The sequence below is a fragment of the Heterodontus francisci genome, chromosome 9 (assembly GCF_036365525.1).
Source record: "Heterodontus francisci isolate sHetFra1 chromosome 9, sHetFra1.hap1, whole genome shotgun sequence".
NCBI lineage: Eukaryota > Metazoa > Chordata > Chondrichthyes > Heterodontiformes > Heterodontidae > Heterodontus > Heterodontus francisci.
Genome location: NC_090379.1, coordinates 100,945,702 through 101,089,880, shown reverse-complemented (window position 1 = coordinate 101,089,880; position 144,179 = coordinate 100,945,702). Strand labels below are relative to the sequence as shown.

The window sequence follows — 144,179 nt, the reverse complement described above, 5'->3', positions numbered from 1 at the left end:
GGCCCATCGGCAGGACCTTCACTGCCAGTACTAAATTCATCCCTGGATCTTGCCTCCTAGCCACCACTGTGGTGTGAGGAGGGAGCCCTTCTGCTGGGCGGCCTGTGGCTGCTCCTGCACCCAGGCTGACTGGGAGAGCCTCCAGGCCTGCCTGGAGCACTGCCACACCTACCCACCAGTCTGTAGCTGGGAGGCCACTTCGAGGCACTTAAACTGTCCCCAGCCACCTGCAACAAACTGGAACCTGATTGGGCTCCCCATTTGGCCTCCATTGAGGCTTTCAATATAATCTTAACAAGCTGGGTGCAGGCACGTAGCCCTGCAGCAACCCCACCATCCCACCTCCGCAAAGAAATGGCCAGGGGCCAGAATGGAGCCAGGGAACCGTGAGATAAATGACCAGATAATCAGTTTTGGTGGTGGCTTTCTCTGAAGGGTAAATGTTGGGCAGGACATCAGGAGAACTCCCCTGCAGTGCATCCTGTAGATGGTACACATTGCAGTCATGGTGTGCTGGTGGTGGAAGGATGGATATTTAAGCTGGTGGATGGTCTGCCGAGAAAATGGCTACTTTGTCCTGGATGGTGTCCAGCTTGAGTGTTGTTGCAGCTGTACTCAATGGTGCCATGTAGTTTAAGAGCCATTCCCTGACTCAATACCCAGCAGTCAATCTCTTCTGCTCTTCCTTCTACTGGAAGAAGGATCACACTGTTAGAAAGTATTACACAAGCACTGTGGTGTCCCAAAGGTGAAGAATGGGAACAGGTGGGGGTGGGTGGGGGTTCAAGTACTTTCAAAGTATGGATCTCATATATTTCTTTTTAGACCTTAATGAACCCAGCACATGCTTGGCCTGCTAGGCCCACATTGCCACAGATGTCTCCCCACCATGTATACAGCAGACCTAGGCACCCAACAGTATGTGTTAACCTACACCCAAAGCACTGATACCCATCAGACCCACCATTGTTAAATGGCACAGGAATGATCCTTTTAGTACTTCTCCCTGTCTGTAATGTTAGTATCAATCAAGTTGAGGGGCATCAAGATGCTGAATTGCACTTGACTCTTAATTGACAGAGCGAATTGCCAAGCAGGCGTGGAGATGAAAGATCACCGAGCCCCTCATTAGGTAGGTGTGACATTCATTACTGCAGCAGGTATTGGCTGGGCTGTGTGGGGGGAATGCTTATAAGGATGTAAATATTTGTAACTGGCTACCTTGTCTTCGAAAGGAAGCTGTATAATTTGATTCAAGCAATCGTAAGGTTGGCTGAGTTCACAAATGTTTCTTGTCAAGACAAATGTTACCAAGAGTTATTGATTGGAACAAAAATTGTCTTTGTTTTTTGCAAGGAACAGGGCAGAAAGGATGCCTGAAGATCTTCAGTGCCCTTGCTATCTGTGATAGTTTAGCCATTCCCAGTGATTACTCCTCATTCGTCGCTTACATGTATTTGCACAAACAGATGATTCCCCCTCAGGAAAAGTATTCCTAAAAACCCATTAGACCCAATGAGACAGATGGCTTAGCAATCAAACATGATTTATTGGACAGGAATGGGATGCTCTGCATTACTGCCGAATGCCGTCTTGTTTTGTAGACATACTTAATGAAACACTGATGAGTCCTTAGCATGCAGATTTAATCCAGGCATACTCACTCAAATGGAAGGAACTGATTGTTACAGTCTCTTTCAGACATGTTGTCCACAATGTTAAATCTCTTTGACTCAGGTGTCATTGATCTCAGAACAGAGAAGGTTAAGAGAAGATTTAATAGTGGTGTTGAAAATGATGAGGAGTTTGATAAACCACTAGTTAGGCCTCAGATGGAGTATTATGTTCAATTTCTGGGAATGACACTTCAGGAAGGATGCCAAAGCCTTGGAAAGGGTGCAAAGGAGATTTATCAGAATCATACAAAGGAAGAAGTGTTGTGGTATTGCTTTAAGTGCTAGTGTTGCTTTGAGGGGCTTACCCTAAACGGCAGTCCATCATTCAGGCAGGATATGATGTACAGACTCCTGTGACTTTTGAGTATTCACTGTAAGCAGCTATCAATGTAGCAACCAAGTCCAGGACATTCCCAGTATTGCTGTGGATATGAAATATCTTCAATCAAAGAACCTACCTTATAGATTCACTGATTGTGTCCATGTGAATCGCTTAATATGAGGGACTTCAGTTATGTGGAGAGACTTGGGCGGCACAGTGGCGCAGTGGTTAGCACCGCAGCCTCACAACTCCAGGGACCCGGGTTCGATTCTGGGTACTGCCTGTGCGGAGTTTGCAAGTTCTCCCTGTGACTGTGTGGGTTATCGCCGGGTGCTCTGGTTTCCTCCCATAGCCAAAGACTTGCAGTTGATAGGTAAGTTGGCCATTGTAAGTTGCCCCTAGTGTAGGTAGGTGGTAGGGAATATGGGATTACTGTAGGGTTAGTATAAATGGGTGGTTGTTGGTCGGCACAGACTCAGTGGGCCGAAGGGCCTGTTTCAGTGCTGTATCTCTAAATAAAATAAACTAGAGAATCTGGGATTGTTCTCCTTACAGCAAAGAAGATTAAGGAAAGATTTAATAGAATTCAAAATGCCTCAGGGTTTTAATCGAGTAGATAGTGAGAAACTGTTGCCACTGGCGGGAGGGTCAGTAACCAGAGGGCACAGATTTAAGATAATTGGCCAAAGAACTAGGGGAAAATGAGGAGAAGTTTATGCAGTGGATTGTTATGAGCTGAAATGCACTGCCTGAAGGGATGGTGAAAGTAAACTCAATAGTCACTTTCACAAGGGAATTGGGATAAATATTTGTAAAAGAAAAGAATTGTAGGGCTAAGGGGAAAGAGGTAAGGGACTAACTGGATAGTTCAGTCAAAGAGCCAGTACAGGCACGATGGATTGAATAACTACCTCTTGTGCTGCATGATTCTATAATCTGGTTCTGCACCAATTCATTTTTTTTACAAAATACAAGTTAAAGATGAATGCCCATTGAAAAATCTTGCAGTTTAAGAATTTGGCTTTGCTGCAAAAGTCCATTCTTATCCTACTCCAATATCAGTGCCCTCGGATCTGATCACCTGAGGTCCTTGAATCTACATTGGATTTGATATACCCAGTCCGCTGGGTCCAATGGTTTGTTTGCATTTTTATGCCCTTATTAAGCTACATTGCTACTTTGAATGATTTGTGAATCTGTACTGCTAGATCCCTTTGCACTTCTATCCCATTTCAAGATTTTCCAAGGAATATGTGGCCTCCTTATTGTTCCTCACACTTACCTATACTGATATGTGTTTACCAATTACACACCCAGTCTTCAAGTTCATTGATGTTGTCTTATATTTTGTTGCAGTTTTCCTCATTATTCACTCTCGCCCAGTCAAATTCTACCCGACTAGAAATAAAAATTGGGAAAGATGTAAAATGGACTGCTAAAGGAGGCTGATCGAGAATCCATTTGATTACACCCATTTTTAAATCATTAAGCAGAAAGTTAGACATTTTTACAGGCCTAAGGCAAGATTGACTGCAAGTTTTAAGATTGAGAAAGAAAATCTTCTGCTGTCAGCTGGCCACCATCTGCTGTAGTGGCTGTCTCGGTGATTGCTTTCACTTTTCAAGGCAGCCTTCTCGAATCAGGTGCCAGTTGCTTCAAACCCAACAAGAAGCCCAAATCTTGTGAAACTATTATCCAGTAACCAGTGGAACTTAAGTTCCATCTATGGACGAATAACTGTGGTCTCTCTATTACTCTGGTTCATATGGAACCACAGATTACAATAATGCATTTTAAATCCATTTAGTCAGAGAGTAGAGAACTGTTGAGTACACCCAGGCATGGGTATTGAAACTCAATTCTTACTGATACTAATCTTTCATGTATGTAATGAATGGTTGTTAGTGAAAAGATTAGATATTCACAACTATGGATCAAAGACAAGGTAAGCAATTATACTGAAACACTGTCAGTGTATCTCTGTGTAGAATACTCATCTGATGACTAGAACAATACATTGTACAGGTTCTGGTATCATTCTTTGAATGGCTAATGTAATTGCTCATGTGATACAGGCTTTCCTTCATGTTCTCTTGGAGGTGTACATGTTGATAGGCATTCTGGTCCTTAATGCCGTTTCTGACTGTTGCCTTCCTGTGCCATTCACTGGTTCAGTTGGTAACATTCTTGCCTCTCAGCCAGAAGGTCATGGGTTTAAGTCCTTTAGAAAGCTCTGGTTAGGCCCCAACTGGAATATTGCATTCAGTTCTGGTCACCACACTTCAGGAAGGATGTGAGTGTTCTTGAGAGGGTGCAGAGGAGATTTACCAGAATGGTTCCAGGGATGGAGGATTTTAGTTACAAGGTTAGGGTGGAATCACAGAATCACAGAATTGTTACAGTGCAGAAGGAGGCCATTCGGCCTATCGTGTCCGCACCGGCTCTCTGAAAGGGCAATTCCCTCAGTCCCATTCCCCTGCCTTCTCCCCATAACCCTGCACATTCTTCCTTTTCATATAACTGTCTAATTCCCTTTTGAATGCTTCAGTTGAACCTGCCTCCACCACTTCCTCAGGCAGCGCATTCCAGACCTTAACCACTCGCTGCGTGAAAACGTTTTTCCTCTGAAGCTGAGTTTGTTCTCCTTAGAGCAAAGGAGATTGAGGGGTGATTAATAGAGGTATACAAGATTATGACAGGCTTCAATGAGTTAGAGAAGGAAAAACTGTTCCCATTAACTAATGGTACAAGGACTAGGGGACACAGATTGAAAGTTTTGGGCAAGAGATGCAGGGGGAATATGAGGAAGCACGTTTTACGCAGTGGGTGGTAATGACCTGGAACTCACTGCCAACAAGGGTGGTCGAAGCGGAGACTATTGTCATGCACACAAGAAATGGTATGATACAACAATCATGAACAAAATCTGAAGAGGCTTAAAAACTGACTTTGTCTTTTAAAAAATGAAGCTTTCTTTTAAAAAGTGAACTATGGTCCAAAATGGCCACCAAAGAAAAGGTTTGGCCTTTGTGTATTCAAACAGTCTGACAAGGACAAAGGACAAATCTTCAAAGCTAAGAGGTGTCAACTGAACCCATCCTACACCCATCCTAAAACATTCCAGAATTGAATGTCTTCTTCAGAAACAAAGAAGGTGTGAAGTACCCATGTCCTGGGCCATTGTGCCATCACCATTGAGAATAGACCAGAGTGTCTCCGACCAGGAAGTGAGACGTAACGCAATTTTACCTTAAAAAAGACAGCCTAGACAGAGAGACGAGAAAGAGAGAGAGAAGACAAAGCAACATCCAGCAGCTTGTTTTCCAGGAAACCAGAAGGCACGTACCCTGCTGTAGAATCCTACATCTATATTAGACAGTGGTGAACGTGATCCACCGTCTTCAACTGAAATTTCAATCAAGAGAAAAATCTACAATCATCTCAGGCCTGCACTCAACGAGAACTCGATTTCCAAGAGAATTCAATAAGTTTGTCGTGACCTCCTCCCCCACTAAAAATCACTTACCCCTTTTCCCTCTCTCTCTGTCTCTTTGTGTGTGTGTGTGTGTGTGTGTGTGTGTGTGTGTGTGTGTGTGTGTGTGTGTGTGTGCGCGCGCGAGTGAATGCGTGAGTGGATGCAGTTGCGACAATTTCGGGATAAGGCATATTGATCAATAAACAACAGATTTTCTGTTTAAAACCTACAAGAAAACCTGTCGCTGTCTGTTTAGTCGAAAAATAAACATCAAGGAGTTATATCCTAATAACAAAAAACACTTGCTGCGGTCAGGTGGGGAGTTGAACAGTGGGAACCACCCACATCACCACGTGGTCATCACACAATCAATGACTTCAAGAGGAAGTTGGATGGCCGCTTGAGGGAAATAAATTTGCAGGGCTACGGGGATTGAGTGGGGGACTGGGATTGACTGAATAGCTCCATGGGGAGCCGGCATGGACTCGATCGGCTGAATGACCTCCTTCTGTGCCATAAGTGCCTCTATAACTCTATGGCAATCCAGAGACTTGAGCTGACACTCCCAGTACAGTGCTGACAGAGTGCTGCACTGTCAGAGGTGCTGTTTTTCAGATTAGACATTAAATCGAGGCCCCGTTTGGCCTCTCAGGTGGATTTAAAAGATCCCATGGCACTATTTGTATAAAAGGAGTGAAGTTATTCCTCAACCAACATCACTAAACAATGTAGATTGATCATTATAACACTGCTGTTTGTGGGATCTTGCTTTGCACAAATTGGCTGCTGCGTTTCCTACATTACACGTCAAAAAGTGCTTCATTGGTTGTGAAGCACACTGGGATGTTTTGAAGTCTTTCTTTTTTGAGCAAGTTTGCATGCTCTACACTTGCTGTCTCTTCCTCCCATAATGCCATTTTGCTTTGGGATTCTCACTCCCTCCCAATCAGGTTTCTCAGCAGCATGGCCCAGTTCTCTTCCTACACCTCCAAATGCCTACATCTCAGTTGATCCCCCTCCCCTGCCACTGCTCCCTGGCCTATGTCATAGGAACATAAGGCAAAGGAACATAGGAGCAGGAGTAGGCCATTCAGCCCTTCGAGCCTGCTCCGCCATTCTAGATCAGGGCTGATCATCTACTTGAATGTCATATTCCCACACTATCCCCATATCCCTTGATGTCATTAGCAACTGGAAATCTATCGATCTCTGTCTTGAACTTACTCAGTAACTGAGCTTCCACCACCCTCTGGGGTAGAAAATTCCAAAGATTCACCACCCTTTGAGTGAAGAATCTCCTCCTCATCTCAGTCCTAAATGGCTTTCCCTTTATTCTGAGATTGTGTCCCCTGGTTCTAGTCCCTGCAGCCAGAGGAAACATTCTTTCTGCATATATCCTGTCTTTCCCTTTAAGCATTTTGTAAGTTTCTATGAAATTGCCTCTCATTCTTCTAAACTCCAGAAAATACAGGCCCAGTCTCCTCAATCTCTCCTCATAGGACCATTCCAACATCCCAGGAATCAGTCTGGTGAACCTCTGCTGCACACCCTCTATGGCAAGTATATCCTTCCTCATGCAAGGGGACCAGACATGCACACAATATTCCAGGTGCGGCCTCACCAATGCTCTATACAATTGAAGCAAGACTTCTTTGTCCCTGTACTCAAATCCTCTTGCGATAAAGGCTAACATACCATTTGCCTTCTTAATTGCTTGCTGCACCTGCATGCAAGCTTTCAGTGACTTATGAAGAAGGACACCCGGGTCCCTTTGGACATCAACACTTTCCAATCTCTCGCCATTTAAGAACTACTCTGCACCTCTGTTCCCCCTACCAAAGTGGATAACTTCACATTTTTCCACATTATATTCCATCTGCCATGTTCTTGCCCACTCACTCAGCCTGCCCAAATCCCCTTGAAGCCTCTTTGCAGACTCATCACAACTCACATCTCACCAAGCTTTATGTCATCCACAAACATGGAGATATTACAATTGGTCTCCACATCCAAATTGTTGATCACACCTTCTTCTGCCCAGGCCCAAGGTCTTACCATCCTCTGCTCCATGCCCAGCAAGGGGCCTGCTGCTGGCTTTTCAAGTGCAGCAACCCCATTTGCCTCCAGAGACTTGAGGACAAAATCTAGACTGACACTCCAGAGCTACAGTACTGAGGGAGTGCTGCATTGTCGGAGGTGTTGTTTCTCAGACAAGAGGTTAAACCGAGGCCATAATCTGCTCTCTCAGTTGGACAAATTGTCAGATAATTTAGCTCATTGCTGTTTGTGGGATCTTCCTCTGTGCAAATTGTCTGCTGTGTTTCCTACATTACAACAGCGACTACCCATCGAAAGTGCTTCTTTGGCTGTATAGTGCTTTGAGAATCTGGCTGGGGTTGTCAAATGGTCTGTCTAAATGCAAATCTTTCAAACTTCCACAACATGGAAGTTACCATAGTGACAGGGAGGCACGGCAAACATATGTGGTGATCCATAACATTTGGAAAATGAGATGGCACTTGATTTATGGCCAGTTTCTGTCCTTGATTGGTGCAAGATCTCTAGCAGTCAGTGAGCATTAGTACTTTGTGCTTCTCCCAGTTTTGCTCTCACACAAAAGTGATGAAGGATGCACTGTCAAATTCAATGTACACATATCGAAGGTGAAGTCCTTTGGAAGGCCCAGTGTCTATGCCACATGGCTTGAGGTTGAATGAAATGTTGGCTCCCATAATGGTCTGTTCACTCCATCCAACTTCTGGAAACATGAAGAATTTTAGACACAGACCTTAACTCACCTACACTGCTGCTCACCCGATATTCACAGACTTCAGTGATTATCATCATGCTACTGTCAAGATTATTTCCCACTGAGGTGAGTTCCTCCAAGCTCAAGCTGCTTCTGCAGTTGAGTGTTGTGCCCATCAAAGTGAAAGACGATAGTGATCTGGGGATGGTATTTCCCATTAGTGGGATTGTTCCATCACCTACTTCACCTATCTCTCCTGTGCTCGCTGGTCCAGCAATGCCTCAATTTAAAAATTCTAATATTTTTGTTCAAATCCCTCTATGGCCTTGCTCCTTCCCTATCTCTTTAACATCCTTCAGCTTAATCCAAGATCTCTGCATTTCTCCAACTTTGACCTATTGTGAATCCCCACTTCCTTTGTCTCACCATTGGTGGCCGTGCCTTCAGCTGTCTAGGCCCAAGTTCTACAATTCACTCCGTAAACCTGTCTACTTCACCAACCTTCTGTCCTACTTTAAGATGTTCCTTAAAACCTACCTCTTTGAATAAGCTTTTCATCACCTGTCCTAATGTCTCCTTATGTGGCTCGTGTCAATTTCCATCTGAAAACGTTCCTGTGAAGCAACTTGGGGCATTTTACTACATTAAAGGTGCTATATAAATGCAAGTTGTTGTCATTGGATGTCCAATAATCTTGCCTGGTCCCTTCTTAAAACGTTCTTGGGTTTGGGCAGTTCTGATTTTTCCAGAATTGGAAATTGGGGCTTATAAAAGAAAATTTATGGTCAAACAAAATGATTTCCTTTTTACCTATGATTTCCAAACTTTAAGAAAGACCAAATATAGTTTGGGTCCAGATTTATGGAAGAATTGATACCTTACTGTACTACATTGGCAGTACAGATAGGCAGGAAGCAGCTCAATCTAAAGCATGACCCTGCAGGCTAAGTCCTTTAATCACTCTGCTACCCTCAGGTCCCCAGTGCAGAGTCAGTTATTACTATACCCTCGCTGTCTCCATACTTCGCTGAGCTGCAGTTTGGTTTTTCCAGCTTCCTTGTGGCTTTCAGAACTCTTCAGGCATCCTGAAAGAGACTTCATTTTCGATTTAACTCTGGTCGGTGTCTCTGAGGCCATGTGGGACCCTCCACTGCTGCTGGTGTAATGATGAATGATTGTATGACATTCCATTTTGTAAGCTGTCAGGGATTTAGTTCTTCCCGGTTGCCTTCTAATGCTTAAAATTTAACAAAAAATGTTATTCAATTTTACATGTCTCCCCATCCATGCTCCTTATCATACAGAAAGCGTGCAATGTTCTTCATATTAAACTGTCATGGCTACAGCACCGAACTTTCAAACACGAGTCTGTGTGGAATGTTAAAATCTCAAACCTGAACGCCACCCACCTCGAGCACACCAATTCTGGTTTAACAGAAGTATTGTGGCAGGGGTGGGGGAGCAACCAATCCACTCGCAGGAGATGGGACCCTTATTTGAATATGTTAATGAGGCAGTGTGCCTTAAATTTCTTTCTTCATTTTAGCTTTAACGCTGCCAGCTGGGACTCCTGGTTCTTGGGAAACCCAACAGAAAAGAGAGGTAAGGACTGCTGCAAGAAGGAGGTTAGTGCCTTTCCAGCACTGTTTGTGGGCCAGAAAGAGCAGGACTGCTTCTCCCCCTCCAAGATAATCCACTCCCCATCGCCCCAGCAATTGGACCCCCTGCGATCAGAAGCTTCCTTTCCCCTACAATCAGACTCCCGTTCTGTGAACTCTGATCTCCTCCCAGCTCCACCCACCACCCCCCATCAACCCAACCATGTTGGCCCCTAAGCTGGCCTTTCCAAACCTTCCCTCCCTCCTCTTTCCTCTCGTTTGCAGCCTCCAAACTAAACCTGACCCTTCCCATCCACCCCCCGCCACCCTTATTCTGACCTCTGAACTCCTCCTCCCCCTGACCCGACTGATCTCCTCCTGCTCCAGCTTCCAATCTCCCCCACCCCTCGACCCTTCTGATCTCTACCAACTCTTGCTCCCTACCACCCCCCTGCAACCCCACCCCCCCCATGAATACCATCTTCAACCAATACCTAAACAGATTATCTGGTCATTTATTTAATTGCTGTTTGTGGGAGCTTGCTGTCAGAAATTGGCTGCTGTATTTCCTACATTACAGCAGTGAGTACACTTCAACAGTGCTTCATTCGCTGTGAAGTACATCCTGAGGACCTGAAAGGTGCCATATAAATGCAAGTTGTTTTATTTTCTATTGGTGTGTCAATGCCCACCATTTTAGGGCCATGACCTCAATTCCTTCCACTGTCCAACTTATGACTTGGTGGAAGGATACTGAAAATCCAGCTCTCTATCTCTCCCACTTCATAAAATGGATTGAAGTTGTTTGGCAATTGGGCTGCAATTCCTATTATCTTGAACACAGCCTCCCAGGACATTGATTCCTTTCTACCTTCAGTACTTTAACATCAATTTGTTCCCTTTGAATAAACAAACAAGACAGTTGCCACTTCCTGTGAAGGGATGGACTGCCCTCCCTCAGCATTGTGGGTGATTGATAGTATGAATGTGCCCAGCAACTGTCACGAAACTAATCAAGACCGGCCATCTATCCTCAGGAGCTCCACTTGAGAAAAACCTTTGTAATATAATTATTGATCGAGGTTAATCTTGGTTGCCTTGAATTATTCTGGCTGTGTAGGCCATCCATCCTCATTATTAAGTGGATCAAGAACAGCAAATGGATTTCAAGGCCCATTGGGGCACGATTTTAATCGAGGTCGGACAGATGGGTGAGCAGTTAAAATCTCCCTGGTCGCTAGCCTCTCCTCCTCCACCTCGGAGCTAACCTGCAGGTGAAAGGACACCAGCCCCAAAACCAACATCATCGGGACCCAGCTGCTATTCTTTACCAGGTGGGCCTAAGCGGGAAGCAGTGCTAAGTTTCTCATCAGATCCAACCCAGCGAAGAACAGGACTGGGGCCTGAAGAGGCCTGAAGAAGTAAGCTTTAATTTTTCTTTTTTACTTGCCTTGTGGGGGCTATGAGGAGCAGGAGTTCTCCTCTGGTGTCCCATAAGAAAGAAATGACACACTTGCATTTCTGCAACTCCTTTGCAGCAAATTTGAAGAATTTACTTTTGAAGTCTAGTCACTCTAGTAGGAAACATGGCAGCCAGTTTGATAATGAGCAGATAATTTGTTTTTGTGATGAGCTATACAAATGTAAGTCTATCTTCCTTTTCTTTCTTCTGGGACAACAGAGGAGAACTCCTGCTCCTCTTGGAACCAAGAGAAAGGTTTTAGTGATGTTAGTTGAGGGATAAATATTGACCAGGTCACTGGGGAGAACTTTGCAGCTCTTCTTTGAAATAATGTTAAGGGAAAGCTGAGGCCTGTCCTTTGCTGTAAGGAAAGAGTTAATCAGACTGTCTTGAAATCTACTAATGTTATACTGCTATTGATTTCTGTAATAATATTCAGCTTTAGGCTTTGCCTATTAAGCAAGTGGAGTATAAGTCAATTTTAAAGCAGTGACCACTGAACTGTTGAACTAAGGCTGACCTTTTAGCAATAGTCAGTTTAGTTCCTTCCATAAACTTAATTAAAAGAAATATCTTTGCATACTGATTCATAAGTTTCAGAGAACTTTAATCATTTGACTACGAGTGTTAGTTCTGCAAATAAAACATCTGCACGTAATTGGTACCGATGACACAGAAAGAATACGGGCATCTAATTAAAGGTATCACTTGGTAGAATAGCAATGATAGTTAACAAGAACAAAACTTGATAAGATAACAAAGTAAGAGAGTTACACCAATCCTTTAGCCCAACGGAAACAGAGCTTGTTAAGTCAGGAAAAACAAAATTATTGATAAGGGATATGATCATTAAATTTTCTTCATATAAAGTTGTATTTTAACATTCATATAATGATGTAATACTGAAATGTGTAGATTGTCATGTAGAGGGAGTTTTTTAATATTAATTTGTGAGATGTGGGCATCTCTGGCTAGGCTAGCATTTATTGCCCATCCTAATTGCCCTTGAACTGAAAGCCTTGCTAGGCCATTTCAGAAGACATTTTAAGAGTCAACCACATTGCTGTGGGTCTAGAGTTACATGTAGGCCAGACCAGGTAAGGACGGCAGATTTCCTTCCCTAAAGGACATTAATGAACCAGATGGTTTTTTACAACAATCGATAATGGTTTCATAGTTATTATTAGACGAGCCATTTAATTCCAGATTTAAGACAGATATTTAAAAAGTGAAAGTCTGCAACAAATATTTGTATTGCATCAAGTCCCCAATCAAACTGTCCTCAGGTGCAGTTGTAAGCATGACGTTTTAAGTGATGTTTAACTACGATTGCATGTGCTGTACATTTATCTATAAATTTATTACACATGACCTCAATGTTTAAGAACATTCTTAACATCTTTGTAAACTTCTCCAGCTCGAGAACCCTTTGACAACTCTGCATTCCTCCAATTTTGGCCTCTGTTCTATCCGCTACTTCCTGCAGCTGTCTAGGCCCTGAGCTCTGAAGTTCCCTCCTTAAGACTCTCCACCTCACGTGCCTCCTTTAAGACGCTCTTTGAAACCTTCCTCTTTGACCAAGCTTTTGGTCATCTGTCCTAACATCTCGTCCTTTGGCTTGGTGTCAGATTTTATTTGCTGACGCTCCTGTGAAGCACCCATGGACATTTTGTGACTTCAAAGACACTGTATAAATGTGGCTGTTTTGGAACAGGGGTCAGGTGATGTACTTGCTGGCCTGAGTTTCAGGCCTGGGGTATTTCCTTCAAATGCCACCAGTCCATCTTGCCTGTTCTGGGCAACAAAAGGGGAGCAGAGGAGATAAGTGGTCTGGAGGGGGTTTTTGAAAGGGTCTCGCTGGAGGGATGAGGATGAGTTATGGAAAGGGGAGATTACATATTTCCTTGTGGGACCTGGGTGGAACACTCCTGTTCCTCCTATTCCTACAAGGACAAACACTGCACTTCCCCTGTGCGACCCTCTTCCGTCTACAGATCAGCTGCAAACATACTTGAACCTGGAAAGTAAGTCACGATGGTTTCTCCTTCTCAGACCCCATTTAAAATACCAATTGGGGTCCTGTTGACAGAATCGGACCCTCCATTTGCATGAATTCAGGAAGCTGCCACCTGCTTTAGGCTTATGGCTGTCAAATCTGATTAGACATAATTCTGGAGGATTCCTCACCTTGCCCACTACCCCACCACCCAGCGCCATCTCCTGCTATTGGTCACCCAGCATGTCCATCTTTGCAGTGGTCTGCCTTCCCATACCTTGTTAGCCAATTGGATAACTCTTGACTGTCCATCAAACAGTTTTTTTGTTACTTTTAATATTTTTATAACTAGTACATGAATGTATTCAAAGAAAATGAGAACCCCCCCCACCCCCCACAATTTTTTCATAGCCCTATGATTTATCTCCCTGGGTTGCTCACAGCAGCACCCTAGAGATTAATCTTTAATCCTGGGAGACTCCAGGACAATCCTGCGGGTAGGATTAAAACCGACCCTCTCTTGGTTTACTTGAGGAGCCGCTAGTTTGAAGCGGAGTTGGAGGTCGACCAGTTGGGTCAATGCACGGGGGTGTCTCAGACCGGAGTGAGGTTGGCCGTAAAGCTAAGGATGGTGGACATGAAGTTGCTGATGATGTTGATTCGTGAGCTGAAGCATGAAGATGAGGAGAATAAGAAGGATTCCACTGGACCATGAACTTGCTAAATGGGGCAAAGTTTACAGGCATCAATAAAAGCCTAGGTGGGTTTTTATGTCTCTCCCAATGATAACAAAGGATATGAAAAATCAGGAGAGACGGATAAAGTGTGGCTGCTCTGCTGGATTTACACTATTATCAAAAGTCAGAATGACCCCTATGCAGAATTAAAAAGATGCTGTTTTCTTTCATTTGCTCTTGGTATTTATACCAGGTTCTCGCTGCTCTCTGCTGCATTCCAAGTGAACTGTTCTGCAGAACAAAACTCCCTGCAGGAAAACGAAATAAGAAACTACTACAAATTCTTGCATCTGGTTGACTCTGGCCACCCAGTGCCTGGTAGCTGCTGCTTATTACAGTTTATTAAACAGAAACCCAAGAACAAGCCTACCTTTTCCCAGGAATATAGGAACAGGAGGCCACTTAGCCCTCAAGCTTGTTGACCACTGTTACCTCGCCCAAGTGGCCATTGCTTGGCGAAGTGGCCACTGGCAGGCCTTGGTCAGAAGACTATCCTGAGTCTCCTCAAATTGAGGACAGTGGCTGGTATTTTATCCAGGTAACGAGGGTCTCGACTTCTGGCAAAAGCGCTACTGAGAATGCTGCACTGCCCCTCTGCAGGAGGCCCACCCTATCAAGTACCAATTAGGCACTTAACTGAACAGCGGTGGGCCTTCCACGGATCAAGGACCCCGGCGATGGAAGTCCCACCCTCTGAGAGCTGCTGGCCAATCAGAAGCCGGCAACTCTTTAACCGAGCAGCACCACCAAGGAGGCAGTGGCTATTGCCAGTGGAGCACCCGCCTGAGGCCTAGGAGCAGCACTGGACCCAGGCCACAGGTAGGTCTGCATGGGAGAGGTCTCGCGGGGTGGGTGCCGGTGGGGAGGGGGGTGGTTGTAGGGGGTCAGCAGCAAAGGCAGGGGGGTGGCTCTCAGTGGGACCCCCCCTTCCCGGTGCCGGGTCCCTCGTTCAGGCCATAAGTGCCTTTTAACAAGGGCTCCACCCCCACCTCTGGAGCCTACAAGCAACCGCACAGTTTTCTTGCCGTGTTTCCCCTGCAGCGACAGGCTCGCCAGCCGCACGGCTAATTGCGGCGCTGGCGGGATGAGGCCCTTAATTGGGCATTAATTGTCCACTTAAGGGCTTCAATTGGTGACGGGTCAAGAAGACTGTTCACAGGCCTTCCCACCACGGATTTAATTTCGGCAGAGGTAGGAAGGTGGCAGGGTCCCCCTCCCCACCCCCCTGCCCACCATCCCAAACAATTATATGCTCTCTCCGCCTCCAAACCCGCCACAGCGGAGAACATAAAATTCTCCCTAATGTTTCAAAGTAATTTATCTTTCAGGTAATTGGCAAAAGAACCGGGGGAGATGAAAATAATTTTTTTTAGGTAATAAGTTGTTCTGATCTGGAATTCCTGAAAGGGTGGTGGAAGCAGATTCAATAATCGCTTTCAAAAAGGAATTGGATAAATACTTGAAAAGGGTAGATTTGAGGGCTGAAAGAGCAGCCGTTGATAATGAAATAAGGAGTATAGAATGAGGCAGGAGCTGCTCTTAGGTGGGACCAGACAACGAGTATTGGCAAACCATTTAATTATAATTGGTATTGCCATCAAATTTCCATCCACATAAATTCATCGACATCCAATAGCAGTCGCTGCATAGAAGGCAGGAATGAGAAACAAGGCTGATTTGTTCTCTCCTTTGCCAGGTGATACAATTCAGAAAAAAACTGAATTTCTCTCCTACCTTCAAAAGCAATCAGGGAAGTTCCAGTGGAGCTGATCACTAATTTCAGCCAACCCTTAGCTTGCTATCTACAACTAGAGACATCCCCTTGCTCAGAAACTTGTCCAGCATCATTTTATTGAAGGATTACAGGTTATGAAGAAACTCTAGGTTCACCGAATATGTCTGCTGGAGGTTAAATCAGAACGTGAGAGCAAACTGGAAATCAAGCTCATTGATAGCATGTTCCCAGATGCTGAAACCAAGCTACGAGTCACTTGACTGGTGGCAAGCAGAGGCGGAGAAGATACAGAGTTACGCAGACAGCGGTGACATGAGATCTTTTTGAGAATCCTTGAAGACTGTTTTAGGACCGTTCCACTTGATGCAGGTACCACTGCGATCTTCTGGCAGCACACTGACTGATCACTGACAAAGAGGCCATTATAATTTTATGGCCAAAGCACTTTGAAAGCCTCTTTGGGGATGAAAGAACAATGCAGGAAGCTTCGATAGTGAGGATACCACAAAGGGAAACAAAGTTCAAATTGGATGAAATCCTGACCCGCGAAGAGATTGCAAGTGGTTTAGCACTATTAAAATCCCACAAGGCCCCGGGAATTGATAGTATTCCAGCAGAGCTCTACAAGCAGTGAGATTGCACAATTTTCAACAAGTTTATCGAGCTGTTTATGGCTTGTTGGGAGAAAGAGATAGTGCCACAGGACCTTCGCAATACAAAAAAAAGGGAGAAAAGTTGGACTGTTCAAATTCCAGAGGGATTACCTTGCTTTCCAATGCAAGCAAAATCTTAGCAAGAGTACTTCCAAACGGACTTGTCTGAAGAATCGCCGAGGAAACTCTCCCTGAGAGTCAGTGTGTATTTAGGCCAAGCAGAGGAACCACAAATATGGTCTCTGTACTGAGACAGATCCAAGAAAAATGCAGGAAGCAGACATGGGCCTATATGTTTCCTTCACAGAACTCACAAAGGCCTTCTATACCATTAGCCGGGATGGGCTGTGGGAAATACTGTCTAGACTGGGTTGCCCACCTAAGTTGCTCTGACAGCTGCATGTTGGATAGGAAGGTTAGGTGAAACTGAATGGAGCACTCTCTGACAGCTTCCCTATCTCCAATGGTATAAAACAAAGGTGTGTTCTTGCATTGACCCTCTTTTCCGTCTTCTTCAGAATGATGCTTCAGGAGGGCGGCACAGTGGTGCAGTGGTTAGCACCGCAGCCTCACAGCTCCAGTGACCTGGGTTCAATTCTGGGCTCTGCCTGTGTGGAGTTTGCAAGTTCTCCGTGTCTGTGTGGGTTTTCGCCGGGTACTCTGTTTTCCTCCCACCACCAAAAGACTTGCAGGTTGATAGGTGAATTGGCCATTATAAATTGCCCCTAGTATAGGTAGGTGGTAGGGGAATATAGGGACAGGTGGGGATGTGGTAGGAATATAGGATGAGTATAAATGGGTGGTTGATGGTCGGCACAGACTCGGTGGGCCGAAGGGCCTGTTTCAGTGCTGTATCTCTAAATAAATAAAAGGAGACCAAGAGAGATTTTCTTCTGAACAGATGACAGTCTTTTCAATCAACGATGACTCTTGGCACTTACAAAGACCACAGACGTGCACATCTTGGAACTTATTTTTGCTGATGATTGTGCCCTTGTTTTTGTATGATTGCCTTTAACAGTGATGTCCCTTTAAATTCCTAGTATTCTAGTTAGCTCAGTATCAGGATGAATTAATGTGAATCAAAGTCAGAGGCACTCTACAACTGTCACATCTAGAGCAAGGTTCTGTAAATAGTTTGCTCTCAACTGTATATAATAGTCTCGCTGTAATAAACCTGTTTGAGATCTTCAGCAAACTGGAATCCACACATTTCATTTAAGTTGCATTAGACAACATAAAGAACTCATTACACTTGTGACGCACTGTCAGGCAAGCCCCCACCCGCCAAGAATGAGGAAAATTAATTTCTCCACATGAACATTAATTTTAAACTGCTGATGGTGAAGAAAGAACTTGCTTTAAAAAACAATTGGAGACTTTGGCTGGAGAGAGACATTAGCATATCAACAGACAAGTACTTCAGAGGACAAAGCAGCTATTCTCTGCTCCAATTTAATCCACAATGGAATTTTGATTACCAGACTTTGAAGCATTCCAGGTTAATTACTAAGATGGCCGAATACACAAACTGATGTGGTCGAGCCAGTTTGGTCACATGACTGACTGACTTGGAGTTTTTTTGAATTTGAACTTCCAACAGAGAATTTGAAGAGAAGGCTGTTTCTCCTGGACAGAGAAGACCTCTCTCTTTTCTGCTCTCTTGCCCTCACCAGCTTCAGAAACCATTGAAGACATATGAACCCCAAGAGAGAAAAGTCTCCTACAGTGAACAAGGTTTAAGAAGAATACTGGGCCCCAACGAAAAGTAAGAGCTGTCCACAATCAAGGACTTTACAGTGAGCTGGAAACACAGAAACAGTAACAAGAAACCCCCTTTTAGAGACTGCTTCAAACCTCTCCATTTTATTTTTCTTCTGCACTTTTCTGTCCCTATTTTTTTTTATTCATTCATGGGATGTGGGCGTCGCTGGCTATGCCAGCATTTATTGCCCATCCCTAATTGCCCTTGAGAAGGTGGTGGTGAGCTGCCTTCTTGAACCACTGCAGTCCATGTAAGGTAGGTATACCCATAGTGCTGTTAGGAAGGGAATTCCAGGATTTTGACCCAGTGTCAGTGAAGGAATGGCGATATAGTTCCAAGTCAGGATGGTGTGAGACTTGGACGGGAACTTGCAGGTGGTGATGTTCCCATGCATCTGCTGCTCTTGTCCTTCGAGGTGGTAGAAGTCGAGGGTTTGGAAGGTGTTGTCTAAGGAGCCTTGGTTCGTTGCTGCAGCGCATCTTGTAGATGGTACGCACTGCTGCCATTGTACGCTGGTGGTGGAGGGAGTGAATGTTTGTGGATGGCGTGCCAATCAAGTGGGCTGCTTTGTCCTGGATGGTGTCGAGCTTCTTGAGTGTTGTTGGAGCTGCACCCATCCAGGTAGGTGGAGAGCATTCCATCACACTCCTGACTTGTGCCTTGTAGATGGTGGACAGGCTTTGGGGAGTCAGGAGGTGAGTTACTCGCCGCAGGATTCCTAGCCTCTGACCTGCTCTTGTAGCCACGGTATTTATATGGCTACTCCAGTTTAGTTTCTGGTCAATGATGGGATTCAGCGATGGTAATGCCATTGAATGTCAAGGGGAGATGGTTAGATTCTCTCTTGTTGGATATGGTCATTGCCTGGCACTTGTGTGGCACAAATGTTACTTGCCACTTATCAGCCCAAGCCTGGATGTTGTCCAGGTCTTGCTGCATTTCTACACGTACTGCTTCAGTATTTGAGGAGTTGCAAATGGTGCTGAACATTGTGCAATCATCAGCGAACATCCCCACTTCTGACCTTATGATTGAAGGAAGGTCATTGATGAAGCAGCTGAAGATGGATGGGCCTAGGACACTACCCTGAGGAACTCCTGCAGTGATGTCCTGGAGCTCAGATGATTGACCTCCAACAAGCACAGCCATCTTCCTTTGTGCTCGGTATGACTCCAACCAGCAGAGAGTTTTCCCCCTGATTCCCATTGACCTCAGTTTTGCTAGGAGTCCTTGATGCCATACTTGGTCAAATGCTGCCTTGATGTCAAGGGCAATCACTCTCACCTCACCTCTTGAGTTCAGCTCTTATTCCATGTTTGAACCAAGGCTGTAATGAGGTCGGGAGCTGAGTGGACTTGTCGGAACCCAAACCGAGCATCACTGAGCAGGTTATTGCGAAGCAAGTGCCACTTGATGGCACTGTTGATGACACTTTCCATCACTTTTCTGATGATTGAGAATAGACTGATGGGGCGGTAATTGGCCGGGTTGGGCTTGTCCTGCTTTTTGTGTACAGGACATACCTGGGCAATTTTCCACATTGCAGGGTAGATGCCAGTGTTGTAGCTGTACTGGAACAGCTTGGCCAGGGGCGTGGCAAGTTCTGGAGCACAGGTCTTCAGTACTATTGCCGGAATATTGTCAGGACCCATCGCCTTTGCAGTATCCAGTGTCTTCAGTCGTTTTTTGATATCACGTGGAGTGAATTGAATTGGCTGAAGTCTGGCATCTGTGATGCTGGGGACTTCAGGAGGGGGCTGAGATGAATCATCAACTCGGCACTTCTGGCTGAAGATTGTAGCAAATGCTTCTGCCTTATCTTTCGCATTGATGTGCTGGGCTCCCTCAGCATTGAGGATGGGGATATTTGTGGAGTCACCTCCTCCAGTTAGTTATTTAATTGTCCACCACCATTCACAGCTGTAGTATGACTGCAGAGCTTAGATCTGATCCGTCAGTTATGGGTTCGCTTAGCTCTGTCTATTGCATTCTTCTTATGCAGTTTGGCACGCAAGTAGTCCTGTGTTGTACCTTCACCAGGTTGACACCTCATTTTGAGGTATGCCTTTTGCTGCTCCTGGCATGTCCTCCTGAACTCTTCATTGAACCAGGTTTGGTCACCTGGCTTGATGGTAATGGTAGAGTGGGGGATATGCCGGGCCATGAGGTTACAGATTGTCGGTGAGTACATTTCTGCTGCTGCTGATGGCCCACAGTGCCTCATGGATGCCCAGTTTTGCATTGCTAGATCTGTTCAAAATCTATTCCATTTAGCACGGTGATAGTGCCACACAACACGATGGACGGTATCCTCAATGTGAAGGCAGGACTTTGTCTCCACAAGGACTGTGCGGTGGTCACTCCTACCAATACAGTCATGGACAGAAGCATCTGCGGCAGGCAGATTGGTGAAGACAAGGTCAAGCATGTTTTTCCCTTGTGTTGGTTCCCCCATCACCTGCCGCAGACCCAGTCTAGCAGCTATGTCCTTTAGGACTCGGCCAGCTCGGTCAGTAGTGGTGCTACCGAGCCACTCTTGGTGATGGATATTGAAGTCCCCCACCCAGTCATACTCACGGAATCATACCTTACAGACAATGTCCCAGACACTGCAATCACTGTTGCTTGACTAGTCTGTGGGACAGCTCTCCCAACTTTGGCACAAGCCCCCAGATGTTAGTAAGGAGGACTTTGCAGGGTCAACAGGGCTGGGTTTGCTGTTGTTGTTTCCGGTGCCTATGTCTGGTTTCATTCCTTTTTACTGACTTTGTAGCGGTTAGGTACAACTGAATGGCTTGCTAGGCCATTTCAGAGGGCATGTAAGAGTTAACTACATTGCTGTGGGTCTGTAGTCACATGTAGGCCAGACCAGGTAAGGACAGCAGATTTCCTTCCCTAAAGAATATATGTGTATTGCGTGTGCATGCTAGTGTGGGTGCGTTGTATATCCGTAGGCATTAACTGTATTAGAGTTTAAGTTTAAGGTTTAATAAATTTCACTTTTCTTCTTAAACCTAAAGAAAACCTGTTGTGCTCATTTCTTTGCCTTATAATTGGAAAGCTGTGAACAAGGATTCACAAAGGGGGAGCTCAAAACACAGTGTCTTTAAAATTAAACACTGTTACGGTAAGACCAGGTGAAGATACTAAAAGACCCTTAGATACCTTTCTTGACTGGTCATAACACCCACACACAGGAAGCATTATAGTTCATTGTTAACTGCTTTTCAGAAGTAGTAAAGGCATGTGGCTTTACCATCAGCCTGAAGAAAACAGAAGTCCTGTTCCAACTCCACCCCATGAAAATTACAACCCACCACAGATCAATATCGATGATGAAAGTCTCAACACTGTTGATCAATTCACACATCTGGGCAGCATTATTTCAAATGACGTCTCCATCAGCAAAGGCATTGATAATTGCTCATCCAAAGCCAGGTGCTCTTTTGGTCGCCTCTCTAAACGAGTCTGAAAAAAATCACTCCTTGCGCATTTCCATGGTGTACAGAGCTGTTGATATCATTACCCTCTTGTATGGTTCAGGATCTTGTGTCCTGTATAGTAAACAAATTAAACTACTTAAACACTTCCATCAATGCTGCTTGTGCACCATCGTGAATTCAAATGCCAAGACTACATTACCAAAATTGAAGTCCTTAGAAGAGTAAATTTACCCAGCATTGAGAGGATTCTCCTATGACAGCTGCGCTGCACAGGGCATGTGTCACGCATGGAAGATACCAGAATGCCAAAAACAGTGCTGTATGGAGAATTGGGCCTCAGGAAGTGGAATCGAGGTGCTCCGTGAAAATGTTTCAAGGACTCTCTTTGGCTGACATCAAACAGCAGTCATGGGAGCAGGAAGCTGCTGACAGGAACAACTAGTGCTCAAAAATCAGGAGTGCTACTTGCAGGTTTGAATCCTTAAGATGCAAAGCTGTGGTCGAGAAGCATCAAAAACAGAAGGAAGCAGCTTCTGCCCGGGCTCCCCCAGGTTAAGAATTCCTGTGCCCCAAATGCTCAAGAGCCTGCAGATCTAGAATTGTACTGCTTAGCCACCAGAGCCGAATCTTCCCTTGATCTTCGTCTGTGAAGAACATCATCATCATCGCTGGGAACATTATCTGCCACTCATGTATGAATCAGTTTTGGCTTCGTGGTCGTACTTTCATCTCTGAGTCAGAAAATTGTGGGTTCAAGGCCCATTCCAGGGACTTGAGAGTACACAATCTAGGCTGACAATCCCAATGCAATACTGTGGAAGCGCTGGACTGTTGGAGATGCTGACTTTCAGATGTGACATTAAACCGAGACCTCATCTGTCCTTTTAAATGATGTAAAAGATCCCATGGCACTATTTGGAAGATCAGGAGAGATATCCCCAGTGTCCTGTCCAATATTTATTCCTCAAACAACATCACTAAAACAGATTATCTGGACAATACCCCATTGTTGTTTGCAGGACCTTGCTATGTGCAATTTGTCACATTTAATACAGAACAACAATGACAATACCTCAAAAGTACTTGAATAGCTGTAAAGCACTTTGGGACCTCCTGAGATCGTGAAGTGCACTATATAGATGCAAGGCTTTCTTTCTTTACTTGGCTGTGCTGAATGGGCTATGCCATGGGCTCCAATGGGTTAACATCGACAAGCTTTATCTGATTTCTACCTGGCATATTGCTTGGTAATCTCAGTGGTCCATCTGAAACCATACATGCACAACATTATTGAGTTACAAAGCCAGTATGTGTGTTGTAATGTAATTTCTCCAATGTGATGTAATCTGGCCTTTGCTGCCTTGTTGTGTGTTTGGGAGAAGGATGATGATATCATCTCCACATTGCTCATTAGCTCGAGCGATTCGTTGCTTTGAGATTTCATGGTGCCAATGACTCACTCTTGCTGACTGAGGATCAGTCTGCTTTATCACAGAGATCCAAGCTGGAACTGGACAAGTCATTGATTGTGGGGCAAGAGAATGTGGGGGATTGAGAGATCGTGGATTACAGGGAGAGATCATGGGGGTGTAGGTGGGAGAGATCATTGGGGGAGATATCATAGGCAGCGAGGGATCACAGGTAAGAGATTGGATCACAGCAGGGTGACAAATCACGAACACGGGCAGCGATCACGGGAGGAGAATGATCGCAAGGGCAGACAGATCATGGGGGCTTGAGAGCATGGGGGGATGAGATTGCAGGGCTAGTGTTTGAAGATTGTGGAGGCAGATTACAGCACGTTTCCTTGAGAGACTGGGGGTGGGGAAACATAATTAGCATACAGTCTCACCACCCCAACCTCCGGTTAAACCAGAAGAAGGCATGCTCATGAAGAGTTGGAGTCAGGTTTCCCATTTTTACCAATTTAACCTGGCCCTCTCCCATCCATCCTGGTAAGGTTGAAATTACCTCCAAAGAGTTTGTTACTGTCTGATTAGCATGGTAAGGCAAGTTGCACGAGGATGGCCATGTCGGGTGAGCCATGGCAGGAGTGTGGGGACAGTGCAGTTGGAAGCAAGGAGATCATGTGATCACACCTCCAGGAATATTTCCAACAAGCGTTAGCAATCCTAAACTGGAATCTAACCTATAACAAAGAAACATACACTCATCATTAATCAACCAGGTGTACCACTGAGCTTTGATGGTGGCTTGTCAAGGAATTGTGAGATTCCACATGTGATCTTCATTCATTGAGAGCAATTTGTGATTGACATCTGTGAACTACTTACAAATATGATTACAAAGCAACATTAGGCTGCAGACAAAAAACTTCATTTTCTGCCAAGGCTCTTCTGGTGGAGATGGGATGACGTGTTCTATCAAACCCAATTTATCAGACATGATTACGAGGTGAAATTGCCTTACTAAAAGCAAATGAAATTTTAGAAACAAGGCAATAAAATAGAATAAGGGAAGTAATTTTGAATTTTCAAAGAAAGAGGCAGAAGGACATGCAAGTGAGCAAGAGAGGTTTGTAGGAAAGGAAGAAAGCAAACAACAAATTGATCAGTAGCCAGGGAAGTTTTTGTGCTAATTTATTCACAGTGCAAGGCCACATGCATAACTATTGAGGGTTAATTGCAAATCAGTGTTGAAGTGTGTCTTGAATGTGTTTCCATTGTTAATATATTTTGAGGACTTGTCTGTAAAAGACTGTGGAGAATATTAGAGGAGATGCTGGACTTGTTTTGTTTTAAAGGGTCACTGGAAGGACACTTGGGACTTTGTTTAAAAACAAACACTTACTGGAAGTCACATGTCTTAAGCTCAGTAAATAGCAGGAGTCTTGCTGACTATTGGAGTTGTTTACAGAGAAGTTACATGTCTAGATCTATGGTGCTCAGGAGTTGATTTTGTTTTTGAACTGTTTGAATGGGCAGTTGGGGTCTAAGCCTGTTAAGAGAGAGAGGCTACCAGCTCATCCTGTTCCACCTGTTTGAGAATCCAGTGTAAGTACTGGAGAAACTGATGTAGCATTTCTCCTGCGAAGCTTCTACAAGACTTTGTCTCGACATCTCCTGGATGAACTGCTTCTGAAAAGATCTCAGTGACCACCACATGCGTCTTGCAACCCATCTATGTGCACCTGGATGCCAGACCAAAGAACCAGCTAGAAGATTTCATATATTATCCTTTTTATTCAAGAATTAACAAATATTTGGCCAAAGTATTTTTGTTTTTGTAAAGTAGATCTCTGCAGAGAAAGTTTATTTATTTTTTTCCTTTATGTGTGTGTGTGTGTGTGTGTGTTGGGTTATTTAGAAGGGAATATATTTATACTTTCATATTTCAACTTGTGTGTTAATAAACTTTGCATCTTTATTGAATGAGTTTTGTTTTACAATAAATTAATAATTTTGTTGTTTATTAAAGAAACCTGGTTGGAGGATTTTCATTCTGAAACTAAAATAAAGTATATAATTGACTGTATCGGTAACTGGGTAAAACATTTAAATATATGTTGTGACCCGTGGAGAAGTGGAAATAGTGAAAGACAGTGTACTCTTCCATCCTCAGTCATAACATGTGGTGAGAGGCCCCTTACTTAGGGAAAGGACTAAAAGTCAATTGCAATATGGCAGGTGGGACTGGTAAAAGTAAGTGTGAGGTAAAGACCTGCTACCCGACCCGAACCCGACGGGACCCAACGACATGTGTCAGGTTCGGCTCCAGCATTCAGACTCGGGTCAGGTCGGGCCGGATTGGACATGCTCTATCACCACCTCAGGTAAGTGACTCTAATGTTAATTTGTTTTTTGAACTTTAAAGGTGGTTTTGTTACAGTTATTTTAAGCTTTTGCAGGTAAAGAACAAAGTGAAAAATGGAAGGTAAGTTAACTGATAGTCGGGCTGGGTCGGGTCGGGTGTGGGAAAAAAATGGAAGGAATTGGGTCGGGTCGGGCTCGGAGTCAGATGGGGTTCTGTTGGGCTCAGGTCAGGTCTAATTTGCAGACCCGAGCAGGCCTTTAGTGTGATGATAGGATCAGGCTTGGATGTGTTCCAGGATTTTGACCCAACAACACTGAAGGAATGGTGATATATTTCCAAGTCAGGATGGTGTGGGGCCTGGAGGGGAACTTGCAGTTGATGGTGTTCCCATGTGTCTACCACCCTATCCTTCTAGGTAGTAGAGGTCGTGGATTTGGAAAGTACTCTTGAACAAGGCTTTGTGAGTTGCTGCACTGCATCTTGCATATGGTACACATTTTCTGGAGGGTGGAAGGAGAAGGCAACCCAGCCAAACAAAACAGGTCTGGCTGGAGGTGGCTGTAACTATCAGCAGCAGAAGTGTGGTCCAGAGGAACTGGGTCCAGTGCCAGAAAAGGTTCAATGTCCTTCCTCACACTGGCAAGTTGATTGAAAGGCGAGACCCTGATGACAGACCTCTAGGTATTCAGCCTCCACTAGACACACCAGCTGGGGAGCCTGAAGGCACATGTTGGGCTTGAGCATGGGAGAAATGTGTGCCATGTTCTTAGTAACCCCTCAGCAATGCTCAGAGCCCTAGTGCCTTTGAGGACCTGGCAGCACTGATACATGCAATTGCTTAAATGAGCTCCTGGCATTGGCCAGAGAGGCTAGCAGTGCTTCATCTCTCTCTCTCTCTCTCTTTTATCCTTGCCAGAGAAAAGCGCACATAATGCCAGAGAGAGGGATCGCACTGGAGAAAGATGCCCCATCTTGCCATCGTCACTGCCATGGAGGAGGCAGCAATGGCCCTGCAGGATCAAGTGGGGGATGGAGAGATGGACACACCTGGTGGAGAAGGTGAAAAGATATTGCTATCTGTAGATGCATTCCTTCCCATCCGACAGCCTGCTAAAGACTTGGCTGCATTGGGAAGCTTCTGCTATCAGATGCAAGTTCTCATGATCTTCATCTTGTGTCTTCCACAGGGTCAGTTGTGAAGGGTGAGCCCCTGAGTCCTGTCACATCACTGGGACCATCAGAAGAATCCGAACCAGCAGAACCAGCACCATCACATCATTTAGAACACCCCCCACCATCAAAGATACACTCACATCAATGGGTCCACGTGCACGCTTAGAAAGAGTGACACTGGGTGAAGAGCATGGCACGAGTGTGCAGGCAGAGGTGAGAGAGGGAGAGGCAGCTGTGGGCAGTCCCACTGGAAGGATGGAGGACAGACACAGCCCAGCTCAGCTGGGCTCAGATGCCGGGCCTCAGGAGTCACAAGAAAGGAGGCTCTACCTAGATTTGTGGTGATAGATGTATACCCATATGTCAGAGTTCCCTGAGGCAGTGCAGGCACATGGCTGAGAATGGAGGAGTCCATTCAGCTCATGTGGTTGACTCTGAGAGCGTGGTCAACCTCATGGAGAGCCGTATGTGGTGGCACGAAGACTGGTTGCAGGAGCAGCGCACTGACATGCACAGAGTGCATACAATGCTCTGTAACATTGACCGGACAGTGGTGCTGGTGGAGCAACGATGCATGGTGTGGATGCCAGCCCCAACTGTCGGTCCCCTCCAGACATCCAGAGCATCATCCAAGGGCTGAGGCAGACATCGATGAGCCTCCCCTCATGGAGTGCCATCAACATCATCGGTCTCCTTGGCCTTTGTGACTCAGGGACCATCTATACTGCAGAACGCTGTGACAGAGGTTGAACCTGCATGGATGCCAGTGTAGCAGCCTCTGGAGGTGCCCCCCCACTAGCATCTCCAACACAAGGACGATCGCTACATGCATCTCAACCGTAAGCAGACACAAGCGAGCAGGCTGCCTCCACCTCATCTGTAGCTGCAAGAGGAGCACTGTGTAAAAGTGGCTGGCAGCAGAGGCCACCGCATCGGTCAGAGCACCGAGTGGTTCATTGGGTCTTGTTTCACTTGTAACCTTTTGACCACACTGTAAATATTGACACATGACTCCGGAGCTATGAGCTTCCATTTTTTTAATGCCTAAACTCGAAAAGAGGGACAAGGTGAAGGAAAGCAATGGTATCCGAAGGAGGACAGTGAGACCACTGGACAGATGTGTACCATGCATTGGTGGTGTAGGGTATGGGGATAACATTTTGGCATGATAGAAGATTGGCTAACTAACAGGAAACAGAGAGTAGGCATAAATGGGTCATTTTCTGGTTGGCAAGATGTAATGCATGGTGTGCCACAGAGATCAGTGCTGGGACCTCAACTTTTCACAATTTATATAAACGACTTAGACGAAGGTAGGAAAGTAAGTTTTGTAAAGGACATAGGAGGCTACACATGGATATAGATAGGTTAAGTGAGTGGGCAAAGATCTGGCAAATGGAGTATAATGTGGGAAAATGTGAAATTGTCCATTTTGGTAGGAAGAATAAAAAAGAAGCATATTATCTAAATGGTGAGAGATTGCAGAGCTCGGAGATGCAGAGGGATCTGGGTGTCCTAGTGCATGAATCACAAAAGGTTAGTGTGCAGGTACTGCACGTAATTAGGGAAGCTAATAGAATGTTATCGTTTATCATGAGGGGAATTGAATACAAAAGTAGGGAGGTAATGTTTCAGGTATACAGGGCATTGGTGAGACCACATCTGGAGTACTGTGTACAGTTTTGGTCTCCTTATTTAAGGAAGGATGTAAATGTGTTGAAAGCAGTTCAGAGAAGGTTTACTAGACTAATACCTGGAATGGTTGTCTTATGAGGAAAGGTTGGACAGGCTAGGCTTGTACCTGCTGGAGTAAGAGGTGACTGGTTTGAAACATATAAGATCCTGAGGGGTCTTGACAGGGTGGATGTGGAAAGGATGTTTCCCCTTGTGGGAGAATCTAGAACTAGGGATCACTGTTTAAAAATAAGGAGTCACCCATTTAAAACAGAGATGAGGAGAAATTTTTTCTCTCAGAGGGTCGTGAGTCTTTGGAACTCTCTTCCTCGAAAGGTGGTGGAAGCAGAGTCTTTGAATATGTTTAAGGCAGAGGTAGATAGATTTTTGATAAGCAAGGGGGTGAAAGGTTATCGGGGATAGGCAGGAATGTGGAGTTGAGGTTATAATCAGATCAACCATGATCTTATTGCATGTTGGCGCAGGCTTGAGAGGCCGGGTGGCCTACTCCTCTTCCTAATTCGTATATTTGTATGATTCACGGAGCTTCAGAGTCATTCCTGCTTCAAGGAGGTGAGAAGGATGTGGGAGCTCATTGTTGGCTGCAAGGGGAGGCCATTGGGAGAGGCAGCATTCACTGCCAGGCAGGGTAGACGAGGGAGACATCGGGCATTATCTGATGAGTGGGGGCAAAGGTCCCAGTACTGCGGGGATGCCATTCCAAGTGGAGTTACAGGCAAGTACCACCTCGTCAGAGGTGATAAGTGGGGCGAGAGATAGGGGCCACTGGCAGTGAAGGCCTTGTATTTCGGGGGAGGCCACTTATCATGGGCCTCAAACATTCCAGGCTTCAGAGACCCCATTGAAGTGAAGGTGCAGGAGAGTAGGAGGGAGGAGGGCCAGGCACCAGCAGCAGCACCGCAATGATCTGTGAGCCCACAGGAGGGTCAGCAGTGGCCTCCAGATACTGGAGAAGGTGTAGCGGGTAAAGACAGGTGACTCCCCATGAAGAAGAAGCTACCCTCCAGAAAGGGCGTACTGGTTGAGTTTCAACTACCTACAGATGTCCAAGAGGCAGTGCCAACGAGACCGTCATTGACCTATGTGTTATGATGCAGGACGAGCTGTGCCCCGGGGACTTGGTGGAAATCCAATGCCAGTGGCACTGAAGGTCACAGTGACACTGAACTTCTACACCTTTGGATCATTCCAGGGATCCACTGGGGACATGTGTGGAATCTCACAGTCAGTGGCCCATCGGTGCATTAAGGAGGTCACAAATGCCCTTTTTAGGAGGGCCAGCGACTATGTGCGCTTCCACATGGATCCCAAGTCTCAGGCTGAGTGGTCCATTGGGTTCAGGGCCATCGCTGGATTCCCCCATGTACAGGGTGTCATCAACTGCATGCATGTGGCCATCAAGGCTCCTGAACACCAGCTAGCGGCCTCATCAATGGGAAAGACCTCCAAACCCTCAATGTAAACTGGTCTGTGACCACTGTAAGTGGGTCCTGCAGGTCTGTGCACATTACCCAGGAAGTTGTCATGATGCCTACAATTTGAGGCCGTCCCAGGTACCAGAACTTTTCCTGCCTCCCTCATGCCATCAGGGATGGCTCCTTGGAGACAAGGGCTACCCACTGAGGACATGACTACAGACACCTGTGAGGAACCCTCGCACAGATGCAAAGAAGAGGTACAACATTTGCCATGGGACAGTAAGAGCAACTGTAGAAAAGGCCATTGGTCTGCTGAAGATGAGATTCAGGTGCCCAGATCGGTCCAGTATGTCAGTATGTCTCTTCAGTATGTCCCGGTGAGGGTCTCATGTATCATGGTGGTCTGCTGTGCACTGCATAACCTGGCAGTACAGAGGGGGTAGGCATTGATCAATGAGGGATGTGAGGAGCACGACACCTTCTTGTCAATGAGGCTGCAGAGGAGGAGCAATGCCATGAGAAACGTGCTAATGATGCTCATGATGCCCTTCTTGATTCACGTTTCCTTTGCTCCTTACTGCCAGTTGTACTTTGACCAATAAAGACTTACCTTTATGCAGCCCTCTTGCCTCCTTTCTTCCTTCAGGGAACAATCGCTCATTGATCAGTTGCACAGCGCTGAGCTGGACAGGATCCAGTCTGGACCCCTCGCAGCATGATCCCTCCCCTCGAGCCCCTTCACAGAAGCTGGGCTGAAATGAAGCACCAAAGGCCTTAACAGAATAGGAAGGAGATCCTATTTGGTTGAAACAATACTTTACTGACCATGACAGCAAACACTACCCTTTCCATCTACAATACAGATTAACCCATGAAAACCTCGGGCTTCTAGGCGCTTTTTTCATTATTTTGCAAGCACTCCTATGAGGTGCTCCCCCTGCACTGTCAGCTGAAGTGGAGGCAGGCTGCTGACCTTGCTGCCCCTTGGCTATGGATGACCTTGGCTGTCATCCTCTGCTTGCCTGAGGCCTGGTGACCCCAGCATGTTGGGGACCTCCTGCACAGAAGCAGTAGCACCCTCTGGCATCGGGGATGATGGAAGCTCTGGCGCCCTGGCAGAGAGGCAGAGGAACTGCTGCCTGCATCATAAGCACCCGACAGGAGCCCCCAGCAGCAGCTCCTCCTCCATTGCAAGGCAGATTTGTGCTTCCTTGCTGACCTGAGAGGGTGGAGCACCTGGTGGTGACTCCAGGTCCCCTGTCCACCTCTCACCTTGCCACTGCTGCCTTGCAGGTGATGCTGGACCCGCTGAGGTTCGCTCCTCCCCTCAGAGATGGCAGGGTCTCGCACAGGGTCAGAGGCTATTCGAGACAAGGGTTTGTAGGTCAACACGAATATCCTGCAGACACTGAGTATTCTGCTGGATGTGGCTCCCCAGGAGAGCCACCAATATCTCAATGGAGGAGGCCACTCGTGCACCGGTCAGAGACAGTGTAGCACACAGGTCTAGATGGACTCCCATCATGTATGCTTGGCCACGTGTAGCCTCTGGCATCTCTACCAGATGTTGCCTTACCTCTTGCTGAAGTTGCAGCCTTTCCCATGATGCAGGTGATGCCAGAGGCATGTCATAAGCCTACGGCTCAGCATGGGCCTGGCTTCCGGCTGTCAGAAGCCTGGGCTGACACAGCCTCCGTCAGCTGTTTAGGCCTGCGTGTTCTGTGTCCACTAGGTCGTGTGCCCAAATCTAACCGACATGAGAGTATCCATGCTGGTAGAGGGTGCAGGTAATGCTGGAGCCTCTAAGGCTCACTTTTCCCCCTCAGAGATGGCAGGTTCTCCCACAGTCTCGGAGGCTCTTCCAGTACGCGCCGCGTGACCTGCATGAGAGAACAGAGGCATTGAAGGGTCAAGGGTCTCCACTCCTGACATATCACACACCCCTACGCTGGAGATTCCTGTAGGCGCCAGATGCCTGATTAGCAGCATGGCTCCATTGCTGGAGATGCTCCTTTGTGCCCCATGATGACCTTACTCACTGACTTGAGAAATTTCCCTCTCTTTGTCTGCAAAGCTCCATCCACCCTGCGGTCCAGCCAGCACCATGGCCTCCTCCTCTGCTGGGGTCAGGACATGGAGAATCGGCAGTCCACCCCAGGTCTTGGCCCACTCTCTGTGATTGTGAGCAATCTTCTCCTGCAGACAGAGGGATGGAAACTTTTGGTCCCCCAGCGAGAACAAGCCCATCTGGTGGTGGTCCAGCTGTTACTAATGGGGGGAGCACTGATATCTCCTGCATGTGGTCCCTTCCCAGGTACATTGTGAGGATCTCAAATGACAAACAGCCTCCTTTCAGGGCCATTTCGCTATGCCTCAGGCAGTTAGCATGCATCCCCTGACCCATTGCCCACATTTGGCTGGGCATTGCCTCTCCACCACACACTCTCCTTCTTTGGTCGATGCAAGACCCAAGAGGTGAAGTCATTAAGGGGTATTCACTTTCACTGTCCTGATGAGGTCATTGAGCCACTTGGGGCACTGTATCCATGCCCTTGAGGTGACCCCATGGCTGCCGACCTCCTCTGTAACTGCAGCAAGACCTGCTTGGTCAGGCTCCCAGCAATCCTCCTCCCATCCCAAGGGAATAGTACATCCTGCCTTTCCCTGGCAGCATGTAGGAGCACCTGGAAGGGAGGCATCACTGAAGGGTGGGGCCACCCGGGGTCTACTTTCTGCTGTCACTCTGCAGCCTCTCTGAACTCTGCCTCTCCTCTGCCTGCAGAGAGCAAGGTACAATGCAGGGCTGGCAGACTTTTAAAAAGGCCACCAGCACCTGCTGAGGGTTCAGCTGATGCCAGCGTCTCCACCTCCGCCCCCGTCACCGACCACATAAGTGGTTGCCCCTGCTGGATCACGTGCGGCCGGCCGCTCCTGGCCCTGACGTGACGTGCACCCGTGTCCGGTCCCAATGGCGGGACTGACATCTGCCAAACAAAATCCGGCCCCTGGATTCCCACTCTTGGTCGGTATCCAACGATCCCATTTGGAAAATATCTGTCTTTGGCTGTTGGACAAGGGTATGATTGGTCTCTGCTGTTGCGATGCCGCCTATGGTTGAACAGCTGGGCGATACTCCCTGCCCGGAAACACCCACACAGAATGGTCACCTTGGCAAGGCTCTGGGGGGCAGACGCTGACTGTAGAACAGTACCCAAGAGTCAGCACCTTCGGTGGTTCAACTCTATGTGTCAGAGAAGTAAACCCGAAACAACTTCAGCTAACGTTCCATTGGTTATTTGATTGAAACCAATGATAAATAAAGCAGCAATGAATCAAAAGATTGAGTGTGAGCAGTTTGGCAGTAAACATACACTGTTATTGCTATATCACTCTCCAAAGTTGTGAAGAGCTTTGATGAGTTTGTCGCATTCAGTAGAGGGGTGAGTTCGATGTGCCAAATGACTTCCCTAATTTGCATTTGAGTGAGGAGCAGATTGTCTGGAAGCATCAACCCAACTCAAATCCTGTAAATCCTTAATATACACTAGAGCACTGTGTCTTTCAACACCTTGGAGTCGATTTTGATGCTTGGTGTCCAATCACGGGTGCATACTGATCAACCATCTGGCCTGGTGATTAAGAAGCCCTGTGATTATAAGGTCCTAGTGTCACTTTCAGATAGCTGAGGTGCAGGGGGAACCAAACAGGCCATCCATTGGAGCTTGCTGGATTGAGGATTCAAGATAGGGTCGGGACAGCTGGCAGGAGTTACAGGAAGGAGGGTGGGAGAATTGCAAGTGCAGAGGGTGAGGATCATTTGTTATTATTTACTCCTGCTCCTTCAGGTCCCACAAAAATAATTCAGTGCTTCCTTTTAACAAGCTCGTGGAACTGGTCGGATTGAGCAGCCTCTGACCAGTCCTGACCTAAAATGACAACCGGGGTCCTAACTTTTTTAAAAATTCTTTCATGGAATGTGGGCATCGCTGGCCAGGCCAGCATTTATTGCCCATCCCTAATTGCCCTTGAGAAGGTGGTGGTGAGCTGCCTTCTTGAACCGCTGCAGTCCGTGTGGTATAGGTACACCCAAAGTGCTGTTAGGAAGGGAGTTCCAGGATTTTGACCCAGCGACAGTGAAGGAACGCCGATATAGTTCCAAGTCAGGATGGTGTGTGACTTGGAGGGGAATTTGCAGGTGGTGATGTTCCCATGCATTTGCTGCCCTTGTCCTTCTAGTTGGTAGAGGTCACGGGTTTGGAAGGTGCTGTCTAAGGAGCCTTGGTGCATTGCTGCAGTGCATCTTGTAGATGGTACACACTGCTGCCAATGTGCGTCGGTGGTGAAGGGAGTGAATGTTTGTAGATGGGGTGCCGATCAAGCGGGCTGCTTTGTCCTGGATGGTGTCGAGCTTCTTGAGTGTTGTTGGAGCTGAACCCATCCAGGCAAGTGGAGAGTATTCCATCACACTCCTGACCTGTGCCTTGTAGATGGTGGACGGGCTTTGGGGAGTCAGGAGGTGAGTTACTCGTTTCAGGATTCCTAGACTCTGACCTGCTCTTGTAGCCACGGTATTTATATGGCTACTCCAGTTCAGTTTCTGGTCAATGGTAGCCCCTAGGATGCTCTCTTGTTGGAGATGGTCATTGCCTGGCACTTGTGTGGCGCGAATGTTACTTGCTCCTTATCAGCCCAAGCCTGGATATTGTCTAGGTCTTGCTGCATTTCTACACGTACTTCTTCAGTATCTGAGGAGTCACGAATGGTGCTGGACATTGTGCAATCATCAGCGAACATCCCCACTTCTGACCTTATGATTGAAGGAAGGTCATTGATGAAGCAGCTGAAGATGGTTGGGCCTAGGACACTACCCTGAGGAACTCCTGCAGTGATGTCCTGGAGCTCAGATGATTGACCTCCAACAACCACAACCATCTTCCTTTGCGCTAGGTATGACTCCAGCCAGCGGAGGGTTTTCCCCGATTCCCATTGACCTCAGTTTTGTTAGGGCTCCTTGATGCCATACTCGGTCAAATGCTGCCTTGATGTCAAGCGCAGTCACTCTCACCTCACCGCTTGAGTTCAGCTCTTTTGTCCATGTTTGAACCAAGGCTGTAATGAGGTCAGGAGCTGAGTGGCCCTGGCGGAACCCAAACTGAGCGTCACTGAGCAGGTTGTTGCTAAGCAAGTGCGCTTGATGGCACTGTTGATGACACCTTCCATCACACTACTGATGATTGAGAATAGGCTAATGGGGCGGTAGTTGGCCGGGTTGGACTTGTCCTGCTTTTTGTGTACAGGACATACCTGGGCATTTTTCCACATTGTAGTGTAGATGCCAGTGTTGTAGCTGTACTGGAACAGCTTGGCTAGGGGCGCGGCAAGTTCTGGAGCACAGGTCTTCAGTACTATTACTGGAATATTGTCAGGGCCCATATCTTTTGCAGCATCCAGTGCCTTCAGTCGTTTCTTAATATCACGTGGAGTGAATCGAATTGGCTGAAGTCTGGCATCTGTGATGCTGGGGACTTCAGGAGGAGGCCGAGATGGATCATCAACTCGGCACTTCTGGCTGAAGATTGTCGCAAATGCTTCAGACTTATCTTTCGCACTGATGTGCTGGGCTCCCCCATCATTGAGGATGGGGATATTTGTGGAGCCACCTCCTCCTGTTAGTTGTTTAATTGTCCACCACCATTCTCAGCTGGATGTGGCAAGACTACCTCACCGAATCTGGATTCCTATTGAAAAGGGCCTATTGCCTGAACAGGGAGGTGCTTTGAGCACCCATTGGAAAGCCCCTTTTGAAATGGATCACAGCTGCATCTTTGGTTTAAATGAGGCAGGAAGGCCTTCGACCCCATTTTGAAGCCATTACAACCCTGTTAATGCCAGGTGAGGGGACAAAATCGATCCCTTTGAATTTCTGCTGAATTCAGTCTTGGAATTTGTCAGTAATGTGAGAGATTACTGTTCAGTCAGATTCTTTATCTAATCTCAATGTATTCATGTCCAGAAGTGTTATGCTGTATAAAGTTAAACTATGCAGTATTGTGTGTGTGTCTCGCTCAGACTCTTAGTAACCCATGTACCACATTACTGCTCCTCCTACGTGTCTCATTAACCACCAAATTACATATTAGAAATTAAAATATTTCAACATTGTACAGTGCAAACATTAAGGATTCATTTTTATTCTTGAGATCTGCAGTAATAGGTTGAATAATTTCTGCATTATTGCTGATGTTCAACATCTGTCTACAGGTGATAAGCCAGACTGATCACAAATAATGAGATTATGTGAAATATATTTTTTAAAGTTTGAGGGAAGGAAATGGTATACAAACAAATTTAAATTATCCCCTTATTGATTGGAAAATAATTAAATATTTACAACAAAAAAAATTGTCTAAAAATTGTCCTCCAGAGACCTGCCATTGTGGCTCCTGTTCCCTGTAGGTGGCTTTGCTGCCACTCATTGGCAGAACCCAACTGCAACCTATCTGAATGGAGGCTACAACTTCAGACCAGTCTGGGAGTAGTTGTGGAGTCATCTGACCCCAGAGGGTCAGAATATAAGAACAGGCTGCATCAAGTTGGTTTATAATCCCTGGGGTATAGAAGATTGAGGGGTGACCTAATCAAGGTGTTTAAAATGTTCAACCATTTCCTCTGTTGTGGTAATCAAGAACAAGGTGACATTATCTTAACATAAGAGCTACTCCACCCAGGAGCGAGATCAGGAAATACTTTTGCCGCACAAAGGATCATAGATATCTGGAATTGGCTTTACTTAAAGGCTGTGGATGCTAGGGGTCAATTGGAATTTTCAAGACTGAAATTTATGATTTTTTTGTTGGGTAAGAGGATCAAGGGATATGGAGCTAAGCAAGGTAAATGGAGGAGTGGTACAGACCATCTATGATCTAATTGAATAGCATAGCAGGTTCGAGGGGCTGAGTGGCCTATTCCTATTCCCAATGTTGCTCTGTGTCTATCACCATTTACCTATTCTGGGTACCCCAAAGTACTCAGGGTAGTCTGAATTAGTGATGGGATCTACTCACTGGCTGGCATGAGGTTGTGGCCTCTGTTAAGGTGAATTCCTAACATTTCCTGCCCATCATTTACAATACTGGCATCTGCTAGGGCGAGAAGCTCAAAGTTCTTTTGTAAGACAGTAATGAATGTCTTTTATAACCATAGAACTTTTGGTCAGCGTACCTTGAACAAAAAAATGCTGTCCTTAAAATGTTTTACCTCTTTAAATCTGCAATTTGTATTAGTAGAAGGAATGTGAGTTTATAAGTGCAAAATGAGATGATTTATACATCAATCTAATTATTGCCATTGGTTGGTGCAGAATAAAGGTTTTTAGCTAAATGGGTAGTCCATGTATTCAAATTAGTCTTGGAACCAAATATCTTCTATAAATAACTACTACCCTGTGCGTAACCGTGGCATTTGCCCTCGCTGGCAAAGCTAGATTGGCAGACTGGACATTACTGGAGAAAAGGCAGATGTAATGGGAAACAAAAACAGTAAACACTGGAAAATGCTCAGCAGGTCAGGCTATATCTATAGAGAGAAAAACAGAGCTAACGTTTCAGGTCTGTGACCTTTGGATGATATTTGTTCTTACTGTTGCATTTAGATAAGGCGAAGCTAGGTAAGTACATGAAGGAGAAAGGAATAGAAGGATGTGCTCATGGAGTTAGGAGGAGGATCATGTGGAGCATAAACATTGGCATGGAACTGCTGGGATGAAAGGCCCGTTTTTGTGTTGCAAATTCTGTGGTAATTCAAATGGAATGTCAGTTGTACGTTGGTCAGATTCCATATCCCTCAAATCAATGCCAACAAATCTACATCTCTATCTCGTGAGTCATTGAGGCTGTTATCATAAATAGATCTTAAAACTGGCAGATACCTTCATTAGTTACTAGCTGTTGGTGGTAAGGTTGAATGCTGGTACTGATAACTTTATATATTTTTATTAATATTCACAGTGACATAAATCCAGAAAAGGAGAAATTTAGACCTGTTCTGTGATGGAAATATATAATTGTCTTTGCTTTGCCTGCTTAGAATCTCCAACTTTCCTTCTGCCAATGGGGATTTTCAAGATGGCATATAAAATCTTCTGGAGCCAGCTGAAAACATCTCTTTGTAAAGATGCATAGGTACAAAATAAATATCTTGATATTTATGACAGACCAGACTAAAATATAATTAACAGTCAAAAAATGAAATACAATGAAATAAAAGCTTCAGTTTATAGCAGACTTATGTGATTGGATGATATGGTGAAGCGGCACTTATCAAGTCATTCTTTTCACTATTTTAACAAATAACTTTCATTTATATAGCATTTTATACGACCTCTGGATGTTCGAAAGTGCTTTACAGCCAATCAAGTACTTTTGTAGTCACCATGTAACATAGGAAACACAGCTTGCTGTGCACAACAGAATGCTGCCACAAACAGCAATGTGAAAATGTCCAGATAATTTGTTTTACTGACGTTCGTTGAGGGATAAGTATTAGCCTGGACACCAGGAAGGACTCCCCAGCTCTTCTTTAAAATAGTGCTATGGGATCTTTTATCTTCACCGAAGTAGTCAGTCGTGGCCTTGGTTTAACCTCTCATCCAAAAGATGGCACCGCCAACAGTTCAGCACCTCATCAGTACTGCACTGGACCAGCTTGGATCATGGGCTCGAGTCACTGGAGTGGGGCTTGATCCCACAACCTTCTCACCTAGAGGTAAGGGTACCCTCTGAGCCATGGTTATTTTAAACAAGTAAAATCATGACTGGGTTACCAAATTTTTATTTTTCTATTGCGAATCAATTAGGATATTTAATACAGAATCGATTAGGTTAACGAGCAAAATCCAAACCATACCACAAATGCATTCTTTAGCTCTGCTGTCTCACTTGATTTCTTATTCAACCCACGAGGACCCTCTTAGTATTTAAATATCAGGCCCACAGTGTTTGTCAGACAAGTATCTTTTATTTTGTTTTCAGCAAAAAAACTCATTTTCTACTTATCTCCACCCGAAGACAAATAATGGACAGCCAAAATAATTGAACTGAATCTTGCAGTTGAGTGCCTGATGGGGAATGTCTCCTCAGAGATTGACATGGGGGTACCTGTTTGCCTAGTAATGACAGGGACAGATTGAGAATGTAAAACAAACACAGCACAGAATCTCTGAAACATATACCTCCTGTGCTTAAGATTAAGTAAGTGCTTTGCTTTGTCATATTTTTCTTCCAAAACGAACCTTAGTCTGACAACATGCTTCATAAAATCTAACAACTAATGGCTGCTTATTAAAAGTGGTGGTCAATTCCTTTAGCAGCTTCACATCATTGCCCAATGATCTCTCCTCACCCCTATCAAATGGACAGTTCTGCTGAATGGTGTCATGGTTCAAACTCGTGATTGGTTGAGACTCAATTCAGTGCATCCTCAAGAGAACTGTCCATTGAAAGGAGGGGGTCATAACATATATTTGAGATAGAAATGAAAGATGTATGTGTTTAAACCTTAGCAATGTTGTCTTTTGCTTAAAAAAAGAGGCCTATTGCTTGCGAGAGTTACAAAACATTACTTGCTAGTGATTTAGGCTGGAGCCTAACTCCAATATCTTCTACATGATGCACAATAGCACAGGATGACAGCTTACAAGAGAATGATTCAAATCAAAGAACCAGAGAGGATTTCACAAGAATTGCAGAACTCCAGGTTTAAGTTACTGATCATGGAAATGCAAAGGAGGTAAAGGATACCACATGAAGCATAACTACCCAAACAGAAAAAGGCAATGATTCAGGGCAATCTGTCACATATCAAAACATATTTCATTACCTTCCTTTACCTCTCTAGTCTTCTTTTTGCTTTAAACTTTGACAGAAATGTAATTTATGAACTAATTTAAATACTCTGTTTTGAAAATACAGTTGGACCTCAAAATATGTTTGTAAAACAGTCAGCATTATAATAAACACATTAATTCATACATTAGAAATTTGGACTCAAACATCTTGTGTCTTGAGAATGGCATATCCAATGTACCATTGACTATGAAAAAACATTGTGTTGCAGCCTCTCTTGGTGGCTCCAAGATAGTGTTCCAGGCCAAATATTCATTATATGTTGAAGAGTTTCTGGGACCATCCTAAAGTTCCTTTCAAACTCTTGTTTCTACATTGTACCTGAGATGTAGCAAGAGCCTGGTGATAGGAGACCAATAGAAGGAGGGAAGCACAAGAGGAGGCGAATACAAATCATCGGCAGCCCATCCATGCAATCTTTTCGGGCAGGCAGCTGTCTGTGCTATCCGAAGTTTGGCATTGTCTCCTTCCAACTGGCTCTCCACCTCCACTCCCCAGGCCACCGTTGGAAACTACCTGCGACATCATTCACTGTTTGACCACACTGCTGTCATGTATCTACAATTTCCCTGGTTGGCGTTTGATCATGTGGGACAGCTTGCGTTTCGTGGATGGTCTGATTGTGTGGGATGGAGTTCTGCTGGAGTTCGAGAGCTATTGCGTTCTCTGGAAAATTCTTGACCTGCTTCTGATACTCTATGAAAGTGCAAGTCTTGGTGGCAATAGCAATGATGTTCTTACCAATAAATATAGTTGAAACCCGACTGTCTCGAAACAAGACCATGTTAATTGCCCGGATGAATATTGTGACTATGTTGATGGTTACCAGACTCAAAACAGGGTATAGCATCATCTTTTGAGGGGCTATGTGCTCACCTTGCATACTGATCTCGCTAAGAGAGACACATGGCAGAATAAGCAAGAGTATATAGCAATAGAAAAACATGAGGCCTTCTGCCCACATCGGAAGGCCAGACTTGTGTGGTTCCCATAGATTGGCTTGAATGTCCAAAATATCCAGCAAGTCCAAGGCTACCCAGAAGAGACGTCCTCGTAGGTCTTCTTTCTTCCTGAAAGTCCTGACATAGTCCATGCTGTCTAAGGCAATCAAGATGAGGTACAGTCCAGGCACACAGATGGAAAGTAGTAAGGTCAATGCCTTGCGTGCAACTGTGTCCGTGTTCTTTTTCTCAGCCTTATAGTTCTGAAAAATAAAGTAGAGCTTAATCTCTAGGACAAATATGTACAGGAACCAGAGGATCATGGCGTAGCCGCGCTTGGCGGTCTTTACCTCAGCTCCGACCCAGACTGCCACGTACCGCAGCACAATCAGGAAGCAGATGTCTCCAACCAGGACGATGATGCAGACCCCGATCTTCCTTGGCCCCTGGTTCTGCTCCACTAGGTAGGCATCCATGAAGGCCATGCTGCTCATGATGACAATGGTGGAGAGACACACGTGGCGCCTGTCGGGTGGTGGCAGCACCATGTTGGTCAGTCAAGAAGCCCCCAAGGGCAGTGCTCCAGGGTTGTCCTGTCGAACTAAAAAATTACACAACTTGGCCAAAGATTGCAAAGTGTCGCACCTCCTACATAGAGGGATAACTTGGCCAAACCCAATAGTTCCTAACGTTCTGATTCGCTGTTCCAAAAGGTAGAATAATATCCCCTTCAGATCATTTAAAGACTTAGTAGATCCCTACTAGCAACCTCCACCCATCCGCGTTCCTATTGAGGGGATGTAGGTTTCATGGCTAAATCGATGCATGAGATGTCTCACGCTTCATTAAAGGCAAAGATGTGCCCCGCGTCAAATGGAACAAGGCAAACATATCACTGGCGCTGATGAATTCTGGGAATGCATTACACATCTGACATGTAGACTCTTGAGTTAAGATTAATGTATTGGAAGGTTTAAGGAGATGATGTGCTCATTCAACACACTTTAAGTGCAGTCAGCCTGAAATGCATATGCATTATAGTTGATCAATCCCCAATCTGCCAATAGAGATACACAGAGTGCTGTAGCCCATTCATCAACTGGATTCCATGGTCTGGAGTTCGGATCTTCATCTCTGCCGCAAACCTTGTGCCATTGTGTCCATCACTGTATTCCTCCAGAACAAAGACCTTTTCTCTGGAATCCCACTTTTGGTTTTCTCTTCAAATCCATTTCTGCATTGATCAAACACAATCAAGGAGGCCTTAGAGAAATAGGGCTGTGGCGAGAGAGAAAGGAGACATGTTAGTGTTGAAAGATAATGACTGTATTGGCTTGTGCTGCTGACTAGAGGTTGATCTATTGCTAGTTCAGTACTGAACTGTGAATTTTGCAGAGTTTTGAAACAGCTAGATATATCTTTTAAAAATAAAATTCAAAAGTCTATGGTCTTTGAACAGTGAACTATTCTTCTGATATGCAGCCTGGAGGACCTAGGATCATTAATATTGCAAAGGATAGCCTGAAGCCTGCCCAAGGTAACTTGCACAGATGGCCAAGGCAGTTACAACTTTACATATTGCACTGAAGGGATCTACCAGTGGGAAACAGTGGGATAATGGAGCATAACACACAAATCAGAAGGGCAAGTGAATCATTCATTTCCCGAAGTAAAGATATTGCTTAAAGAGTGCAAATATGAGCAACCAGATTTACAATCAGAAAGAATGAGACTGATCACAAACTTGTGGAGTTGAACTGGAAGGGGAAAACAGATTGCATTACTAAACCAGAAATGAGCGAGTCTCACTGTAACTGAGTGGCCTACATAGACTAGAAAGGTGTCAGGTTTTGTGCTATATTGGCCTGGGCTGGAGATTGGGACAGTCGGGGAAACGCGGGCTGGGTATCAGTTCGGCTTCCTGTTCTTGATCACTGGACCATTGACCATTGTACGACTGAGATCTCAATAGTTTGGCCATGTAGTGTTAGGTAATATTCTGGACCATTTAGCACTTTACTCACTGGCATGGCATCTTTGTTTTACATACATAGGAATACACACATGGGATATACAGCACGGAAACTGGCTATTCAGCCCAACCAGCCCATGCAGGCATTTATGCTCCAATGAGCCTCCTCCCATCTTTCCTCATTTAAATCTATAATCATACCCCTTTATTCCCTTCTCCCTTATATGCTTATCTAGCCTCTCATTAAATGCATCTATACCTTTTGCTTCAAATACTACTCATCATAACGAGTTCCACATTCTCACCATTCTTTGGGTAAAGAAGTTTCTTCTGAATTCCCTATTGGATTTCTTGGTGAGTATCTTGTATTGAGGGCCTCTAGTTATGCTCTTCCCCACAAGTAGGAATATTCTCTCTGTATCCACTCTACCAAAACCTTTCATAATTCTAAAGACCTCTATTAGCTCAGCCCGAAGACTTTTTTCAAAAGAGACACAGCCTGCTCATGATTTCTGGTTATGTATACCCATGTATTTCTGATATCATCCTTGTAAATCTTCTCTGCACTCTCACCAGTGCCTCTATATCCTTTCTATAATATGGTGACTAAAACTGCACACAGTCATCTAAGTGTGGTCTAACCAAGGTTCGATACAGGTTTGGCATAACTTCCCTACTTTTCAATTCTCTCCCTCTGGAAATAAAGCCGAGCACTTTGTTTGCTTTTTTTATGGCCATGCTAACCTGTGTCACAACCTTTAATGATTTGTGCATTTGTATCGTGAGATCTGTTTGTTCCACTACTCCAGCTAGACTTGCACCTTCCAAGTAATAAGTGACCTCCCTATTTCTACCATGAGATGCAAGAGCATTCAGCTCACTAGGCTCACACCCTTCAACAAACTATATCCAATGTTTACTTTATCAGACTCTACATTGCCCTTCTCAAGGATGGGCAATGAATGCTGGCCTAGCCAGCGATGCCCACATCCCATGAAAGAATAAAAAAATCTCTATATAACATATTTAGTCTCTTAATGGAATATGACTTTCCTTATAAGTTAAAACCTCCAATGAGATGAAGCTATCAGATTGAACTACCGTTGACATTATCCTGCTCTCATTAGGAACCATACTGTTCCATGCAGTATTTTATCATCTTTGCTTGTAGCTTTTTAATTCTACAGCCATGCTTTGAGAGTGAACAAGTCCTTGTCGACAGACTGAGAGAGACACGGTGCAAAACAAATTTGAACAAGATAAACAACTCATCGGAAATGAAAGGCCAAGATGGCAGGATAGAAATGTTTGCATTTACTTCACAATGAACTATCTGAGGGTGAGGAAAAAATAGTTCAGTTAAATAAACATCCCATTAATGACCCCCCATTGAAAAGAGGTCACAAGATCATGATTATAGATGAGAAAGGCAAATTTGTTCATCTCACTTCATCTATCCCAGAAAACCTTATGCTTACCCTCATTGTTAAGACAGTTATCTCTACTACCCTATCTGGGAGCCCTTTTTGTGTGATGAAATTCCTGATATCAGTTTTAAGTTTTTTCTTTCAGGAATTGTTAGTTTGTTAACTCACCTATTGATTATATGTGTACTGTAGTGGTGCTGAGCCACGCACACCAGGGCCCATGCCTAACCTGTGCACAAGCAGCTAATCTTAGTGGTGGCAGCAATTGTTGGGGGTGGGTGGAGGTACAGGAGGAGATGGGGTGCAACATTTAGCCTCAGTACCCTTGGTGAAGAAGATACAAAAATGGCTGAGGGTTCCCAACCACTCTATTAGAGGTCAAGGATGAAGATGGAATTTTAACAATGTTGTGCTCATCAAGGTAAAGAGGGCTAGTGTTCAGGAGTGGAACACTTCCCATGTTAGGCATACATGGGTTGATTTTAACCTTTGCCTGGCAGCAGCGGTATATGAGGGATGGGTTAAAATTACAATGTACTGGCAAACCGGGCGGGATGAGGGACAGTAGCCAGAAGAGGCCAAGTTGAGTAACGTTTCCAGTTCTTTGGGAGGATCCCTTGAGGGAGCTGGGAGGAGCTCGAGTCGTTAGGTCTCGCATTCCCCTGACTGTAGTATAATGTGATGTAGGTTGTTGCTAGGTAGATATGTAAATAAACTGTAAGCATCATTACAGGATGTTCCGAAGAAGGGTCACTGACCCGAAACGTTAACTCTGCTTCTCTTTCCACAGATGCTGCCAGACCTGCTGAGTGATTCCAGCATTTCTTGTTTTTATTACAGGATGTGATGTCACCAATTGTACAGAGCCTCATGTGAGGAGTGTTGTTCTGGCAGCCATAGATGATAGATGTTTGTATATAAACTCCAATTACCTTAACCCACAGACAACTATCTTTATTCGGCACAAAGAGTATAGTAACCCAGATATTATATGATGGCGGAAAAGAGATTGTAGAAGAGAAGAAACAAGAACATCTAAAAAACATCAAAAAAACAGATGATGAAGAAAAATTCATTGCCTTTGCCAGAGGCCTTCGAGCGGGTAGTAGATCTGAACCAAGCTGAGGCGTTGCTGAAATAGCTCCAGAGGTTCGAGAGGTACCATTCTGTGACAGGTTTAGCTCAGAGACTAGACAAAGAACAGGTCAGTATTTTGTTATATACCATGGGGGAGTGTGCAGACGACATTCTCATAACCCAAGGAATCGATGAGAAGCAGGCTACTTAGGCTGAAGTCATGAAAGGATATTTCAAAATCAGAAAACTTTTTATCATTGAACAGGCAAAATTTAATAAGTGAACACAGAGAAAAGGGGAAGGTGTTGAATCATTTATTAACAACCTATACAAGAGCGTTGAAGATTGCGAGTATGGAAGCTTGCATGAGGAATTGATTTGAGAAAGGATGGTAGTTAGGGTTATTGACGATGCGCTGTCAGATCAGCTACAGTCGAAGACTTGAGTTTACAAAAAGCCATTCAGCTAAGCAGACAGTGGGAGGTTAAAAAATATAACCGACCCATGGTCCGAAGGGGTTGGGGAGATTCCGATCTTGAAGATATTAGACTCAGCGGAGTTTGTGAAAAAGGCGGAACAGACTGGCGCCAAAAAGCCCACAAGGCGGGAAAGGCATCCAGAGGCGGCAACACCGAATTGCATGTAGTATAGAGCCATAGAGTCATAGAGTTATTGAGCATAGAAACAGGCCCTTTGGCCCATCGTGTCCCTGCTGGCCATCAAGCTCCTAACTATTCTAATCCCATTTTCCAGCACTTGGCCCATAGCCTTGTATGCTATGGCGTTTCAAGTGCTCATCTAAATACTTCTTAAATGTTGTGAGGGTTCCTACCTCTACCACCTCTTCAGGCAGTGTATTCCAGATTCCAACCACCCTGTAGGTGAAAATTTTTTTCCTCAAATCCCCTCTAAACCTCTTGCCCCTTACCTTAAATTTATGCCCCTGGTAATTGACCCCTGCGCTAAGGGAAAAGGTTTCTTATCTAACCTATCAATGCCCCTCATAATTTTGTATATCTCAATCATATCTCCCCTCCTCAGCCTTCTCTGCTCTAAGGAAAACAACCCTAGCCTATCCAGTCTCTCTTCATAGCTGAAATGCTCCAGCCCAGGCAACATCCTGGTGAATCTTCTCTGCACCCTCTCCAGTGCAATCACATCCTTCCTATAGTGTGGTGCCCAGAACTGTACACAGTACTCCAGCTGTGGCCTAACTAGCATTTTATACAGCTCCATCATAACCTCCCTGTTCTTATATTCTATGCCTTGGCTAATAAAGGCAAGTATCCCATATACCTTCCGAACCACCTTATCTACCTGTGATCTATGGACAAGTACACCAATGTCCCTCTGACTCTCTGTACTTCCTAGCGTCCTACCATCCATTGTATATTCCCTTGCCTTGTTAGTCCTCCCAAAATGCATCACCTCACACTTCTCAGGATTAAATTCCATTTGCCACTGCTCTGCCCATCTTACCAGCCCATCAATATCATCGGTAATCTAAGGCTTTCCTCCTCACTTCTTACGACACCATCAATTTTCATGTCATCTGCGAACTTACTGATCATGCCTCCTATATTCACGTCTAAATCATTAATCCCCAAAGACACATTGTACAGCGAGCTCGCCACTGGTATCAGACCCATCGGCCGTCCATGTCTCCGCTTTAAAGACGTCTGCAAATGCGACATGAAATCCTGTGACATTGATCACAAGTCGTGGGAGTCAGTTGCCAGTGTTCGCCAGAGCTGGCAGACAGCCATAAAGGCGGGGCTAAAGGGTGGCGAGTCGAAGAGACTTAGTAGTTGGCAGGAAAAAAGACAGAGGCGCAAGGGAAGAGCCAACTGTGTAACAGCCCCGACAATCAAATTTTTCTGCAGCTCCTGTGGAAGAGACTGTCACTCTAGAATTGGCCTTTATAGCCACTCCAGGCGCTGCTCCACACACAACTGACCACCTCCAGGCGCTTACCCATTGTCTCTTGAGATAAGGAGGCCAAAGAAGAAGAAATCATTAATGTACACTACAAACAACAAGGCTTCCAGCACCAATCCCTGCGGTACACCACTGGTCACAGGCTTCCACTCGCAAAAACAACCCTCAACCATCACCCTCTGCCTCCTGCCACTAAGCCAATTTTGGATCCACTTTGCCAAATTGCCCTGGATCCCATGGGCTCTTACCTTCTTAACCAATCTCCCATGCAGGACCTTATCAAAAGCCTTACTGAAGTCCATGTAGACTACATCAACTGCTTTACCTTCATCTACACATCTAGTCACGGCCTCAAAAAATTCAATTAAGTTAGTTAGACAAAATCTCCCCCTGACAAAGCCATATTGACTATCCCTGATTAATCCCTGCCTCTCCAAGTGGAGATTAATGCTGTCCCTCAGAATTTTTTCCAATATTTTCCCAACCACTGATTTTAGACTCACTGGCCTGTAATTACCTGGTTTGTCCCTGTCACCCTTCTTGAACAATGTTACCACATTCGCAGTCCTCCAGTCCTCTGGTACCTCTCCTGTGGCCAGTGAGGATTTGAAAATTTGCGTCAGAGCCCCTGCTATCTCCTCCCATATTGCCTCACATAACAGCCTGGAATACATCTCATCTGGGCCTGGGGATTTATCCACTTTTAAGCCCACTAAATCAGCTAATACTTCCTCCCTTTCAATGCTAATATGTTCAAGTATATCACAACCCCCCTCCCTAATCTCTACACCTACATCGTCCTTCCCCATAGTGAACATAGATGCAAAGTAATCATTCCGGCTCCACACACAGATTGCCACTTTGGTCCCTAATGGGCCCTACTCTTTCCCGGGTTATCCTCTTGCCCTTAATATACTTATAAAACACCTTAGGATTTTCCTTTATCTTGCCCGCCAGTGTTTTTTCATGTCCCCTCTTCGCTCTCCTAATTACTTTTTTCAGTATCCCCCTACACTTTCTATACTCCTCCAGTGGCTCCGCTGTTCTCAGCACTCTGAATTGGCCGTAAGCCTCCTTTCTTTCCTGATCCAATCCTCTATATCCCTTGACGTCCAGGGTTCCCTGGTTCCTACCCTTCACCTTAACGGGTACATGTTGGCTCTGAACCCTCACTATTTCCTCTTTGAATGACTCCCACTGGTCTGATGTAGACTTTCCTACAAGTAGCTGCTCCCAGTCCACTTTGGCCAATTCCTGTTTTATCACTTTGAAATCGGCCTTCCCCCAATTCAGTACCTTGATTTCCGGCCCGTCTTTGTCCTTTTCCATAACTACCTTAAATCTTACAAAGTTATGGTCACTATCCCTGAAATGCCCCCCCCACCCCCCGACACTTCTACCACTTGCCCAGCTTCATTCCCTAGGATTAGGTCCAGTACTGCCCCTTCTCTTGTAGGACTTTCTACGTACTGCCTCAAAAAGCTCTCCTGTATGCATTTTAATAATTCTGCCCCCTTTAAACCTTTTACACTAAGACTATTCCAGTTGATATTAAGGAAGTTGAAATCCCCTCCTATTATTACCCTATTATTTTTACACCTCTCTGAGATTTGCCTACACATCTGCTCCTCTATCTTTCCCTGACTGTTTGGAGACCTAGAGTACATTCCCAGCCAAGTGATTGTCCCCTTTTTGTTTTGAAGTTCTACCCATATGGCCTCATTTGAAGAACCTTCTGAGATATCATCCCTCCTTACTGCAGTAATTGACTCCTTGATCAACAGTGCAATGCCACCTCCTCTTTTATCCCCTCCCCTGTCACGCCTGAAGATTCTATACCCTGGAGTACTGAGCTGACAGTCCTGCCCCTCCCTCAACCATGTCTCTGTGATAGCAACAATATCATAATCCCATGTGCTAATCAACACCCTCAATTCATCTGTCTTACTAGTAAGACTCCTTGCATTAAAATAGATGCAATCCAGCCTTGCACTTTTCAATTGTGCCTTCACAGCCTTAACAGGTCTGTATTTGCTCTGCCTGCCAGACTGACTCAGTTTCTCTTCTGAGCATCACCCCCTACTGTACCTCCACTCTGTATCCCATTCCCCTGCCAAATTAGTTTAAACCCCGCCAACAGCACCAGTAAACCTCCCAGCAAGGATGTTGGTCCAGTTCCGGTTCAGGTGCAACCCGTCCAACTTGTACAGGTTCCACCTTCGCCAGAAACAGACCCAGTGATCCAGGAAACTAAAGCACTCCCTCCTGCACCATCTCTTCAGCCATGTATTCATCTGCTCTATCCTCCTATTCCTATACTCACTAGCATGTGGCACCGTGAGTAATTCAGAGATTACAAACTTTGAGGTCCTGCTTTTTAATCCGCTACCCAGCTCCCTAAATTCTTGTTTCAGGACCTCAACCCTCTTTTTACCTATGTCATTGGTACCAATGTGTACCACGACCTCTGACTGTTCACCCTTCAGAATGTCCTGCAGCCGCTTCATGACATCCTTGACAGTAGCACCAGGGAGGCAACATACCATCCTGGAGTCACGTTTGTGGCCACAGAAACACCTATCTGTACCCCTTACGATAGAATCCCCTATCACTATAGTTCTTCCACTCCTTTTCCTCCCCTGCTGTGCAGCAGAGCCAATCGTGGTGCCACGGACTTGGCTGTTGCTGCTTTCCCCTGGGATGCCATCCCCCCAAACAGTATCCAAAGCGGTATATCTGTTTGAGAGGGGAATGGCCATAGGTGACTACTGCACTACCTGTCTGCAGCTACTACTCCATCCCTTTTCTGCCTTTGCAGCCATTACCTGCAGTGTGACCACTTTGCTAAACGTGCTATCCACGACATCCTCAGCATCGCGGATGCTCCACAGTGAATCCACCCGCAGCTCCAGCTCCGTAATGCGGGTAGTCAGTAGCTGCAGATGGATACACTTCCTGCACACATGGTCGTCAGGGACACTGGAAGCATCCCTGATTTCCCACATAGCGCAGGAGGAACATATCACTGGTGTGAGCTCTCCTGCCATGACTTACCTTTAGATTAATTAGTTACTCCCTTTAATAAATACTAATTACACTAGGGGCCTTGTTCTACTCCAAACACTACCCACTACAGTCTAAATTAAACGAATTTAAAAAAAACACTAGTAGTACTCACTTTATCACTTGAGGTCTTTTTTCAAACAAAATAAAACTTTCCCTTTTTTTTAAGCTACTTAAATTGACTAACAGCTGTTACTTACCCAACCAATCACCTTGCAGATTTCCCGTGATGTCATTGTAAGTCTTTTTTTCCTCTTTCGAGTCTTAGCGCGCGCTGAGAGACACAGGGAGCCTGCCGCCGCTCCGGATCAGCTTTCTTGCAGGTCCGCCAGTCGCCGCTCCGCTCCCAGGCAAGTAAAGGCCACGAGCCCCGCTCTTTATTTATAGCCGCCGCTCTGGATCAGCTTCCTCGCAGGTCAGCCAGTCGCTGCTCTGCTCCCAGGTAAGCATGTGTGGCTGAGAGAGACATTGGTAGGAAAACTGCCTAGCCAGGGAGGGGAATTTTCCTTTGTAGTAAAAAGGGACATTTCCAGTGGATGTGTTGCAGCAAGAAGCAAATGCTGCAGACCAGCAAAGGGACAAATCGTTTAAACAAGAGAACAAACAAGGTACAAGATGAGAAAACATTTGAAACTCTTTTAAGAGAAATACAAGGAGCAAATAAAAATTGCTGGACAGCAGATATCATGGTAGGAGAAAATAAAACTAGCTTTAAGTTAGACATGGGAGCAGCGGTTTCTGTTCTATCAGATGGGAACCATGGCTAAAGAAGGGAAGCTTTAGAACAAAAAACAAGAAGCTACTTGGGCCTGGAGGCATCGAGCTGAAAGTTATAGGGGAACTGATAATGACATTAAGATACAAGAATAAGAAATTCCCAAAATGCTGTGTATTATTAAGATCAAAGTTGTTCATTGTTCAGCAGGAAGGCAAGTGTTGACCTTCAACTGATATGCAAGGTAGAAGAAATTAAGGGACAAGAGAACCAACCAAGATATTTTAGGGCTGAATTCACAAAGCTATTTAAGAGGATTGGGAAAATGAAGACAGAATATCACATAAGTCTGAGAAAACAGGTGGAGTCTGTGTGTTTATTTACACTGAGAAAGGTCCTACACCCACTCCTGGAAAAGGTTAAAAAAAATAGAAGCAATGGAGAACCAAGGAGTGATATTAGCAGTAACTAAACCAACTAGATGGTGTTCTGGTTTGGTTCCAGTAAAAAAATCAAATGCATCCATTAGAATGTGTGTAGATTCCACTCAACTTAACAAAGCAGTAGAGAGAAAGAGAGAGAGATCCACCCAATGGCATCAGTGGATGAAAGCTTAGCAAAAATTATATGCAAATAGTGGATTTTGACAGTTATCGTTGGATGAAGAGTCTAACTTGGTGACAACATTTATCACACCATTTGGGAGATTCTGTTTCAACAGGTTATCATTTGGTACAACATCGGCACCGAACATCTTTCAGAGAATGATGTCAAGAATCCTGGAAGGATTAGAGGGAATAACTGTCACTTGGATGATGTCCTAATTCACGGAGCAAGTCAGAAGGAACACGACACAAGGGTAAGAGCTGTATACAATGACTAGAAGAGGCAGGTCTCACGTTAAATGAGAAGTGTGTATTTTCACAGACAACAGTGAAGTTCCTTGGTCACATAATTGATAGGCAGATCCACAGAAGACGAAGACAATAAAAGATTTCCCAGAACCAAAGAACATAACAGGACTACAAAGATTCAAGGGAATGGTGAATCAAGTCGGCAAATTCTTACCAAATTTAGCTACTATAAACGCACCCTTGCAACAACTGGTAAAGAGCAGTAATATGTGATACTGGGAGAAAGCCAGAAAAAATCCTTTGAGAAAATCAAAGAGATGTTCACATTGTCAGCGGTGTTAGTGCACTATGATCCAGAGCTAATGACCATAATTGTGGCAGATGCACCAGCAACAGGATTAGGTGCAGTCTTGTTTCAGGTCCAGAAGGATGGAAGACGCAGACCTGTGTATTGCACTTCTCGGCCGATAATTGAAACCGAACAGAGATATGCAGTCATTGAGAAAAGGAAGCTTTGGCAGCAACATGGGCATGTGAAAAATTTTCGGACTACATATTGGACCTTAAGTTTAAGATTGAAACCCACCACAAACCACTTGTGGCGTTGTTGAATTCGAAAGAGCAAAGTTACCACCAAGGGTACAAAGATTTTGACTAAGACTAAAGAGGTTCAATTCAACGACTGAATATGTTCCAGGTAAACAACAAGTAACAGGGGATGTGCTATCAAGAGCAATAATTGGAGAACCTGAAGCAAGAGATGTTTTACTTCTGGAGGAAGTAGAAGTCTTTGCTTTAACAATAACCGAGAATTTTCCAGCAACAGCTAAAAAACTGAGTAAAATCAGATACTTGCAGAATGAAGATGAGGTATGTGATAGAATAAGACAATATTGTTAAAATGGGTGGCCAGCATATATGACACATAACCCCGTTTTAAGGAAATATCATGATGAAAGAGGTCATCTGAGTATTGGGATGATTTGTCAGTCTACGGCAAAATATTGGTCATTCCAAGATCTTTAAGATTGGATGTCTTGGAGAAATTACACCAAGGTCATTTAGGGATCATTAAATGTAGAGCAAGAGCCAGAAACACAGTATGGTGGCCCAGGATATCAAAAGATATTGAAGAATGATAACCAAATGCACCACATGTGCTACTACCAGACAAGAGGTGAGAGCGAAGCTTATGTCATCTTCGTTTCCATCCAGACCATGGGAGCGTCTAGGAATGGACCACTTTGAGCATAAAGGGAAGATATTCCTTATTGTCACTGACTATTACTTGAGATGGGTTGAAGTTAAGCTACTACAGGGCCAAAGTTCAGAGGCTGTGATCAAATCTTTAAGAGAAATTTTTGCTACACATGGCATTCCAGATATTGTGATATCTGACAATGGGTCTCAATTTGTGAATGAAAGTTTCAAAGAGTTTACTGAAACATGCTGATTTATTCATGTCAACAGTTCACTGAGGTACCCGCAGACCAATGGAGAAGCTGAGAGAGGTCTACGAACTGTGAAGATGTTACTGAAGAAAAACAAAGATTTTCAACCTGGCACTATTAAGCTATCAATCTACCCCACTTCAGAATGGGTTAGCCCCGTGTGAATTATTAATGGGAAGATGATTGAAGACACAACTTCCTATACTCCCAAGTACATTAAAGCCACAAATTAGTGCAGAAGACTTGGAAAAAGTAAGGGAGAGAGAGGATAGAGAGTGGTCAATTCAAGCTGAGAATTATGATAGACGCTACAGAGTGAGAAATCTGACAGTCATCCGACCTGAAGAATCAGTTTGGGTTAATGACCAGAATAGATATGGAAAAGTGATAGAGAAATCACCATTTCCAAGATCATACATTGTCCAAATTGACCAGGGTATGATAAGAAGGAACAGAAGATCATTGTTACCAGTTCCACAGAAGAAACAAATGGAAAAAAATGCAAGAGAATCAGTCATCAGAGAGAGTTGATGAACCAGTCATGCGATAATCAGTAGACAACCCAGAGGACAATCGAGATGGAGAACTGGAGTCACTGAATAGTTCCACTCAAATACAAGAAAATGAAGAGGAAGAACGGAGAGACTCTGAACCCCAAACATCTTCAAGTGAAAGGAGAGCATGTTGTGGCAGAGTCGTGAAAAAGCCACAGTGTTACTTAACCTGATGAATGAAGTCAGAGATTTGGGGGGAGATGTAGGATAATGTTATGTAGGTTGTTGCTAGGTAGATATGCAAATAGACTGTAAGCATCATTGCAAGATGTGATGTCATCCATTGTACAGAGCCTCGTGTGAGGAGTATTGTAGTGGCAGCCATAGACAATAGACGTTTGTACATAACCTCCAGTTACCTTAACCCACAGACAACTATCTTTATTCTGTACAAAGAGTATAGTAACTCGGATATTACACTGACCTCCATTGGAATCGTTTTGGAGACCCCCCACCAGCACTGGAAGGCTTCTCTTTAACCCAAGCACTCTCCATGACAGCAATCTCCATGAGAGACTGCTGAAATGGCAGGCCCATACCCACAGATTATTGCCATCTTGCCATTTGCGCCATATAAAGGACAGGATGGCTGTAACTGTCAAGCAAGGGATCGATTTTAGGTTTTAAAAGCTACCAGAGATCACAAGATTTCAGACTTCGCTGGGTGCGCCAATGCCTTTCGCCCCTCCTGGCCCGCGAACCTCCCCCCCCCCCCTACCCCCAACCTCTCCCACCCCTGCCCCGGTACAAGTTCAAATTGGCCCACAGTGTCAGCATCATGCTTTGAGGTCAGGTACAGCACAGGGCAAAGCTTCCACTATTCAGGACCATTGGGAGAAGAGGAAGCCCATTAGGCCAGTTCTGGCACTCAATTCGATCATGGCTGTTCTGTACCTCAACTCGATTTGCCCACCTCAGCTCCATATTCCTTAATAACCTTATCCAAATCTATCTTCGGGTCACTGACCTGAAACGTTAACTCTGCTTCTCTTTCCACAGATGCTGCCAGACCTGCTGAGTGATTCCAGCATTTCCTGTTTTTGTTTCAGATTTCCAGCATCCGCAGTATTTTGCTTCTATCAATCTCAGGTTTGACTTTTTGAATTGACGTTTTCTTTCATCTGCCCTTGGTATTTATAACAGTTTCTCTCTGCTGCATTCCAAGTGAAATGTTATGCAGAACAAAACCCCCTGCAGGCAAATGAAATAAGAAACTACAATTATCCCTGTATCTGGTAGCTGCTGCATATTACAGCTAATTGAATAGGAACTCCAAGAGATTAAGCCTGCCCTTTCACAGTAACTGTGTACGGAATCTACTGGACTTGAAAATTTTCGGGTGTTGGGTCCTGATCCCGTTCACTACAGCAGGGGGACTTCAGGCACGATCTCACGGGAGCCGGCCAATTAGGGACGGCCGGCAGGCTGAGGAGGTGGGAGGGTCAATCAGCACCCGCAATGCGAGGGCGGCAAGCAACCTTCACTCTGGTGGCAGTGAGAGTGCTGCTGAAGACTTTGGGAAACAAGAGGGAGCAATGCAATGAATGGGAGATGAGGCTGATGGCACTGGAAGGCTTCACTTTAACCTGAGCGCTCTCCGTGACAGCGGTCTCCATGAGAGACTGCTGCAATGGCAAGCCTGTGCCCACAGATGATCGCTGGCTTGCCATTTTTGCCATGTATAGGCCAGATCGGCTGTAACTATCAAGCTGAACGGGCCTCCCACTGTGCACTCGCCTCCAATGAGCTGCCGAGTTATGGACACTGCGGAGGTCCCATTTACCTCTGAAAAATTTGAATGTCTGGTGAAGATGCCTGAAAATGGCCTCATTAGCAAGCTCAATTGCCTTCCCACCACTGCCGCCTAGTTTCCCGACATCGCACTAGCCTGCCCTTGGAAAAGCGGCCAGAGGTGGGAACATGTCGGAAAACTGGCCCAATGCATTTTTCCACATTTCCACCCCCCCCCCCCCACTATCTCGGGTCTGGGAAAGTTCTCCCCCTAGTAACAGAGTAACAGGAGGAGGCTACTCAGCTCTTGAGCCTGCTCCGCCATTCAGTTAGATCATGGTCAATCTCTATCTTAATACCATCTACCCACCTTGGTTCTATACCCCTTAATACCTTTACCTAACAAAAATTTGCCACTCAGTTTAAAACTTTTCAATTGACCCCCCAGCCTCACTAGTTTTTTTTTTAAAGAGTTTTTCAGATTTCCATGAACCTTTTTGTGAACATCAGCCCTGAACGGTTTAGCTCTATTTTTAAGATTCTGTCCCCTTGCTCTACAGTCTGTCACCAGAGGAAATAGTTTCTATCTATCCTACTAACTCCTTTAATCATCTTAAACACTGTAATTATATTACCCCTTAAGTCTCTACACTCAAGGGAATGCAAGCCTAGTCTATGCAACCTGTCCTCATAATTTAACCTTTTTAGCCCAGATATTATTCTGGTGAATCTGTGCTGAATTCCTTCCAAGGCCAATATATCCTTCCTACACTGTTCCAACAACATGTCTCAGTTTCAACCTCAGAAGCACATTCCCTACTGCACCAGTGCAAAATTGCTTCTCTCATTTCTCTCACCAGCTATCCTGTGCAACAGACTGATACCCACTCAGAACTAGGATGAGGCAGTCCAAACTCATTTCACGTAGGGACCTTACGGCCGGCAAATGTAGAAAACTTCCACCCAGTCAGTCTCAGGCACATCTGAACCCAGATGCTATACATGAAATGTCAGTGGCCAACCCACCGTGCCATTCAGCTCCCCCCAGATGGTAGCATATGATGCATCCTGTTGTCAAGTGGCCTGCTGATATTCACTGTTGAGGCTCACCCGTCAAGGTCCACCACTTGTATGACGGGTTGCGAACATCCTGGGGCCTATGACCCCAGAAAGAGTCAGGAGATGGGGAGAGAAAAGTAAAGTACAACACAAAAATGTCAGCCGTTACTGATTTTCAAGCGTTCTGTGATTGAGTTTTCATAACGGCAGATCACTCTGTCTCAAGGGGAAAGTTAATTATTAGGGGATGCTTGTTTGCTGGTTAAAAACGACATCAACTACACGATAGCACGAAAGCAGGGAGACAGTAAATGGGGATAAAACAAAAGCAGCTCACTTCCTACACAAAGAAACATAGCACCTCGGCCTAAGTTTCCCCTGGTCTTCTACAGCCAACTCGAATGTCTTTGTGTTAATCAGTTCTTTTGTCTTGAAGAACAATTCTGGTTCAATAGCTAAGTAAATTAAACTGTTGTCGGAAAAGGACCACTGGGATACAGGTTATTAGGCAGTTATTAATCATCAGTTAAAACAGTTTGTAACTTTTGCACAGGTAGCAGATCTACAAGATTCTGTTATTTATGAGGCCTATGTGAAGTGTGCCTCCATATCTGTACAGAGTCTGTCATTATAGGAAGACATTGGAGAAGCTGGCACTGTTCTCTTCAGAGTGTGAATGTTAAGGGGCGATTTAATATATGTTCAAAATTATGAGGGGTTTTGATAGAGTAGATAGGGAGAAACTGTTTCCACTGGCAGGAGAATAAATAACCAGAAGATACAGATATAAAATAATTAGCAAAAAGAAGAAGGGAGATGAGGAGTTTTTTTTTTAAACACAGCAAGTTGTTACGATCTGGAATGTACTGCCTGAAAGGTTGGTAAAAGCAGATTAAATAGTAACTTTCCAAAGCGAATTGGATAAATCCTTGAGAAAGAAAATTTTGCAAGGCTGTGGGGTAACAGCTGGGGTGTGGGACTCACTGGATATCTCTTTAAAAGAGATGGCACAGACAGAATGAGCAGAATGGCCCCCTTCTGTGCTGTAAGATTCTATGAAGGCGCTGACTCAGGCTTTGGCACAATGCAGTGGCTGTCATGTTGCCAAATGCTTTCCAGTATCTCCTCTGACAGACCATTCCCCATCTTTGATGGTTGGTGTGCTATTCACTCACGCAGGGCATTACAATCCAAGCAATCAGCCAATGTTCTCAGATGTGCGGATGTCACCAGATGGCAATCCAGGAAGAGGAAACTTGGCTAACTCTGCCCCTTCCTGAGTGAATAGTATTGCTTCAACTGCTCCTGATGCAGGAAGGCTAAGCTAGCCGTGGCTCAGTGGGTAGCATTCTCACTTCTGAGTCAGGTTGTGGGCCTCAAGTCCTACTCCAGAGACTTGATCACATAATCGAAGTGGACGATCCAGTGCAGTACTGAGGGAGTGCTTCAGAGGTGTTGCCTTTTGGATGATATGTTAAACGGAGGCCCCGATTGCCCTCCCAGGTAGATGTAAATGATCCCATGGCATAATTTTGAAGTTGGGTAGGGGAGCTCTCTCTGGCAACCTGGCCAATATTGATCCTTCAACCAATAACACTAAAAACATGATTTGGTTATTTCTGTCATAGCTGTTTAGGGAGGTTGCTGTGCACAAATTGGTTGCTCTGTTTCCTACATTACAGCATTTACTTGCACTTCAAAAGTACTTCATTGGCTGTAAAGCACTTAGAAATATCATGAAGTCGTAGAGTCATAGAGTTATACGGCAAAGAAATAGGCCCTTCGGCCCACCGTGTCCATGCTGACCATCAATCACCTACCTATTCTAATCCCATTTTCCAGCACTTGGCCCGTAGCCTTGTATGCTATGACGTTTCGAATGCTCATCTAGATACTTCTTAAATGTTGTGAAGGTTCCTGCCTCTACCACCCCTTCTGGCAGTGTGTTCCAATTTCCAACTACCCTCTGGGTGAAAAGATTTATCCTCAAATCCCCTCTGATCCTCCTGCCCCTTACCTTAAATCTATGCCCTCTGGTTCCTGACACCTCCACTAAGGAAAATCTTTCTTCCAATCGACCCTATCTATGCCCCTCATAATTTTGTATACCTCAGTCAGGTCTCCCCTCAGCCTTCTCTGCTCTAAGGAAAACAATCCCAGCCTATCCAGTCTCTCTTCATAGCTGAAATGCTCCAGCCCAGGCAACATCCTGGTGAATCTCCTCTGCACCCTCTCCAGTGCAATCACATCCTTCCTATAGTGTGGTGACCAGAACTGTACACAGTACTCCAGCTGTGGCCTAACTAGCATTTTATACAGCTCCATCATAACCTCCCTGCTCTTATATTCTATGCCTTGGCTGATAAAGGCAAGTATCCCGTATGCCTTCCGAACCTTAGCTACCTGTGCTGCTGCCTTCAGTGATCTATGGACAAGTACACCAAGGTACCTCTGACTCTCTGTACTTCCTAGCGTCCTAACATCCATAGTATATTCCCTTGCCTTGTTAGTCCTCCCAAAATGCATCACCTCACACTTCTCAGGATTAAATTCCATTTGCCACTGCTCTGCCCATCTTACCAGCCCATCAATATCATCCTGTAATCTAAGGCTTTCCTCCTCACTACTTACGACACCACCAATTTTTGTGTCATCTGCAAACTTACTGATCATACCTCCTATATTCATGTCTAACTCATTAATGTACACTACAAACAGCAAGGGTCCCAGCACTGATTCCTGCAGTACACCACTGGTCACAGGCTTCCAATCGCAAAAACAACCCTCGAACATCACCCTCTGCCTCCTGCCACTAAGCCAATTTTGGATCCAATTTGCCAAATTGCTCTGGATCCCATGGGCTCTTACCTTCTTAACCAATCTCCCATGCGGGACCTTATCAAAAGCCTTACTGAAGTCCATGTAGACTACATCAACTGCTTTACACTCATTGTGACATCTAGTCCTCGAGAAATTCAATCAAGTTTGTTAGGCACGATCTCCCCCTGACAAAGCCATGAAGTCATGAAAGGTGTTACATAAATGCTAATTCTTTCTTCTTTCTATACTGTCTGGACCATTTTGTCACAGGGAATTGGTTTGAAAGCTCATTTAGTTTCCTTAGTACACACAAGAGGTAGTAGAAATTTGAAACACTCTCCTGCAAAAGGTTGTGGATGCTGGGTCAATTGGAGATTTTGTTATTGAGATTGATAGAATGTGACTCTCCACCATGTTTACGAATATCAGTATGACTACTTTTTCTCAGGTTGCTGAGCTAAATGAATCTTCAGCTTTAGTCTTTGTAAAATGTCATAATTAATGGACTGAAAGTTTAATAATTTTCTATCAGTACTTGGTGAAGCTCTGCATTGTGGTGTGAGCACTGGCAGTCTCACAGAGGGAATTGTATGCAGTCAGCTGTGGCGGATTTGGTGGTGATTTCATTAGGCAGGAGGTGTTTTTTGGATTCCCGACGGCGGGATATTTTAGAGAAATTAAGTCGGCAGCAGGTTTGTGGCGTTCTGGGGTTCCCCCAGTGTGGTGGTAGATTGCAGCTTTACATTCACTTAAATAACATGAATTCTCATTACCCTACACATAGTTACAATTTAATCCTACCTGCCAGATTAAGTGAATGGCGAGCGATATTCCCATGCCACCCAGTTCACGAATGTTTCAACATGGCGTGCAGCAGTCTGATTTGTGTAGTTGAGTCTCGGGACTGTGCTCTTCTTTCTTTCTTTCACTCAGCCGCTAAACTAACACCAGCATTGGAATGGATGTTTGCCTCTATGCCAGCACTGGAATGGATGTTTGCTTCCAGGCTCGCCATCAGCAAGGGTGAATCATCTTTGTGGATGGCGGCGATGGCATGGACGGGAGCTACATGGAGGAGCAGGGCAGGGAAGTCGGACAGAGAAGGGTGGGATTGATGGAGTGCATGGAGGAGCAGGGGAGGGTCGTCGGGGAGGGAAGGGTGGAGTTGATTGGGTGCATGGAGGAGCAGGGGAGGGTCGTCGTGGAGGAAAGGGTGGAGTTGATTGGGTGCATGGAGGAGCAGGGGAGGGTGGAGTGGAACGTCTGGGTTGTTGAATGGTTGATATTGATGGTAAAGATGCATTTTGTCAGCTGTGGGGGTGGTGGCTGGTTTCGATCAGTACTGTGTGAAGATATTTGGCAAGGGCCTGGAGGGAGGGTTGAGTGCTGTCAACATGGGGGAGCTATGAGGCAATTTGAGGGCATTGGCTGACATCTGACTCACTTTTGCTGCAGGGAAAATAAATTATGTGAAGTTGGTGATGACTTTCACAAAATAAGGGAGGCAACAAAATTTTGATTTAAGTAAAAGCTTCAATTTAAGTTAGTCTGAAGATACTTACATGGAAGGAAGGCTGCTGCTCCTTCTGCAAACACAGAATGTTTTATATCTGTGGCGATAATGGTGCTTGGGGCAGTGAAGGCGGGTTCCACCAATGAAAGGTCGCCCCCTCCGTATGACCCCATGTGTTCCCCGTGCCCGTCGTTGCATGGCTGATTTAAATATAAAATCGTGCGGGAAATGGGATTTGCGGCAGGAGCGGAAATTACGACAACTTCATGTTCTGCCATCGGGAACGCTGAGATACTCATAAGATTCCACCCATAGTGACCATTCAGACCCGCTGTTTGTGACAAAATTTGACCTTGTCCGACAGATACAAGGTACTAGCTACCTGCATGGATCAGAAGAAAGACTGCAGGGAGGATGGGCAATTTGACCACGGATGGTACAGGAGGCCATTCTAGTGGGAGGAGTAAAAAGGAATGTAGTAGTGGTATTGTTAGGAAGATGCATACTGTCTTCGGCAGTTGCGACTGGGAGTCCTGAAAGCTGTGTTGCCATTTTGCTTTTCTGTCTGAGTGGTCTCCACTTAAACCAGGCTGGGACCAGTGTCCTGGCGAGTTGAATAACTAGGGCTGTAGACAGGGGAGGGTTCGACTGAAGAGAAATTTATAAATCTAAAGAGAAAAATTAAGGCCATGGAGCAGTGTAGCAATTTGGGTAAAAATAAGCAGAGTGTAACAGGAGGGGGCAGAGAATTTAACAGTGAAAGTGCAACAATGAATAAGGTTAAATCAGGCAAAATGGTAAAAAGTTAAAATGAAAGGGGCTTTATTTGAATGCATGAAGCATTCATAACAAGATAGATGAATTAATGGCACAAAGAAAGATAAATGGGTTTGATCTAATAGCCATTACAGAGACGTGGTGAGATGCTGGCCAAGGCTGGGAACTAAATATTCCAGGGATTGAACTAGACTTATTGAAAAGGCAGACAAAATGGAAAAGCGGAAGTGTGTAGCCCTGAAAGTAAAGGATGACATAAGGACATTAGTGAGAAAGGATCTTGGCTGTGAAGAACAGGAAGTAGAATCAGTATGGGTGAAAATAAGAGATAACAAGGGGCAGAAAACACTAGTGGGAGCGGTTTATAGGCCCCCTAACTAGCTATACTGGTGGACAGAGTATTAGTCAAGAAATAAGAGGAGCTTGTAACAAAGGCAATGCAATTATCGTTAGGACTTCAATCTTCATATAGACTGGACAAATCAAATTGGCAAAAGTAGATGGAGGATGAGTTCATGGAATTCATTCAAGACAGTTTCCTGCAACAATACGTCATGGAACTGACCAGGGAGCAGGCTATTTTAGATCTTGTTTTGTGAGATGAGACAGGGTTAATTAGTAATCTCATGGTAAGGGATTCTCTGGGGATAGAGTCATTATAATATGATAGAGTTTGGCATTGAGTTCGAGAGTGGCATACTGAAGCCCGAAACTAGAGTCTTAAACTTAAATAAAGCCAATTATGTAGATATGAGGGGCAAGTTGGCTAAGGTGGATTGGGAAATTAGTTTAAAAGGTGTGCTGGTAGATAAGCAATGGTGAACGTTTAAAGAAGTATTTTATAATTCTCAATGAATATACATTCCAGGAAAGGTGTTTCCACCCGTGGTTAATTAAGGCGTATTAAATTAAAAGAAGAGGCATATAGTATTGCCAAGAAGAGTAGTGAGCCCGAGGATTGGGACACTTTTAGATACCAGCAAAGAATTACCAAAAAATTGATGAAGAGGGAGAAAATAAAGTATGGAAGTAAACTAGCAAGAAATATAAAAGCAGATAAGAGCTTCTGCAAAACGGTGAAAAGGAAGAGAGTAGTGTGAAAGTAAATGTGGATTCCTTAGAGGGTGTGGCTGGAAAAATTAAAATAGGAAATAAGGAAATGGCAGTGATATTAAATACATACTTTGCATCTATCTTCATGGTAAAAGACACAAAATATACCATAAATAGTGGGGAGCCAAAGGTCTAGTGAGGGTAGGGAGCTTAAAGTAATTAATATTATTTTTTTTTAAAGTACTGGAGAAATTAATGGGACTAAAAGCTGACAAATCCCCTGAGGCTGATGGCCTAAAACCTAGAGATGTTTAGTTTAGAGATACAGCACTGAAACAGGCCCTACGGCCCACCGAGTCTGTGCCGACCATCAACCACCCATTTATACTAATCCTACACTAATCCCATATTCCTACCACATCCCCACCTATCCCTATATTTCCCTACCACCTACCTGTACTAGGGGCAATTTATAATGGCCAATTAACCTATCAACCTGCAAGTCTTTGGCATGTGGGAGGAAACCGGAGCACCCGGAGGAAACCCACGCAGACACAGGGAGAACTTGCAAACTCCACACAGGCAGTACCCAGAATTGAACCCGGGTCGCTGGAGCTGTGAGGCTGCGGTGCTAACCACTGCGCCACTGTGCCGCCCTGGCTGCAGAGATAATGGATGCATTGGTTATAATCTTCCAAACTTCGCTAGATTCTGGAACAGTCCCACTGGATTGGAAGGTAGCAAATATGACACTGCCATTGAAGAAAGGAGGGAAAGAGAAAGCTGGGAACGACAGGCTAATTAGCTTGACATCTGTCATTGGGAAAATGCTGGAATCCATGATGAAGTGCTAACAGGGCACTTAGAAAATCATAATATGATAAGGCAGAGTCAACATGGTTTTATGAAAGGGAAATCATGTTCAACAAATCCGTTATTGATTTTGAAGATGTAGCTAGCAGGGTAGATAAAAGGAAACCAGTGGATGTAGTATATTTGGATTTTCAAAAGGTATCTTATAAGATGCCACATGAAAGGTTGTTACACAAGATAAGGGGTTGTGGGGTTGCAGGTAATATATTAGCATGGATAAAGAATTGGTTAAATGACAGAAAACAGAGAGTAGGAATAAAGGGGTCACTTTCAAGTTGGGAAGCTGTATTTGGTGGGGCGCTGCAAGAATCAGTATGAAGGGCTCAGTTATTTGCAATCTATATTGATAGTTTAGATGAAGGGACCAAATATAATGTATCCAAGTTTGCTGAAAATACAAGGCTAGCTGGGAAAGTTACCTCTGAGTATAGTCTGCAAAAGGATAGAGATAGGTTAATTGAGTGGACGAGAAGGTGGCAGATGGAATATAATGTGGGGGAATGTGAGGTTATTCACTTTAGTAAGAAGAATAGACAAATAGGATGTTTTTTTAGTGATGAGAAACTATTAAACATCAGTGTTTAAAAGGATTTGGATATCCTTATACAAAAAACACAGAGAGTTAACATGCAGGCACAACAAGCAAGTAGGAAGGCAAATGGTATGTTGGCCTTTATTGCAAGGGAGTTGGAGTCTAAGAGTAAAGAAGTCTTGCTGCAATTATATAGGGCTTTGGTGAGACCACAACTGAAGTACTGCACAGTTTTCATCTCTGCACCCAAGGACGGATATGCCTATCTTAAAGAGAGTGCAATACAGGTTCACTATATTGATTCCAGGATGAGAGGTCTATTCTATAAGGGGAGCATGAGTAGAATGGGACGATATTCTCTGGAGATTTGAAAGAATGAAAGGTGATCTTATTGAAACATATATTCAAACAGGGCTTGATAGGATAGATGTTGAAGGGTTATTTCTCCTGGCTGGGAGTCTAGAACATGGGGGGACAGTCTGAGGATAAGGATTAGACATCTGGGACTGAGATAAAGAGAAATTTCTTCACTCAATTGGTTGTGAATCTTTGGAATTCTCTACCCAAGAAAGCTGTGGATGCTCAGTCATTTAGTATATTCAAGACTGAGCCTGATGGATTTTTGGACTCTAGGGGAATCAAGTGATATGGGGATTGGGCGGGTAAGTGGATTTGAGGTTGAAGATCAGCCATGATCTTATTGAATGACGGAGCAGGGTCAGGCAGCCTTTTGGCCTACTCCTGCTTCCATTCCTTATGTTCTTATGCATCTTCGTTGCTTCTTGTAAGCAGCGGACTATAGGCAGTTGAAACAAGAGTCTTACAATGACCTTTTCCTGTGCTGTGGTGTTATTTATAGCACTCATTAAAGGTGATAGCTGATTTTAATAAATGAATGGTTTTTCGAGTACATAGAGGATGTCGGGTTTAAGGAGCAGCGTGTATTCTGCTAAGTGGCTTGGCAAGGCTCTGACAATGAATCCAGTTGGATGCTAGAAACTCCCCTTTCTACTGTGGACTGATTCCACAGCAGGGAAGTGTTAACCTCCCTTCGAGAACTTCTGATGAATGTGCCACTGGAAATTCATTTCAGGTTGTCACCCAAGTGCAGTACTGAGGGAATGCTGCACTGTCGCCAGTGCCTTTCAGATGAGGCATTAAACCGAGTCTCTGCCTGCCTTTTCAGGTGGATATAAATGATCCCATAGCACTATTTTGACTAAGAGCTTGGGAGTTTTTCCTGATATCCTGGTCAATAATTATTCCCTCAACCTAAAACAGATGATCTGGTTGTTATCACATTGCTGTTTGTGGGATCCTTCTGTGTGCAAATCGGCTGCCTCATTTCCTACATTACAACAGTGATTACACTTCAAAGGTACTTCATTGACTGTAAAGCACTTTGGGACATCTTGAGGTCTTGAAAGGTGCTATATAAATGCAAAACAGGAAGAAAGGCTAAGAGGAAGCCAGCTTCTAGACAGGAAGTGAAAGTATCTCTCTCAAATAAAGCCATTAAATTGTTCCAAATTATGTTTTTCCTCTTCCTGTTGGGAGAATCCCAAGTATTCAAGTTGAAAATTGCCCCCTGCAAAACAACCAAAACCAGCAGCTCACTGTAGGGTAGGGCTGACCACTCTGTTTGGATGTATTCTTGGAGATTTCAACACATGGCCTCCTACCTCCAGCCACTCCGCCCCTGTGCTTCCACCATTGGTTGCCCATCCTTGGCAAGCCATGCCTTCCCTTGCCAATTAGAGAGTGCACAAACTTTTTGTTACCTGATTGGATGACTCTTGACTGGCATCCAAACACCCCATCTCCAATATTTTGAAGATTGAGGACATGCTTCTTTGCAGAACTGAGGTGTGAGAGACAAATGGCTGAAAACACAGGGATGGGAGTGGGGGTGTGATTTTCAACAGCAAGCCTAGGCACTAAAGAGCATCCATGGTGAGGTCTTGAGCTGAAACGCCGGTTTAATCTGCATTTAGCACAAGGCACCATCTTGGTAAAGACATTAAGGCCTGTGCTAGTAACAGCTGCCCAGAAGCCTGTTAGGGGGTGGCCTGCCACTTAATATACCTGCTTGTGGTCATTAAGGAGGCTGCAAGACATTGTGGTAGCTAGCACTTGTTTGGAAGTGAACAGGTTGTTACTGAGGATTTCTAGCACTACTTAAAGGGATACTCCCCATTTCATGTTAATTTGCTGCTGGAGCTGTGAAGAGGATCTCTGGAACAAATCGGGAGACTTTCTGGGACACTTTGTCAAGGCTTCACCAAAACATTTATTCCACAAACTCTCTTAGGACTTCATCTAAGGAGTGTAAGTGTTGTGCTACTCTACTTTGTAAGAGTCACCAGGAGAAAGGTAGTGGATGGTCATGAGTATTTTGCCAGGACCCCCTCTCCCTCCACTTGCTTTGGACAAGGAATAGGAGGAGGACATGAGACCAGGCAGAGAAGCACCAGTGCTGCAGAAGATACAGGCAGGAGGCCAAAGAGGGCGAGGTCCCATTCCTCCCCCCACTGCGGTACAGGATATTCATCCTCCTCTGGATCTCTTCCACCAGGACTTTCAGTGCTGTATCAGAGAACTTGTGCAGCCTCTTTCTAGTCCCTAAGCCACGCTGAACGTGCCACTGCATGCCAGTCAGCGCATGCCATACCTTCAGTTGCAGTGGGTCCGAGGAACCCACATGTACTACTCCACAAAAATTGGGTCTTTCGCAGGACTTGTCTGTTAGACAGTGCATTATTGACAACTTATTCCAGTTAAAATTGTAGAGCAACCACCTGTACTAAATGCAGGTGTTGGAGACTAACTGTGTGCTCCATATGATTAGCACTGTGCACGCTATGATGAGCAGGTTAAGGGTTGGCACACAGAGTGCAGATAACAATAAAAGCCAGTTTTCTAAGTACACAAAGGTGGTGGAGAATCTCTCCTGCCAACAACACCTTTCAATAATTTGCTCAGGCACGGCCTGTGGTTTTTGTCCTGAGCAGGGCTTCCCATTTCCCAATATGTCAGGAAATCTGCCCTGCATGGTCACCTCAAGTTGTAAGGAGACCTAACGGTGACCTTATTCTGTACATGCCATACTACATGAATATATGAAAATGTTGTGAGGAAACAGGAAGGTTGGGGGGTTTGTAGCTGAAAATGCTTCACAATAAATGGGCTCACACTGTCCAGTGGGAAGAGCTACAGCAACACATGAAAAGTTTGTACAATGGGAGCACCTGGCCTCATATCTAGGATTACATATTGCATCATGTGCTATATAAGGAAGATTGACTTGTATCTATGTAACACCTTTCATAGCCTCAGGATGTCCGAAAGTGCTTTATAGCCAATGAAGTACTTTTGACATGTAGTCACTGATGGAATGGCAGCCAATTTGTGCAGAGCAAGATCCCACAAACAAAAACTTGATAACGACCAGATCATTTTAATGATGCTGGCTGAATGATAAACATTGGCCAGGATACTGGGAAAACTTTCCTGCCCTTCCTCAAAATAGTATCATGGGATCTTTAATGTCCACCTGAGATGGCAGACAGGACCCCAGTTTAACATTTTATCTGAAAGACTGCTCCTCCAACTGTGCAGCAGTCCCTCAATACTATCATTGGGAGTGTCAACCTAGATTTTGTGCTCAAGTGTCTGGAATGGAACGTGAACTCACAACAATCAGTCTTAGAAGTGAGAGTGCTACCAATTGAGCCATGGCTGACAAATCTGAACTGGCATTCTAGTACATGAATTACAACCCAGCAAAATTTAAGGCAGAAGGAATTGGCATGAAACATGGAAGAGGTTTGCTCAAGGAATTTTCTGATTGCTCCTCGCCTGGTTTAGCTGATTGCAATCCCATTCTGCAAATGACTCTCCATTGGTCCTAGCAATACAAGGAACCACTATGGTCGGAATTTGTTGTCTGGCGAGCCCACCTCCGCTGGGCATGAGGGTCCAGACCGGATTTTACCTTCCCCAGGCCCTTAATCGATCTTGCGCAGGACTTCCACCTCCTTGAGGCAGGAAGTACCACCTAACGGAGCTGCCGCCCAATCAACGGGCTGGCATCTCTTAGTCCCAGAAGTGCCACTGGGAGCAGTGGCCTCTGCTGGGACTGCACCCACCCATTGGATCGAAGATGAATCACGGCCCCAGAACAAAGGTGGGTTTTTAGGGCCTCACCGGCGACAATCGGTTGGGCCCTGGCGAGACAATGGGGGCAGGGGGAGTGTTGTGCGTTGGGGGTAGTTGGGACTGCGGGGGCGGCCTTGCATGGGGCACAGGGTGCCCAACCATGAGGGTCCCCCCACCCCAGTCCGCAAGAAGGCCACCTGGTTTTACCAGGCGAGCTTTCTGAGACTTCAGCCGCCTGCCAGCCAAGCGTAAAGCACCCGTGGTGGCAGGAGGAGGCCCTTAAATGGCAGTTAATGGGCCACTTAAGGGCCTTAATTGGCATGGAGCGGGCAGGCCATTTCTCGCCGCTGCCCGGTATAAATTTGCAACGGGGGTGGGACGGGGTCAGGAAGGGCCTCCCCTCAGCCTCCCACACTATTTTACGCAGCCCCTGCCACCAGCCTGCTCATATGCGGGGCATAACATTCCGGTCCATGTCTTTGCTTGGTACCATTCTAGTAAAAGTTCTCTGCGCCCTGTCGAAGAACAGGGAATTCTCCTAGTACCTAAACCAATATTTATCACTCAGCTAAAACCTCCAAATACAGATTAAGTGCTCATTATCTCATCTGCTGACAGTGGGTTCTTGCAGTGAGGAAATTGTCAGCTCCGCCTGCCTGCAAAACAATGGCGATGGCATTTCAGTGGTAATTTATAGGATGTTCTGAGAATCTGACAGGTGCTGTATAGACTCGAGTTCATTCCTTTCACTACATCTTCATTACTTTCAACTCCGTCCTTGTGTATTTTTATTTATTCAGTTAATTTTTTAAGTAAATTTAATCAGAATAAAAAAAGGCAGCCCTGGTGAGTTAGGGGTGTGGATTTATAAACAGCAGTAAACACGTGATGCTTTCGCTGAACAGATTCATTGCTTGTCATGATTCAAATGGTGGTTTCAGCACAAGGTTCACACTCAGGGTGAAGCTTTTATGTTGCTTTTTAATTATGTTGCTTTCTCTCGCTGTGCTTTCTGCTACTTTGAGAATGAGCAAACGTGTTGTTAAAAGCCAGTCTCATTCATGTTTAACAATTAAAAAACAGCATGAAGTAAATGTAGTTCAGAGCAGAAAAAATTGGTGGCCATGCCTTCAGCCATCTAGGCCCCAAGCTCTGGTATTTCCTTCTTAAAACTCTGGGTCTCTCTCATACTTTAAGGCTCTCCGTAACATGGGACTTGTCTTAATATCTCCTTCTTTCATTCAGTGTCAGTTTTTATCTGATAATGTTCTAGTGAAACGCCTAAAGGTGCCTTACTTATGTTAAAGGCACGATATAAATGCATGTCGTGTGCTGTTGCATTGACTTCAAGTTGGATTCAGGTTTAGAGTTCGAGTCAGTCATAGGCTTAAGGGAAGCTTATTTCAAGTAAATGACTAACATATTTCAGGGACTTTTTGTATTACAGATGGGAAGACCGTAAAGCAGATTAATTTAAAAGTTAAAGATTTATGCATATCAGATTTTGGTGCTTCCACATAGTTCCCAGAAATTTCAATCAATAGCCCAGTCACTGATCATTAAAGGAATATAGAGGATACAGAATGTGGAATAGTTGCCTACCAAACTGGGAAAGTGGTGTATTCAACCAAGATGCATTAGGGAGCATTTGTGTATCCAATCAGGAAACACTGAGGAACGTTATGTTTAAATGATGAGTAACAGTGGGGTATATACTGAATTTGGCCAATGTAATGCCAGGAAACACTTTAGTTATATGGAAGATACACACTGGAAGATAGTGGATTATATGCACAATGTATATCAGGTTATACTGGGGTATATAGAGGATATAGGCAATGCATATCAGGAGAAAATGAGATATATAGAGGAGAATATACACTGGGAGATAATGGTATATATAGACAATGTATAGCAACAAACAGTGGGACATAAAAAGGATAAATGGGGGAAACAGCAAGTTATGTGGATATGGAGCAGTGGAGTATAGAAAAGATACATACCTGGGGAATGATGGGATATATAGAGGATATAGACTGGGAAACTGTGCGTTATGTCGAGGGGACAAACTGTGGAAGAATTCAGTATATAGAATATAATGCCTGGAGAATGGTGGGGTATATAAAAACAAAGAACAAAGAAAATTACAGCACAGGAACAGGCCCTTCGGCCCTCCAAGCCTACGCCGATCCAAATCCTCTATCTAAACCTGTCGCCTATTTTCTAAGGGTCTGTATCTCTTTACTTCCTGCCCATTCATGTATCTGTCTAGATACATCTTAAAAGACACTATCGTGCCCGCGTCTACCACCTCCGCTGGTAATGCGTTCCATGCACCCACCACCCTCTGCGTAAAGAACTTTCCACGCATATCCCCCCTAAACCTTTCCCCTTTCACTTTTAACTCGTGTCCCCTTGTAATTGAATCCCCCACTCTGGGAAAAAGCTTCTTGCTATCCACCCTGTCTATACCTCTCATGATTTTGTACACCTCAATCAGGTCCCCCCTCAACCTCCGTCTTTCTAATGAAAATAATCCTAATCTACTCAACCTCTCTTCATAGTTAGCGCCCTCCATACCAGGCAACATCCTGGTGAACCTCCTCTGCACCCTCTCCAAAGCATCCACATCCTTTTGGTAATGTGGCGACCAGAACTGCACGCAGTATTCCAAATGTGGCCGAACCAAAGTCCTATTCAATTGTAACATGACCTGCCAACTCTTGTACTCAATACCCCGTCCGATGAAGGAAAGCATGCCGTATGCCTTCTTGACCACTCTATTGACCTGCGTTGCTACCTTCAGGGAACAATGGACCTGAACACCCAAATCTCTCTGTACATCAATTTTCCCCAGGACTTTTCCATTTACTGTATAGTTCACTCTTGAATTAGATCTTCCAAAATGCATCACCTCGCATTTGCCCTGATTGAACTCCATCTGCCATTTCTCTGCCCAACTCTCCAGTCTATCTATATTCTGCTGTATTCTCTGACAGTCCCCTTCAGTATCTGCTACTCCACCAATCTTAGTGTCATCTGCAAACTTGCTAATCAGACCACCTATACTTTCCTCCAAATCATTTATGTATATCACAAACAACAGTGGTCCCAGCACGGATCCCTGTGGAACACCACTGGTCACACGTCTCCATTTTGAGAAACTCCCTTCCACTGCTACTCTCTGTCTCCTGTTGCCCAGCCAGTTCTTTATCCATCTAGCTAGTACACCTTGGACCCCATGCGCCTTCACTTTCTCCATCAGCCTACCATGGGGAACCTTATCAAACGCCTTACTGAAGTCCATGTATATGACATCTACAGCCCTTCCCTCATCAATCAACTTTGTCACTTCCTCAAAGAATTCTATTATATAGAGTATATACACTGAGTAACAGTATAGGGAACATAGGCCAGAAAAAACAGTTGGGTATATAGAAGATAGAAAGTTGGAAAGCAGTGAATTATAGTAGAGAGGAGACACTGGGGGAAAGTAAGGTATATAGAGGGGACATACTGTGGAACAGTTAGGGTATATTGGGGATATACACTGGATAGCAATGTGTTAAATATATGCCACAGAAGAGGATGTTGCATTGCATAAGCATACTGCAGGAATGAGAGTCAGTGCATAAACTGACATTCAGTAGCATTGCGTATGTATACACCCAATTTCAATCTACAGCTGTGACAAAGATGAAGCTGTGGTTTTGCTTTAACTTTGTAGAGATCCTTTAGTTCAATCATGAATCATAAGAAGTTTTTAAAAAGTTAAAAAGTTCGGAATGATGTCCCAAGCTTAACTCAGTACAAATTACTGAGTAAAAATGGTTATCTGCAAGGCTTGAGGGAGAAGCCCAGCTAATTTTGAACAAACAGAACCATTGAGAATTGTTCATAAAATCATAGAATCATACAACACAGAAGGAGGAATTTTGCCCATCGTGCCTGTGCCATCTCTTTTAAAGAGCTATCCAATTAGTCACACTCTCCCACTCTTTGCCCATTGCTGTGCAAATGTTTCCTTTTCAAGTATTTATCCAATTTCCTTTTGAAAGTTACTTTTGAATCTATTCTAAAGGATGTGATAAATGGACACTTGGATAATAATGATCTGATTGGGCATAGTCAACACGGATTTATGAATGGAAAATCATGTTTGATGAACCTGTTGGAGTTTTTGAGGATGTTACTAACAGAATTGATAAAGGGGAGTCAGTGGATGTGGTATACTTGGATTTTCAGAAGGCTTTTGATAAAGTCCCCCATAGGAGGTTGGTTAGCAAAATTAAAGCACATGGGACAGGAGGTAATATACTGGCATGGATTAAGGATTGGCTAACAGGCAGAAAGCATAGAGTAGGAATAAACGGGTCATTCTTGTGTTGGCAGGCTTGACTAGTGGGGTACCGCAAGGATCAGTACTTGGGCCCCAGCTGTTCACAATATATGTCAATGATTTGGATGTGGGGACCAAATGTAGTATTTCCAAGTTTGTGAATGATACAAAACTAGGTGGGAATGTGTGTTGTGCGGAAGATGCAAAGCAGCTTCAAGGGGATTTGGAAAGACTTAGTGAGTGGGCAAGAACGTGGCAGATAGAATATAATGTGGAAAAATGTGAGGTTATCCACTTTGGTAGGAGGAACAGATGTGCAGTGTATTTCTTGAATGGTAAGAGATTAGAAAGTGTAGATTTACAAAGGGACCTGAAAGCTAACATGCAGGTGCAGCAAGCAATTAAGAAGGCTAATGGTATGTTAGCCTTGTTCACAAGAGGATTTGAGTACAGGAGTAGTGAAATCTTGCATCAATTGTACAGACCCTTGGTTAGAACACACCTGAAATACTGTGTGCAGTTTTGGTTCCCCTACCTTAGGAAGGATATTGTTGCTATAGAGGGAGTGCAACTAAGGTTCACCAGACTTGTTCCCGGGATGTCGGGACAGTCCTATGAAGAGAGATTGGGGAAACTAGGCCTATACTCTCTGTAATTTCAAAGAATGAGAAGTGATCTCATTGAAACCTACAAAATACTTAAAGGGATAGACAGGGTAGATGCAGCTAAGATGTTTCCCCTGGTTGGGGAGTTTAAAACCAGGGGACACAATTTCAAAATAAGGGGGAAGCCACTTAGGACAGAGATGAGGAGAAATTTCTTTACTCAGAGGGTTGTGAATCTTTGGAATTCTCTACCCCAGAGGGCAGTGGAAGCTCAGTCATTGAGTATGTTTAAAGCAGAGATTGACAGATTTCTAAATACAAATGACACAAGGGGATATGGGGATAGTGTGGGAAAAAGGCATTGAAGTGGAAGATCAGCCATGATCGTATTGAATGGCGGAGCAGGCTCGATGGGCTGAATGGCCTACTACTGCTCCTATGTTCCTATGAATGTGCTTCCAACACCCTTTCAGGCAGTGTGTTCTAGATCGTAACAATTCACTGCTTTCCCCTCATCTCTCCTCTAATTCTTTTGACAATTATCTTAAATCAGTGTCCTCTGAGTACCAATCAACCTGCCAGTTTGTTTATGCATCAGCACTGTGGGTGTATCTACATCACAACAGTTCAAGAAGGAGCCTCACCACCACCTTCTCAAGGGCAATTAGGGATGGGCAATAAATGCTGGCTTAGCCAGCGACGCCCACATCCCATGATCGAATAAAGAAAACCCTCATAATTTTGAATTTTGAACACCTCTATTAAATCTGTTTCGAAATCACGATTGTTTATTTATATGTATGACAGGCACTTATTTTCATATGTAGTTATTCAAATGCAAATCAACAACAATAACTTGAAATAAAAACAAGAAATGCTGAAAATACTCAGCAGGTCTGGCTGCAGCAATGGAAAGAGAAGCAGAGTTAACGTTTCAGGTCAGTGACCCTTCATCAGAACAGCTTGAAGTTAGACAGCATCTTTAACATCCCAAGGCACTTCACAGGTGTCTAATCAGACAAATTTGACAGCAAGCCACGTGGGGAGATGTTAGGACAGGTGACCAAAAGCTGGGTGAAAGAGGTAAGTTTTACATAGCATCTTAAAGGAGGAAAGAGAGGTGGAGTGGTTTAAGGAGGGAATTCCAGAGATTAAAATTGCGGATGTGCGAGGAGTTAGAATTGGAGGAACACAGAGATCTTGAAGGGGTGCAAGGCTGGAGGAGGATGCAGAGATAGGGAAGGGCGAGGCCATGGTGGGATATGAAAACAAGGATGCAAATTTTAAAATCAAGGCATTGTCAGACTGGGAACTAATGTACATCAGAGAGCACAGAGTTCCTCAGATCAGGAATGGATTCCACAGAGAGAGTGCTGGTTTAGAAAATGGCAGGTCCACCAATTTTGATTTTTCCATCCATTTAAATTATTGGGTGAGAAATCAGAGGCTGAAAGTCAACATGGTCAACGGTCCCAGCAGACACCTTTCTAGGCCAGAGTGCTTAATTAAGGAACTAGCTGTATAGGCCAGGCTAACACAGCTCCAGGAGTGATAAGAAAGATGAGAAACATGTACGTATCAACGTTACTTACAAAAAGAACAGCTTAGCTTTTAGATGGAGCCCTTTTATCATTCTCCCTTCTAAAACAATTTTAAATGAGTCTCCATCTGCCCTCTCAGGTGGACATAAACGATTCCATAGCAATATTCAAAGAGAAACAGAGGAGCTCTCCCCAGTATTCTGGCCAGTATTTATTCTCAACCAACATCAATAAAAAAAAAGTGATCTGGTCATTATCACATTGTGGGAGCTTGCTGTGCCCAAATAGATTGTGGCATTTGTTACAATACAACAGTGACTACACTTCCAAAATACTTAATTGGCTGGGAAGCACCGTGGGACGTCCTAAGGTTATTGAAGTTTCTATTTAAATGCAAGTTGTTGTTATTGTAAAAATCCTATGTCAATAGTGTCTCCGGGCTTTTCCATATTAATTGCATCCATATACAATGGGTTGCCCTGTCATATATGTAACAAGATTTTGCCATTAATAGTCAGTGACTATGTAGCTTCATGGTCTGTCCATTGGTGGCACAGTGGAGTAGATTTGTCAATTTTTATCTGAATTGTTGTTGTCTGTCTTTTCTTCGAACAGTGATTTATTTCCAAAATAAGGGTTTAAACAAAAAAAGTCAAAGAACCATGCACTTCATAATAGCATGATTACATTTATCCATTTTATTTTTGTGTCTTTTAATGCCTTCATTAAAGATTTTACTTGAAGGCCTCAGCCTGTTTCAAATCTTTCGATTTTGATTGGATATTTTTACCCCACTACAATTCATCGTATCTATTCTGAACACTTGCAGAATTTCCCAGAATGGAATCCATGGGCTGGATTTAAGATGGAGGCAGTGGCCCCACCACCAGCTGGAAAGTCGGGGGCAAGGCCGCCTACACCGGTCCAGGAAGCCACAATGCAATTAGTTGCCTGAGATCATGGCTTCTGCCCCCGTGAGGCAGGATGTCCTGCCTCCAAGAGCTGCTGGCCAATCAAAGGGCTGACAGTTCTTCAGTCCTGGCAGTGCCACCAGGAGAGGTGGAGGGTGGGGGTGGGGGGGTGGGCGCGGTGGCAATCAGGTGGAGCAGAGTGGGGAGGGTTCAAGCAGGGATGGCTCTTTCTGCTCAGGGGGCCCTCCATGGGGCACAGGGAGCACAAGCAGCAGGGTCACCATTACCTACCCCCGCCACCACCCCGATCCCCCCCAAACTGAGCCTACAGTCAGGCCACAAGGGTATACCTGGCAGTCTCACCACATGGTGTGGGCACCCCCACACCCCCAGCGCGGGTGAGAAGAGACCATTAAATGGCCATTAATTAGCCACTTAAGGGCCTCAACTAGCCCAAGGGTGAGCGGGCAGCCCATACCTACACCACCACTGGTAAAATATCGGCAGAGGCAGGTAGGCAACAGACTTGGCACCTCTGCCATCCCATTCAATATTACGTCCCCTCCCACCTGCCAGCCCACTCCCGAGCGGGTGGAGGAGCATAAAGTTGCAGCCATGTGTATTAGCAGGATTTGAGGGGTGTTTCCCCTTATCCTGTGACAATTGAAGAGTTTCCTTGTTTCCTTTTATATCCAAAAGACTTTGAGATCGAACTCTCAAAGCTTTTGTTTCAGGCAAGTGATGAATTTATATAAATATTATACAAATGTGCTTTTTGGTTATGAATTTATGCAGGAAAACTAGAGCAGCATATGTTAACAGAAACATGAGAGTCATCAGGGGAAAATTAAGAACTGTTTTTATTAGTTAAAAAAGATTGTTTGTTTATAGAGAATTGATTTTTTTTAAACACCAATCATCATTTGCTTGATGCTTCAAAAGGTGACAATGGTAGTTTGGGAACCACTTCCTTGGTGCTCCTCCCTCACAAGGGTATTAGACTGTGCTTCTCCCAATATTCCACAACTGCTCCACACGAGTCCTGTTGGATCTCAGAATTTCCCTCTTCCAGTCTCAGTTGTATATCTTCAGTTTAAAAAATCTCTCTGACCATTTTTCAGCTTTTTCTTCATATAAAGGGTAGTAGAATCCTGGAACTTGCTTTCCCAAAAGGCTGTGGATGCTGGGATCAACTTGACGCTTTTAAGACTGAGTAATACATTTTTGTAAAGTAAAGGTTTCAAGGAATAGGGAGCAAAGGCAGGAAAATGGAGTTGAGGTACAGGTCACCATGATCTAATTGAATGGGCTCAAGGGGCTGACTGTTCCTGTGTTTCCTTAATATTTTTATATAAAAAGTTGAATATTGCACAAATAATGAAGTTCGAACTTTTAAGGGGTAAATTGTTTACAGAAATGCTGTTTATTAAAGATTGAATGAGTCAGAAAGCTGACGCACAGTGAGCACCCCTGGCACATAAATCAGGAGTGCGTACCAGGAACTTGTGCACCTCCAGCTCATTAATTTTAACAAGCAGAAACGTTATGCTTGAAGGCAAGGAGATAAATATAGGAACTGGTTGACTATGGGGAAACAGGTGGCGGTGTGGGCTTGATGCTTCAAAACTTGCCAACAGCAGTTAGGGTCCCATTTCCTTGGGCCCCTCCCTCAAATGGGTATTAGACTTTGCTTCTCCCAGTATTCCAAATCTGCCCACCCGAGTCTTGTGGAGCCTCAGAATTTCCCTGTTCCACTGTCAGATTCCATGAATCCCTTTCCGTGCTCACAAACCCCGACACTGCGTTCCCAATGTCCCCTCATCATTTAACCTGCCCAGTGCTCCCAGACCTTGGGAACCCCACTCAATATCTGTAAGTTCAAAGATACTTCCTGCAACAATCCAGAAGGTTGTGAGTTCCAGTCCCACTCCAGAGACTTAAGGAGTTAATCTTGGCTGGCACTCCCAGTGTAGTACTGAAGAAGTACTGCACTGTTGGAAGTGTCGTCTTGCCTATGAGTCATTAAACCCTGGCCCCATCTACCCTCTCAGGTGGATTCTATGGCACTATTCAAAGAAGAGCAAGGGAGTTCTCCTTGTTATCCTGGCCAATATTCATCAGCCAACCAACCTACACCTCGAATATGCAGTCTCCAGAGAACAGAACTGTTACATCAGCAAAGGCATGCCGATCCAGGCTGACTTGACCAACCGACCACCAACCCATCTCAAATCTAAAAGGCCATTTTGGACCATCACCGAAGCCCTGCAAGGATCTCCCCTCAGCCTCGATGATCGACGACGTAATGCTCGGAAGAACTGCGACATACCAAATGGATTCATTATAGTGGACCCCATTGTACAACCTAAAGGATCAAACCTTCCCCGCAAACAGTGGACAACCATCAACCACCTCAGAACTGGCCATGGTAGATGCTGCCACCTTCTCCACAGAAGGTAGAAAACATCCCCCATCAAGCAACTGCTGGGCTTCTAATCAGACCCTGGAGCACATCATCAAACATTTCCCTCAGAGGAAATTCACAGGCAGTTTGCAAGATATCCATTCTGTTACAGTGGAAGCTTTGGCCTGTATATCTGACTTTCTGATATTGATATTTTGATTTTTTTGCAACTGCCATGCAAAAGAAGAAGTCAACTAACACCTAAAGACAGATTATCTGGTTAACCATTTGATTTGTGGGACCTTGCTGTGAGTAAATTGGCAAAGCCAATCACTGAATGATGGGATCACCCATCTCCTTTCTGGCTGAGACTTGTGGTGTCACCATATGCAGCCATTAGCTGAAAGGTAATTGCTTCATGGTACTGCAATACAAAATGAAGCAACTGTAATGAACTAATGGCACAATAATAATAATAATAATAGCAATGGAAACTACATGGACTCCTACATAATTCTTAATCAATTCTGAAATGCTTCTGTTCCTCCTCTCCCAGTTTGTGCCCTCCTCTAATGCAGATCCTGGCAGCTTCCTGGCCAATTGAGAAGTTATCTGATTGAGGTGTTTCAAAAGTTAAAAGGATTCGATAGGGTAGCTGCTGAAAAACCATTTCACCTGGTGTGGGAGTCCAGAACAAGAGGGCACAATCTTAAATTTAGAGCTATATAATTTAGGATTGAAATCAAGAAGTACGTTTTCACACAAAGGGTAGTAGAAATGTTGGGGGTCAGTTGGAGCTTTCAAGGCTGGGATTGATAGGCTATTGTTGGGATATGGAGCTAAGGTGGGTGAATGGAGCTGGGGTGCTGACCAACCAATGTCTAATTAAATGGTGGAACAGGTTTGAGTAGCTAAATGTCCTATTCCTGCTCCTATTTTTCCTCAACAATTATTGATTTAAAAACTTGGCTATTGCATAAATCATGAAATTTGAACATTTTATGGGATAATTTTGTTTGCGTGCAGTCTCATGTGTACCTTATCCAGCCAGACATTCTGCAGGGCTGCATCTCAACAATGAATGCTGAATCACCCACATCACAGCCAAGGCCAAACCTACCTATACAAGCACTGGACTGTAGTTAGCACCCCAGCTCCATTCACCCACCCCCCCGCCCCCAACAAACTTTTGCCAATCCGAGGGAACTTCGGTTGACTTCAATTGCAGTGCCCTACTTACACCCTGTCCTCGATCAGCACAGACCAGAGATCAAACCTCGTCATAGTAGGGAGGCTTCCACTCCTTTGCTGTGAACTGGGAGCCTGAGGTAAAAACCAGATTGAGCCTTTCTACCAACCATCGCCTCACTATTCAAATCTGCTCTAAATGTTCAAGGGTTACGTCCAACTTAAATATTTAAAAGATGCCATTTGTGATATGGGATGACTTTTGTCGTGTATATATTTGGTCCTCTGCTTTCTAATCATCCCACCTGCTCAGATATCCAGGAAACTCAGTTAATAATATATGGAACTAACTTTTGAATACTGTTATTAATAGTATGTGTCCCCTTATTCTATGTAAAACTCTGCATCCCTTTAAATTTCACTTCCATGCAATTTTCTGCTCCCACCTCAAGGGAAAGCTCCCATCTAAATCTACACCTGGATCTGTAAGTAGTTCTACAAATAGAATGCCCCAGAAAATAAACGCTGTTAGCATATTATAATTCTGGTGAGATATGCACTAGTATTTAACCAGGTAGAACTCTCAACCCTTTGTGAATGCTGCATTCCTCCAACTCTAAATCATACCCACATGCTTCATCCTTAAAGGCCAGTTTTAGCTTCAGGGTCTGGTAACTATACCATTTAGATGGCACATATTAAGAATAAACATGCACAGATCATTGGTTTCTGCATGTTTTACCTTCCAAACTGTTATTTTAACCCCATTTTATTTCATACAGCAAATTCCATTTACTTAATCTTAGACTACAACAGAGGTTCAACAACTCCATTTTAAGATTCTCATCCTCTTGTTCAAATACCTCCGCTGCCTCACCCATCTTTGCAACCTCTTCCAGCCCTACAAATGTCCAAGATCACTGTGCTCCTCCAACCTTTGTGCATCTCCCACATCCTTCGCCCCATCATTGACAGCTGTGACTTCAGCTGCCTCAGCCCTAAGCTCTGGAATTCCCTTCTTAAACTTCTCTGCGTCTCCACCTCTCCCTCTTCCTTTAACATGCTGCTTAATACCTACCCCATTGACCATACTGCCCTAATATCCCTTATATGGCTCGGTGTCAAACTTCGTCTGATTACACTCCTGTGAACATCCTGGGGGTTATCGTTCATCAGAAACTTAACTGGACCAGCCATACAAATACTGTGGCTACAAGAGCAGGTCAGAGGCTGGGAATTCTGTGGCGAGTAACTCACCTCCTAACTCCCCAATAAAAGGCACAAATCAGAAGTGTGATGGAATACTCTCCACTTGCGTGCATGAGTGCAGCTCCAACAACACACAAGAAGCTCAACACTATCCAGCATGAAGCAGCCTGCTTGATAAGCACCCATCCACCACCTTAAACATTCACTCCCTCCACCACCAGTGCACAGTGGCAGTGTGTACCATATACAAGATGCACTGCAGCTACTCGCCAAGTCTCCGTCGAGAGCACCTTTCAATCTCGCGACCTTTACTACCTATGAAGAAGAACAAGGGCAGCAGATGCAATGGAATACCACCACCTTGGGAATGAGCGACCATAATATGATAGAATTCTTCATCAAGATGGAGAGTGACGTAGTTGATTCTGAGACTAGGGTCCTGGATCTTAGTAAAGGAAACTACGAAGGTATGAGGCATGAGTTGGCTATGACGGATTGGAAAATGTTACTTAAAGGGATGACGGTGGATAGGCAATGACAAACATTTAAAGAGCGCATGGATGAACTGCAACAATTGTTTATCCCTGTCTGGCGCAAAAGTAAAACGGGAAAGGTAGCCAAACCATGGCTTACAAAGGAAATTAGAGATAGCATTAGATCCAAGGAAGAGGCATATAAATTTGCCAGAAAAAACAACAGACCTGAGGATTGGGAGCAGTTTAGAATTCAGCAAAGGAGGACCAAGGGATTGATTAAGAAGGGGAAAACAGAGTATGAAAGCAAGCTTGCGGGGAACATAAAAACTGACTGTAAAAATTTCTATAGGTATGTGAAGAGAAAACGATTGGTGAAGACAAATGTAGGTCCCTTACAGTCAGAAACAGGGGAATTTATTATGGGGAACAAAGAAATGGCTGACCAACTAAATGCATACTTTGGTTCTGTCTTCACAAAGGAGGACACAAATATCATACCAGAAATGTTGGTGAACACAGGGCTTAGTGAGAGAGAGGAACTGAAGGAAATCAGTATTAGTAGAGAAATGGTGTTGGGGGAATTGATGGGATTGAAGGCCGATAAATTCCCAGGACCTGATGGTATGCATCAGAATACTTAAGGAAGTGGCCCTAGAATAGTGGATGCATTGGTGGCCATCTTCCAAGATTCTATTGACTCTGGAACAGTTCCTACAGATTGGAGGGTAGCTAATGTAACCCCACTACTTAAAAAGGGAGGGCGAGAGAAATCAGGGAATTATAGACCAGTCAGCCTGACGTCGTTAGTGAGGAAAATTCTAGAGTCCATTATCAAAGATTTTATAGCAGAGCACTTTGAGAACAGTGGTAGAATCGGGCAGAGTCAGCATGGGTTTACGAAAGGGAAATTACGTTTGACAAATCTACGACAATTCTTCGAGGATGTAACGAGTGGAGTTGATGAGGGGGAGCCAGTGGATGTGGTTTATTTGGACTTTCAGAAGGCTTTCGACAAAGTCCCAAATAAGAGATTAGCGTGTAAAATTAAAGTGCATGGGATTGGGGGTAGTGTATTGCGATGGATAGAAAATTGGTTGGCAGACAGGAAACAAAGAGTAGGGATAAATGGGTCTTTTTCCGAATGGCAGGCAGTGACTAGTGGGGTACCGCAGGGATTGGTGCTAGGACCCCAGCTATTCACAATATATGTTAATGATTTAGATGAAGGAACTAAATGTAATATCTCCAAATTTGCAGATGATACAAAACTGGGTGGGAGGGTGAGTTGTGAGAAGGATGCAGAGAGGCTTCAGGGTGATTTGGACAAGTTGAGTGAGTGGGCTAATGCATGGCAGATGCAATATAATGTGGATAAATGTGAGGTTATCCACTTTGGTAGCAAAAGCAGGAAGGCAGATTATTATCTGAACGGCTATAAACTGAGAGAGGGGAATATGCACTGAGACCTGGGTGTTCTCGTACACCAGTCGCTGAAGGTAAGCATGCAGGTGCAACAGGCAGTAAAAAAGGCAAATGGTATGTTGGCCTTCATAGTGAGAGGATTCGAGTACAGGAGCAGGGATGTCATGCTGCAATTATACAGGGCCTTGGTAAGGCCACACCTGGAATATTGTGTGCAGTTTTGGTTTCTTTATCTGAGTAAGGATGTTCTTGCTATAGAGGGAGTGCAGCAAAGGTTTACCAGACTGATTCCTGGGATGGTGGGACTGATGTATGAGGAGAGATTGAGTCGGTTAGGATTATATCCGCTGGAGTTCAGAAGGGTGAGGGGGATCTCATAGAAACCTATAAAATTCTAACAGGACTTGACAGGGTAGATTCAGGAAGGATGTACCCGATGGTGGGGGAGTCCAGAACCAGGGGTCATAGTCTAAGGATAAGGGGTAAACCTTTCAGGACTGCGAGGAGGAGAAATTTCTTCACCCAGAGTAGTGAGCCTATGGAATTCGTTACTACAGAAAGCAGTTGAGGCCAAAACATTGTATGTTTTCAAGAAGGAGTTAGATATAGCTCTTGAGTCTAAAGGGATCAAAGGGTATGGGGCGAAAGCTGGAACAGGCTACTGAGTTGGATGATCAGTCATGATCATAATGAATGGCAGAGCAGGCTCGAAGGGCCGAATGGCCTACTCCTGCTCCAGTTTTTCTATGTTTCGACCTGCAAGTTCTCCTCCAAGCCACACACCATCCTGGCTTGGAACTATATTACCGTTCCTACTATCATTGTGTCAAAAACCTGGAACTCCCTTCCTAACAGCACTGTGGGTGTACCGACAACAGATGGACTACAGTGGTTCAAGAAATTGGCTCACCACCACCTTCTCAAGAGCAATTAGGGATGGGCAATAAATGCTGACCTAGCCAGCGACGCTCACAACCCATGAAAGAATATTTTAAAAATGCAAGAGATTGTTGCTGCAAAAGGAATAGTCATAAATAGTGTTCACAAATGGAGTGCATCGTAAGCAGTGTAAAAGCTGGGAATTTGGTAAGAGTGGGAATTTGGTGAGAGTGGAAATTCAGTGCAGAGATGGAAGGCAGTGCTCCTTTTTGCCTCCAATACTTGTAGTGGTTTGTGTAAACTTGAGGCTGTAAATATTGAAACTTCTTGTTTAATATTTTAGTGTTTGGTGCAAGTTAGTGAATAGGAAAAGAAAACAACTTATAACAAACTAAAAAGTAGATATTAATGAAAAATAATCTAGACTAAGATATAGCAGAGCAGGTTGTGTGACTGGACTGCAGTACATAGTATTTTGTCTATCTTGTGCCAGGGTAAGGGATATCTTGAACCGTCTTGAAAGGACATTGGAAAGGGAGGGGGGACGACCCAGTCATTGTGATTCATGTTGGGAGCAACAATATAGGGAAGAGTAGACAAGCAGTCCTGTTCAGAGAGTAGCAGGAACTAGGAGCTAAATTAAAGAGCAGGACCTTAAGTGTGATAATCTCTGGACTATTACCTGAGCCACGTGAAAATGGTGGCGTGGTAAGCAGATTAGGCTGGGAAAGAGGGGTTTCATTTCATGGGACACTAGCATCAGTACGAAGACAAGAAGGAACTGTACCGTTGCGATGGGCTCCACCTGAATTGAACTGGTACCAGGGTCCGAGCAGAAAGGGTAAATAGGGTGGTCATCAGGGCTTCAAAAACCAGAAAAATGGAGGGGAGGGCTCAGGTGGAAAAGGTAGTATAAATAATAGTTTTAAAAAAACACAAAAAGGGAAGAGAGTAGTGTAACCATCAGAAATTGTGCTTTAGGCACGACAGGTAAAGGGAAAAACTAAAAGATGTAAAGTAATTAAACCAGGAGAAAGAAGTAAGAAACTTGTGAGTAAAACATTTGAGCCAAAGCATAATTAGGGTGTGTGCCCCAATAGACATTCTTTATACAAACACAAGGCGTATAAGGAACAAATTGAATGAATTGCAGGCACAAATTCAACTTGGCGGCTATGATGTGTTAGCCATTATGGAGAATTGACTGAAAGACAGTCAGAATTGGGAACTATTTATACCAGTTTATAAGGTAGCGATTAAGGATGAAATTACTTCAATGGTAAGAGAAAATATAAAAATAGATAAGCAGGAAGTGGAGACTTTCTGGATAGATTTAAGAAATAGAAAAGGATTCAAGATTGGAGTTGTGTATAGGTTCCCTGGTAGAGGCTGTGAAGTGGTAAATTGTATAAATGCAGAGATTAGACAAGCATGCAGCAAAGGTAGAGTGCATTTAATGGGAGATTTTAACTTTCATATAGATTGGGATAAGCAGGCCAGCAGAAAGTTAGTGATTTTCTTGAGTATGTTCAGGATACTTTTCTACCCTAATATGTCCTAGAACCAACAAGAGAGCAAGCCATATTAGCTTTAGTAATGAGTAATGAGCCATATTGAATAAACAGCCTAAGGGTGTGTGAAAATTTATCTAATAGTGATCATAAGGGAGAAATGTGAAACAGCTACTTAGATTTGAGATTTCGGTAAGGCTGACTTCAATGCGATGTGATGGAGACTGTCCACAGAAAACAGGACAAATAGGTTAGTGCGTAAGATCATAGAAGATCAGTGGGAAGTGTTTAAAAAGAACAAGTTTATACCCCTAAGAGACAAGAGCTCTGCTTGCCACAAAAAGCCATGGAATAACTAAAGAGATTAGAGACAATATATAAAGCTAAAAGAAGAAAAAGCATACAAAGATTTAAAAAAGCCAAGATCCTGGTGAATGGGAGAGATACAAAGAACAGCATAGGGTGACAAAATAGATAGCAAGAGCTTCAAATGGAGTGTGAAAAGAATCTTGTAAACAATACTAAAATCAACACAATTTTTGCAATTATATTAGGAAAAAAGAGGGTGGGCAGGTGCAACGCACACCCTCTAAAAACTGGCAACAGTGAGACTATCAATGAAAATAAGGAAATGGCTAAAATGTTGAAAAATTACTTTGCGTCAGTATTTACAGTAGAGAAATAGGTTACCATGCTGGGCATCCCAAGAAAACTAATATTGAATCAGAGACTCATCAAAATTAATGTAAACAAAACAGTAATGAAGAAAATGTTGGCACTAAAGAGTGGTAGGTCCCCAGGACCAGATGGTTTCCATCCCAGGGTTTAAAGGAAAAAAGTGAGGACATTGAAGATGCTCTAACTATAATCTTATGAAGTTCTCTTGATTTGGGAACTGTTTCTTTAGACTGGAAAATTACTCATGTCATTCCCCTATTTAAGAAAGTTGAGAGAGGGAAACCAGGGCATTAAAGACCAGTTAGCCAAACATCTGTTATCAGGAAACTGCTTGAGCCTATAATTAAGGATAGAGTGACTGAACACGTGAAAATTTTCAGCTGATCAGAGAGAGTCAGCATGGAATTGTAAAGGGTAAGACATGCCTGATGTATACGATTGAATTTTAGTAGTGGACATGGAATGTCTGTGGATGTTGTTTAAATGGACTTCCAGAAGACATTTAATAAAGTCCCTCATAAGAGACTGTTAGCTAAAATTGAAGCTCATGGAATTGAAGGCAAATTATTGATCTGTATAGGAAATTGGCCGAGTGGCAGGAAACAGAGTAGGGATAATGGGCAGGTACTCTAATTGGTAGGATCTGATTAGTGGTGTCCCGCAAGGATCTGTGTTAAGCCTCAACTATTCACTGTATTTATCCACAACTTAGATGATGGGATAGAAAGCTACATGTCCAAGTTTTCCGATGACACAAAGGTAAATGCCATTGTAAGCAGTGTAGATGGTTGTATTTCCTGGAATTTAGAATGTTAAGGGTAATTTGATTGAGGTTTTCAAGATATTAAGGGGAACAGATGTGGTAGATAGAGAGAAACTATTTCCCAGGTTGGAAAGTCTAGGACTAGGGGGCATAATCTCAAAATTAAAGCCAGACTTTTGAAGAGGGAAATTAGGAAACACTTCTACACACAAATGGTGGTAAGATTTGGAACTCTCTTCCATAAATAACAATTGATGCTAGATCTATTGTTAATTTAAAATCTGAGATTGGTAGATCTTTGTTAACCAAAAGTATTAGCGGATATGGGGTAGAGGCGGGTATACAGAGTTAGGTCGCAGATCCGTTGTGACCTCATTGAATGGTGGAACAGGTTCTAGGGGCTATCGCCTGTTCCTATGTTCCTGAATTGTCACAAAATGCTGAGTCATATAACAGGAGATATGTGTGTGCATTTTGCCCTTTCATGAAAGATTACTGTTTGCAGAAATTCACAATATCTCAAACTTCTTGCTGTGACTTTGCAAAAATAGCCTGAGAGAAGCAGCTTGCTGAAAGTTAAAAGCTTTCCTTCAACTGCCTGCCAAATTATAGCTTGACATTTATAGATCAAAAGTTTAATTTATTCAGAAATCAAAGTAGATCAAAGACTCTCCCCTCCTTCCACTCCCAAAAGAAATCTATCACTATATGTATAAGGGACTTGGATGAAGAAATAGAAAGCTGTATATTTGTCTACTGACAGCAGTAAGTTAGGTGGCACGGTGAATAGTGTAGGTGAGAGCAGAAAGTTGCAAAGGGACAAAGATAGATTAAGTGAGCAGCTAACAATGTGGCAGATGGAGTTCAATGTGGCAAAGTGTGAGATCATCCACTTGGGATCTAAGAAAGATAGATTAGAGTATTTTCTAAATGGTAAGAAACTAGAAATTGTGAAAGAGCAGAGAGATTTATGGGTTCAAGTATAAAGATCACTATAAGCTAGTCAACATGTACAGAAATAAATTAAAGGCTGATGGAAAGTTGACCTTTATCTCGAAGGCTGGAATACAAAGGGATGGAAGTTATGTTACAGCTGTACAGAACTCTGGTTAGACCCCACCTGGAGTCTTGTGTTCGGTTTTGGGCAGTGGACCTCAGTAAGGGTGTACTGGCCTTGAAGAGGGTGCAGCGTAGATTCACCAGAATGATGTATGGCTAAAATAATTCAGTTATGAGGTCAGGTTGCAGAGACTAGGCTTGTATTTACATAAGTATATAAGATATAGGGAGTGATCTAACTGAAGTGTTTAAGATGATTAAAAGAATTGATAAGGTTGGTAGAGAGAAGCTATTTCCTCTGGTAAGAGGAATCTTAACGCTAGACCATTCAGGAGTGATGTCAGGAAGCACTCCTTCACACAAAGGGTAGTGGAAGTCTGGAACCCTCACCCCAAAGGGCTGTGGATGCTGGATCAATTGAAAATTTTAAAAATGTGATTGACAAATTTTTGTTAAGTAAGGGTATGAGGGCTTTCAGAACCAAGACAGGTAGATGGTGTTAAGATACAGATCAGCCATTACAGGCCATTACAGAACAGGCTTGAAGAGCTGAATGGCCAACGTCTATTCCTATGTTCCTATCTTCTTTAGAAATATGTTGGCCTGGAAACAATCTATTAAGTTTCAGTAGCCTTAGAGATTTTAAGTAGGATCTGTCCAAATAAGGGGCTCGTCTGATTTTTTAATCTCATCTGCTTCTTAACGTGTATGTGTGTGAGAATGTATATGCTGTATGTTGCTCTACAGAAGAATTCTAGCATGTGGGTGAGCAAGTGGAATTGACAGTTTCGAGGCCTGATTTTGGACTATTGCTGTAAGTTTTGCAAATCTTGCCAGAAGGGTAAAATGCTAACAGTATTCAAATTTTATACACCATCTAATTTACATAATTATTCACAGATCAAGATCTCGGTAGCTGAAGGGAGCACCCAAGTGGTGGAAACCAGAAATTGTGTGTAGTGATGGAATTTCTAGGGATGGAGAGAATTATAGAATAGTGTCTGAAGAGGATACAAGAAATTACAAAAACCTTTAGAAAGGTTCAAAGGCATCTCAACCCATTAATGGCCTTTACCAAGGCCGAAATTGGGGGAGAATAAATAGTCATAGAAAAATTGTGTGCCACCCCATTGAGGGTGAAATGCTACTCGGCTCCGAGGGTGGTTCGATTGACCCCCTTGATTGCCAACTGTATTCAAATGAGGCTATGAAAGTGCTTCTGGCCTCCATCAAGTACAGTGCCTCCTGATTAATGGGCCACACAAAAGCTCCACTCTCTCTCTGATCACATTCCTGCTTCTCCAAGATTTACTCTTAAATGACTTTTCTGACCAAGTGATTGCTGTGAGTGAGCTTGAATGCTGTTAGCCTCCAAGTGATTCACCATCAGTGATCAAACTGCTTAACCACAAAGAGATAACAATATTCCATTTATATATTGCCTTTTACCTAGTAAAACATTCCAAGCTGCTTCACAGTGCATTATCAAACAAAATTGACACTGAGCCACATAGAGATATTAGGACAGGTGACCAAGCTTAATCAAAGAGGTAGGTTTGAAGGAGCTTAAAGGAGGAGATAGAGGTAGAAAGAGAGGTTTAAGGAAGGAATTCCAGAGCTTAGGACCTAGATGGCTGAAGGCCCAGACACCAATGGTGGAGCAATTAAAGTCGAGGATGTGTAAGAGGTCAGAATTGGAGGAGCGCAGAGATCTTGAAGGGTTGTAGGGATGGAGGTGGTTAAAGAGCTAGTGGAGGCAAGGCCAAGGAGAAACTTGAAAACTAGGATGAGAATTTTAAAATCAAGGCATTGCCAGATTGAGAGTCAATGTAGGTCAGTGACCAGAGTGATGATGGATGAGTGGGACTTAGTGCACATTAGGCAATAGGCAGCAAAGTTTTAGACTCACCTGAAGACAAGCAATTGAAAGTACACGTTCCTTTGGAAGAACAGAGATCCTTCATAAGAACAGCAAACAGTGAATTCAGTTGGGATATTTTTCAATGTCAAAGCATAAGCTCATCAATAAATTAGTGGACACAGAGGAACTACACCATACTTCAATCTGTCTATTCCAAGTTGTATGTTGTCCAAAACAAATTGGACCCATATATGATGAGTTTCAGCTCAGTAGGTAGACCTCTTGCCTCTGAGTCTGAAGGTTGTAGGTTTAAGTCCCACTCCAGCAACTTGAGCACATAATCCAGGTTGATACTACCAGTGCAACATTGAGAGAGTGCTGACTGTCGGAAGTGCTGTCTTTCACATGAAACATTAAATCAAAGCCTCGTCTGCCCTCTTGGGTGGATGCAAAAGATCCCATTGCACTATTTCCAAGAACAGTATGGAATTCTCCCCAATGTCCTGGGCAATATTTATCCTTTAACTAACATCATTTAAAAAACAGATGATATGGTCATGTATCACATTGTTGTTTGTGGAATCTTGCTCTGTGCAAGTTGGCTGTTCCTAAATTAGAACACTGACTACAGTTCAAAAGTACATAATAAACTGTAAAGCACTTTGGGGCATCCCAAGGTTGTAAAAGGTGCTATATAAATGCAAGTCATTCTTTCTTATTAAGTATACAATGTACAACATAACCCTAGAGGTGTGTCTGCGCTACCACTCTACAATTGCTTTATGTTTTCCCGTTCCTCTCCCCACCACAGAGCATGAACCCATTTATTTAGAAGGATTGTGTTTCAGCTTACTGCACCACCACCACCGCAGCCACCCCAACCCCATCTTCTAAAACTGGCTTTTATTGTTGTTATCTCTGTGTGCCATTCCTTAACCTGCTGATCATAATGTGCACAATGCTAATCATATGAAGCATACAGTTAGTCTCCAGCATTTGCTGTTTAGTGCAGGTAGTTGCTGTATAATTCTAACTGGAATAAATTATCAATGATGAGCTGTCCAACAGGCATGTCCTGGCGTTAGCAGTCATCTGTCTAACACCTCTGTTTCGCAATGAAACACATCCACGATCATCGAGTCCTCACGTCAGAGTCCTCACCGGGACCCTCTGTTTCCAAAATTCATTGTCAGCTGTGGCTCAGTGGTAGCACTCTCACCTCTGAGTCAGGGAGGTTGTGTGTTTAAGTCCAAATCAAGAGACTTGAGCACAGAATAAAAGCTGACACTCCAATGCAGTACTGATGAAGTGTTGCACTGTCGGAGGTGCGTCTTTTGGATGTGACCTTAAACAAAAGCCCCATCTACCCTTTCAGACAGACATAAAAGATTCTCACTACTTTATGAATAAAGAAGCAAAATGCCATGACTGGTTGCAGTAGAGATGAGACACATTTTAGGCGAAGGAGAAAGGGGAGCTCCGCGTCTGACTTGGTTTGGGAGTCCTTAATGCTACCCTAACATCCTTACCTCAGATTACACAATTCACTGGATAATAAGTAAGAAAACACAGTCTGCAGCTCACATGACTGCCTGTCCCAGTTGAAGGAGGCTTTGTGACAGAGAAAGGCTCCCTTGAGGGTAACTCAATAAACAGAGTGTCAATGTGTTGTTCGCCTTCCTATGATTGACACCGAACAAGCTATGTAGCCTTCTGACAACCAGCAATAAACTGTGTCCAGTGCTCTGTGTGCTCCACAGCATTTAAAGGCACGACATGGAGCTCGCCAGCTAGCTTAGATGGGAATTGCAGTACCTAGTGTGGCACTGAGGCATACAGCCAAATCGTTCCAATCCCTGGTATCTATTTTAGCTGATTTCAGCCAGGTTCAGTATCTGCCTATAGGATTGGCCTAAAGAAGGGGGGGAAAAATTAGCCACAGCTCCTGGTCACATTCAAATGACCTTTACTCAAAAATGTAATTGATTTTCAAGACTGAGAATGAGGGATATTTGATGGATAAGGATATCAAGGGATATGGTGTTGAGGTGCAGATCAGCCATGGTCTAATTGAATGGCACAGCAGGAAGAGAGGCTGGATGTCCTCCTCCTGTTCCTAAGTATGTTTCTAGATAACAAGGTGAGAACTGCATCAGGCTTTCTGTGATGACGCTCTGCTGCCTTTATCCTAACTCACATCAAGTCTTGCATATCCATTACCTCTGTGCTTGCTGACTTACATTGGCTTCTGGTCCAGCATCGAATTTGAAATTCTCATCCTTTTATTCCAATTGCTCCATAGCCTCACCCCTCCCTATCTCTGTAACCTCCTCCAGCCATACTATCCTCCATGAACACTGTATTCCTCCAATTCTGGTCTCTTGCGCATCTCTGATTTTCATTGTTTCACCATTGGTGGCTGTGCCTTCAGCCGCCTAGGCACTGAGCTCTGGAATTCTCTCCCTGAACCTTGTTGCCTCTGCACCCCTCTCTTCTTAAGATGCTCCTTAAAATGTACCACTTTAAGCTTTTGGTTACCTGTCCGAATTCATTTATTTCTTTCATGAGATGTGGGTGTCGCTGGCAAGGCCAGCATTTGTTGCCCATCCCTAATTGCCCTTGAGAAGATGGTGGTGAGCTGCCTTCTTGAACCGCTGCAGTCCATCTGGTGCGGTTACACCCACAGTGCTGTTCGGGAGAGAGTTCCAGGATTTTGACCCGGTGACAGTGAAGGAACAGCGTTATATTTCCAAGTCAGGATGGTGTGTGACTTGGAGGGGAACTTGCAGGTGGTGGTGTTCCCATGCATTTGCTGTCCTTGTTCTTCTATGTGGAAGAGGTTGTGGGTTTGGAAGATGCTGTCGGAGGAGCCTTGGTGAGTTGCTGCAGTGCATCTTGTAGATGGTACACACTGCAGCCACTGTGCTTTGATGGTAGAAGGAGTGTATGTTTAAGGTAATGGATGGGGTGCCAATCAAGCGGGCTGCTTTGTCCTGGATGGCGTCAAGCTTCTAGAATGTTGTTGGAGCTGGCAAGTGGAGAGTATTCCAACACACTCCTGACTTGTGCCTTGTAGATTGTGGACAGGCTTTGGGGAGTCAGGAGGTGGGTTACTCACAGCAGAATTCCCAGCCTCTGACCTGCTCTTGTAGCCAACAGTACTTACGTCGCTGCTCCAGTTCAGTTTAATGTTAATGGTAATCACCAGAATATTGATAATGAGGGATTCAGCAAGTTTCTGGAGTGGGTCTCAATTTGTTGTGGGTTGAATGTATTTCACTGATTCGGCGGACCCACTGGTGAAATCTGTCTACAGCCTTTATCAACATGTGATGACAATGATGATGTCAGACTGTTTGGAAACTAAAGCAGCCAATGTTATTATGTTTTTATGCTGCATGCGTATCACAGTCCCAGCTCCCAACAATGGCCCTGAATTACAAACTAGACACCAGCAGGCCACTGTGTGGAACACTGCACTTTCTCCTGGTGCCTTTTGAGGCAGGTCAATAACAGTGGTTAAAAAGAAAGGACAGAAGTTGAGCTGGTAACTTAAAGTCGTGAGTATGACTTGGAAGCAATTACAAACTCATCAGGAGCAGTCAAAAGACTTTGAAGTTGTACCCTTGGCTTTCATGCATGTGCCCTGTTGTTTCGCTACTGTTGGCAGGGTTCTGAATTCCATCCAGTGCAGATACCAGTCTTGTTGCACTCCAACACAAATTGTTCTGCAGCACAGTCCGGCCAGTGTTATTTGGAAGAATTTCAAAGCCATTTAGCACACTGTGCCTGTACTGGCTCTTAGAGCCTTTTAATTGGTCTCACTCCCCTGCTCTTCCCCCACAGCCATGCAAATTTCTCCTTTTCAAGTATTTATCCAATTTCCTTTTGAAGGTTACTCGTGAATCTGCTTCCACCATCCTTTCAGGTAGTGCATTTCAGATAACAAAAACTTTTCATCTCACCACTGGCTCTTTGGCAATTAACTTAAATCTGGGTCCTTTGGTTACCGACACTTGTACCAGTGGAACCAGTTTTTCCCTATCTCCTTTAACAAAACCCTTTATAATTTTGAACACCACTCTTAAATGTGCTCTTGACCACCTCTGCTCTAAGAAAATAATCTCAGTTTCTCTTGTTCTCTTTGTTGAAGAAAGTCTGAGTGTAATCTTCGCAAGCAGTCAACAGGTCTTTGAATTCACGGCAAACTATCTCAGCACAGTGCTCAGACTGATTAAGGTCAATTAGCATTGGAATGCAGACACTAGAAGTCGGCTCTGTGTTATTTATCAGGAGATCGCCCCCCTCAAATCTAAATCGGGGGACATAATCACTGACCAACGCAAACAGATGGACCGCTGGGTTGAGCACTACCTAGAACTGTACTCCAGGGAGAATGCTGTCACTGAGACTGCCCTCAATGCAGCCCAGCCTCTACCAGTCATGGATGAGCTGGACATACAGCCAACCAAATCGGAACTCAGTGATGCCATTGATTCCCTAGCCAGCGGAAAAGCCCCTGGGAAGGACAGCATTACCCCTGAAATAATCAAGAGTGCCAAGCCTGCTATACTCTCAGCACTACATGAACTGCTATGCCTGTGCTGGGACGAGGGAGCAGTACCCCAGGACATGCGCGATGCCAACATCATCACCCTCTATAAAAACAAAGGTGACCGCGGTGACTGCAACAACTACCGTGGAATCTCCCTGCTCAGCATAGTGGGGAAAGTCTTTGCTCGAGTCGCTCTGAACAGGCTCCAGAAGCTGGCCGAGCGCGTCTACCCTGAGGCACAGTGTGGCTTTTGTGCAGAGAGATCGACCATTGACATGCTGTTCTCCCTTCGTCAGATACAGGAGAAATGCCGTGAACAACAGATGCCCCTCTACATTGCTTTCATTGATCTCACCAAAGCCTTTGACCTCGTCAGCAGACGTGGTCTCTTCAGACTACTAGAAAAGATTGGATGTCCACCAAAGCTACTAAGTATCATCACCTCATTCCATGACAATATGAAAGGCACAATTCAACATGGTGGCTCCTCATCAGAGCCCTTTCCTATCCTGAGTGGTGTGAAACAGGGCTGTGTTCTCGCACCCACACTTTTTGGGATTTTCTTCTCCCTGCTGCTTTCACATGCGCTCAAATCCTCTGAAGAAGGAATTTTCCTCCACACAAGATCAGGGGGCAGGTTGTTCAACCTTGCCCGTATAAGAGCGAAGTCCAAAGTACGGAAAGTCCTCATCAGAGAACTCCTCTTTGCTGACGATGCTGCTTTAACATCTCACACTGAAGAGTGCCTGCAGAGTCTCATCGACAGGTTTGCGTCTGCCTGCAATGAATTTGGCCTAACCATCAGCCTCAAGAAAACGAACATCATGGGGCAGGATGTCAGAAATGCTCCATCCATCAATATTGGCGACCACGCTCTGGAAGTGGTTCAAGAGTTCACCTACCTAGGCTCAACTATCACCAGTAACCTGTCTCTAGATGCAGAAATCAACAAGCGCATGGGTAAGGCTTCCACTGCTATGTCCAGACTGGCCAAGAGAGTGTGGGAAAATGGCACACTGACACGGAACACAAAAGTCCGAGTGTATCAGGCCTGTGTCCTCAGTACCTTGCTCTACGGCAGCGAGGCCTGGACAACGTATGCCAGCCAAGAGCGACGTCTCAATTCATTCCATCTTCGCTGCCTTCGGAGAATACTTGGCATCAGGTGGCAGGACTATATCTCCAACACAGAAGTCCTTGAAGCGGCCAACACCCCCAGCTTATACACACTACTGAGTCAGCGGCGCTTGAGATGGCTTGGCCATGTGAGCCGCATGGAAGATGGCAGGATCCCCAAAGACACATTGTACAGCGAGCTCGCCACTGGTATCAGACCCACCGGCCGTCCATGTCTCCGCTATAAAGACGTCTGCAAACGCGACATGAAATCGTGTGACATTGATCACAAGTCGTGGGAGTCAGTTGCCAGCATTCGCCAGAGCTGGCGGGCAGCCATAAAGACAGGGCTAAATTGTGGCGAGTCGAAGAGACTTAGTAGTTGGCAGGAAAAAAGACAGAGGCGCAAGGGGAGAGCCAACTGTGCAATAGCCCCGACAAACAAATTTCTCTGCAGCACCTGTGGAAGAGCCTGTCACTCCAGAATTGGCCTTTATAGCCACTCCAGGTGCTGCTTCACAAACCACTGACCACCTCCAGGCGCGTATCCATTGTCTCTCGAGATAAGGAGGCCCAAAAGAAAAAAGAAAGAACTCTGCCTATCCAGTGCTTCACTGGGTCAATGCATCGCCCGGTATTGTCCGAAGTCACAAAGACCAGGACACTCACTGGTGTAAACTGAGTTAGCTGGTGAGTCTGGACCAGGGAGAGGAAGAGGCCCTGACTGTTCCACTGTAATCCCTGCTGAGAGGTGCTGGTGTGTGGATGGCCAGTATAGAACCAGGGCTGCGAGTGGACTCAGTGTAGAACCAGCGCTGCAAGTCTGTCAGAGGACTGAACCCCTCCAGTGGACTGTACAACAACTATGGATCAGATTAACCAGCTTGGATATTAAAAAATAAAGAGAAAATTGTAGTGGAAAATAAATAAAATTTAATCTGCATAGGTGTGCGTGCGTGCGCGCGCGCGCGCACACACACACACACACACACACACACACACACACACAGGTTATTAAAAACTAGGTTGTTGACAAGTCAATTTTAAGCAAATAATCCAATCTCTGGCTCAGATAGTGACAGGTGTAGAACTGCTCAGGGATATGACCCTATTGCTTACGTTATGACTGTGCTCACTGGTAACCTCTTCCACTTATCCTGTTGGGGTAGGTGAGGTTAGTGACTGGTCACCCTATGTCTAGTGGTGCCTTTCTCATTGGCTTCCCACTCCCATATTCAGGCTACAAAGTTTGTCCAGGACGTAATCCCAGTCAGGACTTCCCCATCAACCCCCCTTACTTGGCGAAGTCCACTTCATCCCGACCTCCAGATTCACACTGGGTCTCTGAGGCCAGAGATGCTGGAACACCCTGCGTGGGGAGTCTCCAGCACTCTGCCTCACCCTTTACAAAACTCTAAGACCCATAATCTAACTCACACCAAGTCCACACAGTTCACCCAACACCCCTGTTCTCTCTGGCCTGCACTGGCTCCTGGTCCTAAATTGAGGCAAGGCCTCAATTTTAAAATTCCCACCCTCATTTTCAAATCCCTCCATGGCCTTGCCCCCCCCCCCCCTATCTCTGTACCTCCTCCAACCCTACAACCTTGAGATCTCTGCGCTCCTCCAATTCTGGCCTCATGCACATCCACGATTTTCATTGTTCCACCATCGGAAATCTTCAGCTACCTAGGCCCAAAGCTTTGGAATTCCCTCCCTAAACCTTTCTCCTCTCTACCTCTCTTCCTCCTTTAAAACCTACCCCTGCCTTAAGATCTTGTATAGCTCTGTGTCAAGTTTCCTTTGATAACGCTCCTGTAAAGCACCTTAGGACTTTATTTTTAACTAAAGGCGCTATATAAATGCAATTTGTCCCTGCTGGTGGCCTTGTTTGGATCCTGTGGAAGCTGTATGCTCAAAACAGACCGCAGGGAACTCTAGCATAAATGCTGCATCCAGCACGGGTGAGTCCTGGCACTGTTCTACCAGAAACCCGTCGAAGTGAAGGCAGGAATCCTCTAGATTGGCAAAGTAACCTTTGGGGGCCATAAATCACGACAGCAACAGAATCTGCACCCTGTGATCAAGAGCTCCCCATTCTCTTTCTGTACTCTCGTCCAAGATAGCTCCGTCTGCCGAAAGCCATGGGGCACACTTGGCCTACCAGGATGAAAGGACCAATATGGAATTGTTCTGTTGCTTGCCCCGCTTACACCCCCCAGGTGTAGAGAGGCAGCAGCACAATTTATACTTGCCTGTTTCTAAAAGGAAAAAGAGAGCCTTGCATTTATATAGCGCTTTTCATGATCTCAAAGCGTTTTATAGCCAATTAAGTACTTTTGAAAAGTAATCACTGTTGCAATGTAAGAAATGCAATAGCCAAGATCGCACAAACATCAGTGACCAGATCATCTGCTTTAATGATATTTGTAGAGGGATAAAATCCCCTGCTCTTCAAATAGTGTTGTGGAATCTTTTGCATCCACTTGAGAGGACAGACAGGGCCTTGGTTTAATGTCTCATCTGAAAGATGGCACCTTCAACACAGAGCAGCACTCCCTCAAGTATTGCACTGGAGTCTCAGCGTGGATTATGGCCTCAAGTCTCTGGAGTGGACTCAAAACCATAATCTTCTGATTCAAAGTTTAGTTATACATTTATAAATAGCTCATACTTTCAGAAATGGGATTATTCAGCAGCAGTGGCTTCCCTGATGGGGTAACTTTGAAGACTTCAGACCACAGCCTGCCTGCACGAGTGGAAAAAACAATATCCTGATTGGGATTAGGCAGCACTGGAGTTATCTGCAATGGAACAGCTGTCATTGTCTATGCATAACACAAAACAGTTAATCAAGTAGAGGGCCTGTTTAGACATATGTGCCTGCCTGATTCAATTCTCCCTGTTATCTGACTTAACTGCCAATCTGTATTGAGGCAATAGTTTGGGGCAGGGACATTATTAAAGATTTTATGTGATAAGGTTTCACTCTGGACCAATTTGAGCTAGCTTTACTTTTTAAGATAAAGGATTGATTATTCCAGAGCTGAAATGAGAGAGCCTGCCCTTGATGTCAGGACAGCATTTGACTTAGTATGGTATCAAGGAGCCTTCATAAAATTGAAGTCAATGCAGATCAGAGGGAGTCATTCCTAGCACAAAGGAAGATGGTTGCGGTCGTTGGAGGACGATCATCTTAGCTTCAAGACAAGGCTGCAGGAATTCCTCAGGGCAGTATCCTAGGCATGGCCATCTTCAGCTGCTTCGATTACCTTCCTTCCAACATAAGGTCAGTTTCATCTTTCTTTCTTTTGGGCCTCCTTATCTCGAGAGACAATGGATACGCGCCTGGAGGTGGTCAGTGGTTTGTGAAGCAGCGCCTGGAGTGGCTATAAAGGCCAATTCTGGAGTGACAGGCTCTTCCACAGGTGCTGCAGAGAAATTTGTTTGTTGGGGCTGTTGCACAGTTGGCTCTCCCCTTGCGCCTCTGTCTTTTTTCCTGCCAACTACTAAGTCTCTTCGACTCGCCACAATTTAGCCCTGTCTTTATGGCTGCCCGCCAGCTCTGGCGAATGCTGGCAACTGACTCCCACGACTTGTGATCAATGTCACACGATTTCATGTCGCGTTTGCAGACGTCTTTATAACGGAGACATGGACGGCCGGTGGGTCTGATACCAGTGGCGAGCTCGCTGTACAATGTGTCTTTGGGGATCCTGCCATCTTCCATGCGACTCACATGGCCAAGCCATCTCAAGCGCCGCTGACTCAGTAGTGTGTATAAGCTGGGGATGTTGGCCGCTTCAAGGACTTCTGTGTTGGAGATATAGTCCTGCCACCTGATGCCAAGTATTCTCCGAAGGCAGCGAAGATGGAATGAATTGAGACGTCGCTCTTGGCTGGCCAAGTTGGTCAGTAGTGGGATGATTACAGAGCGTTCTGTTCCAGTCACAATTCCTTAGATAATGGAAAAGTCTGTGCCCACATACAGCAAGACTTGGGACAGCATTCAGGCTTGGGCTCATAAGTGGCAAGTGTCATGCTACGCCCCCACCTGCCAAGAATGAGGCACATTAATTTTGTAATGTGTCATGAACATTGATTTTAAACTGTTACTGGAGTGAAGAAAGGACTTGTTAAACAGATCAGCCGTAGCTGGAAAAGATATTTGCATATTAACAGACGGTGATTGAAAGGATAAAGGACCATTCCCTGACACATTCAACCCACAATGGACCTTGATCACCAGGTATTGTGTGTAAGAGAAGCATTCCAGAGACTGCTAAGGTAATACAATCTAAGAAATGGGAGGCACTGAGTGCGGACAGCTTGGGAAGTTCCTGACAGCTTCTGGGAGCCAGGTACTACAGTGTGCCAATGAATCTGTCATCTTGGCTGCAAAGCACCAGGCCAACTGGATAAAGGAAAAAAGACCATTGTATCTGCATGTTGTACTGTGGTCCAAAATGGCTCCCTTTTACGTAAGAACATATGAATTAGGAACAGGAATAGGCCATTTGGCCCTTTGAGCCTGCACCGCCATTCAGTAAGAACATGGCTGATCTTCTATCTCAACTCCAACTTCCCAAACTATCCCCATGTCCCCTAATTTGCTTAGTATCCAAAAATCTATCGACTTCTGTCTTGAATATACTCAATGACTAAGCATCTACAGCTCTTTGGGGTAGAAAGTTCCAAAGATTCGAAACCCTTTGAGTGAAGAAATTACTCATCTCTGTCCTAAATGGCCGACCCCTTATTCTGAGATTGTGACCCCGTGTTATAGATTCCCCAGCCAGGGGAAATATTTTCTCAGCATCTATGCTGTCAAGTCCCTTAAGAATTTTATGTTTCAATTCGATCACTTTCATTCTTCTAAACTCCAGGAAATATAGGCCTAATCTACTCAATCTTTCCTTATAGGACAATGCCCTCATCCCAGGAACCATTCTGCTGATCATTCATTGCACTCCCTCTAGGACAAGTAGGTCCTTCCTTAGGTAAAGAGACCAAAACTGTACACAGTACTCCAGGTATGGCCTCACCAATGACCTATATAATTGTAGTAAAACTTCTTTACTCTTACATATTGAGAATTGAGATCTCTGTGGTGCGATGTTGCATTGTGTCAAAGTGCAAATTATAATGAATATCAATTTGTTCACTGCAATACAAAGTATAGCTTTTGACTCTGAAAGAGTTTGAGAGTTTGAAGCAGGTACTTAAAATCTGAATTTCATCTGGGATTGTCCTGGTGCAGAGCCAGGGTTTAACGGTTTGTTTAATGAGAATCTTTGTGTATCATAACCAGTGAGATATACCGTCCTAATAATGGACATGGGGCTGTCTTGGAGAAATAGGGATGGGTAGGTCAGTCTGAAGGACAAGACTGCTGGCCTCCTATCCTTCCTCCTCAGGAGTGTTGTGTTATTCCAGCACCATCAATTTCCACTGTTGGATTGTAAAAGAGAAAGCTCTGAAATTGATTTTGAAAACGGATTTTGCTTACTATGATGCTGGGCTGGAAGGACAAGCAGGTGTGTGTCACAACTGCCAATCAGCAATTTGTCATGCCAAAATTTTTATCAGGGAGGTTTGTAACCAGGACCCATTTAAAGGGGGAATGATTCTCATCATCAACACATGTTTAGATGAGGGTGTCCCTTTTAAGAGAAGATTTACCTTCCTTTTACAGGTCTTTGTCCATTTGAACACTTACTAAAGGGATAGTCTCGCCTTGAGTACACATTTTAAAGGAATAGCCTCACCATTCGCATTTCTTTTAAAATCACACATCCTCACTGTGATGACTCTTTTATGCTCAATATAACATTAAATATAAATGCACAAGTTTACAGCACAAAAACAGTCCATTTGGCCCGACTGGTCCATGCCAGTGTTTCTGCTCCACATGAACCTCCTTCCATCCTACTTCATTGAACCCTATCAACATATCCTTCTATTCCTTTCTCGCTCATGCACATAACTAGCTTCTCCTTAAATCCATCTATGTAATTTGGCTTAACCACACCATGGGGTGGTGAGTTCCACATTCTCACCAATCCCTGGTCAGAGTTTTTCCTAAATACCTTTCTCTTTTCTGGAGATTTTTCTAAAGATTGTCCATAGCATGAACTGGCCTGCAACAGACTAACCTGTTTGCTGGGACAGTGGTGTAGTGGTACTGTCACTGAACAAGTAATCTAGAGGTCTGGGGACATGGGTTCAAATCCCACCATAGCAGCTGGGGGAATTTAAGTTCAATTAGTTAATAAAATCTGGACTTGAAAATTAATCTCAGTAATGGTGCCATGAAACTATCATCGGTTGTTGTAAAACCCCATCTGGCTCACTTAACATCGTTTAGGGAAGGAAATCTGCTGTCCTTACCTAGTCTGGCCGACATGTGACTCCAGATCCACAGCAATGTGGTTGACTCTTAACTGCCCTCTGAAATGTCCTAGCGAACCACTCACTTGTCAAGGGCAATTAGGGATGGGCAATAGATGCTGGCCTTGCCAACAATGCCCTCATCCTGTGAAAAAATAAAAATAGCAGGAAAATTCCAGTAACAAGAATCTTTCTGGCTGTCTCTTTTAACTAATGAGGTGACTTTTTTGTACACTTACCACTGCCTGTACAAGACCTACATGATGAGAGGCTGGGGCACAAGAACAATGTATGAGTAGGCCGAGAGCACAAGAAAATTAAATAAATTCAAAGTTCAGTTATTGCTGTCGGAACAAGAAGAGGCCATTCAGCCCCTTGAGCCTGTTCCACCGTTCAATTAAATCATAGCTGATCTACACCTTAACCCCTTTGCTCACTATCCTCATTACCCTTACCTAACAAATATTGAATTATTTCAGTCTTGAAAGCGCCAATTGACCCCAGCATCCATAGCCTTTTGAAGGAGAGAGTTCCAGATTTCCACTGCCCTTTGTGTAAAAAAGTGCTTCCAGGTTTCACTCCTAAATTTATTGATTATGCCCTCTTGTTTTGGATTCTCCCACCAGAGGAAATAGTTTCTCTGTATCTACCCTATTGTATTCTTTAATCATTTTAAACACCTTGGGAAGATCACCCAATGACCTTCCGAACTCATTGGAAAATTACCCCTGGCCCACTGTGCCAAATAACCACCACTTCACTTTACCACCAGGTCCCAAGTGATCTTTTCCATACCTAATGCTTTCAGTGATGGATTTAAGGAACCACTAGGGGAGCTCAAAAAAGTGCATCTATCTTTTGACTACTGAGCTTCTTGCTTGCTCCAAAATACATCTCTTCTGGCTAATAGAAGGTATTAGGAAAGGATCATTAATATCTTACACTGAGACGACCAATATAAAACTACATGCTTGGCAGATATAGAGGACTTTGGACCTATGGTTCCCAAAGCTCTCCACTGCTAGGTATCTCCTCATCTCATGCCTGGTTCTGTAGTAGACTAATCAATACAGACAGACCATGATTAGTCAACGACTTCATTATCGTTGTATCAGGCATTTACCAGGATGATAGAAGGCCAAATAAGTGGACCTTTTTGTCTCGCAATTCCTATATTCCTATCTTGGTAGGAGTCTGTTTTAAGTAACAGAAGAACTTAACTGCCTGGGACTTCAAAAGAGTTTTGTTACAATGTCTACTACACTTTCAGCTGCTGTAAGCACATTTTATGACAAATCATATTGCATAATGTGAAAACAGTGCCCGCTTAATAAAGTAAGAGAGGTATTGATTTTTATTATCAAATCAATGGGACTGAAATATTAAAGTCGACACCTTGCCAAGTTCACTTGACATTTCATGCAAGAGTGGAAGTTTGTTTCAAAATGACTTACAGGGAAGGGAACAACTGAGTAGAAATTCCATTTGGGCTCTCCTGATCTCGAGAGTGACTTTGCTGGAAGTTTGGCAGAAACCCTGAGGAGCTGGCCGAAATTACAGCAGGAAATTGGGAGGGCCCCCTACAGAATTTCTACCCCATTCTTTTGTATGTGGATCATAATATGGCACTGGTTGAAGTTGTGGAGCAGGAGGTAACCATTGGTTCCTTAAACCTGTTCAATCATTTTGTAAGTCTTGACAGCACTGTCTCTTTAATCTCGGATTCCCACACCCTCTCTATGTCTCTTAAATTCCTTACTATCCAGTTAAGTATCTCCATGTTCTCTGTGACTATCACATCTCCCTGGTCACCAATTGTATTTGAGTTGCAATGGATGGCGCAAACATGTTTTTTGTTGGTTGATGTGATATCTCTATTAAAGATTTCCAAGCATATTAGTCCCAGTTAATCCTGGCTCCTCTGAGCCATATTTTTTTGGTCCTGCTATTCCATGTTACCTGTGAAATTACACTGAACTACCATTTGTCACCCATTGTAACATTGGCAGGAACCTAGCAGAAAAACCAGAGATGATGCATAGAATTTACACCACAGAAACAGACCATTACTGGTTTATGTTGGTGTGTATGCTCCACACAAGCCTATTCCTCCCCTCTTCATTTAACCCTATCAGCATATCCTCATTCTTTCTCCCCTGTGTTTATCTAGCTTAACCTTCAGTGCATCGATGCTCTTCATTTCAACTACTCCATGTGGTAGCGACTTCCATATTCTCACCACTCCCTGGGTAAAGATGTTTCTCCTGAATTCTTTATTGGATTTATTAGTGACAATCTCATATATTTATATCACTAATTTTTGGATTCCCCCACAAGTGGAAACATCTCTACATCTACCCTATCAAACCCCTTCAGAGACATCTATTAGGTCACCCTTCAGCCTTCTCTTTTCTAGAGAAAAGAGCGCCAGCCTGTTCAGTCTTTCCTGAGTGAGTGGGCAAAGGTCTGGCAGATGGAATACAATGTTAATAAATGTGAAGTCATTCATTTCGGTAGGAGTAACAGTAAAAAGGATTATTACTTGAATGGTAAAACGTTGCAGCATGCTGCTATGCAGAGGGACCTGGGTGTCCTTGTGCATGAATCGCAGAAGGTTGGTCTGCAGGTACAGCAAGTAATTAGGAAGGCAAATGGAATTTTGTCCTTCATTGCTAAAGGGATTGAGTTTAAAAGCAGAGAGGTTATGTTGCCGCTTTATAAGGTACTGGTGAGGCCGCACCTGGAGTACTGTGTGCAGTTTTGGTCTCCTTACTTGAGAAAGGATGTACTGGCACTGGAGAGGGTGCAGAGGAGGTTCACTAGGTTGATTCCGGAGTTGAGGGGGTTGGTTTATGAGGAGAGACTGAGTAGATTGGGATTATATTCATTGGAATTCAGAAGAATGAGGGGGGATCTTATAGAAACATATAAAATTATGAAGGGAATAGATAAGATACAAGTAGAGAGGATGTTTCCACTGGCAGGTGAAGCTAGGACAAGAGGGCATAGCCTCAAGATTAGAGGGAGCAGATTTAGGACTGAATTAAGAAGGAACTTCTTCACCCAGAGGGTTGTTAATCTATGGAATTCCTTGCCCAGTGAACTAGTTGACGCTTCTTCAGTAAACGTTTTTAAAGCTAAGGTAGATATCTTTTTGAACAATAAAGGAATTAAGGGATACAGTGAGAGCGCGGGTAAGTGGGTCTGAGTCCACAAAAAGATCAGCCGTGATCTTATTGAATGGCGGAGCAGGCTCGAGGGGCCGGACGGCCTACTCCTGCTCCTAGTTCTTATGATCTTATGATCCTCTCAATTCTGAGATCATCCTTATAAATCTTTTGCACCTTCTACAATATTTTTTTAAAATATGGAGATCAGAACCATGTATGGTACTCTCAATGTGGTCCAACCGAAGTTTGTTACAAATTCAAAATAATTATGATGTGGTGTAAGTGGCTGGACCATTTCTACAAGATTTCGAAAGGTTCCAAAGTTACAGCAAAGTGTTTGGTCCCTCCTGTTTCTGGATAGTTTTGTCATTTTGTGGCTCTTTCTGCAGTTCTTGGCTAGATCTAGTGTTCAAGTTTGGCCTACATTGTCTATGTTTTTGGTATTTCAGGGAACTTAGCCCATGTTAAAAAAAGTTCCCTAAACGCAGAATTAGGATATTATGAATGTACTTTATCATAATACCTTGGCCCTGAAATTCCATAACCTAGAAATTAATCTGAGCCTGGTTTAAAGCCCAAAAAGTGTGCAGTGTGACCAGGGCGTGCCCAAACTGAGAGGCCCTAAGTTCGTTGGAAATTGGTCCTTCAGCTTCGTCAATATACTCGGTGCGAACTGCTGTTGTCCATCTGGCCTCCACAGGCAGCTTGCCCAAGGTAAATCGCCAATTTCAGGTCGCCAATCTCACAGGAAACGGCCCTCAGTTAAGTCTCAGGACAGGGGATGGAGTTGGCTACAGAGGGGGGTGATGCCAATCACGACAATTGTGGAAGCTTGAGTTTGGTACAGCTGCCCCACTAAACACCAATGAATTTTAAAGAGTTCCTCAAAAGATGTTGGCCCCTAATTTTCATCTTTCAGGGGGCCTAACACCGGTTTTAGCTGTCCACCCAGGATGCTTCATATAAAAGGGCTTCAAATTTATTAGTGGGACCCACATCTGTGGAGATTGTGCCCAGGTCATTCTACTACTAAACTGGTAAATTTTGTGCCTGTTTTACACCTAAAGAACAGGCACAATGCATACCAATTTCTATACCAATGGGTTTGCTGGTCTCTTGCTGTTACTCTGGCAGAATATCAGTGGAAACCTTGGGAAAAAAAACATGAAAAGCCTTCTTTATGATACAGTAGATTGGAATAACGACACTGAAATCAATAGCAAAAAATGGGAACGAAGGAAAAATAAAGATACAGTATTCACAAAAGGGGAAGTCAATGGTTAAATGATCTGAAGTCTGCTTACAGAGGAATAGGAAAGGCCATTCGACCCCTCAGGCTGTTCCACCATTGTCAGTTCACGGCTGATCTGTATCTTAATGCCATTTACTTGCATTGGTTCCATTACACTTAATACCCTTGCCCAACAAAAATCTGTTGATCTCCGTTTTGAAATTGTCAATTGACCAATACCCCCACCCTCAACAGCATTTTGGGGAGAGAGTTTCAGATTTTCACTACCCTTTGTGTGAAGAAGTGCTTCCTGACATCACCCCAACAGCCTAGCTCTAATTTTAAGGTTGTGTTCCTTGTTTTGGACTCCACCACCAGAGGAAATAATTTCTCTTTTTGGACCCTATCAACTCTGACCATTTCAAGCACCTTGATTGGATCACCCCTTAATCTTCTATACTGCAGGGAATACAAGACTAGTTTATGCAACATATCCTCATAAGTTAACCCTCTAAACTCCTGCCACAGAAATAGGCAAATGCCAGGTGATGTAAAGGATCCAATGCAGGAGCTATGTGCCTAGAGGGTCTGGGAAGAAAGATGGTTGTTGAATATGCTCTTGGTGACACTGCCCCCGCCCAACCCCATCTTGTTCTATGACAGGATAGCTGCAGCTCAGAGTGGGCATGGGGCTGAAGTGGATGTATCAAGAGACAAACCAAAGTCCAGTGTCATGCAGGCCCCACCTGCTAAGAATTAGGCGTATTAATTTTGTCATATGAACATTGATTTTAACCTTGCTGGGAAGAAGAGAAGACCTGTTACAAGGGCTGCCAGACACTTAGCTGAAAAACATTTGCATATTAACAGACTGTGCCTGTGGAGACAAAAGGACCATCCCCTGACACATTCAAAACACAATGGATTTTAATCACCAGACATTGAAGGTGTAGGGAAGAGCATTCCAGAGACTGCTAAGATGATACAATCCACAAAAACCAGGACTGGTTAAACTAGCTGGTCACATGACTAACTCTCTGGTCCAGGGTTTTTTGAACTAGCCACAGATTTTCTGAACTGTAAAAAGACTGTTTGTTCCTGGAGTGAGAAGACCTCTCCTGTCTGCTCCCATCTTTCTCACAAGCCTCTGGACCCACTGAGGGCACATGAACTTCAAGAGAGAAAATTTTCCTACATCGAAGAAGGTTTAAGAATACTGGGCCCCAAAGAAAAGCAAGATCTCCCTACAATGAAGGACTTTACAGCGAGCGCGAAGAACAGTAACCAAAACCATATTGCCTCAAGCTTTTCCACTTTATTTCTTCTGCTCTTTTCTGTCTCTATCACGTATGCATGCTAGTGTGGGCATGTCGTGTATCCATAAGCGTTAACCGAATTAGAGTATAAATTTAATAAAGTTCAACCTTTTTTTCTTTAAACCTAAGAAAACCTGTTTGGCTAGTTTCTTTGCCTTATAATTGGAAGTTAGTGAACAAGGATTCACTAAGGGGGAGCTAAAATAAATGGTGTATTTAAAATTAAACCCTGTTACGGTAAGACCAGGTGAAGGCTGAGAGGGAACCCGAGACCCCTTTCTCACCTGGTCGTAACACCAGGCAGCCATTAGCCATGACAGTAAGAGATTTTGTTTGAGGGTGTTGATCTGCCCTAAACATGATCGGAATAAAGACTTGCATTAATATAGCACTTTCATAACCTCAGGACATCCCAAAGTCCTTCACAGCCGTTAAAATACTTTTGGAGTGTAGTCACTGTTGTAATGTATGAGACACAGCAACCAATTTGCACACAGCAAGTTAGGTTCGTGATGTTGACTGAGGGATCAACATTGGCCAGGCCACCAGGGAGAACTCCCCTGTTCTTTGAAAATAGTGCCAAGAAATCATTTATGTCCACCTAAGAGAGCAAATGGGGCCTTGGTTTAAGATCTCATCTGAGAAATGGCATCGCTGACAGTGCAGCACTCCCTCAGTATTGCAGTGGTCTATGTGCTCAAGTCACTGGAGTGGGACTTGAACCTACAACCTTCTGACTCAGTGGCAAGAGCACTACCACTGACCCTCGGCCAACGTCTTAAATGGCTGTCTCGTCTTTTTTTTGCTTCCCATTTCATTTTGTTTTCTTTAGCCTGCTTAAGATCTCTCTGTCCTGAAGAGATTTTACTATTGGGTGTGGGCAGGGGATCAATTAGTGCTAGGTTCAAGGCACTTCTGTGCTTGTCCCTACTTGCTCGAAATCCCAATCTCAGGAGCTTTGATGTAAAATGGCACAGGGTAAAAGATGGATTCAATATCAAAATGCATGCTAGGATTGTAAAAAGGGTGTCAGAATGGTAATGAAACATCTTGAATTGAAAATGCCAAGATTAGTGAAGGATAATAATTTTTGTTATATTGAGAAAAAGAAAAATGAAGGATGGAGTGAGGTTGGGTGAGGGAATGGCAACTTATGCTACACATGCTGCAAACATGCTCAGTTAGTTTTCTGTTTCTATCTTTACCAAGACGAGCCAGGTAACGTCTGATCTGGAAAGGGAATGAGGGGATGCTGCAGAATTAAGTTGTAACTCTTCGCATTACTACCAGCCTTTACTACCTGATATAAAGTGAATAAATCTCAGGGACACGGCAAGATGCAACCAATAATCCATCAGAAAATAAAGGAGGAAATTGCAGGAACTGTTGTCACAAATCTTCCAGAAATGACTGAATACTGAAAATGTGCCTGGGAACTGGAAAAAGGCAGATGTTGCTTCTATTGTTTTTTAATGTAGCAAAAGTGACCCAGAAAACTACAGACCAGCGGGTTTGACATTCATGTGGGTAGATTTATGGAAACCCTTATTAAAGATAAGATTATGGAACATCTGGATCGAAATAAAATCGTGAAAGATAGCCAACATGGGTTCATGAAAGAGAAATCTTGCCAATCGAACTTACTGGTTTTCTGTCACTTTAATTCTCCACCTTGATCCCCTTCTGATCTCTCTGTTCTCGGCCTCCTGCAGTGATCCAATGAAGCTCAACATAAGCTCGAGGAACAGCACCTCATCTTTCAATTAAGCACTTTACAGCCTTCCGGACTCAACATTGTAACTTCTCCCCCATTTCATTTCCTTTTTCTTTGCTGATTTTGGTTTTACACTCTTATTTTTTCTTTTTTTTTTGCTTTCAGATGGCAGCTGTACATGATTTTACCATTCACACCTCCTCCAGACATATCTTTTGTTTCTTTACTTGTCCGACAACCATTCCCTTTGGCCTTGCATCACTAACCCTTTGTTATTTCATCTCTCCTTTCTTCCACCTATCACAGACCTTCCCTTTAGCTCTTTTTCCCACCCTCCCCCCTTTCATTTGCTTAGAAACCTTGCTTAAATCTCTAACTTTTCCTAGTTTTGATGAAAGAGCATTGAGCGGAAACATTAACTCTGTTTCTCTTTCCACAGATGCTGAGTATTTCCAGCAGTTTCTGTTTCTATTTCAGATTTCCAGCATTCGCAGTATTTTGCTTTTGTATTATTGGTTTTCTTTGAGGGTGTGACAGAGGAGCTTGATAGGGGTAAGGCAGTGCTTATGTGACCCTAGATTTCAGTAAGGCCTTTGATACAATTCTTCTGGAAAGTCTGGTGCTGAAAATAAAGAAAGTGGGAATAAGTGGAAATAATTTACAATGGATCCATAATCGATTGACCAATAGTACAGGGATTGTCATCAGCCTGGGAGAATGTTAACCGGGGCATCCCACAAAGGTCTATTTTGGGACCTCTTTTGTTTAATATCGTCATAGCTAGAGTTAGGCGGACAGCCATAAAGGCGGGGCTAAAGTGTGGCGAGTTGAAAAGACTTAGCAGTTGGCATGAAAAAAGACAGAAGCGCAACAGGAGAGCCAACTGTGTAACAGCCCCGACAAACAACTTTATCTGCAGCACCTGTGGAAGAGTCTATCACTCTAGAATTGGCCTTTATAGCCACTCCAGGCGTTGCTTCACAAACCACTGACCACCTCCAGACGCTTACCCATTGTCTCTCGAGACAAGGAAGCCAAAGAAGAAGAGAGCTAGGAGTAACAAAACAATTGCCTAAATTTGAAGATAGTATAAAGCTAATGAAGGTAGTAGACTCCAAAGCTGAACAGTATGAGCTAAGGGAAGATTTGAATATACTTGGGAATTGCGCAGACAGGAGAAATACAAGGTACTTCGCATGGGGACAAAGAAAATTCCAGTAGGTCTTGATTGGCTAGAAATAGAAGTTATGGTAGCAATGCTCAGTGGCAGTGAGTAAAGCAAATCAGATGTTGTGATGTACTAAAAGGCCAATATTGAACCAAAATAGTCTGGTAATCCTGCCACTATCATTGGTATGACAGCACATAGAATACTATGTACAGTTCTGGTCGGCACATTAGAAAAAGGATATTGTAGCTATTGAAAGGATACAGAAGAGAAAAATCAGAATGATTGAGGGATGGAGGGATTGGATTATAAGGAGCAATTATTTAAATTGGACATGGTCTCACTAAAAAAGAGAACGATGAGAGGTGATATAAATGTTGTTTGCAGAATTCTATAAGGACCAGATAATATCAACCATGGCAAGTTATTTCACCTTGTCCAGCACAGTAAAATATAAGAACATAAGAAATTGGAGCTGAAGTGGACCATTTGGCCTTTTGAGCCTGCTCCGCCATTCAAAAAGATCATAGCTGATCTTCTACTTCAACTTCACCTTCCTGAAGGGGGAAAAGTTCAAAACTGGATACATAACTTTAGTGAGTGAGTGGTAAATCTATGGAACATGCTCCCTAGGAGAAGGTGGAAGCAGGTGATAGTGATTCATTCAAACGAATGTTATACTTCTTTGAGAAAATATTTTGGGATACAGCATACGAGTAACTTGAAACATGACATATTGTAAGTGTATCATGCTTGGGAGGAGAAGGTGACTTTGAACCTATGGTACCCAAAGTTTTCTACCACTGGGGTTTTCCTCACTTCAGCTCAGGGTTTGTTGTAACCCAACTGATGGCGATTGATTCTAACAACTCCATTGTTGTATCATGTGATTAACCACGTTTCTAGAGGGTGAACTAGATGAACCTTGGTCTTATTATGTCTAGCAATTACAATTTTCCTATTTAAAAAAACTGTTCTAACATACAAAGCCAACAGTCCAACATTTCCACATCTGCCACAGAGGTCAAAGTGAAGCAAACAATATTTTTAAGGGACCATTTTATTGTAAAAAAAAAGAATGCAAATTAATAACCATGAGAATAGCAGAGGAAGAGAAATAATATTAGCAACTCTGTTTGTGGTAGAATTTAGCATGAATTTGCTGTAATTTATTGCACAACAAAAGACAAAAGAGACCTTCTGCATTAAAAACCCCCTTTGGTGAGGAGGAAGGTGTCCATTTTAAAAAGTCACTTTTTAAAGAGGAATTTACACCATCGGGGCCTCTTGAAAAGAGGGAGCCCCTTAATGTAATCCCTTTTAGGATGCAGTATTACCATCATCATTAAAGCAGGAGAATCAACAACAGACCCATTTAAAACAGGTAGCCATGCCATTAGGAACCCTTTTAAAGAGGGTCTTGCCATCAATATAGCTTCTGAAATCTAAACAGCTATTAAAAAAGGACTGATTAATGCTAAAAATCCTTTGACATCATTCAGAAATACTCCACGTCGGGCTGAACTATCGAACACAGTTTAAATTACATTATTGACTAAATGTTGGCAGATTTAGGGACTGAATTTCTACTGATAACCGAGCTCTCTCACACAGTCACTCAGGAACTACTCCCAGCACCCTGTGTTGCTAACTGTATCTCTACTGATGTTAATCTAGCTCCCTGTCACTCAATAACCTTATTGACCGTTTCCTTGTGATATGCAAATACATTCATTTTTTGGGTCCTGAAAAAAATTGATGAAAAATGTTGATCTGAAGGAAAACCCACCCAAGTTTATTCACTGATCTAAGTGCTTTACAATCAAATACAGCACACACTTTGTAAATCTGTACATTTAAAAACCAGCTTGCAGCATATAGCTTGTGATTTGGGTTTTTTTTATAAATCACGAAGGGCATTTTGTGGTAATTTATTTTTGTATTGCAGTGTTTTCTGAGAGCTGATTGTATCTGAAAATGACCTGGTTCCATCGGCACGCTGAACATTGAATGCCACAAGCATTTACATACTCCTCTTCACCAAATAAAAAATTCTTCATTAATTAAGCCACACAAAAGGGAAAAACAACAAAAAAAAGCTGCTGCAGACCTTATTTTAATTCCCTTCAGGGGGAGTCATTGAAAACTCTTGATACCACGTTGTGCGGTGAAATGGGTACTTGATTAAAATCTCAGACACACACTGTACCGCGGAGCCTCTAGTGTTGCAGAGTGAGTAGTAATGGACTATTTAATGAAGAGCAAGTCGCCTGAGCATCATCCAACACAGCACTACAGTATAACACACTGCTAACTTCCGTTCCGGTGCATAGTGCAGGGCGAACAGATGGATTGATTGGCTCTCCCTTCCCCCAACATGCTCTCTCACTGCCTTCAACGCTTTACACAAGAGTTTTATTTTTTTGATGGAACGTCTTTGCTTTAAGTTTATTTCCGGCAGATCATTCATTAATAAAAGAAATATTAAAACGCCGGCTTCCTCCACTCTTGCTAGCCGTTACTAAGAAAAGGGAATATGAAGATTTATTAGATAGCTTTCTGCGGCTTGGCAGACTTCTATTGGCATTTATATATTCGTCTATTTTCACAACCTCCCCCCACCCCCCGGGCCCCATGACTGATCGGTACCGCCTCACTGCTGCCACCTATTGTGAATTTAAACTAACATGTCTCAACTTTTATTTTAAAAATCATGACTTTTATTTTTTTTTTAATTCAGTTGACACGTTACACTTCTTGTTGCAAAACAAGCATGAAGTGAAAGACCTGGACACTCAATTATCTTCACCTCCAATGGACTAAACAACAAACCATCTTCCCCTTTCCACTCTTGTCCTCTGAGGGATGAGATCGCCGTGAGCTCGCTGTAGATAGAACTCGCTTTCTAATTCCCTCGGAAGCCTCCGCACCCTGAAAGAAGCAACGCTTCCCACAATCTGGGTGAACTTGGCCCACCAGCAGCAGCAACTCGGAGAGCCATTTCCATCTCGGCACTTTCTGGCGCCGTGCTTCACCTACGAACTGTAAAAACTTTGCTGTGCGCTTTTCATGTCAACTTGGTGCGGTTCTAAGCTCAGGAGCAACCGGAAAGGTGGTGAGCGGTTCCCCTCTTAACCCTGAAACTGCCCTCTGCCTCTCCCTTACCTACTGCAAATGCTGCACCTCTGCTTTATATATGAATGTCAGGATTGTTGGGAATGCTTCTTGGATTGTAGGATTGGGTTTAAAAATCATTAAACTTGGGGTGGGGGAACTAAATCCTTTACCTCCTCCATAAAGACAGACCGGCTGTGACTTAAACAGCTCCAGTATAAACTAAAACAAAACTCGGACTCATTTCTTCAAAGGTTCTGTGTAACTGCAGCACAGCATCCAAATAAAGTTCAAACGCTTTCAAACATCTCCAGACAGACAGAGCCTTGTATCTGACAACGTTCCCTCCCCCGCCTGTCCATTATACCCCGAGAGGTTCCATTCATTAATCCCTGCAGGTCTGAATACTCAAGGATCCTTCTAGTTTGAGGAACTGAATTTCTCGATTTTAAAAGATAAACCCCAACAGAACGCTGAAATCAGAACCTGCCAATGGGACTGAAATGAGGAAGAGTGTGTCTGGTGTGATATAACTCAATGGAGTATATTATTCAGGGGCACAAACACAATCAAGGAAGAATTACTTTATGTTATGCAGCTTTAAAAAAAAAACACTTGTCTTCGTGATTTTGCAAAGTGGACATTCCATTTCCAGCCCCAGCCTCTGCAGCTATGTAGTCTCTCAAGTTAAGCTGATTCAAGTAAAATTGCACGGTTATCTTACCCGATGCCTTTTTTTCCCCTTGGCGTATCTTCCCAATTCCTCACTGCTCGCGATGAAAAGCTATTTGTAACCTTCCCTCCCGACAGAAAGGAGCCCGATTAGATAGATTCCCTGTGTAGTAGATCGTGACATTGAGAAAGAGCCAGGAATCCTGAGCTGGTTTTGTCTCCCTCACACCAGAGTGACCCTTCTCAAATCAAGTCTCTCCCTCTCGGCATTCACTGCTGACAAACCTTCGTTCCTGCTTCCGACTGCCGCGTAATACTGAACGAGGCGAGGAGCTGACTCTGTGCAGTTCAGTGTGCATAATTTATCAGCAATTTGCTTATGTATGAAAGTCTGTCATCCTGCCCTGCACTGCCTTAAGATCAGTGTTCTGCCTACAGCCTTCCCTCTCTGTCTCCCTCCCTCTTGTAGCTTTCACTGACACTGAACGCAGTCTCTTGTGCAGTCATTTGCAAAATGAATGCCAACACTACGCTAGTCCAATCTTCCTCCTCACGATGCCCTAGGGGTCAGAGGCAGAGAGTTAACATCAGACAAGTGGGCCCTTCTCGCAGAACACTCCTACTGCCTGAGGTGGAACAGAGAAGTTTGTTGCTGATTGATTCGTGATAAACAGGCCCAGTTTCTTTTCCATCTTAATAACATTAACAGTGCAGGAACAGGAGCAAACATGAACTGGGTCTGAAGAATTAATTATGCAACGGGGCAGGAGGGGGAGAGAGCCCTTCATTTCTATCATCTTTTAGAAAGATCCAGATCTCTGAAGGTTTATTCAGAGAGAATGATTGCAACTTGCTGTTTTGCATAACATCAATAACCCACTATTTATACTGACAGACCTAATAGAAGGGTGATCAGAAATAAGAGACTACAGGAAGTGCTGATGTTAATTCTTGAAGAGTCGTTTGCCTCGGATTTGTCTGGTCAGTAGATTCACAGCAAGTTGAAAATTGGTTCTCTCCACACTTGTGAGCGATAGTTCGGCAACAGATTCAGAAGTATTACCAGGGTGGTATCTATAGCAAAAGCAGTTCAGAACTGGGCTTTACGTGCTGAGGGATGCACTAAAGCTTGGGGCAGCCACTGCTTGGGCTTGATGGGGAAAGGCCACTGTCTAAGGCCCTCCCGCCATAGTATACCGAGGGGCTGGAACGCATGTTAAACCCTCATGCACCGGGGAATGTTTGACATGAAATGCAAATGTACATTGCAAATATATAACCTGTAATAGCAAGTGCAATGAGGCACCACATGTTCTTTATTGAAAGAAGCTGATCTGTATGGCACTTTATTGTCAAATTTGAACTGTTACATAATGTACTTTTACAAAGTTTATGAAGTTTTTTTTGAAAAGTAAGTTCAGAGTTGGCACTTGTGCATGGATATGGTGTGGGTGCAGAGCCAATTCAGTTCTGTCACACAGTTAAAAAAGGAATAAATGATCAATAAAGCATCAATGGTATACAAATATATTTATTTATTTTTCTCATTCAGTTTTTACTTCAGTTCTCTTGAGAATGCAGTCGGTGAAGTCTGGTTCCACACATTCAACAAGCTGCAGTGCCTCATCCTAAATGCCATTCATTGTGTCTGGATGGTAGTTGTCAGCAGCATGTTCAACTCGGGGAAGCAGCGCACGCATAGATGTTCAAATTTCCCATCCTGTCCGAGCCCTCCCTATGCTCTGAGTTGCCATAGCAGAATTGCTCTTGCTGCTCCCCCTCACTCAAGTGGTCTTTCGAGTTGCTCCAGGAAAGGTGTAGGCGCCTGCCCAAAACATTGAAATGACCTCCTATCCTTTCATTCTGGAGGATCAGAGGCATAGGAAAGGGGCAGGTAGAACCTCCCCAACCCCTCAATGCCTCACCAGGCATTCTAGGCCCCTACTATATTAATTAGTTACGCTTGGAGTCTTCAGAACAAAATATCTCTAATTTAAGCAGTGAGGTGAAGGTCAGAATTGATCCCATGCTTCTTTAATACAGTAAAGAGTGTAGCAATCAAATTGGACTTGGCTCACATTCCAGCTGTTCCTCTGTCTGCTGAGGACTCAAATGCAGACACCAACCTCATCGCTATTTGCATATATGCTACTGCCTATCGCCTGTAATTCTTTTAGTTCCCGCAAACCTGCTGGGATGTCACTAAAATAAAGCTGCACATGATTTCTGCCCCATCTACAATGTCTACACAAAGCCCTCCCTCTTAAACATCAGGCTCACCAATTCCATTGAAAGATTGGCTCAATTCACTGCAGTGCCATTAATCACCTATTACTGACTAAAGTAGGCCAACTTGTTGCTTCCAATCTACTCATTGATATATATTTTTTCCTTGCTCTGGGTTTCCCACTGCTGCTGGCTATATTAAGTTTAGGTGTCTCTTCCTTACCATTGCGATCGTTAAGCCTAACAAGGCTTCGTTGTGGCTTGTGCTCACCAGTGCAACAGTGTTAATGAATAGGTTGTATTTTAGTGATTTCTTTTGATTAACATAAATCAAAAACAACTAGCATTTATATAATACCTTTAAAATAGAAAAGTGTTCAAAGGCACTTCGGACAGGCTTGAAAAGGGGAAAAAAAGTCACTGAAGAAAAGAAGTTGTGGGGATGGCCAAAAAGCTTGGTCAATGAGGTTGGTTTTAAGGAGGCTGTTAAAGGAAGAAAGGGGAGTGCTGAAGTGAAAGTGTTTAGGAGGCAATTTCAGAGCATGGGACTTAAACAACTACATGGTGGGGCTAAAAGAAGGGTAGAGGTTGGTGGTGGTGGTGTATCCTCCCCCAAGCTGCTCATCAAGGGGATGCCAGCTATCTCTGCAATATGCATGGCCATCAAGCGAGGACTGAAGTGCCGACCTTAAAAATGTAGGCCTTAAATCACCACAAACACTGTGTGTGGAACCAATCAACAAAAGTAATTTAAACAAGAATTTTCTCCACCCCTCTGATTTCCAATCAACAATAGTTGGCTGCCATTTTGAATTAGCGGAACAAACCAGTAAAAGAACAAACCACCTCACAGTCCTTGAGGAGACGAAGTCCTGTTTTCACACTGAGGACACCGTCCGTCATGTTGTGTGGCGTTACCACCATACTAAATGGGACGGATTCAGAACAGATCTAGCAACTCAAACTGGATGTCTTTGAGGCATCCATCAGCAGTAGCAGAATTGTATTCCACCACAATCTGTAAGCTCATAGCCTGGCATATCCCTCACTCTATCATTACCATCTAGCCAGGGGACCATCCCTGGTTCAATGAGGAGTGTAGGAGAGCATGCCAGCATCAGCAGCAGGTATACCTAAAAATGAAGTGCCAACCTGGTGAAGCTACAACACAGGACTATATGCATGCTAAAAAGCTGAAGCAACATGCTACAGACAGAGCTAAGCAGTCCCAGAACCAATGGAACAGCTCAAAGTTTTGCAGTCCTGCCACATCCAGTCATGAATGGTGTGGACAACTAAACAAATAACAGGAGAAAGAGGCTCCATGAACATTCCCGTCCTCAGTGATGGCACAGTCCAGCATGTGAGTGCAAAAGACAAGGCTGAAGTGTTTGCAACCATTTTCAGCCACAAGTGCCGAGTGGATGATACATCTCAGCCTCGTCTTGAGGTTGCCAGCATCACAGAAGCCAGACGGAGCCAATTCAATTCACTCCATGTGATATCCAGAGACGGCTGAGCACACTGGATACAGCAAAGGCTATGGACCCTGCCCGCATCCTGGCTGTAGTGCTAAAGACTTGTATTTCAGAACTAGCTGTGCCTCTAGCCAAGCTGTTCCAGTACAGCTACAACACTGGCATTTACCCGACAAAGTTGAAAATTGCCCAGGTATGTCCTGTCCACAAAAAGCAAGACTAATCCAATCTGGCCAATTATTGCCCCATCAGTCTACTCTCAACCATCAGCAAAGTGATGGATGATGTCGTTGACAGTGCTATCAAGCGGCACTTACTCGCCAATGACCTGCTCACTGATGTTCAGTTTGGGTCCACCAGGACCATTTGGCTCCAGACCTTATTAAAACTTTGGTTCAAACATGAACAAAAGATCTGAGTTCCAGAGGTGAGGTGAGAGTGATTGCCCATGACATCAAAGCAGTATTTGGCCAAGTGTGGCATCAAGGAGGCCTAGTAAAATTGAAGTCAATGAGAATCAAGGCAATAAGTCTCAAATAGCTGGAGTCATTACTAGCACAATCAGCTCAGCCCCAGTACATTGCTGCAGGAGTTCTTTAGGGTAGTGTCCTAGGTCTAACCATTTTCAGCTGCCTCTTTAACTCCATTATAAGGTCAGAAGTGGAGATGTTCACTGATGATAGCAATGTTTAGTTCCTTTCAGAACTCCTCACATAATGGAACAGTCCATGATTGCATACAGCAAGACCTGGACAACATTCAGTCTTGGGTTGATAAGTGGAAAGTAATTTTGGTGCCTCACTAGTGCCAGGCAACGTGAAAATAGATAAGTCCCCTGGGCCAGATGGGATTTATCCTAGGATTCTCTGGGAAGCTAGGGAGGAGATTGCAGAGCCTTTGTCCTTGATCTTTATGTCGTCATTGTCGACAGGAATAGTGCCGGAAGACTGGAGGATAGCAAATGTTGTCCCCTTGTTCAAGAAGGGGAGTAGAGACAGCCCTGGTAATTATAGACCTGTGAGCCTTACTTCGGTTGTGGGTAAAATGTTGGAAAAGGTTATAAGAGACAGGATTTATAATCATCTTGAAAAGAATAAGTTCATTAGCGATAGTCAGCACGGTTTTGTGAAGGGTAGGTCGTGCCTCACAAACCTTATTGAGTTTTTCGAGAAGGTGACCAAACAGGTGGATGAGGGTAAAGCAGTGGATGTGATGTATATGGATTTCAGTAAGGCGTTTGATAAGGTTCCCCACGGTAGGCTATTGCAGAAAATACGGAAGTATGGGGTTGAAGGTGATTTAGAGCTTTGGATCAGAAATTGGCTAGCTGAAAGAAGACAGAGGGTGGTGGTTGATGGCAAATGTTCATCCTGGAGTTTAGTTACTAGTGGTGTACTGCAAGGATCTGTTTTGGGGCCACTGCTGTTTGTCATTTTTATAAATGACCTGGAAGAGGGTGTAGAAGGGTGGGTTAGTAAATTTGCGGATGACACTAAGGTCGGTGGAGTTGTGGATAGTGCCGAAGGATGTTGTAGGGTACAGAGGGACATAGATAGGCTGCAGAGCTGGGCTGAGAGATGGCAAATGGAGTTTAATGCGGAAAAGTGTGAGGTGATTCACTTTGGAAGGAATAACAGGAATGCAGAGTACTGGGCTAATGGGAAGATTCTTGGTAGTGTAGATGAACAGAGAGATCTTGGTGTCCAGGTACATAAATCCCTGAAAGTTGCTACCCAGGTTAATAGGGCTGTTAAGAAGGCATATGGTGTGTTAGCTTTTATTAGTAGGGGGATCGAGTTTCGGAGCCACGAGGTCATGCTGCAGCTGTACAAAACGCTGGTGAGACCGCACCTGGAATATTGCGTGCCGTTCTGGTCACCGCATTATAGGAAGGATGTGGAAGCTTTGGAAAGGGTGCTGAGGAGATTTACTAGGATGTTGTCTGGTATGGAGGGAAGGTCTTACGAGGAAAGGCTGAGGGACTTGAGGTTGTTTTCCTTGGAGAGAAGGAGGAGGAGAGGTGACTTAATAGAGACATATAAGATAATCAGAGGGTTAGATAGGGTGGATAGTGAGAGTCTTTTTCCTCGGATGGTGATGGCAAACACGAGGGGACATAGCTTTAAGTTGAGGGGTGATAGATATAGGACAGATGTTAGAGGTAGTTTCTTTACTCAGAGAGTAGTAGGGGCGTGGAACGCCCTGCCTGCAACAGTAGTAGACTCGCCAACTTTAAGGGCATTTAAGTGGTCATTGGATAGATATATGGATGAAAATGGAATAGTGCAGGTCAGATGGTTTCACAGGTCGGCGCAACATCGAGGGCCGAAGGGCCTGTACTGCGCTCTAATGTTCTAATGTTCTAATGTTCTAATCTTCAAGAAGAGGGTATTTAACCACCTACTCTTGACATTCAATAGCATTACCATGGTCGAATCCCCCACCAACAACATCCTGGGGTTACAATTGACCAGAAACTTAACTGACCAGTTATATCAATGCTGTGGCTACAAGAACAGGTCAGAGCTGGGAACTCTGCAGAGTAATTCACCTCCTGATTCCCCAAAGCCTTTCCACCATCTACAAGGCACAAGTCAGGAGTGTGATGGAATACTCCTCACTTGCCTGGATGAGTGCAGCTCCAACAACACTCAAACATTTCAACTCCATCCGGTATAAATCAGCCTGCTTGATTGGCACACCATCTACAACCTTAAACATTCACTCCCTCAGCCCCTGGTGAACCGTGGCAGCAGAATGTGCCATCTACAAGATGCGCTGTAGCAACTCACCAAGCCTTCTTTGCCAGCATTTCTCAAACCTGTGGCCTCTACCACCTAGAACCACAAAGGCAGCTGGTGCATGAGCTCAGTACCAGCTCCAATATCCCCTCCAAGTCACACGCGATCCTGACTTCAACAACTTGTATTTATATAGCGCCTTTAAAATAATAAAATGTCCCAAGGAACTTCACAGGAGTGTTATAAAACAAAATTTATAAAGCTACATAAAGTGATATTAGGGCAGATGGCCAAAAGCTTAGACAAGGAGGTAGGTGTTAAGGAGCATCTAAAGGAACTTCAGGTAATTAATATTAGCAGAGAAAAAGTATTGGAGAAACTTAAGAGACTAAAAGCCAACAAATCCTTAAGACCTGATAGGCTACATCCAAGAGTTCTAAAAGAGATCTCTGCAGAGATAATGGATGCACAGGTTATAATTTTCCAAAATTCCCTAGATTCTAGAAAAGTCCTAGCAGATTGGAAGTTAGCAACTGTAACACCGCTATTCAAGAAAGGAGGGAAAGAGAAAACAGGGAACTACTGGCCAGTTAGCCTGACATCAGTCATCGGGAAATGCTGGAATCTATTATTAAGGAAGTCTTAAAAAAACACTTAGAAAATTGTAGTATGATCAGACATATCAACATGGTCTTACAAAAGGTAAATTGTGTTTGACAAATTTATCAGAGTTTTTTGAGGATGTAACTAGTAGGGTAGATAAAAGGGAACAAGTAGATGTAGTATACTTGGAGTTCCAAAAGGCATTTGATAAGGTGCCACACAAAAGGCAAATACGAACATACGAACATACAAATTAGGAGCAAGAGTAGGCCATTCGGCCCCTTCGAGCCTGTTCCGCCATTCAATAAGATCATGGCAGATTTGATTGTGGTGTCAACTCCACTTTCCTGCCTGCCCCTGATACCCTTTGACTCCCTTGTTAGTCAAGAATTTATCTACCTCTGCCTTAAAAATATTCAATGATCCTGCCTCCACCATTCTCTGCAGAAGAGAGTTCCAAAGACTCACAACCCTCTGAGAGAAAAAATTTCTCCTCATCTCCATCTTAAATGGATGACCCCTTATTTTTAATCCGTATCCCCTAGTTCTAGTCTCTCCCTCAAGGGGAAACATCCTCTCAGCATCCACCCTGTCAAGTTCCCACAGGATCTTATATGTTTCAATAAGATCACCTCTCATTCTTCTAATGGCCAATGGATACAGACCCAACCTGTCCAACCTTTCTTCATAAGATAACCCCCCAATCCCAGGTGCCAGTCGAGTGAACCTTCTCTGAACTGCCTTTAACACATTTATATCCTTTCTTAAATAAGGAGACCAAAATTGTACACAGTATTCCAGATGTGGTCTCACCAATACCCTATACAACTGTAGCAAAACATCCCTACTTTAAATTCCATTCCCCTTGCAATAAATGACAACATTCCATTTGCCTTCCTAATCATTTGTTCTATCTGCCAACCAACCTTTTGTGATTCATGTACCAGAACACCCAGATCCCTCTGTACCTCAGAGTTCTGCAGTCTTTCCCCATTTAAATATTGTGCTGCTTTATTATTCTTCCTGCCAAAGTGGATAAGTTCACATTTTCCCACATTATACTCCATTTGCCAAGTTTTTGCCCACTCACTTAACCTATCTATATCCCTTTGCAGACTTCCTTATTCTTGTACTCCAATCCCCTTGTAATAAAGGCCAAGATGCCATTTGCCTTCTTAATTGCTTGCTGTACCTGCATGCTAACTTCTGTGTTCCTTTTATGAGCACACCCAAGTCCATCTGAACATCAACATTTAGAAGTTTCATGCCTTTTAAAAGATATTCTGCTTCTCTGTTCTTACTACCAAAGTGAATAACATCACCCTTCCCCACAGGATACTCCATCTGCCACCTTGTTGCCCACTCTCTTAACCTGTCTATATCTCTTTGCAGTCTCTTTGTGTCCTCCTCCCAACTTAAATTCCCACCTAGCTTTGTATCGTCACCAAACTTAGATACATTACTCTTAGTCTCTTCATCTAAGTCATTAATATAGATGGTTAATAGCTGAGGCCCCAGCACTGATCTTTACAGCACTCCACTCGTTACAGCCAGCCAATTTGAAAATGCCCCGTTTATTCCTATTCTCTGCTTCCTGTCTCTTAACCAATCTTCCATCCATGTTAATATTTTACCCCCAACTCCATGAGCCCTTATCTTGCAGAGCACATCAGAAGAGAGAGAGTGTTTAAAAACAGCGCAGGAACTCCAGGAGCAGCAGAGCACATCAGGTGGGAGAGAGAGAGAGAGAAAGAGAGATTAAAAGCAGCAGAGGAACCTTGGGAGCCGCAGAGCAAATCAGGTGGGAGAGAGAGAGAGATTAAAATCAATGCAGGAACTCCAGGAGCAGCAGAGCACATCAGGGGAGAGAGAGAGAGAGAGATTAAAAGCAGCACAGGAACTCCAGGAGCAGCAGAGCACATCGGGGGAGAGAAAGAGAGAGAGTGTTTAAAAACAGCGCAGGAACTCCAGGAGCAGCAGAGCACATCAGGTGGGAGAGAGAGAGAGAGAGAGAGAGAGAGAGATTAAAAGCAGCACAGGAACTCCAGGAGCAGCAGAGCACATCAGGTGGGAGAGAGAGAGAGAGAGAGAGATTAAAAGCAGCACAGGAACTCCGGGAGCAGCAGAGCACATCAGGGGAGAGAGAGAGAGAGAGAGATTAAAAGCAGCACAGGAACTCCGGGAGCAGCAGAGCACATCAGGGGAGAGAGAGAGAGAGAGAGAGAGAGAGAGATTAAAAGCAGCACAGGAACTCCGGGAGCAGCAGAGCACATCAGGTGGGAGAGAGAGAGAGAGAGAGAGATTAAAAGCAGCACAGGAACTCCGGGAGCAGCAGAGCACATCAGGTGGGAGACAGAGAGAGATTAAAATCAACGCAGGAACTCCGGGAGCAGCAGAGCACATCAGGGGAGAGAGAGAGAGAGAGAGATTAAAAGCAGCACAGGAACTCCGGGAGCAGCAGAGCACATCAGGGGAGAGAGAGAGAGAGAGAGATTAAAAGCAGCACAGGAACTCCGGGAGCAGCAGAGCACATCGGGGGAGAGAAAGAGAGAGAGAGTTTAAAAACAGTGCAGGAACTCCAGGGGCAGCAGAGCACATTGGAGGAGAAAGAGAGAGAGAGATTAAAAGCAGCACAGGAACTCCGGGAGCAGCAGAGCACATCGGGGGAGAGAAAGAGAGAGAGAGTTTAAAAACAGTGCAGGAACTCCAGGGGCAGCAGAGCACATTGGAGGAGAAAGAGAGAGAGAGAGAGAGTTTAAAAACAGCACAGGAACTTGAGGTGTGACATTACAGGAAATTTGTAAGTTGATTGGTGAGTATTTTGCTCATTTATCTTTCAAAACTCAGGTAATTTATCAGTAATTGTAAGGTTTTATTAGTATTGGTAAAGTTTACTAGCGGTAATAAAGTTTATTGGGAGTAGTAGGGTTTATTAATTATGTTAATTAAGTAAAAATAAATGAATTATCACATAATAAAAATGACAGAGTAAGTGATGTGTTGCGACTGCATGATGTGGGAGATCCTAGATGCCAGTGTGATCCAGGGCAAACATGTCTGCAGTAAGTGTCTGCGGCTGCAGGAACCTCTGCTCAGAGTTTATGAACTAGAGGCCGAGCTGCAGACACTGTGATCCATCGGGGAGGGGGAAAGTTACCTGGACACTTTGTACCAGGAGGCAGTTACACCCCTTAGGAGAGGGTCTTCCGTTTTGGTCCATGGTCAGGGACAGGAGGGTGTGACTGCAAGTGAGGCAAGTAAAGGAATCCAGAACGTAGAAATGGAGGAGCCTCAGCCTTTGCAATTGTCTAACAGGTTCGAGGTCTTGCAACCTCTATGGATGAAAGCGGGGACTGCAAGGTGGATGAGCAAACTGACCATGGCACAATAGTACAGGAAGCCATTCAAGCGGTGGGAGTTAATAGGAATGTAGTGGTAGTAGGGGACAGCATAGTCAAGGGGATAGACACAGTTCTCTACAGCCAACAGTGAGAGTCCAGATGGCTGTGTTGCCTGCCCAGTGCCAGGGTTCGGGACATCTGCTCGGGGCTGGAGAGGAACTTGCAGTGGGAATGGGAGGATCCAGTGGTCATAGTCCTTGTAGGTACCAACAACAAAGGTAGAACTAGGAAAGAGGTTCTGCTGAGAGAGTATGAGCAGCTAGGGTCTAAATTAAAAAGCAGAACCTCAAAGGTAATAATCTCTGAATTATTACTTGAGCCACAAGCAAATTGGGATAGGGTAAATAAGATTAAAGGGTTAAATGCATGGCTCAAATGCATGGGAGATTCATGGGGCACTGGCACCAGTACTGGGGAAAGTAGGAGCTGTACTGTTGGGATGGTCTCCACCTGAACTGTGCTGGGACCAGGGTTCTGGCAGGTCATAAAACTAGGGGGGTACAGAGGGCTTTAAACTAAAAAGTAGTGTAAAGGGATCAGGATTGAAAAGATGCATAAATTAAGTAGAGAAGGCAAGGCAAGAGAGCAAGGTAGCAATAATGGAAATGATGATCAGAGTGTGGCAGGAAGGGACAGAGTGTACAAACCTCAGACTGCAGAGAAGAATAGAAGTTACAAAAATAGTAAAAAGACAAAACTAAAGGCTCTTTATCTGAATGCATGTAGCATTCGTAATGAATCTGATGAATTGACAGCGCAAATAGTATTAAATACATATGATCTGATAGCCATTACAGAGATATGGATGCAAGATGATAAAGACTGGGACTTGAATATTCAAGGGTACGTGACATTTAGGAAGGACGGGAGACTAGGAAAACGGTGAAGGGTAGCTCTGTTATTTAAGGATGACATTGGTACAGTAGAGCGAGATGACCTTAATTCTGGAGATCAAGATGTAGACTCAGTTTGGGTAGAGATAAGAAATAGTAAAGGTAAGAAGTCACTTGTGGGAGTGGTTTATAGGCCTCCTAACAGTAATCACGTTGTAAGATGGAGTATACAGGATGAAATAATGGGGGCTTGTGAGAAAGGTAATGATGATAATCATGGGCGATTTTAATCGTCATATAGGTTGGATGAATCAGATTGGCAACAGTAGCCTGGATGATGAGTTCATAGTGTGTTTTCGGGACAGTTTCTTGGACCAGCATGTTCTAGAGCCAATCAGAAAGCAGGCTATACTGGATCTGGTACTGTGCAATGAGACAGGATTAATTAATGGCCCCATAGTGAAGGTGTCCCTAGGTAGCAGTGATCATAATATGATCGAATTTCACATTCTGTTTCAGGGAGAGAAGGGCAAATCTAAGACTAGTGTTTTAAACTTAAATAAGGGCAATTATGAGGGCATGAAGGCAGAGCTGGCTAAAGTAAACTGGCAAATTAAGTTAAAGGAATGTTCAGTAGAGATGCAGTGGCAGACATTTAAGGAGATATTTCAGAATACTCAGAAAAGATACATTCCAGTGAGAAAGAAAGACTAAGGGAAGGATGCTCCATCCATGGCTAACTAAGGAAGTTAAAGATAGTATCAAATTGAAAGAAAAATCATATAATCCCGTGAATATGAGTTGCAGTTCAGAAGATTGGGCAGAATATAAAGAACAGCAAAAAATTACTAAAGGATTAATAAGGAGGGAGAAATTAGAGTACAAGAGAAAGATAGCTAGAAATATAAAAGCAGATCATAAGAGTTTCTACAGGTATTCTACAGCTCCTCTAGAGAGTGAGTCTGGGGAATTAATGTAAATAAGGAGATGATGGATGAATTGAACAGATATTTTGCATCTGTCTTCATTGTAGAGGATACAAATAACATCCCAGAAATAATTGTGGATCAGGAGGTGAAAGGGAGGGAGGAACTTAAAACAATTACAATCACCAGGGAAACAATTCTGAAAAAAATATTAGAACTATAAGCGGACAAGCCCCAGGTCCTGATGGACTTTATCCTAGGGTCTTAAAAGACGTGGCTGTTGAGATAGTAGATGCGTTGGTTTTAATTTTCCAAAATGCCCTAGATTCTGGAAAGGTCTCATCAGATTGGCAAATATGAATAAAATGCTGCTATTCAGGAAAGGAGGAAGACAGAAAGCAGGAAACAACAGGCCAGTTAGCTTAACATCTGTCATAGGGAAAATGCTGGAATCTATTATTAAGGAGGTTATAGCGGGGCACTTAGAAAATCTCAACGTAATCAGGCACAGTCAATATGGTTTTATGAAAGGGAAATCATGTTTGACTAATTTACTGGAGTTCTTTGAGGAAGTAACAAACAACATGGATAAAGGGGAACCTGTGGATGTGCTATACTTAGATTTCCAGAAGGCATTTGACAAGGTGCCACATCAAATGTTACTAAGTAAAATATGAGTTCATGGCATTGGGGGTAACATATTAGTATGGAGGAGGATTGGTTAGCTAACAGGAAAAGAGAGTAGGCATAAATGGGTCATTTTCAAATTGTCAAAATGTGACAAGTGGAGTGACACAGGGATCAGTGCTGGGACCTCAACTATTTACAATTTATATCAATGACTTGGATGAAGGGACCGAATGTATGGTTGCTAAATTTGCTGATGACACAAAGATATGTAGGGAAGTAAGTTGTGAAGAGGACGTAAGGACTTGCTACAGTTGTACAGGGCTTTGGTGCGACCTTATTTGGAGTACTATGTGTGGTTTTGGTCTCCTTATTTAAGGAAGGATATGCTTGCATCGGAGGTAGAACAGCGAAGGTTCACTAGACTGGTTCTTGGGATGAGAGGGTTGGCCAAAGATGAGAGGCTGAGTAAGTTGGGTCTATACTCTCTGAAGTTTAGAAGAATGAGATGTGATCTCATTGAAACATACAAGATTCTGAAGGGGCTTGACGGGCTAGACACTGAGAGGTTATTTCCCCTGGCTGGGGAATCTAGAACATGGGGGCACAGTCTCAGGATAAAAGGTGGATCATTTAGGACTGAGATGAGGAGAAACCTCTTTGGAATTCTCTAGCCCAGAGGGCTGTGGATGCTCCTTGTTGAGTATATTGAATGCTGAGATAGGCAGATATTTGGTCTCTCAGGAAATCAAGGGAGTTTATTTATTTATTTAGAGATACAGCATTGAAACAGGCCCTTTGGCCCATCGAGTCCATGCCGACCAGCAACCACCCATTTATACTAATCCCACGTTCCCCACCACATCTCCACTATTCTCCTACCACCTATCTACACTCGGGGCAATTTACACTGGCCAATTTACCTATCAACCTGGAAGTCTTTGGCTGTGGGAGGAAACTGGAGCACCCAGTGGAAACCCACACAGTCACAGGCAGAACTTGCAAACTCTGCAAAGGCAGTACGCAGAACTGAACCCAGGTTGCTGGAGCTGTGAGGCTGTGCTGCTAACCACTGCGCCACTGTGCCAAGTTGGGGAATAGGCAGGAAAGTGGAGTTGAGGCATTGATCAGCCATGATCATATTGAATGGCGGAGCAGGCTTGAGGAGCTGTACAGTCTATTCTGCTTCAATTTCTTCTGTCCTAAAGGAGGACAAAGAGGTAGAGAGGCAGAGAGGTTTAGGGAGGGAATTCCAGAACTTGGGGCCTAGGCAGCTGAAGGAATAGTCACTAATGGTACAGGATTAAAATCAGGGATGCTCAAGAGGCCAGAATAAGAGGAACGTAGATGTCTTGGAGGGTTGTGGGGCTGGAGGAGATTACAGAGATAAGGAGGGGCGAGGCCATGGAGGGTTTTAAAAACAAAGATTAGAATTTTAAAGTTGAGGCATTAACTGGGGACCAATGTAAGTCAGCGAGCACAGGGATGATGGGTGAAATCGACTTGATGTAAGTATGGACATAGGCAGCAGAGTTCTGGATGATCTCAAGTTTATTGAGGGTAGAAGGTGGGAGGCCAGCCAGGAGTTGGAATAGTCAAGTCTAGAGGTAACAAAAGCATGGATAAGGGGTTCAGATGCGGATAACCTGAAGCAGGGGCAGAGTCGAGCGATGTTACTGGGGTGGAAATATGCGATCTTAATGATGGTGCGAATATGTGGTCATCAGCTCATCTTGGGGTCAAATATAACACCAAGGTTGCAAACAGTCCACTTCAGTCTCAGACAGTTGCCAGGGAGAGGGATGGAGTCAGTAGCAAGGGAATGTTGTTTGTTACAGGGAGTGAAGACACTGGCTTCGGTCTTCCCAATACTTAATTGGAGGAAATTTGTGCTCATCCAGTACTGGATGTTGGATATCAATAATGGAGGAGTCAAGAGAGGTGGTGGTGAGGTAGAGCTGGGTGTTGGCAACATACATGTGAAAACTGACTATTTTTGGATGATGGCGCTGAAGGACCGCATGTAGGATAGATCCTTCAGGGACACTAGAAGTAATGTTGCGGGGGCAGGAAGAGAAGCCTTTGCATGTGATATTCTGCTATGATTAGATAGATAAGAATGGAACCAGGCGTGTGCACCCAGCTGGACGACAGTGGAGAGGCGTTGGGCAAGGATGGTGTGATCAACTGCATCAAAAGCTGAGGACAGGTCCAGAAGGATGAGGATGGAAAGTTTACCTTTTGTCACAGTCACAAAGTATGTCATTTGTGACTTTGATTAAGAGTTTTATTGGTACTATGCCATGAGTGGAAACTTGATTGGAGGGATTCAAACATAGAGTTCTGGGAAAGATGAACTCAGATTTAGGAGGTGACAACACATTCCAGAACTTTGGAAAGGAAAGGATGTTTGGAGTTGAGATGGTAGTTTGCAAGGATGGTGGCATCAGGGTTGGTTTTTTGAAGAGAGGGGCGATGATGGCAGTTTTGAAAGCAAGTACAGTACCTGAAGAGAGAGAACTGTTAGTAATATCAGCTGACATGAGGACCAGAAAGGGAAGTTGGGTGGTTAGCAGTTTAGTGGGAATAGGGCCAAGAGAGCAGGAGGTGGGTCTTGCAGACAAGGTGAGCTCAGCAAGGGCATGGGGAGACATAGGAGAGAAACTATATACAAGTTCAGGGCTAGGACAGGGGGAAAACTTTAGAAGTTTGGTCAGATGGGCTAACGGAAGGGACGGAAGTGACAATGGCGACTAATTGAATGGTTTCAATCTTAGTGATAAAGAAATCCATGAGCTCCTTGCCCTTATTGTTGGAGGTGAGGGTAGTGGAGACAGGGGAGAGGGGTTTAAGAAATATAACTTAGAAATGTATCATCATTGCTTGATTGCCACTGGGTCAAAATCTTGAAATGTCCTATCTAAGTGCCCAGTGAGAATACCTTAATCACACAGTAGTTCAAGAAGGTGTCTCACCACCACCTTCTCGAAGGCAATTAGGGATGGGTAATAAATGCTGGCCTAGCCAGCAACACCCACAGCTCGTGAATGAATAAAAAATAGTCTGTTACTTCAGCAGAGGAAGGGAATGGATTAGGAAGAGATCCTTCAGCCCCTCGAGCCTGTTCCACCGTTCAAATAGATCATGACTGATCTGTATCTTAACACCATCTATCTGCTTTGATTCCATACCGTTGCCCAACATAAGTCTATCAAACTTAGTTTTGAACTTTTCAATTGACCCCCAGCCTCAACAGCTTTTTAAGAAAAGATTTCTAGATTTCTACTACCATTTGTGTGGAAGTGCCTCTTGATTTTGCTCCTGAACAGCCTTACTCTAATTATAAGTTATGCCCCCTTGTGGACTGCCCCACAAGATGAAATAGCTTCTGTCTATCGACCCTCTCAATTCCTTTTAATCATCTTAAACACCTAAATTAGAACACGCCTTAATCTTTTCTACTGTCAGGAATACAAGCCTAGTCTACGCATGGCCTCATAGTTTAACCCTTTCAGTCCTGTTATCATTCTGGTGAATCTGAATTGCACCTGCTCCAAGGCCAATGTATCTTTCCTGAAGTCCAGTGCCCAGAACTGAACACAATTAAGATGATGCTATAGAAGAGGACAGTAACTCCCTAAAAAACACCCACAGTGGAAGGGTTGTCATCTCCACCCCTACAAGCCTTCAAAATCACTATGCTCCTCCAATTATTCATATTTGACTTCCCTGTAGTGGTTTGATACAACTGAGTGGCTTGCTAGGCCATTTCAGAGGGCAGTTAAGAATCAACACATTGCCAAGGGGCTGCAGTCACATGTAGGCCAGACCGGTTAAGGACAGCAGATTTCCTTCCCTGAAGGACGTTAGTGAACCAGATGCGTTTTTATGGCAATCCAATAGTTTCGTGGTCACCATTACTGAGACTAGCTCTTTGTTAATTATTTGAATTAAATTCCACCAGCTGTGAGGTCTGATTTGAACTCATATCACCAGAGCATTAGTCCAGACCATCTACAAGATGCACAACAGCAACTCACCAAGCCTCCTTCAACAGCATCTTCCAAACCCATGAACTCTACCACCTAAAAGAACAATGGCAGCAGACGCATGGGAATACCACCACTTGCAAGTTCCCCTCCAAGTCACACACTATCCTGTCTTGGAACTATATCGCCGCTGGGTCAAAATCCTGGAACTCCCTCCTGAACAGCACTGTAGGTGTACCTACACACATAGACTGCAGCAGTTCAAGAAAGCAACTCACCACCACCATATAAGGGAAATTAGGGATAGGCAATGAATGTTGGTCTTGCCAGCGATGCTCACATCCCATGAAGAAATAAAAGAAAATTCTGGCCTCTTGCACATCCCCCATTTCCTTCGACACTCCATTGGCAGCCGGGCCTACAACAGTATAGACCCTAAGCTCCAGAATTCTGTCCATAAACCTCTCTCTACCTCTCTCGCTTCCTTTAAGTGCTTCTTAAGATCTACCTCTTTAACCAAGTATTTGGTCACCTGTCCTAATATCGCCATATGTGGCACAGTGTCAATTTTTTTCTTACTTCGCTCCTGTAAAGCTCCATGGGATGTTTTACCACAGTAAAGGTGCTGTATAAATGCTAGTTTTTGTTTTGCTTGGTCATCACATGACCTCGCATCTCCAACCACCCACTGGTCAAATATGATATGCAGATCGGGTGAGACAAAGGAGAGTGGAAGGAGGCTTGTGTGGAGCATAAATGACCTTTTTCTCTGCTATAAATGTTATGTAATTCCACATAAAACAACCTTTTTTCAATTCATATCGAATATTTTTGTGACTAATAAATAGGAAGGAAAATGCCCCTATGATTTTCCTTCCAGGTTTGTTGGCAGCAATTTCTTGGAGATTAATCTTTAATTCACGGAGACTCCAGGCCAATCCTGGAGTGCTGGTGACCCTATACTCACCCTTCCAACTCCTCTCTGATGGTTGGGAGAACGCATTGGAAATTCACGCACACCCCACGCACTATTTTCCAAACATAAGCATTGTCGGATCCCAACAGGCCAAGCTCCCCTTATGAAGTCAAACAATTATCGTTCAGGCTGCAAGAACCAACAACAACTTGCATTTATATTGTGCCTTTGACATTAGAACATGTCCCAGAGTGCTTCATAGGAGCATTATCAAACAAAAACAGCATGAAGAAAGATCTGCATTTACATAGAACCTTTCAGAACCTCAGGATGTTCCAAAGCACTGCACAGCCAACGAAGTACTTATGAAGTGCAAAGCACTTGAAAGCACTTTTGTAATGTTGGAAACACAGCAGACAATTTGTGCACAGCAAGTTCCCATAAACAGCAATGTGATAATGATTAGATAATCTGTTTTAGTGATGTTGGTTGAATGAGAAATATTGGCCAAGACATCAAAGAACTCCTCTGCTGTTCTTTAAGATAGTACCATGGGATCTTTTACATCCACCTGAGAGGCCAGACAGGGCCTCATTTAATGTCTTATATGAAGGATGGCACTTCGACAATGCAGCACTCCCTCAGTTGTGTACTGGGAGCACCAGACTAGATATAAGGATATAATAGGACCAGTGATCAAAAGCTTGGTAGGTTTTTGAGGAGAGTTTTAAATAGGTGAGTGGTAGCGAGGGGAGAGAGGTTTAGGGATGGAATTTCAGAGTTTAGGACCTAGGCACTGATGCTATGTCAGTGTGCTATTAATATTGAATGAGGAAAGTAGATCTGGATCAAAGTAACAGGAGTTTATTGACAGGAGTTTTCTTACTAGGGTATCGACATGAACACTGAGCAGCATGAGGTACAGACTCGTAACATCACAGGCTGTGATGATGCTTAAGGTCTATATATAATTTCTGATGTACATTATACTACAGGCACCTGAAGGCATGGCACCAATTGTTGGGGGAAGGAAATTGGACATACTCAAGAGGCCAAAATTGAAGGGGTGTAAAGATCTCGGAGGGTTGTGGGGCTGAAGAAAGTTACAGAGATAGGGAGGGGCAAGGCCACAGAGATATTTGAAAACCTGGATGAGAATTTTAAAACTGAGCTATTGCCAGACTTGGAGCCAGTGTAGGTCAATGAGCACAGGGGAGTTGGATGAACAGGACTGGGTGCAAGCTAGGATACTAGGATTTGGATGAGCCTGAGTTTATGGAGGATGGCAGGTAGCAGGCTGACCAGGAGAGCATTGAATTGTCAAGTCTGGTAGTGATGCATGGCTGCAGAGGCAGGTAATGCATTTCTAATTGACTCTTCGGGCCCACGTACTAGCCACTTCGAAAGATGCTTCACTCAGCTCAGCAGATAGGAGATGGCAGAGCTACTAGCCACACTGCTGAGCTCCATCGTACCCTTTCATTCACATTGAGTGCTTGTACTTTATATTCCATGGCTCTGATCCATGGAACTGTCATAAGGACCAGGCAGGCAGCTGTGAGAAAACTCTTTGTTTGGTCCATAGTTTTTTCAAAAGGGCATTAATCATTTTGTAACAGGGCCTCTTGTTACATTACATAGTCACCATTCACATTCAAGGTAAGCCTTTCCTGTCGGGTTTAGTTAGGAAACTGGAATGTGAAAAGGTCCCAGCAGGTAACCTACTCGTCACAGAACCCATGTGGCTATAACTCTGATTGTGGCTTTCTGCCTTACTGCAACAGAGATAAAGAGAGAGAGAGACAAACAGATAATCAAACACTCACACACAACACTGACTGACATGCACTGAGAGACAGACACACACACACACTAGTACAGAAAGACAAACAGGCTGGAATTTTATCAACTTAATCACCGCTGAAACGGTGGGACATTTCCAGGTCAGGAATCTGTTTGATTAATTGGTGGGCTTTGCCGAAGCTCTTTAATGGAACCACGGCATTATCATCTTGCCTCTGGGTTGCCCGACCAATGAGGGAGAGTGGGCGGGATGACACGCCGAAACAAGCAAGGAAGGATCTCTATTTAAAGGGGCCCCAGCAGGGCTCAGCTTGGCAGCACTGAGTGAGACATTGAAAATACAAATAGGAAGCAGAAAACTGGTGCACTATTGGGGCAAGACATGGGAAGGCTGTCCCTGGTTCTCAGACTCACCCCTGGAGGTCACGTTGAGTGCAGTGAGGGCAAGAAGAGAAGTACTCTTCCCTGAAGATGGGTGGAAGCCAACCTGACCAAGCAGGCATGGCTGCAAGTAGCAGAGGCAGTGAGCAGCAGGCATGTGGTGCCCAGGACCTAGATTCAGTGCTGCAAAAGGTTTAATGACCTCATGAGGTCTGACAGGGTGAATGTCCTACAGCTCTCAGCTGGCAGCCACCTCTCTCTCATCTCCCTAGCATTCTTCTGCACACCACTCCTCTGACCGACACACCTTGCTGTCGCCCATTCCTTTCTTATCAGCCTCCTCCTCAACTCTCCATCTCAAGACTGCACTCAAACTCACCTTCATCTTATTGTCCTCATGCACCCATTCCTTGTAGTCACCCTCCTGGAATGTTTACCCTCCATCCTCAGCAGTGAGTTCACTTCTCACACTCTTATTTCTTTGCCTTTTGTCATTGCCAGAGAAGAGAGCCCACGACTCCAGAGAACTGGAGGCGACCTGCAGCCATGGCCACCCTGACTGTGATGGAGAAGGATGCCCTTGAGAGCGGCAGGGTGGCACTAGTTGGTGATGGAGAAATGAGGATGGCCCAGGGTCCTGGATGAAGCACTGCCCCTTAGCAATTAACTGTCACTCATGTTGAATTGATGTCACCAATACATGAGATATCATGCCCTGCACAATGCTAGCATGGAAGCCTATTTCACTTGCTTTCAGCATAAACACATCTTCCATCACAGGCCCCAACAGAGGAGATGAGGGAGAAGCCCGAGGAGTCCTCAGAGGAGCACTAGCACTCTGAAGATGTACAGCGACATAATCCTGCACACCTTCCACCAGGCGCAGATACCCACACCTCAATGGGCCCAACATCACAGATAGAGACGGTGACACATGGTTTGGAGCACATCATGTGTGAGCAGGACCAGCTGCAGGAGACAGGGACAGCAGTGGATAGTCTCCATCAGAGGGTGCAGGACATCCCAAGCTCTGCTCAGCTGGGCACAGATGCCAAGCCTTGGGGGTCATCAAGGAAAAGGGAACTCGTGGAGCAGCAGCAGAATTTCCAGAGGCAGTGCACACCCTTGCACAGAAAATGGAGGAGTCCATCTCTGGCATGATGTCACAGGCATGTGCGATGACGACCACCTCCACTGCAAGAGTGGACACCTGCATGGAGAAGCAGATGTGGTAGGCCTCTGAATTCATGCTGGCACAGACCAATGGCCTGGACATTCTGTCTGCCAGTTTACAGAGGATTGAACAGAGCCTGGTCTTGATGGCTGACTGCCACGCTGACATGCAGCAAAATGCTCTCCCGCTCTCTGCTAGCAGGGAGGTGCAGGTGGGCCACGATAGGGATGGTAGAGAAAGGGTACATGGCAGTGGGTACTCTTCTCAAGGTGCTCTGACTTCTCATCCCTCGACCACCCTCCCCCACCACCTTCAGACAGAGCCCCACATGCTGTCTCCGGTCACTGCACAGTGAGACATGGGCTCCAAAACCCAGAGGATGTTCGCCACGGGCACCTCATTTGTCAGAGCAAGGGCATAAGCAGCCAGTCTTTAGCTCTGCTGAAGCCATTGGGGTAACACTATGTAGCAGTGATAGAAAGCAGAAAAGGAAGACTTCATAGCTGAACAATATTTAGGTGTTAGTAACGACGTAAATGTTTCTTGATGTGTAAAATGATAAATGAGGAAACTTCTGCTGCCCTTTTCATTGCAATATCGTGATATCCCAAAGGACAAAGGCTTCATCAGAATGGCACACCCAGAGTGGAGTCAGTGCGACTATGTGCTTGTGATGGAGCGATTTAAGACTGGGGAATGCTCTGTGCTGGGAAGTGGGATTCCCAGAGCATTCAGGGTTACACTTCCATATGACTTTGGGCTTGTTCGTTATCTGAACTGTCCCTCTATGAGGCCGGCATGGGCTTCTCCAGCAACCAGATGTGCAGCTGCAACTGCACTGGACACATGATCTTCCTCCTGGAAGATGATGAATGGCCTGCGGATTCTTCCTCCAGCACACCACCACTATTCTGGACACCCTTGCTGGTGCCCCAGGTCATCAAGGCATCTGAATCTCATTTTCAGCAAGCCAATAGCTTGCTTAATGATCACTCTTGTGGTGATGTGTCTCCTATTGTAGCTCTCCTTGGCATCATTAGCAGGGCTCCTGACTGGTGTCATCAGCCAGGTCCTCAGTGTGTAGTCATGACACCCACTCAATATGCTCAGAGGTGCAAAAACCTGTGGTAGACTTGACCGGCGCAGGATGTAAGAGTCATGGCAGCTTCCAAGAAATCTTGCGAAAACATGAATGATAAATTTACAGTCGTCACAAATGATCTGCACATCGAAGGATAGAATTCCTTTTGGTTGCTGAACACTCCAGGGCTAGCTGATGGCGCCTTGATTGCCACAAGTGTGGAGGCTATGATTCCCTGAACCTGTGGAAATCCAGCCACTGCAGCAAAGGCAAGAGCTCTCTGTGGCAAAGTGCACATATTGGATGGCCTTGGCATGCATGGTATTTCTGAATTGGGAGATGGACTTGTGGGCTGCAGATTGTGAGATCCAGTAGATGTCCCCAGCTGATGCCTGAAAGGAGCCAGAGGTGAAGAAATTCAGAGTTGTGGTGACCTTGACGTCACTGGCAGTGCAGGCCCACCTGGCCCTCTTGGAAGGAGGTCTTGTTCCAAGAGGCTGCAAATATCAGCAACGAGAGCTTGAGCCTCGTGAGACACTGTCAAGGAAGCCGATCCTCTGTCTTCACACCCTGTTTGTGGGGTATTGCCTCCTGAGAGCTGTAGCTCCGCATCCTTCCTCTCTGCCCTGTGGAATGGCATGTGGCTGGGGAGAAGCCAGATTCTGTTGGTGCTGTTGCTGCTGCTTCTGGTGGTGTTGGTGTTGCTGGTCCTCATGAGGTCAATATAATGGCTGCATAAACTGCTCAATTCTACGGCGAAGTCTGACAGCAGAGATGTTTACAGCAAGGTAAGGTCCAAGGCAAGTCAAATGACTTCCAAAATATTGTTCCTGTCCTGTAAATCAGGTAACTCCCGCTCGCAAGACAAGCGCTGAGGGTACAAGCCTTTCCTATAGGCATGGCTGCAGCTGTTCTGTTTCTCTATTTAAATGCTTTTTAGCATGTTTCATTGATCAATGACTTCCTGCTGTGCCCTCGCCGAGTGTATCCTGGCAAGATCCACACAGCTTGGGAAATCCGTGCGCTGACTGTTAACACCAGAATAGAAGGTTAAGTTGCTACTTCATTTAGATTTAACATATTTAAATATCTGACCTGACACCTTAAAGGGGATTTCTCTCTCACTTCTGAACATGCCCCTGTTAAATGCAGAAGGAAACATGTCGGGTTGCCCACAGGCTATCATTTTTCAGGGTTTTGACCCCCTCGCATGCACCTGAGCCTGCCCCGCAGTTGGCAGGTAAACTTCCGCTCACTGTCTCACACACACACACACACACACACACACACACACACACACACACACACACACACACACACACACACACACACACACACACACACACACACACACACACACACACACACACACACACACACACACACACACACACACCGAGAGACATGCACACAGAGAGACATGCACACAGAGAAAGAGAGACACATATGCAAAGATAGACATACACACGGAGAGAAAGACACAGATGGGAAGAAACACATAAAAAGGCACACAGGTTGTGATAAACATGCAAAGAGACATAAGGGCTGGAGACTGTGGACAGGGGGACCGAAGTGGGCAGCAAACCATCTGGTCCCACTCGACCCACTCCTGCCCAACGCCAGTGGGGACATGTCAAGAATGCGGTGCAAATCCACCCATCATTACCCCTCATCTGCACCACTCCTGCTGGGCTGGAGGGGGTTTAATATCTGTCCTATAGACATACATAGACAGATACAAGAGGCAGATAGAGATGGAGTCAGACAGTGAGACACCGAGGCAGACAGATGGAGTCACAGACAGTGGGACACAGGCACAGAGAGATGGAGACACACAGTGAAACAGACAGGCGGATAGAGATACACACATCAGAGAGAGTCACACATGGACAAATAGAGAGCCACTCACAGCGAGTTATATTTCTAATTCAACCAACCCTTTAATGCAGGCATTTCCCTTCTCTGTACCTTCTAGCTCAATCATCCTGCTCAACAAACCACCCTCTAAACCAACTTACATAACCCGCCAGCCTTCTGACCCCACCAGCCCTCTGACCCCACCAGCCCTCTGATTCCAACCTCCACCAGCCCTCTGACCCCACTCCCCCACCAGCCCTTTAATTCCACACCACCCACCAGACCTCTGACCCCACTCTCTCACCAGCCCCCTAATTCTGTCCCCAGCCCTCTTCCACCCCCGTGTCTCTAACCCAATCAACTTCCCAACCTGACCAAAATACTAGCAAAAACATCTTTGGAATTTCAACTACTTTTCTTCTTTCCAAGCAAAGACTCCCTTTACAAACTCCGCTTCCTAGCCACTGATTCCATCCCTCTCTCTGGCCACTGTTTGATGTTGAACCACGCTGACCACAATGTTCACATGCTTGATGTTATATTTGACCCTGAACTGAGCTTCCGATCCCGTATCCATTTCATCCCGAACACTGCCTACTTCCACTTCTGGAATATTGCCCATCTCCATCCCACCTCAGCTCATTTGCTGCTGAAACTCTCATCCATGCCGTTGTTATCTCTAAACTCGACATTTCCAATGCTCTCGGCTAGCCTCCCATCTTGTACCCTCCATAAACCTGAGCTCATCCAAATTTCTGCTGCGCATATCCTAACTCACATAAAGTCCTGTTCACCATTCGCCCCTGTGTTCGCTGACCTACATTGGTTCCTGGTCCGACAATGCCTCGATTTTAAAATTCTTGTTCAGGTTTTTAAATCCCCCCCCCCCCCCAACCGCCCCCCATGGCCACTTCCTCCAAACATACTCCCCTCTGTGATCTCTGCGCTCCTTCAATTCCAGCCTCTTGCACATTTTCATCGTTCCATCGTTGGCGGCTGTGCTTTCAGCTGCCTGGGCTTTAAGCCCTGGAATTTCCTCCCTTAACCTCTCCACCTCTCTGCCCCACTTTGGACAATCCTTAAAACCTACCTCTGACCAAGATGGGACAGAACTGCATCTCCCCCTGTTGTAAACAGACGGACACAAACATCAAATGACGTTGGATGAAATGACTCACAACAAGTGGTTAATGAGGTGATTATCAATTTAACTGAGCGATAGATAATGAGGGAGCAGGGTTTACAGAGATGTGGCGAAATCTCACTGCTGCCTTTTAGATGGTTGTTTCACAACATCTGATTCATACTCATCCCTTGATTCTAATTACTTGAATCTCTTAATTTTCCATTTTGTACCCTTACATTATTCAACATATATGCTGGAGATGATTGCCTTAACCTTCACAATGAGGCATGTTATAAGTCTAACTGGTCTTTGAGCAACCACATAGGAACATACTGGATCTGATCAAAAACTAAGGAAGGACCCGCCTTTCGGATGAGAGGTTAAGGTGGGGCCAATCTGGCCTCTCAGATGGATGTAAAAGAGTCCATGACAGAAGAGCAAGGGCACTTCTCCTGCACATCCTGGCCAATATATAGCCCTCAACCAACATCACCAAAGATTATCTGACAATTTTCAAATTGTTGTTTGTGGGATCTTGCTGGTGCAATTCCTACATTACAAAAGTGGCTACACTTCACAAGTACTTCATTAGCTGTAAAGCGCTTTCGGAGATCCAGAGGTCATGAAAAGTACTTTCGAAATGCAAGTTCTGTTCCAGGACACAGGACAGTGATTGTAGCGTGTGGACTCACTCCAGCAGTGTGACTCAACTGTGTGGTCTCACACCTGGAGTGTCACTGTACTATGTGGTCCCACTCCAGGACTATGATTGTACTCGTGGTCTCACTCCAGGAGTGTGACTGTACCACGTGGTCTCACTCCAGCAGTGTGACTCAACTGTGTGGTCTCACACCAGGAGTGTCACTGTACAATGTGGTCTCACTCCAGGAGTGTCACTGTACAATGTGGTCTCACTCCAGGAGTGTGACTGTACCATGTGGTCTCACTCCAGGAGTGTCACTGTACAATGTGATCTCACTCCAGGAGTGTCACTGTACAATGTGGTCTCACTCCAGGAGTGTCACTGTACAATGTGATCTCACTCCACGAGTGTCACTGTACAATGTGATCTCACTCCAGGAGTGTCACTGTACAATGTGGTCTCACGCCTGGAGTGTGACTGTACCATGTGTTTTCACTCCAGGAGTGTGACTGCACCATGTGGTCCCACTCCAGGAGTATGACTGTAATATGCAGTCTCACAGCAGGAGTGTGACTGTACTGTACAACTCCAGGAGTGTGACTGTACCATGTGGTCTCACTCCAGGAGTTGGACTGTAATATGCAGACTCACAGAAGGAGTGTGACTGTACTGTACAACTCCAGGAGTGTGACTGCACCATGTGGTCCCACTCCAGGAGTGTGACTGTAATATGCAGTCTCACAGAAGGAGTGTGACTGTACTGTACAACTCCAGGAGTGTGACTGTACCATGTGGTCCCACTCCAGGAGTGTGACTGTAATATGCAGTCTCACAGCAGGAGTGTGACTGTTCTGTACAACTCCAGGTGTGTGACTGTACCATGTGGTCCCACTCCAGGAGTGTGACTGTAATATGCAGTCTCACAGCAGGAGTGTGACTGTACTGTAGAACTCCAGGAGTGTGACTGTACCATGTGGTCCCACTCCAGGAGTGTGACTGTAATATGCAGTCTCACAGCAGGAGTGTGACTGTACTGTAGAACTCCAGGGGTGTGACTGTACCATGTGGTCCCACTCCAGGAGTGTGACTGTAATATGCAGTCTCACAGAAGGAGTGTGACTGTACTGTACAACTCCAGGAGTGTGACTGTACCATGTGGTCCCACTCCAGGGGTGTGACTGTAATATGCAGTCTCACAGCAGGAGTGTGACTGTACTGTACAACTCCAGGAGTGTGACTGTACCATGTGGCCGCACTCCAGATGCTGGATTTTAAGTGCCCACCGCCAGGAGCGGCAATGGGTGAAAAAATTGCTGCCCGCACATGCGTGCCATGTGCTGCCATGCCACTGGGATCTACCATACCGTGGCTCATTTAAATGCGCCAGTCGGCCCGCCTCCCCTAATCACGTGGAGGGGGCGGCTCTCCCCGCTGGCAATGGCATCAGCTGCCTGTGTGCAGGTGCTGGCGATTTTTAAAGGGCAGCCAGCCCAGCTGGCTAATCTACATTTTTAAAGGTAAAACAACCCCTCCCCCACACTGTTCCTTTCAAAAGTCTGCTGCCCCTTTCCCACCCCGAATAATAATAAAATTAAGTATTTGCCCTTTACCTCCCAAAACACTTACCTTTCAAACAAGACCTTCCCCCCACCAATCTGAACAAAGTGCACAGGTCAACCCTTCTCACCACCCCCGACACTAATGATGAAAAATTGACCCTGTTTCCCACCCCACCCGCCCCCCCCACCGCAATACAAATCTCAAGTTCCCCCTTCCCGACCACTGCTTTCAGCAGACGGGAAAGTGGAGATGTGAGAGTGCCGGCAGCTGCTCAGAGGATCGCGGGCATGACCATAAGATTGCAGGTAAGTTCATTTAACTTTATTAATTCAATTAATTTGCAAATGTAAATCTGGGTACCGTCGCCAGTGACAGGGGTGGAGGGAGTGGGGGGTGGTGGGACACGCCGCCACAGAGCCTCGGCGACACTGGGAATATCGGTCCCAGCCCTTCTAGCATCAGGCTCTGTGCCGGGCCACTGCTGGAATGATCTTCCGGCCTCCCACCCACCCCATGGAACCTAACTTAGGAAGACTGTACCATGTGGTCTCACTCCAGAAATGTGACTGTACCATAAAGTCCCACTCTAAGGTTGTGACTGCACCATGTGGTCTCACTCCAGGAGTGTGACTATACCATGTGGCCTTACACCAGGAGTATGACAGTACCATGTGGTCTCACTCCACAAATATGACTGTACCCTGTGGTCTAACTCCTGGAGTGTGACTGTACCATGTGGTCTCACTTCTGGAGTGTGACTGTAACATGTGGTCTCATTCCAGAAATTTGACTGTACCATGTGGTCTCACACAAGGACTGTGACTGCATTGTGTGGTCTCAATCTAGGAGTGTAACTGTACCATGTGGCCTCACTCCAGAAATGTGACTGTACCGTGGTGTCATTCCCGGAGAGTGGCTGCACCATGTGGCCTCACTTCAGGGTTGTGACTGCACCATGTGGTCTCACTCCAGGAGTGTGACTATACCATGTGGTCTTACAACAGGAGTGTCACTGTACCATGTGATCTCACTGCAGGAGTGTGACTGTACCATATGATCTCACTGCAGGACTGTGATTGTACTATGTGGTCTAACAACAGGCTTGTGACTGTACTGTGTGCTCACTCCACGAATATGACTGTATCCTGTGGTCTCACTCCTGGAGTGTGACTGTACCGTACGGTCTCACTCCACGAATATAACTGTATCCTGTAGTCTCACTCCAGGAGTGTGACTGTACCATGTGGTCTCACTCCAACAATGAGATTGTACCATGTGGTCTTACTCCAGAAATGTAACTGTACCATGTGGTCTCACTCCAGGAGTATGACTGTACCACGTGGTCTCACAGTAGGACTGTGACTGCACCGTATGGTCTCAGTTCAGGAGTGTGACTTTCCCATGTGGTCTCACTTCTGGAGTGTGACTGTACCATGTGGTCTCACTCCACGAATATATGACTGTATCCTGTGGTCTTACTCCTGGAGTGTGACTGTACCATGGGGTCTCAATCCAGGAGTGTGACTGTACCATGTGGTCTCACTCCAGCAAAGTGACTGTACCCTATGGTCTCACTCCAGAAGTGTGACTGTACCATGTGGTCTCACTCCAGAAGTGTGACTGTACCACGTGTCTCACTCCAGAAGAGTGACTGTACCATGTGGTCTCACTTCAGGAGTGTGACTGTACCATGTGATCTCACTCCAGCAATGAGACTGTACCATGTGGTCTCACTCCAGAAATGTAACTGTACCATGTGGTCTCACTCCAGGAGTGTGACTGTATCATGTGGTCTCACTCCAGGAGTGTGACTGTACCATGTGGTCTCACAGCAGGACTGTGACTGCACCGTATGGTCTCAGTTCAGGAGTGTGTCTTTCCCGAGTGCTCTCACTTCAGGGTTGTGACTGTACCATGTGGTCTCACTCCAGGAGTGTGACTGTACCATATGGTCTCACTCCGGAAATGTGACTATACCATGTGGTCTCACTCCAGAAGTGTGACTGTACCATGTGGTCTCACAACGGGACTGTGAATGCACCATATGGTCTCAATCTAGGCATGCGACTGTAGCACGTTGTATCACTTCTGGACTGTAACTGTACCATGTGGTCTCACATCAGGAATGAGCACACACTGAAACAGTCGCACATGACACTTTTGAAGCCCATCCCCAAGAGTTACAGGTACTAAGCCAAGACAACCAAGAGGGAATATGAGGAAGAGGTGGGGAGACACATTGCTTGGCCACAAGTCATTTTGATAAACCATGGGAATTGTCCAGAGCAGGAAAGTGCTGTACTGAAATGCCTATAAACTTGAGCTCATCTAACTATCTGCTGCCTAACTCATACCAAGTTCTGATCACCCATATTGGCTTACTGACCTATATTGACTGCTGGTCTAGCAAATTCTCGATGTGAAAATTCTAATCCTTGTTTTCACTTCCTTCTTGACCTCACCCCTCCCTATCTCTGTAAACTCATCCAATCCGCTAACACCGAGATTTCTGCGCTCCTCCAATCCTACCTTCTACAGCATTCTCAATTTCCTTCACTCCACCATTGGCAGGTGTGTCTACAGCTGACTAGGCCACAAACTCTGGAATTCCCTCCCTAAACCTCTCCACCTCTCTCTCTCTCCTTTAAGATATTATGTAAAACCTACCTCTTTAACCAAGCTTTGATCATCTGTCCTAATATCTCTTTATGTGGCTTTGTGTCAAATTTTGTCTGTTAGCGCATCTGTAAAGCACCTTGAGACATTTTACTGTGTTCAAGACACTATATAAATGCAAGTTGTTGTTGCCACATCACATTAGAACTATAAGGAAAGCATATTTGACCCATCCCCCTTTTTCTAACTCTTCCATTATAGCATGCAATCCGTAATGCTTTTGTCTACTATCCTGTCTTTGTTTTTATCAGAAACATTTATCACTTTGAGTGAATTTCTTTCGACTTCAATCTTCAAAACTATTTGTCACTAATTTGAATGCATGTCTTTCTGTTCCTCTTGTCCTTGGTTTTTTCAATATCATTCTGGATTCATCTGATCTACAGCATTCGATATTTTACATACCGCAGTGAGGTTCCCCCATTAACTTTCTCCCTTTCAGACTGCAGAGCTCAAGCTTATCCCTTTACAGTATGGCCAATCTTGTTAAGATTCATTGTGCCCTCCCCAATATGTTAACCCTGAATTTACTGTCCAAAAAAGCTACAAAATGCCCAATTGAGGTGTTTAAAGGATGTGATAGGGTAGTTAGAGTAGATAGACAAGGGCAGGCAAATGGTGCATTTAATCATTCTGTGTGGATGATTTGAGAGATTGTGCAATAACAGAACTCACCAAATTAAACCAAGGCAGCAGAACTTCCAAAAAGTAATGTTACCTCCAATAATTGCTAAAATCAGACCTTATGATACAGATTTTGTAGCA

At 44.4% G+C, this 144,179-nt stretch overlaps 1 protein-coding gene across 4 annotated transcripts; it reads right to left on the bottom strand.

The window, feature by feature from the left end:
• Window positions 1–38,044: 38,044 nt before the first annotated feature.
• On the bottom strand, window positions 38,045–113,822 carry LOC137373508 (transmembrane protein 121). 4 transcript variants are annotated; one of them, XM_068038379.1, is made up of 3 exons: window positions 113,426–113,822; window positions 100,989–101,133; window positions 38,045–41,792 (listed from the first exon to the last, which is right to left on the bottom strand). In XM_068038379.1, the coding sequence occupies exon 3, from the start codon at window positions 41,060–41,062 to the stop codon at window positions 40,124–40,126; it is 939 nt and encodes a 312-aa protein (XP_067894480.1). In that variant the 5' UTR covers window positions 41,063–41,792; window positions 100,989–101,133; window positions 113,426–113,822; the 3' UTR covers window positions 38,045–40,123. The 4 variants fall into 4 exon arrangements, with proteins under 4 accessions (XP_067894480.1, XP_067894482.1, XP_067894479.1 ...); XM_068038381.1 differs by lacking the exon at window positions 100,989–101,133 and having other exon boundaries at window positions 38,045–40,777; window positions 40,865–41,792; XM_068038378.1 differs by lacking the exon at window positions 100,989–101,133.
• Window positions 113,823–144,179: the final 30,357 nt, after the last annotated feature.

What these genes read in the sequence shown, in the direction of transcription:
- LOC137373508 (XM_068038379.1), bottom strand. Translation starts at nt 41,062, where the DNA reads ATGGTGCTGCCACCACCCGACAGGCGCCACGTGTGTCTCTCCACCATT.